Source organism: Oncorhynchus masou, chromosome 1 (genome assembly GCF_036934945.1).
Source record: "Oncorhynchus masou masou isolate Uvic2021 chromosome 1, UVic_Omas_1.1, whole genome shotgun sequence".
Taxonomy (NCBI): Eukaryota; Metazoa; Chordata; class Actinopteri; order Salmoniformes; family Salmonidae; genus Oncorhynchus; species Oncorhynchus masou.
The window spans coordinates 41403927-41522529 of NC_088212.1; the positions used below are offsets into that span (position 1 = coordinate 41403927).

The following is a 118603-nucleotide window of genomic DNA, read 5'->3' on the forward strand; positions in this document are numbered from 1 at the left end:
CTGGCTTGAGCAGGGGGACCTTGCATGCGCTGCAGGATTTTAATCCATGACGGCGTAGTGTGTTACTAATGGTTTTCTTTGAGACTGTGCTCCTTGCTCTCTTTAGGTCATTGACCAGGTCCTGCCGTGTAGTTCTGGCCTGATCCCTCACCTTCCTCATGATCATTGATGCCCCACGAGGTGAGATCTTGCATGGAGCCCCAGACCGAGGGTGATTGACCGTCATCTTGAACTTCTTCCATCTTCTAATAATTGCGCCAACAGTTGTTGCCTTCTCACCAAGCTGCTTGCCTATTGTCCTGTAGCCCTTCCCAGCCTTGTGCAGGTCTACCATTTTATCCCTGATGTCCTTACACAGCTCTCTGGTCTTGACCATTGTGGAGAGGTTGGAGTCTGTTTGATTGAGTGTGTGGACAGGTGTCTTTTATACAGGTAACGAGTTCAAACAGGTGCAGTTAATACAGGTAATGAGTGGAGAACGGGAGAGCTTCTTAAAGAAAAACTAACAGGTCTGTGAGAGACGGAATTCTTACTGGTTGGTAGGTGATCAAATACTTGTCATGCAATAAAATGCACATGAATTACTTAAAAATCATACAATGTGATATTCTGGATTTTTGTTTTAGATTCTGTCTTTCACAGTTAAAGTGTACCTATGATAAAAAAAAAGACAGACCTCTACAAGCTTTGTAGTAGGAAAACCTGCAAAATCGGCAGTGTATCAAATACTTGTTCTCCCCACTGTACATACTCTTTCACTCTTTGTTTCTCACTCTCCCTCTTACATTGTTTTTCTCTCACATACATCCTTTGTTTCTCACTTTATTTCGGTCTCATTCTCTCTCGCTCTCTCTGCCTCATATGGTGCACTCTATGCTGAGCTAGAGATACACTGGTTCCATGGTTACCTCAAAGGGTCAGCTGAAGGACAGTAAAACATACACACACAGGCGCACACACAGGAATTCAGATCCAGGAATCAGTATCCAGTACCTGCACCACACTTAAGTAGCTAAGAAGTGCCGTGTATAATAGAAAAGGTCTAGCTAGCTACAGTATGTATGGGTTGGTTAGCTATGTCCTGGATAAGCATCAGCATTGTATCTCATTTATATTAAACTGACATTTTCAGAGCCCATGAAAGGTTAAGAGATACGTGTATGTGACTGAGTGTGTTGACACAGAGCCCCCTCTGTGTGTACCCATTGGGTCAGCCCTTGCTAGTATTGGCACACAGTGGCAGCCAAGGCACCAGAGCGGGCACTTGTGTTTGCAGATGGATTTGCATTCTAACTGTCGCTCTGCCGGCTTCCTCCAGCCTCTTAGTCCACTGCCGTGCTTAGTTCTCCCACACTGCCATGTCCTTCTCTGCTCTCCATTCCCCTCCATTCCTCCCCTCCACCTCTCTCACAGCCACATTCTTCATTTCTGTCTCTGGTTCCATTGTGTCAGTCACGGCAGTGTTCTTTCCTGTCATGCTGACCGAATGACTGAACAGTATTGTTGTCTCTCTACAGCACATAGATATCAGGTTTATGTTCAGGGTGAACTAAAGCTGATAGTTCTTTCTCCTTCCCGTGTGTCTGTAGCCCAATGAAGTGTTCCAGTTTGAAGGGAACGTCTACTGCCACCACATGTCCCCCATCTCCAGGAAACACAGCCTCATTGCAGGTGTGTGTGTGTGTGTGTGTGTGTGTGTGTGTGTGTGTGTGTGTGTGTGTGTGTGTGTGTGTGTGTGTGTGTGTGTGTGTGTGTGTGTGTGTGTGTGTGTGTGTGTGTGTGTGTGTGTGTGTGGCTGCGTTTACGCAGCCCAATTCTGATCTTTTTTTCCAATTATTCATCTTTTGACCAATCAGACCAATAATAGTACGTTTGTGCGCTTAAAATATTATTTACTGTCTATAATAATCAGTGATTAAATTTGTAAAGCTCTTTTCATTATACAGAATCATCTCAAAGTGCATAAAATAAAAACCTAGAGAAAATAATGGACACAACTAGACAACTGACACAAAGAACACAGCTGACGCTACAGGGAACAGTCTGTCTTACTGATATAATCTAAGAATGAACATGGTCTCTACTCTCCAGGCAGTCCATTCTGTAAACAAGGTATTCCTTTGCACCTTTTGCTTTGCTCATTCCACAGCATACCTCTGTTCTGATGCAAGGCCTGCAGCAATGATTCTCTCCACGGATTGTGAAAGCTGTTCGCATGACAGCTGATTGTGAAACTGCGGTGTGGTGGGTTAACAAAGTGTATGCCCTTGGGGTCTCAGGAGTTGGAAATGACTCCGGAACAGTTTGGATAGACATGATAGGAATCCAGGCGGTGGCCCCCCTGCTGACAGAGCAGGACAGACTGGTTGTACATACCTGCCAAATCACTTGTTTAACACCCACACTGCTCTCTTGCTCAATGCATTTCAAAGGCTCTCACTCTCTGTGTGTGTGTGTGTGTGTTTTTCACTCACTTTCTCCATGTTAAGGTCACTGACTCTCCCTTTGTCCGCCCACCCCCCTGGTGCTATTCGAACCAGAATTATCATTTTATTTCTGCCGGGTTTGAAACTAATGGACTCAAACCTGGTTATCTTGTGTCTATCCCTGTCAATTATCTTGCTCCCTGAATGCTCACACCCTCTGTGTGAATAGTGATCTGTGTTGTGAGCTCATGTATATCAATGGCTGGCATAAGTGCGCTCTTATATAGCTACATTCCTGTCTCATCTGAGAAAACCGGGGCCTCCAGTTTCTCCTCTCGGTCACAAAGCATTTACACACAACGTGAAAGTAAAGATGTTTTTCCTTTGTCTTAGTCATGTATGTAGCCTCTCAATGAATCCCTTGATCTGTGTGTTCTCAGTGGGTACCAAAGAACAAAAAGTACAGTTCTGTGACCTGAAGTCTGGCTCATGCGTCTAGGTTCTGCAGGGTGAGTGTGCCACACACGCACGCACGCACACACGCACGCACACACACACACACACACACACACACACACACACACACGCACACACACACACACACACACACCTCAGGTCACAGAGGTGTAGGTCCTATCTGTCCGGTGGTCGCCAAGATATGAGCACATTTATCTACAGCCAGGTAGGCCAATTAACACCACACCTGAAGTGATACAACAACAACCTCCGTGTCACGCCTTTAGATACATGTACCTCCCTCGGGCACACCAAGAGACCGTGGCATTGCCTGGGAACTAGCCTCTATTCCCAGGGAGTGCCAACTCAGCTCAGGCAGGAGGATACCCACCTGGTTTACGCCAAATTAGAGCAGCTAATTAAGCCATTGGGATCATATCACTGTCCCTTTGGGCTGTAAGTGATTCAAAAAACATCTGAGCATGCTTGAACTGCTCCTGATAACATGGGCAATTGGAGAGTGAAGGACACTGTCTTTGGAAATGTATGGAGTGATGTTCTTTTTTATATGGAGGGCTATTTTCAGGAAATTTAAGGCACTAGAGCTGGAAAATTGAAGGGACTATGTGGCATTGTGGTGGTTGTAGTGTTACAGAACAGGTTTAACCTCTACTGTTAGAAAGCCTGATCAACTCAGAATACCTAAGAGTGAACAAAATTATTTTGAAAACCGCAATTAATGGAATGATCTCTTGTCCGATACAGATGTGGAAGCAGATAGTCAGGTTTTCTATCCACAACCCAGACTACAATAAATGGCTTCCTAAAGAAATTCCAAACCTGGCCAAAAGAGTACTTCTCCATTTAGCCAAGGAAGAATCTGGAAACAGACGAAAGAACTAGATTATGCTGTAAAAACATCCCTAAAGTCCAAAGTAGAGCATGACAGATGTAGGTTTACCATGTTGAGAAACAAGGTGATGAAAGAAATCACAGGCAAAGGCAAACTTTTTTATTAACATAATTGGCGAACAAAGGGAAATTCTAAATTGATCTGGGAGAATCTAAAAACGTTAACTCGGAAAGAGCATAGTAACACTGCAAAAAAACTAGAAATCACAGTGAATGACAATCTAACACAGGATGCAGTCGAAATAGCAATAGCCTTCAATTCCTAGTTTGTTGACTCTGTCAGGGTACTGACACAGAACCCCTCCACTTCTTGGGCTCAGTGCTAGTGAATGACACTCAACCGGTCTTCAGAGGGGAACAAGGTGATTAGCTCACTAAAGAACTAAAGAAAGGTAGAGTCCAGCCCAGAGTCACTCATTGGCCCCATTACTAAGATCACCAACACATCTATTGGTCAGGGGGTGTTTCCAAGGGTCTGGAAGTCCGCGATAATAACGTCAATCTTTAAATCGGGTGACCCTGCTGACGTGAGTAACTTCAGGCCCATTAGTATACTACCTGTGGTGTCGAAGGTTGTTGAAAAGTGTGTAGCAGAACAACTGATTGCCCACCTCAACAATAGCCCCTTCACATTACTCTCCATGCAGTTTGGCTTCAGAGCAAAACACTCCACAGAAACAGCCAACTGCTTTCTTCTGGAAAATGTGAAGTCCAAGATGGACAAAGGGGGTGTTGTTGGGGCTGTGTTTCTGGACCTCAGGAAGGCTTTTGATACTGTTAACCATGAGGTTATCATCACAAAATTGTCCCAAGTTCAACTTTTCCCTTGATACCTTGAGATGGATGAAATCATACCTTGAAGGCAGAACTCAGAGTGAGCAATGAGCTGTTGCCCACTCTTAGCTATGATGTGGGCATGCCCCAAGGATCAATACTGGGGCTCCTCCTGTTCAGTATGTACATTAAATGATCTGCCTTCTGTCTGTACTGGGTCTGAAGTTCAAATGTATGCAGATGGTACAATGATATATGTGCATGCAAAGAGCAAACAACAAGCTGCACAAGAACTCACTACTGTAATGGCCCAGGTTACAAAGTGGCTCAGTGACTCATGTTTGCATCTCAATGTGAAAAATAACTGTCTGCATGTTCTTCACAGAGGGCAACTGATGCTAGTGAGCCAGATGTCTATGTGTCAGGGGAGAACCTCCAGGTGGTATCTGATTTTAAGTACCTTGGCATCATACTTGATTCCAACTTCTTTTTTAAAAAGCAGGTAAAAAAGGTAACTCAAATAAACAAATTCAACCTAGCTAATTTCTGATTGACTACAGAGGTAGCAAGACTGTACTTCAAATCTATGATACTCCCCCACTTAACATACTGCTTGACTAGTTGTGCCCAAGCTTGCTGTACAACATTAAAACCCATTCAGTCTGTCTACAAACAGGCTCTCAAAGTGCTTGATAGGAAGCCCAATAGCCATCATCACTGTTACATCCTCAGAATGCATGAGCTCCTGATTGGAAAAATCTTGTGCAATACACCGACACATGCCTCCCCCTCCACTCAGTACTTTTGTTAAACAGAAAACCCAAACATATACATTTACATTTACATTTAAGTCATTTAGCAGACGCTCTTATCCAGAGCAACTTACAAATTGGTGAATTCACCTTCTGACATCCAGTGGAACAGCCACTTTACAATAGTGCATCTAAATCATTTAAGGGGGGGGGTGAGAAGGATTACTTTATCCTATCCTAGGTATTCCTTGAAGAGGTGGGGTTTCAGGTGTCTCCGGAAGGTGGTGATTGACTCCGCTGTCCTGGTGTCGTGAGGGAGTTTGTTCCACCATTGGGGGCCAGAGCAGCGAACAGTTTTGACTGGGCTGAGCGGGAACTGTACTTCCTCAGTGGTAGGGAGGCGAGCAGGCCAGAGGTGGATGAACGCAGTGCCCTTGTTTGGGTGTAGGGCCTGATCAGAGCCTGGAGGTACTGCGGTGCCGTTCCCCTCACAGCTCCGTAGGCAAGCACAATGGTCTTGTAGCGGATGCGAGCTTCAACTGGAAGCCAGTGGAGAGAGCGGAGGAGCGGGGTGACGTGAGAGAACTTGGGAAGGTTGAACACCAGGCGGGCTGCGGCGTTCTGGATGAGTTGTAGGGGTTTAATGGCACAGGCAGGGAGCCCAGCCAGCAGCGAGTTGCAGTAATCCAGACGGGAGATGACAAGTGCCTGGATTAGGACCTGCGCCGCTTCCTGTGTGAGGCAGGGTCGTACTCTGCGGATGTTGTAGAGCATGAACCTACAGGAACGGGCCACCGCCTTGATGTTAGTTGAGAACGACAGGGTGTTGTCCAGGATCACGCCAAGGTTCTTAGCGCTCTGGGAGGAGGACACAATGGAGTTGTCAACCGTGATGGCGAGATCATGGAACGGGCAGTCCTTCCCCGGGAGGAAGAGCAGCTCCATCTTGCCGAGGTTCAGCTTGAGGTGGTGATCCGTCATCCACACTGATATGTCTGCCAGACATGCAGAGATGCGATTCGCCACCTGGTCATCAGAAGGGGGAAAGGAGAAGATTAATTGTGTGTCGTCTGCATAGCAATGATAGGAGAGACCATGTGAGGTTATGACAGAGCCAAGTGACTTGGTGTATAGCGAGAATAGGAGAGGGCCTAGAACAGAGCCCTGGGGGACACCAGTGGTTAGAGCGCGTGGCGAGGAGACAGATTCTCGCCACGCCACCTGGTAGGAGCAACCTGTCAGGTAGGACGCAATCCAAGCGTGGGCCGCGCCGGAGATGCCCAACTCGGAGAGGGTGGAGAGGAGGATCTGATGGTTCACAGTATCGAAGGCAGCCGATAGGTCTAGAAGGATGAGAGCAGAGGAGAGAGAGTTAGCTTTAGCAGTGCGGAGCGCCTCCGTGATACAGAGAAGAGCAGTCTCAGTTGAATGACTAGTCTTGTAACCTGACTGATTTGGATCAAGAAGGTCATTCTGAGAGAGATAGCGGGAGAGCTGGCCAAGGACGGCACGTTCAAGAGTTTTGGAGAGAAAAGAAAGAAGGGATACTGGTCTGTAGTTGTTGACATCGGAGGGATCGAGTGTAGGTTTTTTCAGAAGGGGTGCAACTCTCGCTCTCTTGAAGACGGAAGGGACGTAGCCAGCGGTCAGGGATGAGTTGATGAGCGAGCTGAGGTAAGGGAGAAGGTCTCCGGAAATGGTCTGGAGAAGAGAGGAGGGGATAGGGTCAAGCGGGCAGGTTGTTGGGCGGCCGGCCGTCACAAGAAGCGAGATTTCATCTGGAGAGAGAGGGAGAAAGAGGTCAGAGCACAGGGTAGGGCAGTGTGAGCAGAACCAGCGGTGTCGTTTGACTTAGCAAACGAGGATCGGATGTCGTCGACCTTCTTTTCAAAATGGTTGACGAAGTCATCTGCAGAGAGGGAGGAGGGGGGGGAGGGGGAGGAGGATTAGGAGGGAGGAGAAGGTGGCAAAGAGCTTCCTAGGGTTAGAGGCAGATGCTTGGAATTTAGAGTGGTAGAAAGTGGCTTTAGCAGCAGAGACAGAGGAGGAAAATGTAGAGAGGAGGGAGTGAAAGGATGCCAGGTCCGCAGGGAGGCGAGTTTTCCTCCATTTCCACTCGGCTGCCCGGAGCCCTGTTCTGTGAGCTCGCAATGAGTCGTCGAGCCACGGAGCGGGAGGGGAGGACCGAGCCGGCCTGGAGGATAGGGGACATAGAGAGTCAAAGGATGCAGAAAGGGAAGAGAGGAGGGTTGAGGAGGCAGAATCAGGAGATAGGTTGGAGAAGGTATGAGCAGAGGGAAGAGATGATAGGATGGAAGAGGAGAGAGTAGCGGGGGAGAGAGAGCGAAGGTTGGGACGGCGCGATACCATCCGAGTAGGGGCAGTGTGGGAAGTGTTGGATGAGAGCGAGAGGGAAAAGGATACAAGGTGGTGGTCGGAGACTTGGAGGGGAGTTGCAATGAGGTTAGTGGAAGAACAGCATCTAGTAAAGATGAGGTCGAGCGTATTGCCTGCCTTGTGAGTAGGGGGGAAGGTGAGAGGGTGAGGTCAAAAGAGGAGAGGAGTGGAAAGAAGGAGGCAGAGAGGAATGAGTCAAAGGTAGACGTGGGGAGGTTAAAGTCGCCCAGGACTGTGAGAGGTGAGCCGTCCTCAGGAAAGGAGCTTATCAAGGCATCAAGCTCATTGATGAACTCTCCGAGGGAACCTGGAGGGCGATAAATGATAAGGATGTTAAGCTTGAAAGGGCTGGTAACTGTGACAGCATGGAATTCAAAGGAGGCGATAGACAGATGGGTAAGGGGAGAAAGAGAGAATGACCACTTGGAAGAGATGAGGATCCCGGTGCCACCACCCCGCTGACCAGAAGCTCTCGGGGTGTGCGAGAACACATGGGCGGACGAAGAGAGAGCAGTAGGAGTAGCAGTGTTATCTGTGGTGATCCATGTTTCCGTCAGTGCCAAGAAGTCGAGGGACTGGAGGGAGGCATAGGCTGAGATGAACTCTGCCTTGTTGGCCGCAGATCGGCAGTTCCAGAGGCTACCGGAGACCTGGAACTCCACGTGGGTCGTGCGCGCTGGGACCACCAGATTAGGGTGGCCGCGGCCACGCGGTGTGGAGCGTTTGTATGGTCTGTGCAGAGAGGAGAGAACAGGGATAGATAGACACATAGTTGACAGGCTACAGAAGAGGCTACGCTAATGCAAAGGAGATTGGAATGACAGGTGGACTACACGTCTCGAATGTTCAGAAAGTTAAGCTTACGTAGCAAGAATCTTATTGACTAAAATGATTGAAATGATACAGTACTGCTGGAGTAGGCTAGCTGGCAGTGGCTGCGTTGGCATCAGATCCACAAGGTCTGCCATGGGAGGTGACTGTATAGTTCCCATAAGGAAAAGCACATTTAGTCAATCTTCTTTGTCTGTGAGAGCTTCCCATGTTTGGAATACACTGCCATCAGACACACACACACACACACACACACACACACCACACACACACACACAACTGCACCACCTATCACACATTCACAAAAAACATGAAGACATGGCTAAAGGCCAATCAGACTTGTGAACATAATCCCTAGTTGTGTATTACTTCTTTCCATGTTGTCTGTTGTCTGTAGCTTGTGAGGTATGGGAATACTTTGTTGCTTTTATGGATTTTGTCTTGTTGCTTTTTGTGCTCTGCTACGTCTTGCTTGTCTTATGTTGCTCTGCGTGTGCTCACTGCTCATCGATTGTCTGTTTTGTTATTGTAATTGTTTTTAATAACCTGCCCAGGGACTGCGGTGGAAAATTAGCCGGCAGGCTAAAACCGGCAGTTTTACTGAAACGTTGATTATTGTGCACCGTCCCAGTAAAATAAAAATAAACTCAAACTCAGATGCCGTCTTAATTAAAGCCAGTTTGCTACAGCAGGAAAATAATCCTGCAGCAACAAGAAATGTGAATTATGTGGATTATAATTAATTGACATTTGTTGTTCTGGCAAATCAACTCACACTTTAAGGTGGAAATTACAAACTTTAGAAGCCTTTTTAAACCTTGACTACTCTAGTTTGCATTTCCTGTAGTACAGGAAAATTCTCAGAAACAAAAGAGTGATCAAAATAAGATCCTACATCTGTACGTTGTTTATGCCCAGTGATGTGAACCTTCACCCGCAGACCAGTTAGGGGATGTTTATGTAAGGGCCCTTTATATGTCCCTATAGGGCCCGAGGGTGCTGTCACATGTCCCCTGAGGGATAGGTGAGAAATAGAAAGCTGTTGATTTAGGGTTCTCTCCAGTCACGCCCTGGCCTTAGTATTTTGTGTTTTCTTTATTATTTTGGTCAGGCCAGGGTGTGACATGGGTATTTATGTGGTGTGTTTTGTCTAGGTTTTTTTTTGTAGGTTATGGGTTTGTGGTTAGTGAAGTAGTCTAGGTAAGTCTATGGTTGCCTGGAGTGGTTCTCAATCAGAGGCAGGTGTTTATCATTGTCTCTGAATGGGAACCATATTTAGGCAGCCATATTCTTTGAGTTTTTTGTGGGTGATTGTTCCTGTCTCTGTGTTTTGCACCAGTTAGGACTGTTTTCGGTTTTCCACGGTTTCTTGTTTTGTATATGTTTCTTGTTCACGGTATCATCTTTATTAAAGATGTTTATAAATAACCATGCTGTATTTTGGTCCTCCTCTCTTTCAACAGAAGAAAACCGTAACATCTCCTTCTCGCTCTCAATTCAGCAGGCTTTATTTGGCATGTTTACATTGCTAAAGCAAGTGAAAGAGATTATAAAATAAACAATATAAAAAGAACAGAAAACATTACACTCAGTTCCAAAGGAAGAGACATATCAAATGTCATAATATGGCTATATATAGAGTAACAATGTGCAAATAGTTCATGTACAAAAGGGAAAATAAATCAACATAAATATGGGTTGTATTTACAATGCTATTTGTTCTTCACTGGTTGCCCTTTTCTTGTGGCTACAGGTCACAAATCTTGCTGCTGTGATTACACACTGGTATTTCACCCAATAGATATGAGATTATCGACATTTGATTTGTTTTCGAATTCTTTGTGTGTTTGTGTAATCGGAGAGAAATATGTTTCTCTAATATGGCCATACATTTGGCAGGAGGTTAGGAAGTGCAGCTCAGTTTCCAACTAATTTTGTGGTCAGTGTGCACATAGCCTGTCTTCTCAAGAGCCAGGTCTGCCTACAGCGGCCTCTCTCAATAGCAAGGCTATGCTCACTGAGTCTGTACATAGTCAAAGCTTTCCTAAATTTTGGGTCAGTCACAGTGGTCAGGTATTCTGCAGCTGTGTACTCTCTGTTTAGGACCAATTAGCATTCTAGTTTGCTCTGTTTTTTTGTTAATTCTTTCCAATGTGTCAAGTAATTATATTTTTGTTTTCTCATGACTTGGTTGGGTCTAATTGTGTTGCTGCCCTAGGGCTCTGTGTGGTCTGAGTCCCAGGACCAGCTTGCTTAGGGGACCCTTCTCTAGGTTCATCTCTCTGTAGATGATGGCTTTGTTATGGAAGGTTTGGGAATCGCTTCCTTTTCGGTGGTTGTAGAATTTACCGGCTCTTTTCTGGAATTTTAAAATGAATGGTTATTGGCCTAATTCTGCATGCAGTCTCAATTTGGTGTTTGTCCCATTTTCTTTATTGGCGTAATGTAACAATGTACCTATTGCAAATGGAATGATTCATTAACAATATATTTAAAAAAGTGTAATTTAGCAGACGCTCTTATCCAGCGCGATTGTTGTGGGATTATATCAACATCCTTAAAGGTAATAAATATTGTCACAGACAGGATCACCAGTAACAACAATAATCAAGGGTTTGGGGGGGGGGGGGGGGTGTTGTATTAGAAATTTAAATCAATAAGAAAATAAATAAGTAGGTAACACTTGGTTGGTCTGTCACTGGGCAGGTTTCCATGACCCAGGTTTAAAACGACAAAAACAATGTCACATTTTCTAAAGCTCGACATTGTTTATTTGTTCGATGGGTGGATTTTATTTTGTGTATAACTCTCTGTATTGTGGCAATGTTGATGGAAACGGTGTTTTTTTTTTCTTCAAATAAATGATGATTGCCGAATAATTGAAAGGTACGCGGGGCGGGGCACGTGATGCCAAGCTTGCTCAATAAATGTTTCAACTGTAAAAAAAAAAAATATGTTTCTTTGCAGGACAAGGATTATCCTGACTTTCAAGGATGCCTGAATTGCTTCGCCTTGCTTTCTGGTTGGCTGGATGCAAGTTTCCCCGTCCAATTATTTCATATCGACAGCTGTGCACGTTTCACCATGGCACTGGCCGTGGCGATACGTTGGCACGTGAGAATTATTTGAAAATGGCAAAAAGTACATTCTTACATTCTGGCTTCTGCGAGCTACCCGAGACGAGAAACAGATAGGTGGGAGGGCATACAGGATGTCGGGAAATGTATTTAATGCGCAATTTCCCTAAATGGACAATGGAAACACTTCGACCACTATTTTTTACAAGAAAGTCGTTGGGGTGGTTTGACGTCATTACCTCCAGCTGTTTTTTATAGCCACACAACAGTTCAAGGGAAAAGCACCGTAGCGGACAATTGTCATATCTATTTTCTATGTCAACTATCCAAATGTCTACAAAAACATCACTGGACAAGTTCATGGAAACGTTGCTACTCCTGTCCCACATTTTATGGCAGGCAGCAATGTTGTGCGCTGCAAACCCCACAGCTCGCCTATATCCTCCCCCAACAGGATGGTTAGCCTATTCTCATCAGAGAGGTCGTGGAAAACTGTTTGTTCTTTGTGTTACTCTGGACATGTAGGAGAATCTTGCATAACTCCGCATGCAGGGTTTCAAATGGGGTGTTTGTCCCATTGTATGAAATGTTGTTTCGCAAGTGGACCCAATACCCCGCCGCCATAAAAAGCAATTGGTCCATTGATACATTCAGATCGTTTTAGATGCATTTTAATAGGCATTTCAATTAGAATGTGATTATTAATGGTGTAGAATTCCCTGCATGTTTTTTTCTCTCAGTTCAGTCACTGCCATTTAGACATTTCAGCTTTTCATTTGTAATTCATTTGTAAAAATGTAATAAAAAAAAACATAATTCCACTTTGACATTATGGGGTATTGTGTGTAAGCCAGTGACAAATAAAATCCATTTTAAATTCAGGCTATAACACAACAAAATGTGGAAAAAGTCAAGGGGTGAGAACTTTCTGAAGGCAATAAGAATTTACAGTGTTATCAGCATATCAATATTATGTTCATTCATTATCAATAGCTTACGCATGTTCATGTAAATCGGTTCATGTGCAGTCATATTGTTCCTAAGATGAACCAAGGTCTCTGAGACCTGGATCGTATTCATTAGTGCCCATTCTAGCGAACCATAGCAAACATTTTAGCGACCAGTTTGCTTCCATTTGGTTCCAAATGAATACAACCCTGGCCACATATTATGTCCACATTATCAGGATCCTGACAATGCTATCAGTAGATAGCTGACGCCTTGTCAGTTTATGGTATATAGTCGGCATAGATAATCTGACATGGCAAGGAACACTGTAGCCTTCCACAAATGTTAATCAGAGGAAATATTAGTTATGTTGTTAGTCTACCCACCTAATGCCGTACTTATTGTACTGTTTCATATTGTATTGGATGTGTATATTTTTGTAATTACAGGGCTCATTTGTAAAACAGACCTTGGTTTCAACAGGACTCCCTGTCAAAAGAAAGGTTAAATTAAATAAAAATGTAAGTTGTAAGAATGTGGCAGTGCAACTTGTCAGAGTTATTTTTTTCATTGGAAAGAACACACAGTTCTGGAATTAATTTTTGCTTCTTATCTTTTTTTAGTTGAAGTAGGCTAATGCCACTTACACCACCTCAAATGATTGGCAGGTTTGAACTTCTATTGTTTGTTTCCGTTGTTATCTCCCTGGATAAAGATTGTCATTGTTTTGAGTCTACTGTTTCATAAAGGTAGGCACTGCTGTAATACCTTTTGACTTCCTCTTGCCATCAACACTTGAGTGACAGGATACTTCATCAACATGTTTCTTTCCACTTGACTACCTTGGCTAATTTAGGACCAAATTCTAACATGAGGTACTTTTCTGCATACAGTGCATTCGGAAAGTATTCAGACCCCTTGACTTTTCCCACATTTTGTTACAGCCTTGTTCTAAAATGGATTCAATATTTTTTTCTTCTCATCAATCTACACACAATACCCCATAATGACAAAGCAAAAACAAGTTATACATTTTTGCAAATGTATTAACAAAAAATAAAATAAATGGAAATATCACATTTACATACATTTTCAGACCCTTTACACAGTACTTTGTTGAAGCACCTTTGGCAACGATTACAGCCTCGAGGCTCCTTGGGTATGAAGCAACAAACTTGGCACACATGTATTTGGGAAGTTCCTCCCATTATTTTCTGCAGAACCTCTCAAGCTCTGTAAGATTGGATGAGGAGTGTCGCTGCACAGCTATTTTCAGGTCTCTCCAGAGATGTTCGATCGTGTTCAAGTCCGGGCTCTGTTTGGGCCACTCAAGGACATTCAGAGACTTGTCCCGAAGCTGCTCCGGTGTCATCTTAGCTGTGTGCTTAGGGTCGTTGTCCTGTTGGGTGGTGAACCTTCACCCCAGTCTGAGGTCCTGAGCTCTCTGGCGCAGGTTTTCATCTAGGATCTTTCTGTACTTTGCTCAGTTCATCTTTGCCTCATTCCTGACTAGTCTCCCAGTCCCTGTTGCTGAAAAACATCCCCACAACATGATGCTGCCACCACCACCATGCTTCAACGTAGGGATGGTGCCAGGTTTCCTCCAAACGTGACGCTTGGCATTCAGGCCAAATTGTTCAATCTTGGTTTCATTTGACCAGAGAATCTTGTTTCTCATAGTCGGAGAGTCCTTTAGGTGCTTTTTGGCAAACTCCAAGTGGAATGTCATGTGACTTTTACTGGGGAGTGGCTTCTATCTGGCCACTATACCATAAAGTGCTGCAAAGATGGTTGTCCTTCTGGAAGGTTCTCCTATCTCCACAGAAGAAGTCTGGGGCCTTTTCAGAGTGACCATCAGGTTCTTGGTCACCTCCCTGACCAAGGCCTGTCTCCCCAATTGTTCAGTTTGGCAGGGCGACCAGCTCTTGGAAGAGTCTCGGTGCTTCCAAACTTCTTCCATTTAAGAATGATGGAGACCACAGTGTTCTTGGGAACCTTCAATGCTGCAGACATTTTTTGGTACCCTGTGCCTCAACACAATCCTGTCTCGGAGATCTACAAGACAATTCCTTCGACCTCATGGCTTGGTTTTTGCTCTGACATGCACTGTCAACAATGGGACCTTATATAGACAGTTTTGTGCCTTTCCAAATCATGTCCAATCAAGCTGTAGAAACATTTCAAGGATGATCACTGGAAACAGGATGCACCGGAGCTCAATTTTGAGTCTCATAGCAAAGGGTCTGAATACTTGTGTAAATAAGGTATCTGTTTTTTTTTTATACATTTCTTGAAACCTGTTGTCATTATGGGGTATTGTGTGTAGATTGATGAGGAAATGTATTTAATCCATTTTAGAATAAGCCTGTAATGTAACATAATGTGGAAAAAGTCAAGGGATCTGAATACTTTCTGAATGCACTGTAAGTTTCCTTTTTTTGTGTCCAGAGAGCTCCATTTTTATGTCATCTGACCATAGCACAGCCTGGAGTTTGATAAACTCAATGGCACTTGGATTAGAACTGGTTCTATGGTCAGATGACATGGAAATATACCTCTTTGTCCACGCACACCAGTGGTGGGTTTGGCATCAAAATGGAAGCATACCTGTATGCAGAAAAAGAACTCATACCTAGAGTAAAATATGGTGGTGGATCTTTGATGTTAACGGTGCTGTTTTGCTTCCACTGGTCCTGGGATCCTTAGTAAGGTCAACGGCATCATGAACTTGACCAAGTACCAGGACATTTTAGCCCAAAACCTGGTTGCCTCTGCCGGGAGGCTGACACTTGGCCACAAGTGGATCTTCCACCAAGACAATAACCCCAAGCACTAATCAAAATCCACAAAAATATTTTTTTTGCAATGGCCATCTGTCTTCAGACATGAATCCATTGAAAACCTATGGTTGTTTTGGGCTGCTCTTATGGCAGCCCATAAGAACAGCTGAAGGATAACAAGGATCTGGAAAGATTCAGTATGGAGGAATGGTCTAAGATCCCTCCCAACGTGTTCTCCAGGGGGAGGGTGCTAGAGTATTGAAAACAGGGTGCCAATAGTTTTGACCCTTATCTTTTATTACTTTTTAAACAAAATCTCTTTCTCTGAGCAATTGTATTGGTTTAAAATAATTTCCCCCTTTTTCTGTGTGCGTAAAATACAGCTCAGTATTTGTATTATTTCTTTTTATAGTCTTTTTTGCTCAACTTTATCAAGGGTGCCAATAGTTATGGACCTGACTGTATATGGCTCTGGCCAGGAATTAAATAGCAGAGAGTATTGATACACAGGCTAAAGCACTGCTCTCCTCTGTGTGTCCAGGGGGGTACCAATAACCAGCGGGGATAAAGACTAACATCCTAGCCTGGGTTCCTGTTCTCCGACCCCGGACATGGAAGAAGGGCCAGCCACCAAGAAAGTAGGAGGCTGAATAAGCAGGAACAATTGAAAAACGTTTGGGGGATGGCAGGTCCCTGTTCTCATTCTAAAATGCAATCACATTAGCCAAGCTAATAGACAGACCTCTATTAGGGACTTATTCTTTGATTCCAGTCACAACAATGCAGACCAACCAAGCCTTTGTGCACACAGGAATGAGATCATAGGGGTTGTGGCTTGTGCTGCACCTTACTCGGGTAACCAGGTGCACACACACACACACACACACACACACACACACACACACACACACACACACACACACACACACACATGCTGCCTCACCTTGGCTACATTTCCCAGGTACTGATAAAATTATGTGTGTAAGTATCTCAAGCCACCTCCCTATCCAGCTTCACTGGTTTTTATATTTAGCTTTGGAAACGGAATTATCTATTTTTAAATATGTATTTATCCAGGTGCATCAATTAAGAACAAATTATTATTTACAATGACTGCAATTGCTTGCACTTAGGAAATGTATGTAATGCTTTCCTGATTACCTAATCGCATTCACTCAAAACAACAAAGGAGCGAGGTATTTTTCCGTCTTAGGGTGGGAGCCAGGCTACGGTGTACCCTGCTTTTGAAGATGCATGGAGTCGTGATGAGGACTGATGTATAAACACACCTACCTGTACAATTGGCCCAGCGTCATCCGGGTTTGGCCGGTGTAGGCCGTCATTGTAAATATTTGTTCTTAACTTACTTCCCTAGTTAAACAAAAGGTTCAATATTTTTTTTAAATCTACATTTAATGTGGATGATTACGGATAATCATGAATGAATCAGGAATAATGATGAAAAATAAAGTTTGACACATATCATACACGACAAGACATACTAACCTCTCACCATTACCAATCACATGTATTTGGGGAATGACATTTATGCCTCAAACATTCTTACTCATCATTATTCACGATTCATTCATGATTATCCGTAATCATGGTAGCATCCACATTAATGTATACATTTTCAGAAACATAATTGTAATCTTATAATAAAAGTTTCTCCAAAATAACACATTACATTATTTAACATTCATTTCTATGAATGGCTAGGAATATGGGACCAAATACTAAACTTGACAAAATTTAATAGACTATAAAGTGAATTTGTCCAAATTCTTATGACACCGTCAAATGGGGGGACTAGATAGATAAAGTTCTTTAATTTCTAAATGGTATAACAGATATGTAATAAAACATACCCTCAAATAAAAGGTGATATTTTGCAATGCCCCGTAAATAGGAAACATTGGATCTCAAATACTGGAGTATAGAGGCAAATTAAACGTTTTCGCTTCAATGTCCAAATAAATATGTAGGGGGGTTAAGAATATAATCATGGTGCTACTGAAGACTTCTCTAAAACTACAAATGCAGTTTAACACCTACTGTGGTGTTAGAGAATACACCTTAACAGAATTTGAATGTCTGTTGTAATATTAATTTAAATTTTTTTATACAAAAATGGAAATGTATAGCGTTGGTGATTTGTGCATTTCAAATCAAATGTTATTTGTCACATGCGTCGAATACAACGGGTGTAGAAATGCTTACTTACAAGCCCTTAACCAACAATGAAGTTTTAAGAAAAAATAAGTGTTAAAGTATTTACTAAATAAACTGAAGTAAACAGTAAATAAATAAAAAGAAAGAAAAATAACAAATAATTAAAGAGCAATAGTAAAATAAAAGGCTATATACGGGGAGTACTGGTACAGAGTTAATGTGCGGGGCACAGGTTAGTCGAGGTAATATATATACATGTGGGTAGTGGTAAAGTGACTATACATAGATAAACCTATGGATGGGTAGCTGCATTGTACATTGAGCTATAGAATCTGTGGTGTTCATATCAGCTTTCCATTATTCCAATGATGAGCAGAGTAAAACCAGCAGAACTGGAGCCAAACCAGTCCTCAAAGCCTCTTTGAACATGAAGCTCAAGAGACACACCTTTCTCTCATCCATTCACGCACACATGTGTCAGTCAGCCATGTTTCTCTCTCTCTCTTGCCCCCCTGACATTTGCATTATTTATTCTGCTTAGCTGAAATCAGCACTGTAATTGGTGTTGCCTCCTACTGGCAGCTTCATGTTTACGTAGGAATACCTATAACCTGTAGGATACCCTACTACACTTAAACAGATCAAGTGCTTTGCACTGTCAGTCCTCTGTCTAAACATGTTGGCCAAATGTTTGCAGTTTGATTGATTTGACATTTGTTCCTTATGCTTGTATATCATTCCACTGTGCTTGAGACAGACCTGGAGGTGATTGTTGAAGTGTGTAAGTGACTGGTCGCAAAATATGGGTCATCATACATAAAAATGATGATAATAATAGGAGTGATTGATATTCCGGTTCTAATGTAAGTCTTTAACCTTCTTTGATAAATGAGGATTTAGCCAATCCGTTATAAAAACCAGTATACATACAAGAAGTATACAAACAGACAATGAAAACATACGCTAGGGGGTACAACAAATGACAAGATTAAACAAAGACTTTAAAAGAAACACACATTGATTGTTTTAACAGCTTTCTAATTAGAAGAATGTCGAATGGTCTTAATGTACTGCTCAAATTCCTTATAGAAAACATGGACGTTTGTTTTATTAGTGAATTTACATTTATGAATATGACATTTTTCAATTAGCACAATTAGATTGGAGGTCAAATTGTTTTTCTTTATCCTTCTGATGGTGAAGGAAACTGAGCAGCACATTCTCCCATGAAAAACAAAAGTATTCAAGAATATTAACAGTGATAAAACTATGAATATCTTAACATATATATATGCAAAACTGTTTCTGGATGTTCACCACAAAGAGTACAGTTAATGCTTTTTTGAGTTTCTTAAGGTAATGATTCGCAGGGTAATATTTCTGGATCATTCTGAAAGAGACCTTGTTAAAAAGCAGGTATTTGTGTGGAAATAACCAGACTTTTTTCCAACAGATATTATTGACAAATGTATTCCAGTAAATTGTGACATAAGGAATGGATACAATATCCCTTTGAAATGAAGCAGGTATAGATCTGTTGTTCTGAGGGAGCAAGGAGAAACACAGTTTTCCTATTGAAGAGTCAACTGGATTAAGGGAGGGTAGGTCAAGAAGGTGAGGTCTGGTTACACCTATAAACAACATGAGAGTTCCAGATGGAATAGCATCAAAGACTATGGCGAACTCTAGGTGTAACAGGGATATTGTAATGTGATAAAAATGTCCTCATAATTGAGTAACAATCATGCATTAAAAAGCTGACTCACCAGCAGGATATTATTGAGCCAGTTGTCTTTGAAAAACAGATCATTTTGTAGGAATCTTATCAATGTTATTAGTTACAAAGTAACAAAACTTGAAGCCACCAAAATGGGAGAAGATATAATGAGGGATAAAATTCCAAATTGAAGTTGGATTCTTTAAGAAATGTTTAGCACAGTTTATCTTAAAAGTATCATTCAAAGTTCATAACGACAGGTTTCCCCAATATTGCCAATCCGTTTCGACCGGTTTCTCGAAGAAAGCAAACGTCAGGCTCATTCCCCGCCCTCTTTCCGTATCAACGCACAGCAGTTACACAGGGAGGGGACTATGGGATTCTTTTTGCAAATTGCTAGAGTTTGACACCCCATTCGTCAAACGCTCACAGCTGACCCACCGGCAAAAGCACTGGAGGAGAAGTAACGTAGGACGGAGTAGTAGGATGCTCTCACAAAATTGGAGGTTTGTGAATAAGGCTATGTTACGGCATTGATACACTGAATAATAACTTTACTTCAGCAGTATACACTGGGAGGCTGTCACATTACCGTATGTGATAGGCTAAACATATTTTTGGGATGCCTGTTATTCTGTGTTGCTGCAGCGCTGAACGATTCCTGTTTTCATCAGGTCTCGTGCCAGTCATCTAGCGCTGGTTGACATGGGCGGGTGATGAGCCTTGACCGACGAGTTACTACCGGGATTACTATGACGGAATTCCTTTCTGTGAAGACTAATTGCATAAAACATCTTAAGTGTTCTTTTAAGGAATAACTTCCTCATACCTAAGGGTGTTGCATAGAGCGCCTCAAACATTTCCTTAAGTAAGGACATAATTTAAGGGTTTTACGGTAGTTTGAAGGCAGGTACGGCAAGAAAGACTCCGGTTACCATGGAGACGACTTGAAACACTTACTGAAGGTATTGTCTACGAGATCGCAAAATAGAACTTCTGCGTTCAAGAAAGGAGAAACGAATTGATTCCGAAAATATTAAACCATTTATTTTAGTTCTCAACTTGTTTCTATTACTTTCTAGCACGTCAAGCTAATTTAGAGTAGGTAGTTGTGTAGGGGCTTGGATTAGGCACCTTCCATTGTTTAGCTAGCTAACTGGTGACTATTCCTTTTGAAATCAGGGCAGAAGAAAGCGACATTCATCTCCACAAATGCTGTTTACATTGATATCCATACTGAATGATGCAGTCAAGGGACATAATGGGCACCCTTAATTTGATCACTTAATTTTACATTGATATCCATACTGAATGATGCAGTCAAGGGACATAATGGGCACCCTTAACTTGATCACTTAATTTAAGGGGGTAATTCGCCCGAAAATGTTTTATGCGACTGATTTAAAGTTAAGGAAATACACGTAAGACGTTTTATGCTACTGGGCCTTATTTGAGTACTTAAATGCATGCATTCTCACTTGAAGTAATCACTCACTGATTTTACGTGTCTGGAGAGGTGACAGTAAGGGTTCCCCTTTCACCAACCCAGTCCTGTATTTAAATAGACAGGTATCTCAAGACCAGTTTTGTTCTTGTATGAACCTCCGAATCCTTCCAAGTCGCAATGCAATCTATACTTTAAAAAATTTAATTCATAAACCCTTACTTTATTTCAGTAGCTGAAATAAAAGATGCCAGAAATGTTCCAAGCTAATTTCTCAAATTTGTTCACAAATTTAAGTCCCTGATAGTGAGCATTTCTCCTTTGCAAAAATAATCCATCCACCTGACTGGTGTGGCATATCAAGAAACTGATTTCAACAGCATGATCATTACGCAGTTGCACCTTGTGCTGGGGGAAAAAGGCCACTAAAATGTGCTGTTTTCTCACAACACAATGCCTCAGATGTCTCAAGTTTTGAGGGAGGGTGTAATTGGCATGCTAACTGCAGGGATGTCCACCAGAGCTGTTGCTATAGAATGTAATGTTAATTTCTCTACCATAAGCTGCCTCCAACATCATTTTAGATAATTTGGCTTCCAACCAGTCGCAGACCACGTGTATGGTGTCATGTGGGCAAGTGGTTTGCTGACGTCAATGTTGTGAACCCATGGTGACAGTGGGGTTACAGTATGGGTAGGCATAAGCTACAGACAACGAAGACAATTGCATTTTATTGATGGCAATTTGAATGCACAGAGATACCGTGACGAGATCCTGAAGTCCATTGTCATGCCATTCATCTGCCGTCATCACCTCATGTTTCAGCATTATAATGCATGACCCCATGTCGCAAGGATCTGTACACAATTCCTGGAAGCTGAAAATGGCCCAGGTCTTCCATGGCCTGCATTCTCACCAGACATGTCACCCATTGAGCGTGTTTGGGATGCTCTGGATCGACGTGTATGACAGCGTGTTCCATTTCCTGCCAATATCCAGCAACTTTACACAGCCATTGAAGAAGAGTGGGAGAACAATCCACAGGCCACAAACAGCTTGATCAACTCTATGTGAAGGAGATGTCGCAAATGGTGGTCACACCAGATACTGACTGGTTTCCTGGATTTCCCCTCATTGTCTATAAGATTTAAAGATGTGGGTCAAAAAGAAAATACAAGTATTATCAGTCTTTTGGGGGTAAAGGACAGTCTACTGGTGTCCTTGCTAGCTAGCACACAATGTCCTTCGCTAACACCTGCTGAACATCTGCCCTCACCGTTGTTAACAGAACTGTGGGAAAGTAGTGCCCAGCAGGCGGGGGTTGAAGGAAACAGTTTACCGTGTCCTAGCTAGCTACCTATCCTGCCTGCTGTGTACCGACGCACACAATGTTTTTCGCTCCTGCCTGCCAAACACCTGCCGTCGTTGACAGACCTGCAGCAAAGCAATGCCCAACAGGTGGGGGAATTGTTACCCTTCTCAGCCCATCCAGCTTTACACTCGTGTCCCCCCAGAGTCCGGCTAGTACATAAAGCATCCTCCATTCAGGTGTCGGGTCCTCCTTAACTCGATTTAATGGCCCACCTGCCTAAAAGAGCTGGGAAAATATGCATACTGTCATAATAAAACACCATTTTCCAGCACCATTTTCATGGGTAAAAAAGACTGCTGCACTGAAGAGTGTGCAACATCTAGAAGTTGTCCGAAAACAGTGGTGGACAATTGTTTTATTAAGACGGTCTGCATATTTTCCCTGTCGAATCGAGTTAAACTGACACATTTGCAGCCTGAAATGAGGATTATTTATGTACAAACAGGCTGCCAGGGGGGCATGAGTATTTAACTGCCTGGGCACTTTAAAGTCAGACACAGATGACAAATGATGTAAAAGGAATATTAGTGCCATCTGGTGGCCAGTTGGACTAGCTTCATCAGGGTCCCTTACAAAAAAAAGATTGCCGTTTTGAAACTGCAATAAAAGTGCAGTAACTGCAGTCGAATGTGTTATTTTGGAAGCAGTCATTGCAGAATAACTGCAGTTGAACTGAAAATTACTGCAGTAAAAAAAAAAGTATTTTGGACATACTGCAGTTATACTGCACTCTGACTGCAATCTTTTTTTGTAAGGGGTGGGAGCAGTCAGACAGGAAAGGTGTCAATTGCATAAACTGAAATTAACATGTGAAAGCTTGTGGGTGTGTGTGTGTCTTATAATGGTGTCACCATGTCAACCAAAGGTTTGAATGACTCAGACATCCAGTGCTTTCCCATTGTGTGGCACCACACCTTATCAGTAAAACAGGAAACCTGCATGACCTGTGGATCTACACAACACTACATGGTAGTGCAGTTTGCCCAAGGAATCACCTAATTTTATTATGTTGATCTTATGTTATGTTGATGCCATTAGTTTTTTTTTTTTTTCACCTTTTATTTAACCAGGTAGGTCAGTTGAGAACAAGTTCTCATTTACAACTGTGACCTGGTCAAGATAAAGCAAAGCAGTGTGACACAAATAAAAACACAGTTACACATGGAATAAACCAACGTACAGTCAACACAATAAAAAAGTATATATACAGTGTGTGCAAATGGCGTAAGGAGGTAAGGCAATAAATTGGCCATAGTAGCGAAGTAATTACAATTTAGAAAATTAACACTGGAGTGATGGATGTGCAGATGATGTGCAAGTAGAAATACTGGTGTGCAAAAGAGCAAAAAAAGTAAATAAAAACAATATGGGGATGAGGTAGGAAGTTGGATGGGCTATTTACAGATGGGCTGTGTACAGCTGCAGTGATCGGTAAGCTGCTTAGATAGCTGATGCTTAAAGTTAGCGAGGGAGATATAAGTCTCCTCTACTTCCATGATTTTTGCAATTCGTTCCATTCATTTGCAGCAGAGAACTGGAAGGGAAGTCGGCCAAAGGGGGTCTTGGCTTTGGGGATGACCAGTGAGATATACCTACTGGAGCGCATGCTACGGGTGGGTGTTGTTATGGTGACCAGTGAGCTGAGTTAAGGCGGAGCTTTACCTAGAAAGACTTGTAGATGACCTGGAGCCAGTGGGTCTGGCGACGATTATGTAGTGAGGGCCAGCTGGCGAGAGCATACAGGTTGCAGTGGTGGGTGGTATATGGGGCTTTGGAGACAAAACGGATGGCAGAGTTTTTGAGGCTATTTTGTAAATGACATCTTCGAGGATCGGTAGGATAGTCAGTTTTACGAGGGTATGTTTGGCAGCATGTTGCTAAATAGGAAGCCGATTCTAGATTTAATTTTGGATTGGAGATGTTTAATATGGGTCTGGAAGGAGAGTTAACAGTCTAGCCAGACACCTAGGTATTTGTAGTTGTCCACATATTCAGAACCGTCCAGAGTAGTGATGATAGTCGGGCAGGCGGGTGTGGGCAGCAATCGGTTGAAGAGCATGCATTTAGATTTACTACCGTTTAAGAGCAGTTGGGGGCCAAAGAGTCTTCTATGGCTTTGAAGCTCGTTTGCAGGTTTGTTAACAGTGTCCAAAAAAGGGCCAGATGTATACAGAATGGTGTCGTCTGCGTAGAGGTGGATCAAGGAATCACCTGCAGCAAGAGCGACATTGTTGATATATACAGAGAAAAGAGTCGGCCCGAGAATTGAATCTCTGTGGTACCCCCATAGAGACTGCCAGAGGTCTACACTGAACTCTATCTGAGAGTAGTCGGTGAACCAGGTGAGGCAGTCATTTGAGAAACCAAGGCTGTTGAGTCTGCCAGTAAGAATACAGTGATTGACAGAGTCTTGGCCAGGTCGATGAAGACGGCTGCACAGTACTGTCAATTATCGATGGCGGTTATGATATCATTTAGTAACCTGAGCGTGGCTGAGGTGCACCATTGACCAGCTCGGAAACCGGATTGCACAGCGGAGAAGGTACAGTGGGATTCGAAATGGCCAGTGATCTGTTTGTTAACTTGGCTTTCGAAGACTTTAGAAAGGCAGGGCAGGATGGATATAGGTCTGTAACAGTTTGAGTAGAGAGTGTCACCCCCTTTGGAAGAGGGGGATGACCGTGGCAGCTTTCCAATCTGTAGGAATCTTGGACGATACGAAAGAGAGTTTGAACAGACTGGTAATAGGGGTTGTAACAATGGAGGCTGATAATTTTAGAAAGAGAGGGTCCAGATTGTCTAGCCCGGCAGTAGTAACATTACTTGCCCTCAGCTCAACTCAAGTGATTTCAAATAAAAATGTATTGGTCACATACACATGGTTAGCAGATGTTTTGCGAGTGTAGCGAAATGCTTGTGCAACGTCTAACAAGTGTTATTTAACAATTCCACAACAAATACCTAATACACACAAATCTAAGTAAAGAAATGGAATAAGAATATATAAATATATGGATGAACAATGACAGAGCGGCATAGGCTAAGATGCAATAGATAGAATACAGTATATACATATGAGATGAGTAATGCAAGATATGTAAACATTATTAAAGTGCCTAGTGTTCCATGTATTAAAGTGGTCAATGATTTCATGTCTGTATGTAGGCAGCAGCCTCTCTGTGCTAGTGATGGCTGTTTAACAGTCTGATGGCCTTGAGATAGGAGCTGTTTTTCAGTCTCTCGGTCCCGGCTTTGATGCACCCGTATCGACCTCGCCTTCTGGGTGGTAGCGGGGGAAACAGGCAGTGGCTCGGTGGTTGTTGTCCTTGATGATCTTTTTGGCCTTCCTGTGACATCGGGTGGTGTAGGTGTCCTGGAGGGCAGGTAGTTTGCCCCTGGTGATGCATTGTGCAGACCTCACCACCCTCTTGAGAGCCCTGCGGTTGTGGGCGGTGCAGTTGCCGTACCAGGCTGTGATACAGCCCGAGAGGATGCTCTCAATTGTGCATCTGTAAAAGTTTAATGGTTTTAGGTGACAAGCCAAATTTCTACAGCCTACTGAGGTTGAAGAGGTGCTGTTGTGCCTTCTTCACGACGCTGTCTGTGTGGGTGGACCATTTCAGTTTGTCTATGATGTGTACCCCGAGGAACTTAAATCTTTCCACCTTCTCCACTGCTGTCCCGTCGATGTGGATAGGGAGGTGCTCCCTCTGCTGTTTCCTGAAGTCCATGATCACCTCCTTTGTTTTGTTGACGTTGAGTGAGAGGTTATTTTCCTGACACCACACTCCGAGAGCCCTCACCTCCTCCCTGTAGGCTGTCTCGTCGTTGTTGGTAATCAAGCCTACTACTGTTGTCGTCTGCAAACTTGATGATCAAGTTGGAGGTGTGCATGGCCACGCAGTCATGGGTGAACAGGGAGTACAGGAGGGGGCTGATCATGCACCTTTGTGGCGCCCCAGTTCAGTGACGTGAAGATTGTTGTTTCCTACCTTCACCACCTGGGGGCAGCCCGTCAGGAAGTCCAGGACCCAGTTGCACAGGGTGGGGTTGAGACCCAGGGCCTCAAGCTTATTGATAAGCTTGGAGGTTACTATGGTGTTGAATGCTGAGCTATTGTTAATGAACAGCATTTTTACATAGGTATTCCTCTTGTCCAGATGGGATAGGGCAGTGTGATAGCGATTGCATCATCTGTGGACCTATTAGGGTGGTAGTCATTTAGTTCAGTTACCTTTGCACTCTTGGGTACAGGAACAATGGTGGCTTTAATGGATGTACGTTTTATACAGGGAAACCTGGTGCTTGAACATGTACAGCCAGTTCAGGGCATATCCTGTAGGCTTACTTGTACTCATATCTAAATTATACAGGTAAATCTAGTGTTGAATGGCCCATGAATCATCCCCTTGTCTGGGTGTAGTGATGGCCCTGGGGATTTGTGCCGTTAAAGGGAGCTGCTCCACTAAGACGATGGCATTTTCCCATTTGAGCAGAAGCCCATCCTCTCTCCTCCTTGACCCGGTAACCGAGGAGTGAGGAAATTCGTTAGTAGTCAAACACAAGACGGTCCTCCCCACTTCGATAGCCTCCTTTCAGCGAGGAAGCACAAGTGTATCCTACCGGAGTTCTTCACCGAAGAGTTTAGAAATCTGCCACACCCCCTTTGAATCAGCTATTGTTTTCTCGAAGGAGAAAGCATGCAAACATTTAATAATGATATGCTACTTATCTATTTATCAAAGTAATTTGTTTTGATCACTATATACATTTTTGGGGGGGATTCCACCCTGTGAATTTCATTTGCCTGATGACGCGCGATTGGTGGAGAGTCTCATTTCATACAAGTGTATTTCTGTCCCCTTTCATGCTCTTCGCAGTCTTTTCTCGATTACCTTTGACCTTTTTCAAAAGAAGGCCAGATACGAGAGAGGATGCAGGAGTTGCACAAAGGCCACTGTTTCCCTCATAAACATTCTTCTGTTAAAGACCCACTGCAGTTAAATGTGATTTCTATGTGTTTCATATACATTTCCACACTGAGGTTGGAATAATATTGTGAAAATGTGTGTAAGCTGTTTTAAAAAGACTGCCTGAAAACTTCAGTCTGTTTTTGTGGGATGGAGTTTTGGCCTGCCTGGTGACATCACAATGCTGTAAATTAGATAATAGACCAATAAGAAATAGTTCCAAACATCTGCCAATAACTACTAGTTTTTAGTTTTCCCTCTTCCCCCCCAAGCAAAATTCTTGCTTGAGAAATTGCTCTTTGCTAAGAAGCTAGAAGCTTTTGTTTCTTTTTGACCATTTTAATTTAAAAATATCACAGTAAGGTACTTAATTTTTAACCAGAAATGATTTGATATTGAGATAAAAAAAACGGTTGCGTTGGACCTTTTCCCCCAAAACCAGGCAGATATCATTTGATTGTTAAAGCTCAATATTTAACTTTTTGGGCGACCTGAACAATTTCACATAGAAATGTGAGCTATAGATCTCACTCATTGCCAGGTCTAAGAAGTGGTAGATCTGTTCTATGTGTGCTATTTCTGTGCTTCCTGTGAAGGTTCCTTTTTGCATCAAACATCTGAAAATACAATATTTTTGGTTATGGAAAATATATTTCACGGCATTTTAGATGGTACAATGATTCACTACAACTATACTTGCTTGTTTTGTCACATTAACTGAAATTAGGCAAACTATCAGAATTTTAGCAACCAGGAAATGGCAGAGCGATATCTGTATAATGCACCTTTTAAAGCCTACTTATCTTGGAAGTTTCAAATGGCAGACTTTGCCAGATAACCCTGTGTATCCCGTCGTCTGGAACTTTCTACACGGTCTGTTCTGTTGGATTTTGTGAACTGCGGGTTTGAGTTGGAGAAGTCTCTCCTCAACGACACGCAGCGCACAGTACTTGTTTGCATTTTGGAATACTTTTAAGTGAAGTACTTCCAAAAGACTGAATTTATAGTTTCAGGCATGTAGGATGATCTTGCATTGTGTGGATCTGTAGAATCGGTAGGTTTCTTGGTGTCTCCAGTGATGGGAAAGAGACTCGGCTCGTCTTCCTCCCACCATCCTTCCAGGTTGTAATTTTATTGAATAGAGAGATGTCAGGACAGTAACCCTAGCCTCATGTAGCTGTTCTCTGTGAATGCCATTTATCCTTAGCTCCCTCCCGGTTAATAATGGGTATCATTGGTTGACCGATCCAGTGTTGCTCCTTAATCTGTCTGTGTGGATCCTAATCTTCCCTCCTGCCAAATTCTGTTGTACGACTAATAGCCCATGTAGTCCTACTCAACGTCTTCCCATTCAAGATGACCTGCATTCTAAATATCAGTTTACCGTTCCCAAAGCTGACGGTAGTTGTATAACATAATTATTATAGTATTGTCTTCATTATAATGACTGTCCCTGTGTGTACGTGTGCCACACACTCCAGTGAATGAGTGCTTTTTAGTTCCCTGCATGCTGACTGTCTGTATTTCCAAATGGCACCCTATTCACTATTTAGTGCACCAGAGCCCTATGGGTGAGGAAGCCTGACTGATGGCCATTGTACTGTCAACACTCCATCCCTTGTCTTCCAATGAGATACTGACCAAGAGGAGAGAGCGAGATGCTGATTGGACTCATTTCACTTCAACAAAACAGCCTTTCATTCAGGGCTGGTATATTGTATATGGCCCATCCACTTTGGTCACAGAGTATTTGAATATGGTGCATGCTTATTTATTAGAGGGAAATGGGGTGATCTAGAACTAGAACATGCAAATGTTATGGCCATTTAAGTCAAGAGAGTAAGATTGAAATTGAAGGGATGTTATTTCAGGTGGATCATCCCGTCCAAGAAAACTACTGTAGGACTGCCTGAACGCATACATCTGATCGCTGGGTTATAGTGCTATATGGAATTCTTGGGACATCCTTACCCTTAACCCTTACCATAACCCTGACCTGGCCCGAACTCTTTTACATTTCTACTTCAATTGGGTGACGTCATAGTTGGATGTCCCAAGGATCCCGGATAGCAAGAACCACTGTCTTACCTCTGTCACAGCACTGATCTCTAACCTCTTACCTGTGTGTGTCCTCCTCCAGGACGGCTACAGGAGCTCAGAGAGACATGGAGTTCAGGGATCTAACGGCCAGGGCCGGACTCTGGTATGAAAACTTCATGAAGAATGCAGGTGAGGATCCGCCACTAACTGCTGTCCAGCGACGCATAGATTCTTAGTTTTGGTATTAAAAAGGTAAATGTTCAATTCCAGTGGAAGCCAGAGGATAATGCATAAAAGCCTTATGCAATATTCTCTTCCATTGTGTTACTTGGTGGAAACGGACAGATATAGACTCTTCATCTAGCCATGGTTGTTTTTTTGGGGTGGATGAAATGGTGCTGATAATTACAAGCCATGGGAATCGACTCTAAATCTACCCTCTTAAACTTGTTCATATTGGTGTATCTCATTTAGCATGATGTATTGAGTTATGTTGAATCACACTCAACCCTTCTCTGCTTTCCAGACCCCAGGACAGAGGACTGGTTTCTCATGTCATCGCCGCTCCCCCAAACCATAATAATCGTGGCGTACATCTACTTTGTCACCCGGCTGGGGCCCAGACTCATGGAGAACCGCAAGGCTTTCCAACTCAAAGAAATTCTCATTTTCTACAACTTCAGCGTGGTTGCCTTGTCCCTCTACATGTGCTATGAGGTGGGTCTCTTTCTCAATGGACTTCTGACAGGCTCTAGTGTTTGTTACTGCCTCGGCTAGCAATACAATCTTGTTTAGCAAAAAAACTCAACCACCGTGGTTTCCAATTTGTAATACTTTACACTACATTCTTTAGTTTCAATGTGGAGACAGTGCGTTTCAGTTGGCGTCTAGTCTTTGTTTAAAGGAGAGCAAGCGCAACGACAACTGTGTTGTGATTAGGAGTCTGTTGATTTGAATGAATTGTTTCTTACTGTATGTAGTATGTGATGTCGGGCTGGGGGACAGGCTACACGTTCCACTGCGACCTAGTGGACTACTCGGACTCGCCGCAGGCATTGAGGGTAAGAGCGGTAGACTGTGACTGCAACCTGCTCTACAGTACAGGAAGACATCTTCAAACTACTAGTTCTGGTAGTTCCTTTGTCTCTATTAGCACCCACTCACCTGTGGATTCCTCCACTAACTCTAGAATGCTAACAAACCTTTGGAACAAATAATCACTGAGAGCAGGCCATTCCATAGCCGTGACTCACGCCGCGTTTTCTGTGTTGCATAATGTCATTAGTCGTGTGGTGAGGCCTGTTAGGTCACCACCATTTTGAATTGGATGGTTTTGCTTATCTGTAAGAAATGTAATTATTCCTGTCTTGCTAACCTCGCTCTCCTCCTTTTAGATGGCTGGGACATGTTGGCTCTACTACTTCTCAAAGTTCATAGAGATGTTGGACACAGTAAGCTGATTCCCTTTAGTACAGCTTTCTGACTGTCTGTGTCTCGCTTGTTCAGTTGTCTGTTTTTTTTCTTTGTCCCAATGCAGCTGTTTTTATATCAATATGAAATCATCTCTGGGTAACAATCAAGTACCTTACTGTACTCGAAGCAGGAAGCACCAGTGACTCGATCAATACAAACGTGGTCAGATGAAGCATATGCTAAACTACAGGACTGTTTTGCTAGCACAGACTAGAATATGTTCTGGAATTCTTCCTATGGTATTGAGGAGTACACCACATCAGTCATTGGCTTCATCAATAAGTGCATCAATGATGTTGTCCCAACAGTGACCATTTCTACATACCCCAACCAGAAGCCATGGATTACAGGCAACACCCACACTGAGCTAAAGGCTAGAGGCTGCTACTTTCAAGGAGCGGTACTCTAATCCAGAAGCTTATAAGAAATCCCGCTATGCCCTCTGACTTACCATCAAACAGGCAAAGCGTCAATACAGGACTAAGTTCGAATTGTACAAGACAGGCTCTGACGCTCGTCGGATGTGGCAGGGCTTGCAAACCATTACAGGCTACAAAGGGAAGCACAGCCGAGAGCTGCCTAGTGGCACGAGCCTACCAGACAAGCTGAACTACTTAAATGCTTGCTTCGAGGAAAATAACACCTGCATGAGAGCACCAGCTGTTCCGGAAGACTGTCCGCAGCCGATGTAAGGCCTTTTAAACAGGTCAACATTCACAAGGCCGCAGGGCCAGACGGATTACCAGGATGTGTGCAGCGAGCATGCGCTGACCAACTGGCAAGTGTCTTCACTGACGTTTTCAACCTCTCCCTGTCGGAGTCTATAATACCAACATGTTTTAAGCAGACCACCATAGTCCCTGTGCCCAAGAACATTAAGATAACCTGCCTAAATGACTACCGACCCGTAGCACTCACATCTGTAGCCATGAAGTCCTTTGAAAGGCTGGTCATGGCTCACATCAACACTATTATCCCAGAAACCCTAGACCCACTCCAATTTGCATACCGCCCCAACAGATCCACAGATGATGCAATCTCTATTGCACTCCACATGGCCCTTTCCACCTGGACGGAAGGAACATCTATGTAAGAATGCTATTAATTGACTACAGCTCAGTCTTCAACACCATAGTGCCCTCAAAGCTCATCAATAAGCGAAGGACCCTAGGACTAAACACCCCCCCTCTGTAACTGGTCTTCCTCACAGGCTGCTCCCAGGTGATAAGGGTAGGTAGCAACACATCCGCCACGCTGATCCTCAACACAGGGGACCCTCAGGGGTGCGTGCTCAGTCCCTGTTCATTCATGACTGCACAGCCAGGCATGACTCCAAAACCATCACTAAGTTTTGCCGAAGACACAACAGTGGTAGGTCTGATCACCAACAACGACGAGACAGCATATAGGGAGGAGGTCAGAGACCTGGCTGTGTGGTGCCTGGACAACAACCTCTCCCTCAACGTGATCAAGACAAAGGAGATGATTGTGGACTACAGAAAAAGGAGGACCAAGCACGCCTCCATTCCTATCAATGGGGCTGTAATGGAGCAGGTTGAGAGCTTCAAGTTCCCTGCTGTCCACATCACCAACAAACTAACATGGTCCAATCACACCAAGATAGTCGTAAAGAGGGCACGACAAAGCCTATTCCCCCTGAAGAGATATGGCATAGGTCCTCAGATCCTCAAAAGCTTCTACAGCTGCACCATCGAGAGCATCACTGGTTGCATCACTGCCTGGTATGGTAACTGCTTGGCCCCCGACCGCAAGGCACTACAGAGGGTAGCGCGTACAGCCCAGTACATCACTAGGGCCAAGCTTCCTGCCATCCAGGACCTCTATACCAGGCGGTTGTCAGAGGAAGGCCCTAAAAATTGTCAAAGACTCCAGCCACCCTAGTCGTGGACTGTTCTCTCTGCACGGGAAGTGTTACCGGAGCGCCAAGTTTAGGTCCAAGAGGCTTCTAAACAGCTTCTACATCTAATGAAATGGCTACCCAGACTATTTGCATTGCCCCCCCCCCCACTCTCCCTCTTTTACACCGCTGCTACTCTCTGTTGTTATCATCTTTGCATTGCCACTTTAATAACTCTACCTACATGTATATATTATCTCAACTAACCGGTGTCCCCGCACATTGACTCTGTACCGGCACCCCCCCTGTATATAGTCTCACTATTGTTATTTTACTGCTGCTCTTTAATGACTTTACTTTTATTTCTTATTCTTATCTTTATTTTTTTAACTGCATTGTTGGCTAGGGGCCCGTATGCAAGCATTTCACTGTTAGGTCTACACCTGTTGTATTCGACGCATGTGACTAATACAATTTGATTTGATTTGTAATAGATTTCCATTAATTTGAGCAAAAGTAGCTTTTTTGCTAAATTACTTCTCAAGCAATAATTTTACTAGGACTGTCTGTAAGTGGTCTGAGTGGGGAGAGAGAAACTGAAAAATAGCTGTTATTGGCAAAGCGGTTTGGAACGCTCTTTATTGGTTTATTCACCTATTTACTGCATGGTGAACCATGGAAAGCAGACCCCCCCCCCCCCCCGTTCAAACCTGCTGATTTAGAAGGTCCTATGTAGATTGTATTTTCAACCAGAAACTTTTTAGGAAATTGCACTGATCACATTTTTCAGACTTTTACAGTGTTAGTTTCATTAGCTGTTGTACAATATGATATAAACCACAGGAACAAAAATGTATTTGAACTGCACTGGGCCTTTAAGTTAAATGGCTGAATTCTCCCTTTCAGATCTTCTTTGTTCTGAGGAAGAAGAACAGTCAGGTTACGTTCCTCCATGTCTATCATCACTCTATCATGCCCTTTACCTGGTGGTTTGGGGTCCGGTTCGCTCCAGGTACAGTATACAAGGGCTTGAATTGGTACAGTGACTGTATTAGCACATTGGTGTCATAACTCCTAATGGATTATACCAGCAGATTAGTGATGGTCTCTACCAGGAAAATGTCCGTATTCATTAAGCATGTTGTCTTCCTTAGTAGCTGTTGTCAAATTGGAACACAGAAACATGGCCACTTATTCTCAAACGGGGGTACGTGTACCTCTAGGGGTACGCGTAATGCCGTCGGGGGTACGCCAAATAAAAATGTGATTCACATGAAAAAAGTGTTTATTTTTTTCAAATGTTTTTTTTTCCTCTTCCAAACAGTTCATTTATATTTTCCAACGGGGCTATACATTTGGGTGAGTTTTTTTCTCACCAGAGTGGCCTCGTTTCACTGCCAAAAATCAAATTAAACCATCTAGTGTTCAGCGCTGGTTGTCAAGGGGCAAAGTATTGACATGTTTTTTTGAATTGAGAGACGAGCTTAAAGTTTTCTTTACTGACCATAATTTTCACTTGTCTGACCGCTTTTATGATGACGAGTTTCTCACACGACTGGCCTATCAGGGTGATGTTTTTTCTCGCCTGAATGATCTGAATCTAGGATTACAGGGACTCTCCGCAGCTATATTCAATGTGTGGGACAAGATTGAGGCTATGATTAAGGAGCTCTTCTTTTCTCTGTCTGCATTAACAAGGACAACAGACCGGTCTTTCCATCATTGTATTATTTTTTGTGTGCAAATGAACTCAAGCTTACGGACAATGTCAAATGTGATATGGCGAAGGACCTGAGTGAGATGGGTGTGCAATTGCGCAGGTACTTTCCCGAAACGGATGACACAAACAACTGGATTCGTTATCCCTTTCATGTCCTGCCTCCAGTCCACTTACCGATATCTGAACAAGAGAGCCTCATCGAAATTGCAACAAGTGGTTCTATAAAAATTGAATTTAATCAGAAGCCACAGCCGGATTTCTGGATTGCCAAATAGTGTTCTGCTTTGTCAAATCGCGCTGTTAAAACACTGATGCCCTTTGCAGCCACGTACCTATGTGAGAGTGGATTCTCGGCCCTCACTAGCATGAAAACTAAATACAGGCCCAGACTGTGTGTGGGAAATGATTTAGACTGAGACTCTCTCCAATACAACCCAACATTGCAGAGTTATGTGCATCCTTTCAAGCACACCCTTCTCATTAACCTGATGGTGAGTTATTCACAATTTTCAATGAACAAATAAGGTTTTATATGTAAAATGGTTAAATAAAGAGCAAAATTATTGATTTATTATTTGCGCCCTGGTCCTATAAGAGATCTTTGTCACCTCCCACGAGCCGGGTTGTGACAAACTCATTCTTATGTTTCATAAATGTATCGTATAGTGTGTTTGTGTGGCAGGCTTACAATGATGGCAAAAAAAAAATATATATTTTTTGAGAGTGCGCTGAACCTGGTGCTACAGTGGGTACGCAGCTGGAGGTTGAATGTTTTGAAGGGGTACGGGACTAAAACATTTGGGAACCACTGCCCTGTAGAACAAAAAAAAAAAAATCCTAACTGCTAATTGCTCATCTCGTCCTCTAGGTGGCCAGGGGACATTCCATGCCCTGTTGAACTGTGTGGTCCATGTCATCATGTACTCCTACTACGGCTTGTCTGCCCTGGGCCCCGCCTACCAGAAGTACCTCTGGTGGAAGAAGTACCTCACCACCATTCAGCTGGTACGTATTGCACTGCACTAGACTAGTGTGGGAGTTGAAATTGAATTTGAATCAGAAGTCATACATTTTTATGAACAAGGATAGGATTATGTTAAAAACAAGTCATATTTGACCTTCCTCTGTCTGTCGTCCAGATCCAGTTTGTGATTGTTACCACCCACATCTGGCAGTACTTCTTCATGAAGGACTGTCCCTACCAGTTCCCCATCTTCATCTACATCATTGGCCTCTATGGCCTGGTCTTCCTCCTCCTCTTCCTCAACTTCTGGTACCACGCCTACACCAAGGGCAAGAGGCTTCCCAAGGTACTTCAGGCCAAAACCTGGGCCCACCCCTACAACAAAACCAACGGCGAAATAACCAACGGGAATGGTTTCCACTGTGACAAGGATAAGTGACAGGAGATCAGTCAATCAGGATCAAGGGTTGATCTCATTTGAATATGAGCCTATTCATGAACTGAAATTAGACATGGAATTTAGAATTTAGAGTACTGGGGTGTATTCACTAGGAACCAAACGGATAGGTACCTACGTGAATTTGTCTAATAGAAACGGTATTTTTCCATTTGGCGTAAACGGTTTCCATTGCAACATTTTTTTGGACTAATGATTTCATCCCAGGTTAGGTATGCAGGAGATTTGTTTTCCAATATAAAAGTCAGTGCACTATTGAACTCAAAGAGAATTGACCCCTCACCTCTGGACCTTCTGATATTTTCTTCTGATATTTTCTCTCTGCTACAGCAATCTCTCAGAGTTATGAACCAAAGCTCTACTGGACTTTTTGTATTAGATATTTTACATTTTTATACCTGTGCTTTTCTTTCCTGTTCAGGGTGAAAGCACAAGTTGAGTGTTATTTTAAATTTTTATAAACCGATTGTTGATGTTAGACGTGCGTTAGGTTAGCCAATGTTGGGGCAGTTCAGTAGCTTTGTCCCACCAGCCCAAATTACCTTTGCCGTTTAGAGTTGGTGCTGAACCTCTCTAGCTTAGGCTGTAGAAGTCAGCTTTATAATGTGACCTTGATTTCAGCTGGTTTCTATATTTCAATACCTGTACTTTAAAAAATAATTGTAATACATTTTCTATGCATTTAATTGTAAACAATTTGTATATTCTGCTAGCAGGATTTTCTCTGTCTTGAGTATGTGAGCCATCCTCCATAGTTGAGGCCTGATGTATTTCCTGGGTCTGGTCACATGGCTGGGAAAAACTCTGGGCCCTACCCATAGTATACCTGTAATGGTGGAAGGATACAGGATAACCATTTTGCCAGTAAGAACTGATGTTTACATGTATACTGAGTGGAGGTTATCGGTGTTGACCCCCCCCCCCCACACACACACACACCTTTTCATCAATTCTGCACCCATTTCTCTCTGGTTTGAGTCACAGCCTCTACTGGTGCTGAGAAACTTTGGAAGCCAACCTGCTCCTACTGTTAAAGAGCTGTAGGCCTACTTGAATCTCATTGAAATCTGTCTGTATTATGTCCAACAGAAGTGACGGTGTGACATTTGAAACCAGAGAGAAAAGTGTAGCACTGTCCTTGCAGGAACCGGAGCAGAGTGCACCTTTCGCTTTCGCTCTGTCGCAAGCAAAGAACGCCACATTTAAAAAAATATATATAAAAAAACTGTAGCCATTGTTTACCACTGCATGCATATTTGTTTTGTATCCACTCTTCCAAATTGAGTTCAGTCCTTATGCCATGCGTATGACAGTCAGTATGCTTTCTCACTGGGTGTGTTCACATTTGGTTTTCGCCTCCGAGCTCTGCTCAACTGGTGATTGAGGACACAGCATTAGCTAGGTGTAGGATGGGCCTCCACAGGTGAAGTAAAACCCCAGTGCCTGGGGTGTAGGCTGAGTCCAATAAGCAACAGCGATCTAGCTGATTTTAAATGTATTTGCTGATGTTAGCTCTAGTGTGAGTGTGTTATTCACCATGGGGTACTGTTCAGTGCCTTTGTCTAAGCCCCTCCAGCCATGATGCCGCTAATTCTGTATAAAAACAGTCGTGTAAAGTAATTTTTGTATTTATATAAAAATAAATGCTGTTTTATACATCACCTGTGTTTATATTATTGGTGCTTCGTTTGTAGCAGTTCAAATATTTTATTTTTTACTGTTTTCAACAGTCATTCACCCATAACCAAGGCCGGATATAAGAAGTAGTAGTATAACCTTTTGAAATGGGTGAATGAATCGGGAGTCCACATGTTGACAATTTTAGACACTGGAATGATAAGAAAGCAGCACAGCTGACCTCTGAGAACATATGAATACATTTTTATACTGGGAGGTGCTTTGAAACAGTGTCATGTTTTACACTGGTCTGGAACTACACTGATTATTTCAATCAGTTTTTGTTCATTTTTAAATTATTCAGAATTGTCTTAACACTTCAACCTTTTCAGAACTGAAATTGGTTGTGGACATTGATTAGAGCCTGGTCTAGCAAACCTACCGGTTCCAAGTGGAAAAAGCATCTACTTTATTTTTTTGATAGTAATAACCCCATTCTCCAGATCCATTTTTATGTCACATGACCCAAATACAACACATGTATACCTTACCGTGAAATGCTTACTTACAAGCCCTTAATCAACAATGCAGTTCAAGAAATGGCATAAAATAGAGGCTATACACAGGTGGTACAGGTTCAGAGGTAATTTGTACATGTAGGTAGGGGTAAAGTGACTGCATAGATAAACAGCGAGTAGCAGCAGTGTGAAAACTGTGTGGTAGCAGAGAAAAGTGACTTGGGTGGCTGGAGTCGTTGACAATTTCTTTGGGGCCTTCCTCTGACACCGCCTAGTATATAGGTCCTGGATGGCAGGAGGCCTGGGCCGTACGCACTACCCTCTGTAGCGCCTTACAGTCAGATGCCGAGCAGTTGTGAAGCAACCGGTCAGGATGCTCTCTGGTGCAGCTGTATAACTTTTTGGGGACCGATGCTAAATCTTTTCAGTCTCCCGAGGGGGAAAAGTGTTGTCGTGCCCTCTTCGACTGTCTTGGTGCGTTTGGACCAGGACGTTTGTTGATGTGGACGTGTGACACGTTTAGAACTCATACAGTGGGAACTCACAAAATCATTCAGAATATCTGGAGACATTTTATGTACCTCTTTTGGGTAAAGTAAAGGGGGAGAAATGTTACATACCATATGTACATCAGAGTTTACGTCACATTCTGAATAATCTTTATTTATGCATGAACTATAGAGTATATTCCCCCATTACTAAACCAGAACCAATCTGCCTGGTGTAGGCCATTAAGAAACTTGGAATACCCTCTATTTTCCCCTATTAGTTTACGCATCAGCTAGGTTGGTGACAAAGATTAATATTTGAGAATGACAATGTGTATGTGAAAGCTGATTAAAATGCATAATACCAACAACTTTAAACAGGCTGTCATAGACAAATAAAAATAGACCATCACTCAGTTTGTGGAGTTCAAGATTGTTTTTTTATTAACAATGTATCCCTTTAATAAGATTGTATGCTTCTTCAGGTCAGCAATGCCCCAAAACACACTATACACATTATACAAGGGAAACCACGATTCAAGCAAAAAACACACAAAAAAAAATCATTAAATTATAATACAGTCTCAAGGAAAAAAATATAAATAACTCTTCTCATCTCAGTCACTCTGCTATGGTACAGATATAATAAATAGATCCGACATCACTCAACAGACCTATAAATCACCCTAGGAGTCCACTTGTGTAGCAGCATGATAGCAAAACTAACCAATAGAAACAGAAACCTGTTCCCATGGAAACCTTACAGCAATCCATAAAATGATCACGTCACCCTGTCCTCTCATCTCAGCCAATGATCGACAGCAATATCTGCATTGTGAAAACAACTTAGGGACAATTACTTTCCCCAGTTTGCAAACAAGTGATGGCAACCTATTATGATTTAAGACAATGAAATTATTAGAAGCATTTGGAAGAAATAAATTAACACTTTTCAGAAACAGTGACAATGATCTAATATTACAGTTTTGACATGCCGTTTGTACATGCAGTGAGAGAGCGAAGCACAGAGGTAGGGTTTGACAACCTCCATAATAATAACTAATGAAAAGGTGTGAGAACCCAGCTGTTGCCACTGTCAGAGGCAGTGTCCTTCCAAACCAGGGTCAGAGAGAGGAATACAGAAAGGGTGACAGACAGCAAAGCCACAGCAGTTATGTTCCATGTGTCCAGATGGGGAGAAAAAAAGTGTGATGGTAAAAAAAAAAAAAGTTTTAAAAACACTACTGATGTTTGATTGTCTGACAGTCTATAGACAAATAGAAAAATGGTTGTTTAAACAAGAATGAGTCTTTGATCATAAGCAGAGTTGGAAATAATAAACTTATGAGATCACAGCACAACCATCTCTAGCAGAAAGAGACTGAGGGTATGACTATGAGGGAGGCTTCTAGAACCTTCTGTAGTGTTTCCATTATGAGGGAGAAGAGGATGAGTCCAGCACTGACTAGGATGGACTGAACATGCCCTTTTCATTTCATATCAGCATACACCAGAGCAAGATCAAATTTGTCAAGACTTAGTCATATTTCATCCAGCTTGTCTTTAGGTTAAGTGTGACGTGTTATGTAGTTGATGCGTTTCCTGTGATGTCTGTTGGTCAGGCTTGTACATCCGTCTGAAAACAGCATTTGGTAAAACTGCTCCCCCTGTTGGCCATAGGCAGGAACAAAACTAGACGTGTCAGGTTTCATTTGTTCAGACAGTCGGTCTCCTCTATCTCAAGCAACTGGACACAACACTTTCACACATTATTTAACATCCCTTCCTTCTCTCACCCATGCTCCCTCCATCTTGAACTTCAGCAAAACTTCTCCCCTCTTCTCTTTTATCCTTGCTCCCCTATTCTCTCCATCCCTCCCTTTTTTCACTATGTTGCTCTATGTGAGGGTTGGAGGGAAAGCAGCGTCTCAACAGGGAGGGGAGGACAGAGACAAGGAAAGTCAGAACTTCGTGGGAGGGTCTATATCCACTCCGACGGGCTTTGGTGGCTTCGACAGGATCGCTTCTGCTTCCTCGTACATCTGAGGGGACAGGATGTGACATGAGCATGAGGTCAGAGGTCACAGGAGATGACTGTCATATTACTGTTGTAACCACTAATGTAATCGGAAGTGTAGGGGTTGAGGGGCGTCGGTCTCCTCTCTCTGCCACTCAACCCATCACCCATACATCCTAACTACTAGAGAAGATCTGAAAGGATGTGTTTGCAATATAACAAAAACAAATCCACCAAACAAAGACATGTAGCTATTACCATAAACCCATTTAATTCTTCCAGGTCAACATAAGTAACTAGAGATAGGGGCTAGGAATGAATTTGGGACTGGGGAGAAATGGAGAGACCGTACAGAAGAGGACCTTACCGGTATGAAGTGTACGTCCTGAAAGAGTTCCTGTATGAAGCGTCGAGAGGGCAAGCGGAACATACAGTGGGCCAGCAGGTGAGACACCTCAGAGTACAAACAGATATCATCAAACGCATAGGGAAACTTCTCTTTTATCCTGGAGAGAAAGAGAAAGCAGACGCCATTAAAGCTCCAATGCAGCCATGTTTGTTTTGTATCTTAATATCAAAATAATTTCTGGGTAACAATTAAGAACCTGTCAGTGAATGTTTTCAATTAAAATTGTCAAAAATAAACAAATCCCTTCACAGCAAAGGGCAATTTCTCAAGCAAGAATTCTGCTAGGACTATCTGGGAGTGGAAAACTGAAAATGAGCTATGGATGCGGTAAATAGGTCACTGGAACTCGACCAAAACAATGGAAATGCCATGGAAACGTGTGGGGGAAAGATCCTGAATCTCCTCACTGCCCCTCAACAAAATTAGCCTACTGCTTTTTAAAATAACCAATTTATTGATTTATTTTTTAAATCTGTGTAATGCTCGTCAACCTCAATACATTTCTCATGTCATCGTCACCAACCAACTGCATTACAGTTAAAAATGACTAACATTTACTGATTTCTCTATGCTAGCTATACTACCAGCTTATACGAATGGGAGTTAGCATTGAGCAGTCACTTCTTCTACACCTGAAAAGGGACTACTTCTAAATGTTATGCAGCGAAAACAGCCAACTCGGACTTTATTAACCAGTGTGGGCCTTTTACAATGTATCAATCATGACGGATTTGACAAATATCCACTTAGATCAGATTTGTTGTATGTGGGCCAATCAGCATTCTTCTATCCCCCCCAGTCTGCGTTCCATTGACCTCTTTACCACATCTATCGGCAAAGAGGTTTCAAACTCTTTCTTATTGGTCTATTAACTAACTTACCGCATGATGATGTCACCATGGAAGGCCATTATCATAATTCTCACAATTTCACAGTATTACTCCAACCTCAGTGTGGAACTGTATATAAAAACACAGGAAAATCTGTGTTGGGGGGAGGGGGTTTAATTGTGTGTGTGTCTCTTACGTCAGTAGTCCTGTCTCGTGGCCCTTGGTTCCTACAGAAGAGCTGAGGTTGATGACGAGGCGAAGCACCTCCTTCCTCAGCAGAACCCGACAGGCTGGGCCGTCTTCAGATATTGCCTTGCCACCTGACGGACATACAGAACAGCCTATCGGAGCCCACTCGCACAACATGACCAAATCAGACATTTTGATCTGAATTAGAATGTTCAACAAAGGTGTACAATATGTAGTCTGTGCATGTGCTGCAGACAGCCTCCTGAGACTGCAGTGTGTCTGTGCATGTATGTGTGCATGTGTGTGTGTGCATACCTAGCACTATGTCAGCGGGAGTAGGTGTGCTGCAGACAGATCCCTGTGACACAGCAGCGTCGCTGCAGCCGGAGACGCCAGAGAACTTGGATTGAGGCATCACCTCCAGATGATGGCTGGTCTGACTAGACCACGGAAAGTCTATGTAGTCTATGAAGATAGATAGGGTGGGGAGGGGGTGGGGTAAGGCAACCACTGAGTGTGTGTGTGTGTGTGTGTGTGTGTGTGTTCAGAGTAGTTGGTGTGTGTGTTCTCACCAGTGCGGGTGTGTGCTTTGTTGATCTGAGGCTGTGTGTGGTAGCCCAGTACAGTAGCTCCTACGCAGTAGAGACAGTTGTCGTCGGTGTGTTCCTGTAGACCCGTCTCCTCTGGACCCAGGATATGGTTCTGGTTATTCTCTCTGCTGGCCATCAGCTCTGAGATACTGAACTGCTGCTTCAGCAGTGGGATAGGAGGATAGGGACGACCACCGTCACCTACAGTACACAGAGCACAGAACAGTCACACCTACTGAAACTGGCAGTAAACCATCTCTACCATTCACGTTAAATTATCATCACTATCCACCCATCTCTCAATCCCTCTCGCTCCTTCCTTACTGTCTGAGTCTCCAAAGTAGAACGGACACTTCTCGTCGGCAGGCGGGCTAGTCCTCTGTTGGAAGTAGGGCGTGTCTCGGATGTAGAACATGTCGTTGATGTCCATGGGCAGCGCCAGGCCCACGTAGTCGTCGTTACAGCCGTAGGTGGCGCTGGGCACCATGGAGCGCACCGACGAGCAACGCTGCAGAGTGATCTGGTTGATGGGACTCAGCAGATCCTCCTTGTCCAGAGACGCAAAGCTCAACGCCTTCAGAAACCTGCCGGGCGGAGGGACACGGGTGAGAGAGAGGGGTGACAAGAGGGCGAGGGGAGTGAGGGCAGACACAGACAGACGTAGCTATATGGCGAGAGAAGTAGAGAGAGTGAGAAACTGACAGAGAGAAACACACAAAAACACATGGAAATGTGGGGCTCCTAATCCACACCACAACTACACAGTGCCATCTATAAGACAGCAGCGTTCATCTGCTTGAATCTATAAAGGGAATCTAGCCTCCTAGTCTTATCAATATACTCCAAAACAAAACTGTGGGAAGGACAGTCAACACTAAGAAATACCTAAGAAACTGTGTTGCGTAAGCAGAAACTGAGTAGTAGGGATGTGACAATTGGGAAAAAAAATGTCTTAACGTTTGAACTGCAATTTGTTTTTTCAATAAGAAAAATTAATACAATTCCACATGAATTCACAACGCTGCTGCCAGCAACGGTTTGGGTCTCACGGTACGTCACATTCAGATGGTTAGGCATTGCACCTGTACTACCATTACTGTACCCCAATTCCACCTAGCAACGTTTGCATTTCCTTCTCAAAGTATTGCAATACAGGACTTCGCTGCTGTCTCTTGCCTTAGCCCTTTTTCTAACGGTTAACAACGATGACGTAGCGTTGGAGCGTCAAACACCAAAATGATTGATTCCTCGACTCCTTGCACGTCGACTGCCGGTGTCAACTCCCATTTATGCGCGTCAAGATTAGATTCGGAACGGAGGACACTTGATTATTTACCGTACTTCCGAGAAAACAAACACTTGCATCTTTCACAGCGAGAGAGAGGACAGAGTGTGGAGGGGCACAGTATAGGCAGGTCAGCCACTAGGCTGAGTCAAACCGTGCACTAGGCCTAACTATCTGCAATCAAAAACTATCTCGCAATTTCTTGGCTTGCAATTTCAGTAAAGCAGGGTATATCATCAATGAATAGGCTAGGATATTGAGATGCAACACCCCTCTCTCAGTCACACACAGTTTCTGCGCATGTGCACGAGTTCACTTCACGCTGTTCACAGAGTGGTTGCCAGGTCACCAAAACAGTGGAGAAGTTGAGCCTCGATTGTCGACTCCCTTAGTTGCAGAACTTGACCCACTACGTCGTTTACTTCCTGCATCTACTTTCTGTATCGTTTTGTTTTTGGTTACTGATTTTTCTTAACATTAAGCATTTAAGGACACCAATTTCAACACAGGTGGGAAACTGCTCTACAAAATGGAGGCTAGGTTGGTCCACCCACCAAGGCATAGAGATGGACATCCTGCGGAGTGGCTGGACAGCTGGACAGCTGACCCTCTTAGCAGACAACCTGAGAGACCACCAGCGCACACACACACACACACACAGCCGTTACTGCTCTGAACCAGAAGAGAGAAACACCGTTGCTGCTAAAGATGACTAATAACCGGAGTTACAACACACAAGCACACAGAGCCATTACCTCTAAAACACACACGCCACCGTTACAGCTAGAGACTACAGCTAAACCTCAGACAAGCTGACAGACCAGCACATCCAGGTATCTAAAAGGGGGAAGGGGTGGACACTACTGGAGTGGTCCACCCACCGAGGGACGTAGGCTCTGGATGGCCTGCGGTGGGCATCAGAGGGGCGGGGGGCTGGACAGCTCACTCTCTTAGCAGACAACCTGAGATACTCCACCTCAGTCTGCTTCTCTCTGTCTACCGACCAAGACTGGGCTGTGGGGAAGAACCCTTCAGGAGCCCAAGCTGAGCTAGAAAGAACAGAGAGTTCAATGACCTCACAAACCAGCACACAACACCCACCCACATAAAAGACAAACAGATTAAAAGGAGAGTGGAGAATGATTAGACAGAGTAGAACATTGATATGACCAGTCACATACAGACAGACACCTATGACTGAGAAACACATGAGCAATGGCAGCCGGCAGCCATGACGGGCAGTGAAAACCCACCAGGAGAAGTTGTCCTTACTTGTGCGAGTTCAATGTGCGAGTGTGAATATAGGTGTGCGTTTGTATATGCATATTGCATTTCCCATATATGTGTGCAGCGTTCAGATACCTTATGTGTAGTGTGCGACGCATCTTACCTGCGCGGCGTTAGCCTCGAGTCCAGACTACCGGTCTTCATAGTGATCGTGTCAGTGAAGAGCACGTCTTTAGCGGGCGACGCTAACGACTCACTATGAGACAGAGACGGGTGGATTCTCTGCTGCTGCAGCCTCTTCAGAGTAGCATAGCCTAGTGCATCCCGCGGGCTGGTGTACATGAAACTGCAGTCTGCAAGGCTCTTAATGGCCGCCACCGAGGGAGACTTGAGGCTCTGGGCTCTGCGGGGGAGGGTGTGTGAGGAGCCAGGGGGGACCAGGGAGACAGAGTTAGACTTGGAGAGAGGCAGGTGGTTGGTGTGGGCCTGGGTTGGGGCGAGGGTGTACAGCGTTTTGACCGTCTTGGCCGAGACCACTGTGTCGAGGCTGACACAGTCCGACGAGTCTGGCTCGGCATGCTCAGGGTTTCCCACAGTCTCGCGGGAGGGGCTGGAGCTCATGGAGCTTATGCCGCTTGTGGTGGTGTCTGTGTTGAAGCTCTGACTGCGGCTTTTAAACTGAGTCCCTCCCCCATCTCCTCCCGCTAGACGTTCCCGGCTACTCTGCTCCCTGGACGGGGGCTCTCCAGGACCCCCCAGCCCAGACCCCCCTCCACCAGCCCGGGATAGCCTCCCCTCTCCCAGCTGCTCCTCAGACCCCCCCACAGAGTCCCTGATCCCCACAAAGGAGGTTTCCAGGCTGACTGTGGGACTCTTGGGCATGCCTCTCCCATTGAACACATCGCCTTGCGACGAGCAGTAGATGGAGGGCTCCGTTACCGTCCTGTTCCTCCTCAGCCCTCCCAGTTTGGGCTCGGTGGGGGTGCGGCTGCCCCCATTGACTTGGGGTCGCTGGTGGAGCGCAACTTTTTGCTGGGGAGCGACAGGGAGTTGAGGAAGCGGTTGCGTACAAAACGGGTGGAGGCCAGGATGGTGAAGGGGCTGCGGTCCTTCATGGGTTTGGAACGCAGGTAGAGGGAGGCGTCGTCTGATTGGTCCAACATCTCAGACTTGTCATCATCCAGGATGTACATGTCTAAATACACATGACAAACATTACACAACATACAGTACCAGTCAAAAGCTGACACACCTACTCATTCAAGGGGTTTTCTATTTGTACTTTTCTCTACGTTGTAGAATAGTAGAAGACAAACTATGAAATAGCACATATGGAATCATGTAGAAACCAAACAATTGTTAAAGATTCTTCAAAGTAGCCACCCTTTGCCTAGACAGCTTTGCACACTCCTGGCATTCTCTCAACCAGCTTCACCTGGAATGCTTTTCCAACAGTCTAGAAGGATGAGCACTTGTTGGCTGCTTTTCCTTCACTCTGCAGTCCAACTCATCTCAAACTATCTCAATTGGGTTGAGGTCAGGTGATTGTGGAGGCCAGGTCATCTGATGCAACCCTCCATCACTCTCCTTTTTGGTCAAATAGCCCTTACACAGCCTGGAAGTGTGTTTGGGGTCATTGTGATAGTGGGATTAAGCGCAAACCAGCAAACCAGATGGGATGGCGTATCGCTGCAGAATGCTGTGGTAGCCATACTGGTTAGGTGGGTCTTGAATTCAAAATACATCACTGACAGTGTCACCAGAAAAGCACCCCCACGCTTCACAGTGGAAACTACACATGCAGAGATCATCCATTCACCTACTCTGCGTCTCATAAAGACACAGCGGTTGGAACCAAAAATGTCATATTTGGACTAAAGGACAGATATCCACCGGTCGAATGTCCATTTCTCATGTTTCTTGTCCCAAGTAAGTCTCTTTTTATTTTATTATTGTTGTCCTTTAGTAGTGGTTTCTTTGCAGCAATTCAACCATGAAGGCCTGATTCACACAGTCTCCTCTGAACTAGAGGTTGACCGATTATGATATTTCAACGCTGATACCGATTAGTGGAGGACCAAAAACGCCGATACCGATTAATTGGACGATAGATAGATATATATATATATATTAATGACAACAATACTGAATTAACACTTATTTTAACTTAATATAAAACATCAATAAAATCAATTTAGCCTCAAGTAAATAATGAAACATGTTCATTTTGGTTTAAATGCAAAAACAGTGTTGGAGAAGAATGTAAAAGAGCAATATGTGCTACGTAAGAAAGCTAACGTTTCAGTTCCTTGCTCAGAACATGAGAACATATGAAAGCTGGTGGTTCCTTTTAAAATGAGTCTTCAATATTCCCAGGTAAGAAGTTTTAGGTTGTAGTTATTATAGGACTATTTCCCTCTATACCATTTGTATTTCATTAACCTTTGACTATTAGATGTTCTTATAGGCACTTTAGTATTGCCAGTGTAACAGTATAGCTTCCGTCCCTCTCCTCGCTCCTCCCTGGGCTCGAACCAGCCACCACATCGAAGCAGCGTTACCCATGCAGAGCAAGAGAAACAACCACCTCAAGGCTCAGAGCGAGTGAAGTTTGAAACGCTATTAGCGCGCGCTAACTAGCCAGCCATTTCACTTCGGTCACACCAGCCTCATCTCGGGAGTTGATAGGTTTGAAGTCAAACAGCGCAATGCTTGACGCACAACGAGGAGCTGCTGGCAAAACGCACGAAAGTGCTGTTTGAATGAATGTTTACGCGCCTGCTTCTGCCTACCACCGCTCAGTTAGATACTTGTATGCTCAGTCAGATTATATGCAACACAGGACACGCTAGATAATATCCAGTAATATCATCAACCATGTGTAGTTAACTAGTGATTTATGATTGATTGTTTTTTATAAGATAAGTTTAATGCTAGCTAGCAACTTACCTTGGCTTACTGCATTTGCGTAACAGGCAGTCTCCTTGTGGAGTGCAACGAGAGAGAGGCAGGTCGTTATTGCGTTGGACTAGTTAACTGTAAGGTTGCAAGATTGGAACCCCCGAGCTGACAAGGTGAAAATCTGTCTTTCTGCCCTTGAACGAGGCAGTTAACCCAACGTTCCTAGGCCGTCATTGAAAATAATGTTTTAACTGACTTGCCTAGTTAAATAAGGATTAAATAAAGGTGTAAAAATCGGCAAATCGGCGTCCAAAAATACCGATTTCCAATTGTTATGAAAACTTGAAATCGACCCTAATTAAATCGGCCATTCAGATTAATCGGTCAACCTCTACTCTGAACAGTTGATGTTGATATCTGTCTGAAATATTTGAACTATGTGAAGCAGTTATTTGGGCTGCAATTTCTGAGGCTGGTAACTCTAATGAACATATACTCTGCAGCAGAGGTAACTCTGGGTCTTCTATTCCTGTGGCGGTCCGCATGAGAGCCAGTTTCATCATAGCGCTTGATGGTTTTTGCGACTGCACTTGAAGACACTTTCAAAGTTAACGTTTTCCATGTTGACTGACCTTCATGTCTTAAAGTAATGATGGACTGTCATTTCTCTTTGCTTATTTGAGCGGTTCTTGCCATAATATGGACATGGACTTTTACCAAACAGGGCTATCTTCTGTATACGCCCCGACCTTCTCACAACACAACTGATTGGCTAAAATGCATTAAGGAAAGAACTTACACAATTTAACAAAATAGTAAAAGAAAGTGCTACTGAGGATGTGTTTAACAGAAACTGTCCTTGTTGCCTGGTGAAGAGTTTCATGGTTAACTCACTGGGTTGGGACTCGCTCTCGCTATTGTGCCGGGAGCTGGTGGACTCGGAGTTGAGACTGAGCGTGCTCGGTACGGAGGAAAGTTCAGAGGTCATCGGTTTGTCCACCTCCTCTGGGGTGACGGGCCACAGTGTCTGGCGACTGTGTCTGACTGTATCCCAGCCATACTGTTTCAACACTTCACAGCCCTGCCGCGTCTTGGAGATCACGCCAACGACGTACACGCACGTTCTGGAGGGAGAGAAAACAGACATGAGACTGTTGGCGAGACATCAGGTTCATCGATGTGTGCGCGCGCGTGTCCCCTTACCCCCGTACGGACAGGACCTCGCAGTGTTGTGCCAAGGCCAGGATGTCAGGGATGACGTTCTCCTCCTGAAGCAGGTTCAGACCCCAGTTTGATGACCCAATGTTACCCTGGAAAGAGACATACATTCACTATAATTAACACAACAGACCCTGGGAACCACAGTCGGAACCAATGTCAGAGCACTGGATGACGCAGACGGTCTATTACGTCTACCCAAGAGAAAATAAAGACCATTATGAACCAATGGTGTGTTTATTTTCTTCTTTTACTGTAACTGACAACACGTGTACTTATCATTCGACGTTGTGATTTGTGTGCCGAGTGGTTAGGGGGACTGACCAGAGCCCAGAGGGCTGCCTTCAGCTGTTTGATGCCCTCCCAGGTGTCCAGCATCGGGGAGCGAACTGTGTAGCTGAGGTCAGGGACCACGCTCTGGAGAGCGCGAGACAGTCGGTAAGACACCAAAACCCATAGATTCGTCACATTAAGAAAGCCCTTTGTAAAGCAGAGTTACCTGAGTCTCTAGTAGGTGGCAGCCTGTCTTGTCATGGACTAGCTGACCATACAAGTGCACAGGAAGATAAACATTTGGTCTCTGTAACCTAGAGACAAAAAAACACAGACAATGTACTCATGTTCAACAACTGAGAAAAATACAGTTGGCTCTAGATCACAGCCGATGGATTCTTTGGTGGTGGGAGAGAAACAAGGTATGCAGACTTTACAGTTGTTTTAGCCCAGCACAGCTTCCACTTATCTAAATAAGACTATGAAGCGCCAAATCAGGCAAGTTAGTGCTGGGCCAGGACAAAGGCCTGCACACAGTGCCTGCAACCCTCCAGCACCAGGGCTGGTGACCACTGGATCATGGCTAACTGTCCAGCTTAGCAAGATAAGCAGTCTCACCTTTGGTTGCTACGTCTGACATAGTTGTCTCCGTCCACAGGTTTCCGGTATGTAGTTAACGCTTCATTCAACTGCTCCTCAATCAGATCTACATACTTCAGGTTGTATTCCTGTTCATCACAGTCAGGGGGGGGGGGTACAGAAAACAAATCATTAGTGGATTACATTTGTACTGAGAGAGTTTTAAAAACAATCAAGACAGTTAAAGTTGCACTATGCAGAAATCGCTCTTCCATTTCCTGGTTGCTAAATTTCAAATACTGTGCGAGAAAATAAGCAAGTACAGTGTCGAGAATCATTATACCATCTAAACCGCTGTCAAATATATCTTTTCCATAACCAACAATATTGTATGTTCAGCTGGTGTACAAAATCAAAAAGTAAAAGATGCAAAAACTAAAAACTTAAAGGAAAGCATAGCACACATTGAACAGATCTATCACTTCTAAAACTTGTTCTATAACACATTTCTGTGTGACTTTGGTCGAGTCGACCAAAACGTTATTGCAGCTTTAAATGTCATTTGATTTAGAAATGTCTTTATGTTCTTGTTTTTTTTTTACTATTTGTGAATGATTGTTTTGTACTGTGTTTCGTGTGGACCAATGGACCAATGGAAGTGTAGCGGTTGCTGCTAATGGGGAAATGAATGAACGAGCAGGCTTACCTTTTGCCATCTGTCCAACTGTTTGCTGACGTAGCCCCTCTCATTGAGGTAGGAGAAGCCCTTAGGAATAGACAGAAACCTGCACAAAGGACACTGGTTTTTAGAGGTGGAACACAACCTCTCAGCACACCTGTGTGTCTGTGTATTCATTTGTGTGTGTGTGTGTGTGTGTGTGTCAGACTGACCTGAGGAGCAGCAGAAGGCCCTTGTCTCCTAGGTGGGTCAGAGCCGGTTTGAGTTGGATCAGAGCATGGAGGTTAGCCTGGGGCGACACAATAAAACATTATGGAGCCGTTAAGGACAACAAAATATAACATCCACTCCATACCCCTCGTTCTTCCATTCCCCAGCCCTCTGCCCATCGTCAGCCCCTCTCCCACCAGCCCCTCTCCCACCAGCCCCTCTCCCACCTTGTCCTCGCAGGCTTCGTCCAGTATGTCCAGGGCTTCCATGGAGACTGCCTTGCTGTGGTCGTGCAGCTGGGTGACCAGCAGCTCCATGCCCCAGTTACTGAAGAACTCCACCCCTGCCCTCAGCAACACACGCAGGTGCTTGGTGGCATAGAGCCTGCACGTCTGTGTATTGACACAGAGGGTGGAAAAGAAGTTGTTCAGGATCAGTATTGTTTCAGCAACAACCTATCCATCATCACCCACATTGAAGCCCGTGCATCCATTCATCCATCCCTCCCGCCTGGGTAAAGCCTTACATCAGTGGCAGCAGTGAGGATCTTGGAGAGAATGACTCTGGCCAGTCCATCCGTGCTGTAGTCCAGAGTAGACACAGCCAGCTTCAACACAGCGTCCTGATTCTTCACAGAGCACAGGTTCAGCAGACTGAGGAGGAGAACACGCACGGAATCAGGCAGTTGTCTGAGCTGTGTCTCAACTGGAACTCTATTCCCCACAACCTAGACATTCAGTAGGAACCCAGTCCAAGCAATGGATTTTTGGCACTCAACAGCCTACTGCCTGACTCATCTGGCCAATAAAAATGGAGCTGCTGTTATTTAAACCAATCAGTGTTTTCCTCCTGTTCAAGTTCACGCTGACAATTTTTAAAGGGCAATAGTCCAGACTGACCTCTGAAAGAGGCCGCACTTCTCCAGCAGTTTAACCCCGTGTGGGTGGGCCGAGAGGGTCCCCAGGAACAAGTAGTAGTGCTGGCTGAGGGTGGTGAGCAGCCCGTTGCTCTGGAGACAGCGGTCAGGCTTCAGACCAGAGGACAAGGACAGCCAGGCCACCATGTCCTTCACCAGCTCCTCCAGGTACGCCTGACCATCCTGGGAGAGGTGGAGGGTGGACAAAAGCCATGAGAAAAAAAGGCTATTGGTTTGGGGCTAGGTCAATTTCAAAGCTACCTTTCTTTTAAAAAAGGTGACACCAAAATAAAAATGTGTCCCACATAGAAGTTTCCTCAGCACCTTTATTTTTCTGCTCTATTTCCTCACCTCATCAGACTCTATGAGGAACTCGATGAACTGGCATCCCACCACAGTGAGCTGTCTGGCTTTAGGATGGTCCAGCTCCAGCCCTGCATACAGCTTACTGCTGGGCCTATAGAAGTACAGCAGTCTCCGCACAAACCTGGACCACACACACACACAGTTATAAAAGGGGACACCTTACCACAGTCAAGCTCAGTATTTCACGAGTTGTCGTAGTGAATGGAAGGTGGGTCTTACTTGTGCATCTGTTCATCTTTGTTGTTCCTGAGGTTAACGTTAGGCCACTGGGAGGGGAAATCCAAAACATATATGAAATGTGGCAATAGCAAATCAACCAATTGAAACACACTCCCAGTCAGTCTTCTACAAGTTTTATAGTATTGCTATGACTGACCTTGAGGATAGTTGCGATGAGGAGCCAGTTCCAGTCAAGGTTCTGTTTGTGGTTAAGGATCTGACTGTCTCTCAGGTTCAACATCAGGGCTTCCTCCGTGTCCTACAACACAGACGCAGTTTGCGTCACTGAATGTTGCTAAGGAAGGCTTTGGGGCTATAGGTGAACAATGAACCTAGATGGCAAAGATGTCTGTGTGAGGCATACCTTAATAGCATAGATGTCTCGGTGTACGCGTGTGTGTGTCTCTCTCCGGTGGTGTGCAGACACAGACTTGCGGACAATGTGGTCCAGATACAGACTATGGGGTTTGGGCCCTTGTTTCTTCTTGTCATGGAAACGCTTCAAGTGGTTGACAGCCGCACTCGCCCGTCTAAAAATACAGAAAAGTAGCCCAATTTAAAAAAAAATCAGAGCAGTGAAAAAAAGTGAGTGATTGCGTGCATGTGTGTGTGTACACTCACAGGCGTTTCTCCTTGGGGATGTCAAAAGAGGCAGCCATGTTGATAAGGGTGGGCAGACAGTGCAGGTGGTGACTGTGGGAGTGAGGGAGGATGGTGTTGGCCTAGCAATAGAAAGAGAGCGCAAGAGAGAAAACGTGAGAGAACGTGAAGCAAACACATAACAAACCATTTATGCACAGCTGAATGAAGGCAACTACCAAGTACATACGTGTCCTCAAATAGAGCCACATCAACAGCAGAGCAGAACGCTCCTCAGAAGGATCTACAGTGGCTATATACGGTATATCAGAGAGCCGTGTCCCTGTGTGTTACCATGTGTAGCAGTTCTCCCAGTAGGATGGTGGCTCTCACGGATATCTGGTCCTCACTGCTGGTCACAACTTCTACCAGACCCTACAGGGTGGATAGAAAGAAGAGAAGGAGAAAATGAAAGCACGAGCGAGAAATAATAAAATAATATCCACAACCCGTGAAAAAAAAAAAAAATCTCAAGTTTGGGCTTTCCCGTCTCCATACCTCTAGCAGGCAACTGGAGATGAAGGCAGCCAGTACCAAAGCCAGGTAGTTATCCATCAGGTCAGGCCTGAAAAACACAGCAGGACAAACAAGCAGACATTATAGCCACAGGAGAGATGGTGGTTGGATCTGAGAGGCACCCATATTGTGTAGTAAAAGTGTGTAGTAAAAGGTGTATAACATGCTATTCTATACATTCTATATTGTACATTCCTGTGGGTAGAATGCATTTCCTACCTGGGAGCATAAAGCGATATTGATTAATTTATTTCAAAAAAATATATATTTATTATCTGTGGTGTCATGCGTTACCTGGATCTGGCTCGATGAGGCAGGAGGACTTTAGCCTCCGCAGCCACAAAGCCATCAGATAGTCTCCAGCTGTCCTGGCACCTACTGGGGTCTACAGGGGAACACAACACGCATCGACAAAATAAACTATTTAAACGTAGCAGTTTTTGTATGCATGTTTGATAAATGTTTATAACCAGGGCATTGGGGGGGGGTTAAAGAAATAAGAAAAGCTAATATCACTCACCCACGCTAAGAAGTGCTTCCGTAAAGTCCTGGGTTACAATGGGGAGAGGTAGCCTAAATATCTCATACAATACCTCCAGCAAACCTTTCTGCAGGGGGCAAGGAGAAAGGTCAGAGACACAAATAGTCATTCTCGAAGAACAGATCGAGAAGGCATACTTTTCATTATATTTATTTAAACAAATCTCATATTTCAGTACCCACCCTCACTTCCACATTTGGTATAGACAGCAGACCAATAAGGGATTGGATCCCAGAGTTCCCGGCCCTACAGAGGTTAATGATCCCTGGATCGCAACGGAGACAGACTCTACCATTAACACATTCATGACTTGGCAGCAAAAGTGAAGACAGAGAGCAAACAATGCGATACTAGCTTAAAAAGGGAATCTACTCAGCATTCTCTTCAGATGGGTATTTGAGCGTTGACCCATTCAAAGCTGTTGGCATTAAACAAATACTAACGGTACAGTTTCAAGTCATGACCCACAATGCAAAGACAACCAGCCGAGCCAAACTGAATGGAAAGCTGAAGAGAAAGAGACTCACCAGACCAGGAGCGGAAGGCAGCTACTATAGCCATCCTGCTGGACAGGAAACGAGCGTCGCGGTCCTCCCTGGTTACACACACAACAGGATCACAATCTACACGACGTAGGGACACATAACACACTAAACAGAACATTGGAACAGAGCCTCTGTTTACAACACACACACACCACTTACTTGAGCTGGATCTCTGATGTGTCTGCATTGTGACGGTAGTGGAAGTCTGTGAAAGGTGCTAGGATTTGCTGAAAGAGCAGAACACAGGTTCATACACAGAGCAACAAAACATTTCTCTATGTATTCATTATCAGCAAGGCTAAATAATGTCCTATTTTTTCTCCTATTGCTGAGATTTGACTTAAATTCCACTTTTCCATGGTTCCACTTTTTCCTGGTTGGACATTCCATGTCATAGGAACACAGATATATCTCCAAACAGATCACATACATTATCCGTATTGATCCATATGATCACATAATCCATATTATAATATTTGCATTCTTCTTCCATAAGCTTGTTAAGACTGAGTGGTTACTGGAGTGGCCATGCTGCAAGTATGAAAGGGGGGGGGGGTATCAGTTTACACATAGACAGGATGTGTTGGAGAGAGAGGCTTTAGAGGGCTGATGTAACTGATCACTGTAATCTCCCTGGGAAAGAGAAAAACAACCCAAGGGTGAATCCTCACTGGCATGGTTAGTGGCTGTGTCTAAATAGTCTACACTGACCTCCTCTCCTAGGCTCTGTTCCTCAGCCTGCACTCTGCACTCATGGGAAAGAACGGTAAAGGTGAAAGCCAATTCCCAAGAGGCTTCCCATGAAAATGAGTAAGAACACACCATATTGCTTTAATCTATCCTGGAGACAAGGAGAGACAGTCACTGCCGACTGACGTAGTGTGATTTGCTGGGACTGTCTGTGTGAACCAATCAGTGTGCCTGTATGTACATACTGACACGTGCATGGCGGCTGTGCGTACCTCCAGCTCCACATCATTGCGAACATATTGCCTGGTGTGTGGATGGTTGAGCAGGTGGAGGATGGTGGTGATCAGAGCCTCATTGATGCGGCTCAGCTGACAGTCGATCACACTCTTTAATATGGTACTGAGACCCCCCCTATTGGCCACCACCTCTGGGTTCTTCAACGCTGCATAGTATGGTTGACATAAAGACAGTGTTATTAAACAGTAACTATGTGTGTAACTTCAGGATGGTTCTCTCAGTGCCGAGGCTCCACACACCAAGTTCACAGACGATGGCAATGGCAGCGCGCACCATACGGTCCCTCTCCTGCAGCCCGTCTGTTCCCACGGCAATCAGAGAGTTGGTGACAGAACTGGGGAACAGTAGAGCGTTCACTGTGATCATCTAGAGACAAAGAGAGAGAAAGAGATTGAGAGCGAAGGTTACAGCACTAATTTTGCACTTCAGCTTATTTTAGAAGCAACATTACAGCAAATAGGTCACACAGCGTGAGTGCCACTTTCAGAAGGTGGTGGGTCTAATCTGTGTGTGAGTAGAGAACGTCTTTAAAGTCTAGGCCCTTCCTCCCAGACACTTTCTCCAGATTAATCTAATCAAGCTAAGCCACATTAACTGGCAAGGACACAGACCACCAGCTGGAAGAGGCCAGCTGGCTAACCAACCTGGGTTAAGTAGGTGACTGTCAATGTAGCTTAGTATTATAGGTAGCTGCCAAAACAAATTTACTTGAGTAAATTGGGGATACAAAATATATTGACAGAAGGTGCTTCCACACAGTTGCGGTTCCTGAGTTCAGCAATTAGCATCCTATCATGCACAAAAATGTCTAGTTGCCCATTATTTTGGCTACCATGACTAGAAGAGGAGATCTCACCGACTTTGAAAGTGGGGTCTCAAAGGAGAACAGGAGGTTTAAAGGGTGTGTGTGTGTGTAAGTCACCAGAGCTCAACCCAATTTAGGGATGAGCATTTTAAAATGATTTCACTATTCAAATAATACCATGATATTTTCTCAGATATAGGGATGATTTCACTATTCAAATAATACCATGATATTGTCTCAGATATAGGGATGGGAACGGTTATTCGGATATTCAAAACTCAGAACGGACATTAGTATTCATTTTCTTTAGAAAATAGGCCTATTTTAAGAATGAAAGGCTTTGTCTAAAATTCCTCTATGTGACACTGCTACATAGCCTACAAGGATAGACCACTACATTCAATATTTTCGTTTCACAAGTGTCGCTTGTTGTTGTCTGTCAATCAAAAGTGGCGCTACAGTCAGAGGCTCCATGAGTAGAAAGTGAAGTGGGAGATTTCTAAACGATGCCAAATGGAATCCATGTCTCAATTGTCTCAAGGCTTAAAAAACCTTTATCCTGTCTTCTCCCCCTCATCTACACTGATTTGAAGTAGTTTTAACAAGTGACACCAATAAGGGATCATAGCTTTCACCTGGTCAGTCTGTCATGGAAAGAACAGGAGTCCTTAATGTTTTGTGCACTCAGTGTATGCAATGATTGAACAGATATTCGAATAACAGTGCCCACCCCTAAACTAAATTAACAGTTATGGGACATTCTAGAGAGGTGCCTAAGACAGCGTTTTCCACCCCCATCAACTAAACACCAAATTATGCAATTTCTCATGGAAGAATGGCGTCGCATCACTCCAATAGTTGCAGGCATTTGTAGAATCTATGCCAAGGCGCATTGAAGCTGCTCCTCTGGTTTGTGGTGGCCCAAGGGAATGTTAAGAAACTTTGTTGGCGTTTCCTTTATTTTGGCAGTTACCTGTACCTTCTTCAGGTTTCTCTCTGATATCCAAGATTAACCCATTGACAACACTAAGACCATGTTCAGTATTTTGGCCTATATAGTATTCATTGTATATAGTTAGAATTACTTGTAATAGTTGTGTGTGTTAGCATTTACAGTAAACTGCAGAGAATGTAGGGGGAAAAATAAATTAAAAAAATACTCCAGACATGTGCAAACTATCCACACACTCACACCAACGCAGATCACCCAATAACAGCCAATGCTGGTACTATGCTCCTATTCTGTGCTGCCAGTGAACATACAAAAATCAAGTAGACCTGCCAATTTAAGAAAACCTGACGTGCACTGCAAATCCGAGATTCAACTCGCGCACGTAGCACGTGTTGAATTGGGGTTCTCTTTCCCGCTCGTGCATGCTTTGTTTGCGAGTCTGACTGCAATTATAGAATTGTACCAAATCAAGTCTATAAAAGGTTGGAATACTTTCTTGACAGCATTCCATTTACACATATAGTAAAAGTCACTAACAATATCTAATTAGAAAGAACACACAAAGGGCCTTTATTGTTGGAGATTACATGTACAGTGTAGAATTGAGATCATTATCTACTACATGTTTCTTAGCACATGGCCCCAAGTTTAGTTTCTATAGTAGAAGAACGCTTGTCACCTCTCAAACAGGGCCAATCACAAGTATTGGCTTTTTAGACACGGTTCCCAATTAACACTAAAAGCAAAATAATTTTGAAAACATAACAAAAACAAATGAGTGCATCGACACAGACCGCAAACTGGCTACACGAAGGTTAAGTAGGCTACCGCAAAGTGAATCTGAACGCTGTTCGCTAGAAGAGTCCGGTGTTTCAGCCGATGTAAAGGTGCCTTTCGTATTTCCTTGCAGCGCATACATAATTTCAGATTTTCTAAATGTATATAATCTCAAATCTAGTGCAAATACAAGTATTACCTCTATAGCTAATAATCGACACTCCATTCCTCCTCGCGCAGTTTTCTAAACTCCCGACTCAATATAATGCCAAAATGTTTATATTTATTTTTGATTATACGTGGATCATAATTACAGTTACAGTCTCAGGTTGCGTGATCCTCGTAATGTTACGTGGGAAATACAACTAATGGGTCGCAGAATTAAATGCATATCACACTCGCACAAATGCGAGCAGTTATTTGTCGTATTTGCATTTTATTTATTTATTTCACTAGCAAATGCGAGTGAACTGCTGGCACTTTAGAGCTCACTATCTTATGTTCGCTAACGTTAGCTTGAAATAATTAGTGTTTACCTTTCTACAACACACGGAGTCGAAAGGGATTTGTCCATGTGTTTACGTACAGCTGACAGTTGCAAACTCAGCGTCACAACAAACAGGAGGGGCAGACACGGGATAGCTATGTCGAATAGCGATGTATTCATCTCCATGTCCGTTGACACAAACTCCATACATGTTTGTGTGTTGCAGCTCGAGAATCGGGATGTTATATTTACTAAGTGGATTTATTTTTTATTAAAATGTTTTTAAAAAATACAATAAATTATACAAATCAGGCCCCAATAATTTCTGCTGTACTTTTAACTCGATCTCGTATCTGCTTACATGGACAGAGAATTGCGTAGTTGGTACGCAAAATGCCTGCATGTTGGCTGGTCCCCTATGCAATCATTTAAATTATAAACTGGGTGCTTCAAGCCCTGAATGCTGATTGGCTGACAGCCATGGTATATCAGACCGTATACCACAGGTATGACAAAATATTTATTTTTACTGCTTTAATTTGGTTGGTAACCAGTTTATAATAGCAATAAGGCACCTCGGAGTTTGTGACATATGACCAAGAAACCAAGGGTAAGGGCAGGGTCCAGACACTCCGCGTTGCGTCGTTCACAAGAACATCCCTTAGCCATGTTATATTGGCCATATACCACACCGCCTCGGGCCTTATTGCTTAACTATACACATGACTTTACAGAACAAAATATGAAATTAGTGCAATATGAAGAAAGCAGATTTACCTTTCTGACCAGTCGGAGGGCCTGAGTCCTCTCCCCCTCATTGCTCTGCTGGATGTCAATGCACCTGATCAAAGCACAGGGGGGGGGGGGGGGGTATGACATCACAGCCACGGTTCATATCGCACCAGGTTATACATCATCATGCTATCACTATGGAATAATAGTCCCCATGATTCTATGCTACCTCTGATGGAGTAACAACTTTGCAAGCAACAGACTACCACAGTAGTAATACTCAAGTGCAACAACTTAACTCCCTTAATTTTATGAACTACATTGTTGTAAAATATGTTAAAACATATGTAACATGCAGGTAACTGTCAAAATAAAGGAAAAACTTGAGTAAATGAGGGATACTAAGTATATGGAAAGCAGGTGCTTCTACACGTGTGAATCCGGAGTTAATTTAGCAATGAAATAGTCCCATCATGCTTAGGGTCATATATAAAAATGCCCACTTGCCCATTATATTGGCTACCATTGCTAGAAGAGATCTCAGTGACTTAAAAAGAGGGGTCTCAAAGGAGCATACAGGGTTTAAAGGTTGTGTGTATTTGTCTCAGTCACCAGATCTCAACCCAATTCAGCACTTACGGGAGATTTCTGAGCAGCGCCTAAGACAGCGTTGTACACCAACATCAACAACCCAAATTTTGGAATCTCTCATGGAAGAACGGTGTCGCATCCCAACAATATAGTTTCAGACACTTGTACAATCTATGCCAATGCACATTGAAGCTGTTCTGTGTCATGCTAGCCCAACGCCCTACTAAGACACTTTATGTTGGTGTTTCCTTTATTTTGGCAGTTACCTGCATGCTAAATTGTACAAGATGAATCCAGTGTGTCCCTGTGCAGGTGAGGACGCGACAGAGTATCTCTCTCACCTGGCAATCAAGTAGTCCACCTGCAATCTGAGGACCTTTTGCAACACGTTGCTGTCTCTGATGAGGTACCGCAGAACCCTCAGACCTGCAGCACGCACCTCCTTGGCCTCATTCAGCAGGGCTAACCGCAGGCTGGGGAGGGACACAAAACACAGCTTAGATTGACACGAAATGGCAACGTACACTTACGGACACAAAATGGACACTTGCATAGCTTTGTCCCAAAAATTGGTTACAATGACCTATCACTAATTTGGATATGTTCCACAAACAATGGAAGTTCTTGGATAAAAATCATTTAAAGTGTTCTAGGTTACACTATATGGGACTACTTACCAGATGATGATTTCTTCATATGTAAACCCAAACTTCTCCTCGCAGTGGCCAATGCTGATTAGCAGCTGAAACATAGAAAGACTGGACTTACAATCAGTTGACAGAGGATGCATTGTGTCCTTTGGCTATCCATAACAATACAGACCGAAGACATTTTAATATATAGCGAACATATGCATTGAGACAGAGACCCATATATTTGGGGTATGTACATTACATTTACAGTCACAAGGATTTTTTCCCTGATATTTAGTAAGGCAACATTACAACAAGGACATGTTTATTACTTGTTCATAGCTTGTATGGCCATGGCATCTTTTGCACAGTGCGACAAACTGACAAAATCTTCAATTCATAGTGTTTTAATGCTTTAAATCAATGCGCTTAAACAGTTTGCTGTAGGGTTGAAAATAAGTCACCGTTCACACTCCGTAAACCCCAGTGCAGGGTGGGAGCGGAGTGAGAGGGAGTAGGTCAGTGTGTGAGTGAGTTTGGAATCAGCAGTGATGTCAGAGCCCAGGCAGGCAGGAGAGGTCGGGAAAGGGGGGCACTGAACATGCTACAGGGGGATTAGGTCACCTCTCGCTTTCCTGGAATCCTTAAAAGGAGCTGCAGGCCTCAACACCACACTCACTCAGTCCAGCGGTAAACCGAGAGTCAGGTGTATACACACAGCTCAGACCAACTGTATCTGGTAGCTGCCTTCACCGCTCTAATCTTACATAGGACAATAACACTGACACTAACCTATCAGGACAGGACATGCTAAGTTATAGTGGGGATGTCACAGGCTTGGAATACCAATGTTTATCTTTTGACATGAACGGTTCAAATAGTCCCCATACAAGTTGACTAAACATCTTCCACTAAACATCTGATTGTCGATAACCTCGACGCAACTATCAGAATAATATCCTTGACATGGTGTGGCACCTGGAGGGACACTAAGCCTGCAGATCTACTTGCAACAACCTTGGAAAAGACCACATGCAACATCTCCAGTTTCAAAAGAACAACAATTACCAACAATCTCTGGTTTCAAAGTCAGAGTGCTGTTGACGCACATGAGGTTACAGCTCTGCCCCATGGCCAGAGCTCCTATTACCATCACTGTCAGCATCACAATGACAAACTCAGCTAGGCCTGACTGCAGGAGCTGAGGAACAGCGGGCCAAGGAGAGGTCAACGGCTACACATAGAAGAATGTTCAGCAGACGCATCTCAATACTCTAAAGTTGCTTCCTAAATAAAAGCTAAATTAACCTAAATGAAGGTTGCATGTCATGTGGCTTTGATCAGACCAAGGTGGATATCAGCAGCCTAAAGTAGTTTCATCTCCTCTCCTTTGTCAGCACTGATTTGAAAAGCTAGGTGAAAGCAATAGTGTATATCTGCCGGTAATTAACTGTCACCTGACCAGTTGTATCACGTTGGTCAGGATGATGAAGCCACGAGGTGAAGATAGGTGGAAGTGACATTTGACCCAACTAAGAGCTTGAATGCACAATGCAGCACCAGACACCTAAACCAAACAAAACTTTGACTACTTAAGATGCAGCTATACACTGAGTGCACAAAACATTAAGGACACCTGTTCTTTCCATGACAGACTGATCAGGTGAATCCAGGTGAAAGCGATGATCCCTTATTGGTGTCACTTGTTAAAACCACTTCAAATCAGTGTAGATGAGGGGGAGAAGACAGGATAAAGGATTTTTAAGCCTTGAGACAAATTGAGCCATGGATTGTGTGACATTCAGAGGGTGAATAGACAAGACAAAATATTTAAGTGCCTTTGAACGGGATATGGTGGTATGTGCCAGGCGCACTGTGAAAAACCCAGCAGCGTTACAGTGTTTCACACTCAACAGTTTCCTGTGTGTGTCAAGAACAGTCCACCATCCAAAGGACATCCAGCCAACTTGTCACAACTGTGGGAGGCATTGGAGTCAACATGGCGTCGCTGCGTCCCTGTGGAACGATTTCAACACCTTGTAGAGTCCATGCCCCGATTGAGGATGGGGGGGTAGTGCAACTCAATATTAGGAAGGTGTCCTTAATGTTTTGTACACTCAGTGTGTGTGTCATTAATAGGCCATACGATTAACAATATACCATCTCCAGTCCATATTGACCAACACTGGATCTTCATGACCAGCTTCAGCAGACCAAACGCTTCCTCTGATTATCCACATTAATCGTGATCTTACTAGTCCCATTTGTGCTTTTCATTAGTTTGATCTCATGTTAAAGGGATACTTTCGGATTTTGGCAATGAGGCCCTTTATCCACTTCCCCGAGTCAGATGAAATCGTGGATACCATTGTGTCTTTAGCTAGCGCAATTGCTAACCAGCGTTATTGCAATGATTAGACTTCCAGTCATTGCGCTGACGCTAGTTAGCAATTGCGCTACCTATATTAAAACACTTACTTTTTTCCCCCATTACGAGTATCATCTGATCCGAATGTCAATTTACAGATACGATTACGAGTATGACCATGTCGACACTTATAAGCTGTGATATTTTATTTTAACTTTGACCCTAAACCTAATTACAGACAGTCCAACAATGTTACGTTGGGGCACAATACAGCAAAGCTAAACCATGCACTTCAATAATGAGGGCAACTGCCATGACCATCATTACATAAATCAGTAATACCTTTATGAAATTGTTCAGGTGGCCCAGTTTCCGCATGTTGGTGACGCCGTGTGGCTTGGCAACATTTTGAAGAATTTCACGCAAGTTGTCAGAGGGTTCTGTAAAAAAGAAGGGAGTTGAAATACTAACAAAACATCAAATCTTTTTGATATTCCAGTAACACTGAACCAATGCACATATATCGGTATCGAACATGAACTCGTTTTAGCTGGTCACACCAATGCACTGTGAACAGTAAACACACCCTGGACATCTAAATAGAAGGCATGTTTAGGCAGGGTCAAAAGTAGGAAGTTCCTTCTGTTTTTCATCTCATTCACCTCAACCATGACATGGTAGCTAAAAGATACATGCACATAAACACACCTTGCTACAGTATCTCATATAATTCCATCTGTGTCAGGCTGGGGCTGTTAATGATAATGTACCAGAGGAAAAGGGTGCTCAGGCAGCCACTCAACTAAGCTGCTTTGGATCCCAAACTGCAACCTATTCTATAGCACAGTGAAAATGTGATGCAATTTGACTTCCCATGGGTATATCCATGCTCTGCCTCCCGATTCAGAGGGGTTGGGTTAAATGCGGAAGACACATTTTGGTTGAATGAATTCAGTTGTTCAACTGACGAGGTACCCCCTTCCATCTTATACATGAAATACTGTGAGGGTAGAACTGGTGTTAGCAAAGATACATAGTGCAACGCTTGAAGGCAGTTGTTCACAATTAACGGTACATGCTCTATCCTTATTAAAAACATGATTGTAAACAGATGAATAGGAGTTCATCAATCTGTCACAGGAGTAAAAGCAGCATCGGGAACAATTTGAGGGCATGGTTGTAGGATGCAAGTGATTGCATAGGGACATTAATGAGTCCAGGGGCTTCCATCACAGGAAAAGTGAAACGCTGGCAGGACAGGAGTTGACAACCTGTCCTGGAAAAGCCATCAGAGTGTATTAGCTTCTGGCTAGTAAATACTCATACTCAATGTCTATCTAACCATGAACTCGAGTTGTCAAAATGTGACGCCCACCGCCGGTTTCAGCTGGAAGTTAGCTAGCAACTGAGTTGTGAACGACCTTCAGACAAACCTAGCGGCTGTATGATTGACCGTGTTTACGTTAGCTAGCTACAATATTTTAAAAGCTTGCTAGCTTACCACATTACAATCCTAGGAATGTAGCTAGCTATATAACTAGCCACACGCCCAAATAATTAGCCAGCTAACTCAACCCAGTCATAACAAATGCATTGTATAGCAAAGCAAGCTAATACTAGTCACTAATCAAAACAACACAGGAGCATTATCTTGCCTATGATAGCTAGGGTGTATTCATTACGGAAACCGTTGAAGAACCAAACAGCAAAACGAGCGTTTATTCGGAATATTAAGATAACGTTAGGTTCCTCCCCGTTTAAGACACGTTTTGCAACAAAATCGGAGTAATAAATACGCTATGGGGTTTAATTAGTCCAAACAGTTGTGTTTTGCAACTAAAAATAAATTTTGTATTGGACAAAATCAGTTAGTTCCCTCCCGGTTTCGTTCAGTTTGCAGCCGTTTAAGAACGTTTTTTAACATAATTGGCGTAAAACATACACCCTTGCTGACGTTACGCCTCTTTGGTGTTCCTTAAGATTCTGCAAGAATCTATCAAAGTATTCAACAACCAATAAGCCGTATAAGGTATTTTCAGCCATTTTCCAGCCGCATAATCACCATATATTGCTGCAAACATTAGCATCCATTTGTACAATACATCGCTTTCACTTCGTGTGAATACTTTCTGCTTAACGTTACCTCTGGTCAGATCGAGCGGTACATTCTCTTCCCCACTGTCATTCCGACCTGTCAAAAATAGACAACGGGGACATTGTAAGGAAACACACCTAGGTCTAAAGAAACTAGAGTAAATAGTAATTTACAATTTCAAGTTTATAAAGCCTATGTCGGGGTGAGTATTTCAAGCTTACCTCGCATCCGAAGACTTCGGATCGGACGGCCGCGGATGCTGACCGCCATGTTTCCAGGAACATACACAACACCGGAAACTTCGTGAAATCTCGCGAGATAATATGGATTGGTTTATCGCGCATTGACCAGTACGAATGGTCTTAAGGAGAGGTAATAATAAGGACACTCCTGACTTGTAAAACGACTGACCTTAATTAACCAGACCTTTAACCCTGACCGTAACCTAATTTTAACCAATTCTAAAATTGAATATTGGTTTGCAGGTTAGGAGTGTCCTTTTATAGCATTTTCCGGTCTGAGAGCATATTTTAATATAAAGACACCAACTAAGATACACAGCAAATGTTTTACATGCTGAGAGAGCAATTTTTCTTAAACACATTAATTTACATTGCAACCCATTCATTCAAATTGAATAAACACAACAATAATAGTAGTCAAGGCACATTTATCTGTAATTATTTCAACACAATCAAATTACACATTAGAAGTACATTGTTTTTTCACCAGAAATAAACACATAGTACCATAAAATACACCTGTTGTATTCGGCGCATGTGACTAATAAAATTTGATTTGATTTGAAGAAGCTGTCATTTTCTTTCTTTTTTTAATTGAACTAGGCAAATCAGTTAAGAACAAATTATTATTTACAATGATGGCCTACCCTGGCCAAACTCAGACGACGTGGTGCCAACTGCGCGCCGCCCAATCCCAGCCAGATGTGATACAGCCTGGATTCAAACCAGGGACTGTGGTGACGCACCTTGCACTGAGACGCAGTCAGGATTCTAAAGGTAGGCCAATTTTCACTGCAAACAAACATATTGAAAGCAGTCTGTACAGCTGGCAATGCAAATGTTTCAACCAATTTTTGTCCAGTTAGTCCAAAATGTTTTCTAGAATGTTTAAGAGGCATACCTTCTCCAATGTCATTATAAATATCTCCACCATCCCTGATGAAGTAAAATCATATATCAAAACATTAGTTGTGTATCATTTGTGTGCGTGTGTGTATCCGCATGTACGTGTAAATGTTTTTTGAGTGAGCCCATGCATGCATGTGTGCTTCTACAAACAGAAATAACTCTTGAACTCACTGTCCAACATTGACCATGGACACATAACCAAGTGGAAAAGAGGGATAAATATTGCAATTAATCAAACTTCAAGGTTCATTCATATTGATTGTGAATAATTCATCCACAGCAATCACAACTGATGCCAACATACACTTCCCGTCTCTGTTCCTGACGATCAGTTTGCCGTCTGTTGCCTTCACAATGACATCGATCACCTCTCCTGCCATTAACTGCAAGTATTTGTTCCCCAATTTCTTACTGGCCAATGTAGGAGCTATAGTAACATCATATAACACCTGGATCTCCCCTTCAAACCGACAATGGAAAATGTCAACAGTGTTACTACAAATCATGTACAATATCAATCTGATCACATAAAAAAATATAAATTGTTTATCAACATTTAAGAATGTTGTCTGGGAGTAACTACATTGCTTTTTAAATATATTTTTTCTGTATTTTCACTTTAATCAGATATGGATAGTATGAAATGAGAAGTGAGACAGTTATGTGCCAGCCTCAACTACATTAAGTTACTATGTTTACTCCAGTCAAAATTATAAATCCTTGAATTTCTTCTGGTTTCCTTTTCCTCTTTCTCAAACATATTTTTCTTCTTATGGTCTAATCCCCCTTGCTTTTCCCTAGGTGTCAGCTGAAGAAGACTGAAATGGAGAAACACAAAATTATTCAACTCAGGAATTGATTTCAAGCTCATTTGTGTCTGAGCTGACTATTTGAGAGTATAGTTGGTCGACCCAACTATGTCACCGTGACCATCTTCTCACCTGTTGAGAGGCGGAGGGGCAGGGACGTTCTGGGACTCCACACTGTCATATATCTTGTCTATGGACATAAAGACAAAAAGTTCATCAGTAGTACTGTTGAACACATATTTTAAACCAATGAAGCAACACTCTTCTTTAACTCGATTTGACAGTTTACACTGTACAGAACAACAAATAGAATAGGGGTTTTATTTAGAGAATACAGAGAAATAATTTGACTGGGAAAGAAATGGTTGCTCTTCACTTTCCTAATGAACAAGTGATCGTATCATTACCTTCATCTGTAAACAGTGGAGGTGGTGGAGGGGGAAATCTGAGAATCGAGATTAAACCGTTATTGAACAAAAATATCCAGATGGTGTATTCACAGTATTGAGATTATATGTGGGAAAGGCTTCAGGGGCTTTCATAAAGGAAAGAAGGGATAAAGACTTAACTATTTGTCAATGCACCACTGTTTCAGCGTGACTTTTGCAATAATATTTCTGACCGCTAGATGTCAGACAAATACTATACAAAGATGAGAAACTGTCATATATTGACAAATATTCCTCAAATATTTAACACGTAATTTATTTTGTTTATTTTACCTGCAGGTTTTGTCCTGGATGGCTAGTCATTGTAAACCTGCTTCAGAAGGTCAAAGTCAAGGTCCACTGACTTAGTCTTTACCAGAGGTAGAAAAAGTACTCAATTGTCATACTTGAGTAACATAAATATAAAACAAAAGAGAAAAAAAAAGAGAAAGTAACCCAGTAAAAATACTACTTGAGTAAAAGTCTAAAAGTATCAGATTTTAAATGTACTTAAGTACAGTGGTGGAAAAAGTAAAAAATTGTCAAACTTGAGTAAAAAAACAAAGTAAAAGTAAATGCTATACATCAAATTCCTTATTTTTAGCAAACCAGACAACACAATTTCCTTCTTCATAACTTTTTTTGACAGCCAGGGGCACACTCCAGCACTCAGACATAATTTACAAAGGAAGCATTTATGTATGGTGAGTCCACCAGATGTGAGGCAGTAGGGAGGACCAGGGACGTTCTCTTGATAAGTGTGTGAATTGGACCGATGTCCTGTACTGCTAAGCATTGAAATTGTAACTAGTACTTTTGAGTGTCAGGTTATGTAAAAAGTACATAATTTTCTTAAGGAATGTAGTGAAGTAAAAGTAAAAGTTGTCAAAAATATAATAGTAAAGTAAAGTACAGATACCCCCAAAAAACTACTTAAGTAGTACTTTAAAGTATTTTTACTTAAGCACTTTACACCACTGGTCCATACATACCCATCTAGAACCTACAAGGAGCAGGAGGCATTAAGAACAGGTAAAGAGAGGGTGGAAGGTGGCGTGTGTGTGTGTGTGTGTGTTAGTTTGCACTTGCCGTGTGTGTTTATATGTGTGCATTTGCTGAATATCTACCGGTATGTGTATTAGAGGTCGACCGGTTCATCGGAATGGCCGATTAATTGGGGACGATTTAAAGTTTTCATAACAATTTTTTTACACCTTTATTTAACCAGGCAAGTCAGTTAAGAACACATTCTTATTTTCAATTATTTTCAATGACAGCCTAGGAACGGTGGGCTAGCATTAAACTTATCTTATACAAACAATCAATCATAATCACTAGTTATAACTACACATGGTTGATGATATTACTAGTTTATCTAGCGTGTCCTGCCTTGCATATAACCGATGCAACGCTGGGGGATGATTTAACAAAAACGCTAGTGCGAAATAAGCACAATCGTTGCACGACTGTACCTTACCATAAACACCAATGCCTTGCTTAAAATCAATACACAGAAGTATATATTTTTAAATCTGTATATTTAGCTAAAAGAAATCCATGTTAGCAGGCAATATTAACCAGGTGAAATTGAGTCACTTCCCTTGCGTTCATTACATGCAGAGTCAGGGTATATGCAACAGTTTGGGCAGCCTGGCTCATTGCGAACTAATTTGCCAGAATGTTACGTAATTATGACATAACATTGAAGGTTGTAGAATGTAACAGGAATATTTAGACTTAGGGATGCCACCCGCTAGATAAAATACCCAACGGTTCCGTATTTCACTGATATAATAAACGTTTTGTTTTCGAAATTATAGTTTCCGGATTGGACCATATTAATGACATAAGGCTCGTATTTCTGTGTGTTATTATGTTATAACTAAGTCTGTGATTTGATAGAGCAATCTGACTGAGCGATAGTAGGCAGCAGCAGGCTTGTAAGCATTCATTCAAACAGCACTTTCGTGCATTTTGCCAGCAGCTCTTCGCAAGCACAGCGCTGTTTATGACTTCAAGCCTATCAACTCCCGAGACTAGGCTCGTGTAACCGATGTGAAATGGCTAGCTAGTTAGCGGTGTGCGCGCTAATAACGTTTCAAACGTCACTCGCTCTGAGACTTAGAGTAGTTATTCCCCTTGCTCTGCATGATTAACGCTGCTTCGAGGGTGGCTGTTGTCGTTGTGTTCCTGGTTCGAGCCCAGGTAGGGGCGAGGAGAGGGACGGAAGCTATACTGTTACATTGGCAATAGTAAAGTGCCTATAAAAACATCCAATGGTCAAAGGTATATGAAATACAAATGGTATAGAGAGAAATAGTCCTATAAATACTATATTAACAACAACCTAAAACCTCTTCCCTTGGAATATTGAAGTCTCATGTTAAAAGGAACCACCAACTTTCATGTGTTCTCATGTTCTGAGAAAGGAACTCAAATGTTAGCTTTTTTACATGGCACATATTGCACTTTTACTTTCTTCTCCAACACTTTGTTTTTGCATTATTTAAACCAAATTGATCATGTTTCATTATTTATTTGAGGCTAAATTGATTTTTATTGATGTAATTATATTAAGTTAAAATAAGTGTTCATTCGGTGTTGTTGTAATTGTCATTATTACAAATAAAGAAATAAAAAAATTGGGCGATTAATCGGTATTGGCTTGTTTTGGTCCTCCAATTATCGGTATTGGCGTTGAAAAATCATAATCGGTCGACCTCTAATGTGTATACACTTACAGTTTACAACATTGTTCCTGGCCAGCCAACGTCCCTCTGGGTTGTCAGTGATGCGTATGTTATCTATAGACTCTCCCTGCTTTAGTGGCAAGTCAGTCTTTCCTCCTTCATAGTCCGCCCAAGCCTTGGCTGTGTGAATCACCTGAATTGGCCCTGAAAGCTACATACAGGGATACATGTTACTCCACTACACTAATTTATAAACATAGTTGTACTTCTACAGTTATAGCCATTTTGGGAATAATAACCAAAAGTCTAATCCAGTAACTGTAGTATGCTATAGGAGTTCATTCTTGAATATGTGATTCTCACAATAAGAGTAGTGCACTTACAAAGCTGCAGGGGAGTGAGAGAGAAGGCGAGGAGGCAGAGGGACAGGAAAACTGCTGGCATGGGGGGCAGGAGGTGAGGGAGGAGGGCCCACAGTCCTCAACCTTGGACCTGTCACAGAGAATAGAATAATGCTTCTGTTTTCGTGAGAAGACCGATTTTCGGGAATGTCTCCTGGTCTGACAAACAGCCTGTTGAGCTGTCATTTTCCACCACAGATGCATAAGGGTGACATATTCGGATGAGGTGGCTTGAGATGCACCACATGCAAAAACATATCTCTATATGATATACAAGATATCTCTAGCTTAAATTGTCAGATTTTGATGGGGATTTTCATTAGATTGACACCTAGACTCTTAATGAAGATTCTGTAATATCAGAATAGCTGCTTCTAGTAGGCATCTCTAGTAGGTATAGTAGGCTATATTTCTATGTATCAGCCAATCCATTGGGACTGTAGGAAAATAGTTGTGTTGATGAAGTCTGGCCAGTATTTTGTAATTTAAGTGGCATGAGAAAGAGTAAGTGACTCACCATGATTCTCTGAGGGGAAAGCAGCACTAAAAGTGATTCTCAGCACAACTCTCCCTCTACTGTACTTTCTACAGGTCCTCCCATTGCTGGTTTTACACATTTTAAGCCCTACCTGTTAAGCTCGTTTTTGTTGCCTGTTTTACATGTTATTTTGGCATTAATATGTGTCACATATCAGTTTATATCATTTTCTGGTTTTACACATTTTAAGCCCTACCTGTTAAACTCGTTTTTGTTGCCTGTTTTACATGTTATTTTGGCATTAATATGTGTCACATATCAGTTTATATCATTTTTAAAAAATAAATCATTGAGTTAAAAACATGGTCTCTTTTTTGCTTTCTTGAGTAAGGCAGCTCTAAAATGCAGGTGTTTCAGCCTAGCTCAGAGCTTTATGTGGTGGGACAGCCAGCGGAAAATATGGAGCATAGGGGTTGGTGACATTCTCTAGTTGCGCCGTGATTGGCTCAGTGTTCTGTCACTCATGGGGACACTACGTCACCGCAAAATCTACCGGGAGAGCTCGAGAATTCAAGCCCCTTGGGTGCTGCCATAGAGTTACATTAGAAGTGCCCATCCAAGAAGGCTGAAGATCATTGACCACAGATAAAATGTCAAATCACATTATATCTACAATAGTTTTGATTGGGCTGATCATGTCAACATTATACTTTCAAAATCTTTGCTAGCAAGCTAGCAGTCGTCATCATGAATCAAGTCGACAATCTACTGGCAAATCCTTTTCAATGTTTGTCTTAAGAGAAATTATAGATAAAACGTATCAGTGCTCATCTTCCATTGGACATAAACATCACACAAGTTGGAAATTGCAAATTCAACAATAAGTGATTTGGAAGGAATCAGTGGCTAACTTGCAAGCATTGCAGAGCAATCCCTAGCCTGCTATTCAGTGGAGTGGATGTGTGGTCCAAGTCTGGGTTTAAGGGTCTCTTTTCCAAGCTTAAAAGGATAAACATTCAACATTGATCATGCTGTCAATCCAACATGACTTCTGCCACTTTCAAAACAACTGGAAACTCGGAACTGGGAAATCTTAGACTTCAGTGAGTTCAAGAGAACTGGGAACTTGGGGGGGAAAAACTAGCTCTAACTGGGAAAATAAGTTTTGAACAGTCATCCAACTCAGAATTCCAAGTCTTGAACTGGGGTCTCTTTTCAGAGCTCCCACCTGAAGATCACTAACGTCATGATTCAACCTTGTTTTTTTCTTTGTTCACAGTTGTCTTGAAAACACCATAAATCCAGAGAAAGCCAGACTTTGATGACAAAATATATAAGGACAGCGGTGCCACCTTCCTGTTCTAGTGAACACAGCACAACAAGTCCAAAATATGTTGTGTATGCTGCTGCATAAATTATGTGAAATGAAAGGGAGATATGTATACTGTAGCTAAGAATGTAATACTAAGTGTATATTGTGTAGTAAGCTGTTAGTAGTCCATGTGCCTCACCCTAATCATTTGGTCCCTTGCCCCTGCATAACTTAGCTTACTGTTCTGACTTGGTGGTGCGCATGTAGCCTGTAGCCTGTTTTAGAGAAATGTCCTCACCAAATATTGTAAGAGCTTTCATTGTCTGCTTATATGCCACCTTTATTTATCCTACGGTTCTGACTTGGTGTACAGGGAGAATACTGTAAGAACGGCCCATGTTCTGAATTCTGTTGCTGTACATTTCAAAAGAGCTGAAAAAAAATAATTATATTGATTACGTGCGTCCTAGCTTGCTCATTGTCTTAAGAGCCAATCCCTAATTTCGATTATCTGACATCTTAATCGCCAGTAGAAACCACATTTGTTAAAAGCAAGTCAGCCATATTAGATGTTTGTTTAAAGGCAGTAAATGAGGCTGAATTAACTGTTTTGCTGCCAGGCAAGGCTTCGCTATTAGTAACAGCGGTAAGGTGTTGGAACTGCTGTTGGGAGAACTTTATGTAGGCCCTAACAGTTTGTGTCCATGGTTTGTCACCGTTATAGTCCAATTAATGTATTGTTTAGTGTTATGTAGTGGCTGTGCTGGCATGCATCAACAAAACATTTTAGGGAATTTACATGCTAAAATTGCCACAGCAAAATAAACACAAAAAAAACACATCTAGCCTACTGTAAGGCATTCTTCCTTTTACTTGTATTCATAAAAATATAAAATTACACACACACATGCTGTAGACTTACAGCACACAACAAAGTCATTTCCAGCATTTTTTTTTTAAACATAGCTTTATTTTTCAAGTTCAACAGTTTCAAATATTCATTATAGTCCAGTACTTTGAGTTCTTTTTTGCATTTCTATTTTACGAGACCACTAATTTGATTAAAAATGGGGCATCATGTCGCTTGTTTGTTCATTTATCATCAAACTGTACTCTTCACAGAGCACTGACAACTCTAGGTCAAATGGAACCACACAGATGAGTCGTTTACTTTATTTAAATGACTTATTAGTCATGATTGTCGCTCTATAAGAAGCCTCATGATATGAAGACAGTGCAGTTTGTAAAATAATTATTCCAATAAAATTGTCTAACTGCTGCCTAGTTTCAACACGACACACCATCATCTTTCTATTGAGTCTGGTCTAACCACTGTCTAACCATCCATGGGTTGAGGCTGTTGCTGAACATTAAAGTTACAGGCGCCAATATCATGACCTTCTATATACAATATATATGCCATTTAGCAGACGCTTTTACCCAAAGCGAGTTAGTCATACATGCATACATTTTACGTATGGGTGGTCCCGGGAATCAAACCCACTATCTTGGCGTGGCAAGCACTATGCTCTACCAACTGAGCTGTATCTAAGCCTCTCAATCATGGGAAACTCTTACTTCATTTTTTTCTGCAGTCTGTACTTCAACTGCAAGTAAAAGAAGCGATAAAACTGCACTAGATGATGTTGCATTTGATGCTGACAAGTGTTACTTGATGAAACTGAATCCAATTAATATTTATGTTCCTCATTTTCAAGAAGTCTTGTTTCATGCAGGACTGTTTTACCCATCATGCAGGGAGGAGGTTGTCGATATCCTGGAGGGCCTCCGTGATGCTGCTCCTGCTGACCGGCTCACAGTGGGCCACGTTCTCTTTAGAACCGTTCGAACCACAGCCCACCCCTGTAGAACCCCTCTCGAGAAGATGACGGTTCTCCAATAGAACTGGACAGAGCTGGATAAAGGAACACAGATTGCTAATCAAGGACAGGTACCTGTTAGCCTTGATGCATTAGCCTGGTCTGTTTCTTCTAAGGCCAACTTTGGTGCTGTCTTGCTAAAGACAGAAATGTCTTGTAGAATGCAGAACAGTCATGTACCCTACCCAGGATCATCATCCATGACCACCACTCAGAATAGTGACAATAAGGATACAGTTGAAGTGTTTGATCTTCTCCAACAACACAGTTAGGCCTGAAACTGAAAACAAACGGTAACAGTCAAACCCCTAATAAAAATAGCTATGCTAGCAAGTGCAACACTTCGATGTCTTAGGTACCTGCTTTGTCCTTTGTCCATGACATTGGTGCTGAACTAGTCGCCTGCACAGAGATAAATACAACATATCTCTATGGGCCAATACAAAATGGACTAAATTGCACAAGATGATAGAAAGCCTTCGCCTGGGTTTGGGCTGTCATTGTAAATAAGAATTTGTTCTTAACTGACTTGCCTAGTTAAATAAAGGTTAAATAAAAACATTTAAAAGATGGATGAAACATGTGCATGGTCTAACCTTGTTCAAACAGCTCGGTGTAGCAGGGAGCTTCAGAGTGCCTTGGCTGGTTGTAGCAGTTCAGGATCCTGTCAAAACAATGGCAATAACGCCATACTCACAAATACACCATGAATTGACAGAGTTCAAATGGAATTAGCCACAATCATGGACGGTATTGTTGATGTACAGTAATTTATCATTACTGATGATTAATAGCAAGGTAGTAGCACTGCCTGATGACTACAGGTGAGCTAGCCTTAGAATCACTATGGAGCACGCAGAGTAGTCCTGCACAGGTGCGTCAGGAGGGAGACTGCTCAGGTGGTAGGTCACATCCTTTACCAGAGGTGAAATGCCATGAGCATTGCTTTTCTTCTGTCCTAGAACATATAGCTCCAGAAATACTACACTTCCTATTAGATGTGTCAGCAGCATCCCAAATATCTGTTTAAGATTCCACAAATAATCATGGGAGCATCTGTAAAAGTCTGTACTGTCAATAAAAGCAGAATAGGATGGTAATATAGAAAGATGGCTTTATACTGAAGGATAGAATATAGCAGGCATAAATGAGGACAGACTTCAACTCAGTGCACGGTTCAAATTACGGGGTGCACACAGGGTAGCACAAGTCTCAAGGAAATACACATGACCAAAAGAATGTGGACATCCGCTCGAACATCTCATTTCAAAATCATGGGCATTAATATAGTTAGTCCCCCCATTGTTGCTATAACAGCCTCCACTCTTCTGGGAAGACTTTCCACTAGATGTTGGAACATTGCTGCTGGGACTTGCTTCCATTCAGCCCAACAAGCATTAGAGAGGTCAGGCACTGATGTTGGCCAATTCATCCCAAAGGTGTTCGATGGGGTTGAGGTCAGGGCTCTGTACAGGCCAGTCAAGTTCTTCCACACCGATTTTGACTAACCATTTCTGTATGGACCTCGCTTTGTGCATGGGGGCATTGTCATGCTGAAACAGAAAACGGGCATTCCCCCAAACTGCAGCCACAAAGTTGTAAGCATAGAATTGTCTAGAATGTCATTGTATGCTGTAGCGTTAAGATTTCCCCTATTCCTCCTCCACCAAACTTCACAGTTGGCACTATGCATTCATGCAGGTAGCATTCTCCTGGCCTCCGCCAAAACCAGATTTGTCTATCAAACTGCCATCTGGTGAAGCGTGATTCATCACTTCAGCGAATGCGTTTTCTCTGCACCTGTACAATGGCGACGAGCTTAACACCCCTCCAGACGACGCTTGGCATTGCGCATGGTGATCTTAGGTTTGTGTGGGCTGCTTGGGCATGGAAACCCATTTCATGAAGCTCCCGACGAACAGTTCTTGTGCTGACGTTACTTCCAGAGGCAGCTTGGAACTCTAGTGAGTGTTGCAACTAAGGACAGAAGATTTGTACGTGCTACAGCACTCGGTGGTCCCGTTCTGTGAGTTTGTGTTGCCTACCACTTCGCAGCTGAACCATTGTTGCTCCTAGATGTATCCACTTCACAATAACAACACTTACAGTTGACGGGCAGCTCTAGCAGGGCAGACATTTGACAAACTGACTTGTTGGAAAGGTGGCATCCTATGATGGGTGCCAGGTGGAAAGTCACTGAGCTCTTCAGTAAGACCATTCTACTGCCATTGTTTGTCTATAGAGATTGCATGGCTGTGTGCTCGATTTTGTACACCTGTCAGCCATGGGTGTGGCTGAAATGTCCGAAGCCACTAATTTGAAGGGCTGTCCACATACTTTTGTATATATAGTGTATTAACAGCTATTTTTAGGGCACCCTCAAGAGTCAATTTGTAATTTGAAGTGTGATTAAGTGAGATTTGGCCCATGGTCAGCTCTGTGGTGGGTGAAGTAGCCAGCACTCTGTTAGACCGAATGACTGAACTATCCCCTGGAGAAACTACCTTGACTAGGATTCCTCCATACACTATCCTGGACAGGAGACAGACAGGGACAGATGGATCGATCGAATGGTTAAAGAGAAGAAAATATCTGGACAAGGTTTGTCGACTAAGAAACATCTATTTTTATTTCCTGTCTTTCTAAAAGAGTTAAGGTGTAACATGCTTTCTATGATTTAAAAAGCAGAATATAGTATATTTATTAACTAATCATCAAACCTTATCAAGTTAATATGTATCATACTGCATACTGTAGACCTGTACAGCACCCCTTGGCACATCAATCTAACCAGTTCTGTAGGTAGGTTTTGGTCCGGCTCCTGTTCACCTTGTACCAGAGAGTCCCTGAGCTTCCACCTACAGTAAAAACACGCCCAAGTGATGTATTGGGCCGGCTTCACCACCGGCTGGAGGGCGTCGATGCAACCGGTTTCTTCAGTCTCCTTAGGAAGTAGGGTCACTGTTGCAACCTCTTGAAAAGAGTGGTGGGGTTGTTGGTGGTCCATGTCAAGTCCTCAGCGATGTAGACGCTGAGAAACTTAAAAACTGCTGACTCTCTTTACTGCTGTCCCGCATGTTCCCTCCTCTGCTTCCTGAAGTCACAATCAACTCCTTTGTTTTGCTGACATTGAGGGAAAGGTTGTTGTCCTGGCAGCATAATACTAGTTCACCTGCCTCCGCCCTATAGGCCGACTCATTGTTGTTGGTTATCAGGCCTACAACCGTGGTGTCATCAGAAAACTTGGAGTTGGTGTCTTGCAAAGCCACGCAGGCGTGCGTGAACAGGGAGTTCAGCAGAGGGCTGAGGACCCACCCCTGTTGGGGCCCTGTGTTAAGAGTCAGTGTGGAAGAGGTGTTGTTGCCTATCCTCACAATCTGTCGCAGAGGATGGTGTCCAGACCCAGGGCCTGGTGTTGAGTTTGGAGGAATCAATATTGTTGAATACTGAACTGTAGCCAATGAACAGCATTCTTACATAGGTGCTCCTCTTGTCCAGATGTGTTATGGCTGTGTGAATAGCGATGTAAATGGCATTTTCCATGGATCTGTTGGCTAGGTAGGCAAATTGGTGTGGTTACAGTGTGCCTGGCATGCTGGCCTTGAGGTGGGCCATGACCAGCTTCTCGAAGCACTTCATGAGTGCGAAGGGTCGATAGTCAGTTGGACATGTCACCTTGTTTTTCTTAAGCACTGGGATGATGGTGGTCTCCTTGAAGCAGCCTGGGACAGGTTGAAGATGTCTGAGAAGACGCTCGCCAGCACACGCTCTGAGGACGCGATCAGGAATTCCATCTGGGCCGGCTGCTTTGAACGTATTCACTCTTTTGAGAGTTTTACTCACGTCAGCCTCGGAGAGGGAAAGCACCTTGTCGTCCGGAGAAGCAAATCTTCCTGGATGGTTCAGTATGGTCTGCCGCGAAGCGAGTAGAGAATGTGTTAAGCTCGTCTGGGAGGGAGGCGTCGGTGGGCACCACACAGCTGAATTTGTTTTGTAGTCTGTGATATTCTGTGGTGTTGCCACATACTGTATGAATGCTGCAGTACGGCCTCTCAGCATGGTGCGGATATCTCCGTTCATCCAGGGTTTTTGGTTGGGGTATGTGTGGATTGTTATTGTGGGTACAACATAAACACATTTCCTAATGAAGCCCGTGACTGACAATGTACATTGAACAAAAATATAAAACCCACACGTAACAAATTTCAAAGATTTTACAAAGTTACATTTCATATAAGGAAATCAATCAATTAAAATAAGTTCATTAGGCCCTAATATATGGATTTCACATGACTGGGAATACAGACGTGCATCTGTTTGTCACAGATACCTTTTTTTACTTTTTAAGTCGGAGCATGGATCATAAAAACAGTCCTTATCTGGTGGGACCACCATTTACCTCATTCAGCACGACACATCTCCTTCACATAGAGTTGATCAGGCTGTTGATTATAGCTTGTGGAATACTGTCCAACTCCTCTTCCATGGCTGTGTGAAGTTGCTGGATATTGGCTGGAACTGGAACACGCTGTCGTACAAGTCGATTCAATGGGTGACATGTCCGGTGAGTATATAGGCCATGGAAGAACTGGGACATTTTCAGCTTCCAGGAATTGCGTACAGATCCTTGCGACATGGGGCCGTGCTTTATCATGCTTAAACATAAGGTGATGGCAGCGGATGAATAACACGACAATGGGCCTCAGGATCTCGTCACACTATCGCTGTTCATTCAAATTGCCATCGATAAAATGTATTTGCTTTCGATGTCCGTAGCTTATGCCTGACCATACCCCCACCGCCACCATGGGGCACTCTGTTCACAACACCATACACGTGGTCTGACTTCTGCTCAGTACAGTGAAACTGGTATTCATCTGTGAGAAGCACACTTCTCTAGCATGCCACTGGCAATCGAAGGTGAGCATTTTCCTATTGAAGTCGGTTATGATGCGAATTGCAGTCAGGTCAAGATGCTGGTGAGCTTTCCTGTGACATTTTCTGACAGGTTGTGCAAACCCACAGTTTGGTCTCTGACGATACCGCAGGTGAAGAAGCCAGATGTGGAGGTCCTAGGCTGGTGTGGTTACACGTGGTCTGCAGTTGTGAGGCTGGCTTATGGTAGAGAAATGAACATTCAACAGCTCTGGTGCATGCTCAATTGCACGCTTCCTCAAAACTTGAGAAATCTGTGGTATTGACAAAACTGCACATTTGAGTGGCATTTTATTGTCCCCAGCACAAGGTGCACATGTGAAATGAGCATGCTTTTAATCAGCTTTTTGATATGCCTCACCTATCAGGTGGGTGGATTATCTTGGCAAAGGAGAGATGCTCACTAACAGGGATGTAAACCAATTTGTGCACAAAATTTGAGAGAAATATGCTTTTATACATATGGACAACTTCTATGATCTTTTATTTCAGCTCATTAAACATGGGACCAACACTTCACATGTTGCATTTATATTTTTGTTCTGTATATTATCCTCAATGTTGATGGATGAGTCCTGGGTGGATGAACCTTTCCAATCAGTATTCTCAAAACAGTCCTGCAGCACTGATTTTGCCTCCTCTGTCGAGCACCTCACTATTCTCTGTTGGTGACTCTCTCGAGTATCTGCTTGTAAGCGGGAAATAGGAACAGAGAGGCATGATCGGATTGACTGAAGTGGGGGCTCACGCTCCCTGCCTAGCTCTTCTGCTGTCTCCCCTGCTCTTCTCGCCAGAGGGCTAGGTGCTCCAGAGAAGACGGGCCAGAGAGCGAGGGCAGCACCACACCAAAGGAACACAAGAGACGTAGTGCTGGACCACTCTGGTGGACAGATATACCTCTCTTGGCTTAGAATAGGATAGTTTATAGTCCATATGAAGAAGAAACTTGCCATTGGCTTCACATTACAATTAAAAACAAACATTCAAGAATACAGAGCACTTTGAGCATTGCTCCATGGCAACCCTTACCTTGGGCTGCTCAGCATGTGTTACTTCTTTGAGAAGGAGTCTTTGACCTACAGGTTTGGTTGTCTTGTGTGTTCAGTGACTGACTCTTGGCTCCGAGGCCTGTGGCGTTGTGACTAAACGTGCAGGTGAAGCCTACGAAGAACTCTTCTCCAGAGGGAGAAAGCAGCAGACTGGCCCTCCCCTCCACTGTCCGTTTGATTTCACCACAGCGTTACTGGAATGACATGCAGACCACTCCACCGGAGTCAATGCTGAAGACTTGATGAGAAGCATATCCTCAATGGTGAAAGGTTAACTAGTTTCCTGTTGGCAATTGTACAACTGTTGGCAAAATAATGTAGTTACACATGTGAAATGATTTCATAATTCTATGTGACAATATGATTTAAAAAATGTCCCAATTACACAAAAATTAAGCAAAGGCATAATGTGGTAATGAATTTCAAAACAAATTGCAAGCAAAACTGTTTGTTAGCTGGCTAGGTACCTTTCTGTGGTCATCAGGGATTATTTATTCTGGCAGGTAAAGTCACATACTTATTCAAAGCATCAAGCATTCAGGTCCTAGAATATTGACAAGTCACGATTAGTAAAGGGCTGTTTTATGGTTTTTCATGGCGTTAAGAATGTGTCAAACTCATTCCACGGAGGGCCGAGTGTCTGCTGGATTTCACTCCTCCCTTGTACTTGATTGATTAATTAAGGTCACTGATAAGTAAGGAACTCCCCTCACCTGTTTATCTAGGTTTGTCCCTTGACCTGTTTGTCTTAATTGAAAGTGAAAACCAAAACCCAGCAGACACTAGGCCCCCCTGACATTAAGGATTAACAACAATTCAGGTGAAAGGAGCAGACTTGAACGCAACCCTTAAATAGCTGACTTGAATTCAGCGCCAGCAACTCAACAAGTACCAGCTGCTACCCATTGCCAATAGGCCTCAACTATTTTTTGCAACACTTAACTAGTTGCCTTGAATGTAACTCCTCAAACAACCTACAGTTGCAGTTACACCTTAACATATCATATGTCTCTACTCTACAAGGAGCAGGACACTAAACCGGACACTTATATATTTAAAAAAAGCACACTATGCCCTCAGACGAACCATCAAACAAGCAAAGCATCAATACAGGATTAAGATTGAATCCTACTACACCGGCTCTGACGCTCCTCGGATGTGGCAGGGCTTGAAAACTATTACAGACTACAATGGGAAACCCAGACGCGAGCTGCCCAGTGACGCGAGCCTACCAGACGAGCTAAATGCCTTTATGCTCGATGCTCGCTTCGAGCCAAGCAACACTGAAGCATGCACGAGAGCACCAGCTGTTCTGGATGACTGTGTGACAACGCTCTCGGTAGCCGATGTGAGCAAAACCTTTAAACAGGTGTACATTCACAAAGCCGCGGGGCCAGACGGATTACCAGACGTGTACTCAAAGCATGCGAGGACCAACTGGCAAGTGTCTTCAATGACATTTTCAACCTCTCTCTGACCAGAGTCTGTAATAATTACATGTTTCAAGCAGACCACCATAGTCCCTGTGCCCAAGGAAGCCAAGGAACTTTTGTACACTGCTGCTACTCACTGTTTATTATCTATGCATAGTCACTTCACCCCTACCTACATGTACAAATTACCTCGACTAACCCGTACCTCCACATACTGACTCGGTACTGATCATTACTTCTTCAACTCTTTCTTCCACTCTTCTCAACGCCTCGAGATAGGAGACATTTTGGACTGCTCTTATTCTTGCCAACTCTGTTTTCTTTACCTCCTTAGGTTTCTTCTTTCTTAAAGGATAAATAAAACCCATTCGTGATAGGGAAAACTAACTTAATCCACCCCCCCAAAAAAACAATTTAAAAATCTAATTTCTTCCTTCAAATCTCCATATCTCCCTTCTCAGGCTCTATGACCTGAGGGGGTGGCATGGCTTCTGACAATACTCCATGCAACTCTTCAGCCGAAAAAGTCTCAGTCGCAGGAACCGTTCCGTCGCATCCACAATGTCTATTTTCCTGGACATCCTCTCCACCGTGGCAGTGCCATTAATCACCATAGTTATAAAGGCCACAAATTCCACCTTCTTAACCTTTAACATATCTGGGTCCTGCTGTTAAGCGACAACCCCTGCAGCCTTCAGTGAAGGCCTATCCACCACCATCGACTCTTCAGGAGCACCATTCGAACCCTTTTAACAGCCCCTGCATATGAAATGCTCTGGACAGCCCTTACTTTGGCCAGCTCATTATCATTCATCCTTGTTGGGCATTCCAAAGACGTGGCTTCATGGTTCCCACCACAATTGCACCCTGTATCATTTATCACTTTTAAAACACATGATCTTTTCCACAACTTGAACATATTTTTCATTTCTGCAACATCGACTATCTGACAAAATGCCAGATAGACCAATCCAATTGGATAGACCAATCCAATCCATTGTAAATGTTCTGAGAGGCAGGCACAGGTGTTCAAGACCAATCCATGCACATTTCTTCTTCGTTACAGTAGCCTAACTACCACGGCCTGACGGTGATGTCTACCTGAAGTCCAATTCTAAAGTCAACCTCTCCGGACCCTTAACCTGCTGCCTTGGGCTTCATCCGGTCCTGTCTCATTTCCCCACTGAATCCTCATTCTCACATCCATTCCACTTCCTCAATAGATATTCTAAACCCATTTTATGTCTGATGCTTAAACTCCTGAATTGAGCCAATTAGAGCTGCTGAAGGCCAACCTCATCCTCTGTCGAACATTCTTGCTAGACTGGAGAGGATGTACAGAGGAGGGTGCAGGGGCTTTCTCCAACACAGAACCACAGTACAGGCCGAAGAGTGCAGACGTGAATCATCTCCGTAACACACATCCAACTCATTCTCGTGATCATCAAATTGATATTGGTGTTGTTGATTTAGCTTGCTAGTAAATAAACCAAATAATTTTCTGCTGGTGTGCAACACTGTCAACAAAATTCCCGCAACTTGCAAAGGTGCACTATACTGTGTCCCATTGGATGGATGCTCATTCTTCTTCTAGTGAACATTTTAGTAGTGGACAAAAGGATTCGCATCATCTACTGTGCTTTTCAGGTAACTTACATTTCGCAACATCCTGCACACACTCAAAATAAGAGTCAGGCAGTGAAATACTCATACTTTAAATAATTTATTGCAGGCAAACAATACTGTTAATATGTACAAACATTCCTTTGTATGGGATTGATTAATTGCTGATGAAGAAAAATTTGAACTTGCAGGTTCATCCTTTGAAAGATTACTGTTTTAGTGGTGTTTCTCAATGACAGGTCCAAACAGCAGGACTACAAAAGGTTTAAAGCCGTGTTCAATAGACAAATTGGATTAAAAACGATACCAGAGCCAGGGGTGTATTCATTCCACCAATTATTTTGCAAAATGTTTCTTAAACTGAAGAAAATGGAACAGGAGGGACCTGTCCAAAATAAACTTGTTTGTTTTGCTCCGTTTGGTTCTTAAAACAGTTTCCGTAATGAATAAAACCCAGTACTGTACTCCTCAACAATTTTCCAATAAATTACAATTCTAAAAAGGCTCATTTGAACCAGTAAAAGACCAAAAACACCCCTAAACAAACTGGAGCTCTCTTTTGCAGACAGTTTGCTGCCACTTGACGGTAATTCAGTATTTCTAGCTCTTTTATTAGTTTCACAAACCCACCTCCTTAAATGCATAGGTTGTTAAAGGGTGGTTGACCAACTAATTGGCCAAATCCTCAAATGTGCAATTTAACAAAATTTCCCTGGAGGTCAGTAGGGTGCAACATTCAGAACACTGAAAACAGAGAAGTACCATATAGAACAGACAATTCTCTTGAATACTGTACCATGTAGCAAAATTGTAAGCATTGTAAGCATTCCAGTGTTCGTTCTATACATCACATTTCTATTGCAAGGTTTTTTTCTAGATCAAAAAAGGGGCTTAGGGGATGGTGTGGCAGGAAGCATGGCAATGAGCACGGTGGCCCGTCGGGCCCATCTTGGCGGTATAGATTGTAAAAAACAAAACATATTTATCCAATTTCCTGCAATTCTGCAGACTTCTCCATGGAGCGGAGATACATTTTTTTCAGTTTTAAAGCTAATTTCCTGAAAACGTTATTTATTTTTTATACTTGGTGACCTGTCTAAGCATAATTTTTTTCTTCTTCCGAAAAAGCCCTGTATTGTAAATGTTCTGAGTGTTGCCTCCCCTGCACTACTCCCTGTAGCTGAACCCCATATTCTGTTGTTGCTTATACAGTTAGTATGAAATCAAACTACACACACATTTGATGATGCTACTCTGCTGTTGAGCTACTTAGTAGTCTAAAATCCACCTCACACACTTTTTTTCCAACGGCGTTATGAGGAAGATTGAGGGAAAGTAGCATTTATGAAATAATCAAAAGAAGCAGAAAACTAACTCCCCCACTCAGAACAGTCGCTACATCTCAGAGGAAATAATGATTCAGTTGATTGTCCCCAATCTTCCAACCAACACAAATTCCAGCCAGAAAATAACCTGTAACTGAAGTGCAAACTATGCACAGTTTTTTTTTGCGGAAAAAAATAAATATTTTTGAAACATATCAATTGCTGGTTATCTTTGATTTTTCCCCAGTCGCAAACACTTCAGCAAGTTGAACACGAAACATATGTGTAAGTTCAGTCTCCCGCTATGCTCTCATACTAGTGTCATGGTCGTCTTTTTCTCTCAGACTCTAAGCAGAACTTCTCAAAAGCTTCCTCGATCTCAGGGTCCATCTCATCCTCGTCATTGAATGATCTGGAACACACAAAACGCAGGCAAAATTATTAAGGGAATATAAAGGTTTGTTTCAAATGCCATTCAGTGTACCACTAAATATCAAAGTCACAGTCCTCTAAAGGAAAAGGCATGCACACACAGTTGAGTGAGAGGTAGACGGGTCAACTAAGCGCTCTTTCTGTTTCGTCTGCGGACTCATCTGACTCGGAGGTTCTGGCTTCCCCTGTTCAATTGTGGGCTAAACAATTACACACAAGTCGTCAACCTCATGTGGCTCTCAGTTTATGTGACCTGGGTGACATTTTGCACTGCTAAATCATGGCCGCCACTGCAAAAAAAAAAAGGAGATCTACAGTGCCTTGCGAAAGTATTCGGCCCCCTTGAACTTTGCGACCTTTTGCCACATTTCAGGCTTCAAACATAAAGATATAAAACTGTATTTTTTTGTGAAGAATCAACAACAAGTGGGACACAATCATGAAGTGGAACGACATTTATTGGATATTTCAAACTTTTTTAACAAATCAAAAACTGAAAAATTGGGCGTGCAAAATTATTCAGCCCCCTTAAGTTAATACTTTGTAGCGCCACCTTTTGCTGCGATTACAGCTGTAAGTCGCTTGGGGTATGTCTATCAGTTTTGCACATCGAGAGACTGAATTTTTTTCCAATTCCTCCTTGCAAAACAGCTCGAGCTCAGTGAGGTTGGATGGAGAGCATTTGTGAACAGCAGTTTTCAGTTCTTTCCACAGATTCTCGATTGGATTCAGGTCTGGACTTTGACTTGGCCATTCTAACACCTGGATATGTTTATTTTTGAACCATTCCATCGTAGATTTTGCTTTATGTTTTGGATCATTGTCTTGTTGGAAGACAAATCTCCGTCCCAGTCTCAGGTCTTTTGCAGACTCCATCAGGTTCTCTTCCAGAATGGTCCTGTATTTGGCTCCATCCATCTTCCCATCAATTTTAACCATCTTCCCTGTCCCTGCTGAAGAAAAGCAGGCCCAAACCATGATGCTGCCACCACCATGTTTGACAGTGGGGATGGTGTGGTCAGGGTGATGAGCTGTGTTGCTTTTACGCCAAACATAACATTTTGCATTGTTGCCAAAAAGTTCAATTTGGGTTTCAGCTGACCAGAGCACCTTCTTCCACATGTTTGGTGTGTCTCCCAGGTGGCTTGTGGCAAACTTTAAACAACACTTTTTATGGATATCTTTAAGAAATGGCTTTCTTCTTGCCACTCTTCCATGAAGGCCAGATTTGTGCAATATACGACTGATTGTTGTCCTATGGACAGAGTCTCCCACCTCAGCTGTAGATCTCTGCAGTTCATCCAGAGTGATCATGGGCCTCTTGGCTGAATCTCTGATCGGTCTTCACCTTGTATGAGCTGAAGGTTTAGAGGGACGGCCAGGTCTTGGTAGATTTGCAGTGGTCTGATACTCCTTCCATTTCAATATTATCGCTTGCACAGTGCTCCTTGGGATGTTTAAAGCTTGGGAAATCTTTTTGTATCCAAATCCGGCTTTAAACTTCTTCACAACAGTATCTCGGACCTGCCTGGTGTGTTCCTTGTTCTTCATGATGCTCTCTGTGCTTTTAACGGACCTCTGAGACTATCACAGTGCAGGTGCATTTATACGGAGACTTGATTCCACACAGGCGGATTGTATTTATCATCATTAGTCATTTAGGTCAACATTGGATCATTCAGAGATCCTCACTGAACTTCTGGAGAGAGTTTGCTGCACTGAAAGTAAAGGGGCTGAATAATTTTGCAGGAGTGAGGCAGAAAGGTCACAAGACAAATACTAGTGGCATTTGTGACAACAGCACTGGATTGTGTGACTTATTTTCTGTGGTCTGATGGTTCTCACAGAAGAATATTCTAGAACTACAGAGGAATGTTCTAAAACTACAGATCAGCATTCTAGAACTATAGAGGAATTTTCTAGACCAGAATAGCATTCTAGAACAACATAGGAATATTTTACGGATTAAGTTCCAGTATGACTCACACACATGGGAACCAAGTCAACTGAAAAAGCAAGGGAACATGACCAAAACTAAATCACAGACAATAAATACTCACGATTCATTTCCATTCTCTTCATAGGCCTCTGGGAAATAGTCATCTTCCCGATCCAGGATCTCCTGGTATTTTTCAGAATATTCTGTAACACCGAAACATACATTTAGGGACAATGTGTGGCTTGCAGGGTTTCACCTTGATGAATGCTGAGGATGATACTTACCAGGGTCGGCTGCTGTAAAGGGAGTGCCATCTGCAGTGTAGAACGTAGGCTCATTCTGACAGGAGAAACACACAAAGACAAACACAAGGAACACAGGTGAAAGGTTGGTGGGCATGAACTTCCATTTGAACATTTAAACCAGTTTCGCCCAAATGTTGGATCCCCCGCAATTCCTTTTGTGCCATGGCTTAAAGCAGGAGTTGGCTTTGAGACACGAGTGAAACATTTTAAAAGCTTGTTGTTCTCTGGCCCTAGCCCCCACTCCTCACCATGAAATAGTTGGGGTCGTTGTCAGGTGTAGCGTCGGCAGCAGCAGCAGCATGGACTCTGCCCCAGTTACTAGACCTCAGCTCCACCAGTCGCAATAACATCTGCTTCACATCTCTGATTAAAACACAAGACAGTCGTATGTAAATCACTCACTCGGCGTCAACAGCATTTTCTTCACACAACAGGCAGTCATTCATCCTACCATCTTTTACCTAATAGAAGAAGCATTCATTTTACTTCTGAATCTGGCAGAGGTAACACACACCAACCTGCTGCACTGGGCATCCAGCACAATGTTCTCAATCCTCTGGACTATCTGGTCCATGTCAGACTTCCCGCTCTCTTTCCACGTATCCTCCAAAACCGAGCCTGTCAACTACAGATGACATCACAGGTAAACGTCATTGTAACACGGGAATTTTTCTTGCACATGACAACAAGCTTGACATTACATTGTAATATAGTATAATTTGGATTGTGGCCTGCAGATTTCTTTCAATAGACAGTAATTAACGGTGTACCACCGATGTGGAACACTGAATCAACTTGACATTAGAGATCAGAAAACGTGTGAAATCACCTTGAGCAGTTTGACAGCACAGATGAGGTTTCCATCCACGGGGTTGGAGAAGAGGGCATTCATCAATTCCCTCAGGGCAGTAAGCAGGATCTCAGCTCGAGATGGAGGCCCTTTCACACGCTTAAGCTGAGACAACCAATAATACAAAGACAGCAGTCAGGTTCGGTCTAATCTCAGTTAACCCAGAATTTAAAATCTAGCACCATTTGGTCAGATGCTCGAATACGTTCTGGGGGAAGCGTGCTTAAAAATAGGGCTGTGACAAATATGGAATTTTGGGAGAAGATGAATTGTCATGCAAAAATGGCCTCGGTTATTGTCATAATTGTCATTTTTGTTTTCAATTTCTAATGCATCTTAGAAAAATAGCTACGACATACACAATGAATACAACACAGCTTGGTGACACCCCTATCACATTGGGAAATTATTCTGCTCCTCCAGACACGGCTGTTCTGCTCGTAAAAGTATTACCAACATAACCCATTTCATGTCAAAATGAAAACTGCTATTGGATAAACTATAGTCACGTCAGAAAGTATTCACACCCCTTGACTTTTTCACATTTTGTTACAGCATGAATTTAAAATGGATTAAATTGAGATTTGTTTTGTCACTGGCCAACACACAATACTACATAATGTCAAAGTAGAATTACATGTTTCAAAATTTTCTACAAATTATTTCTAAATGTCAGGTTAAATTTCTTGAGTCAATAAGTATTCAACCCCTTTGTTATGGCAAGCCTAAATAAGTTCAGGGGTAAACATATGCTTAACAAGTCACATGGACTAGTGTTAGTGTTGGCAATAGTGTTTAACATGATTTTTTAATGACTACCCCATGTCTGTACCCCACACATACAATCATCTTTAAGGTCCCTCAGTCGAGCAGTGAATTTCAAAACAGATTCAACCACAAAGACCAGGGAAATTTCCCAATGCTCGCAAAGAAGGGCACCTATTGGTAGGTATTGGTATAAAAAAGAAGAAGAAGACATTAAATATCCCTTTGAGCATGGTGAATTTGTTATTTACTCTTTGGTTGGTTTAGTAATACTCAGTCACTACAAAGATACAGGTGTCCTTCCTAGCTCCGTTGACGGAGAGGAAGGAAACCGCTCAGGGATTTCACCATGAGGTCAATGGTGACTTTAAAATCGTTAAGAGTTTATTGGCTATGATAGGTGGAAACTAAGGATAGATCAACAACATTGTAGTATCCTACAATACTAACCTAAATTACAGAGTGAAAAGCAGGAATGAAAAATATTCCAAAACTTGCATCATGTTTGCAACAAGTCACTAAAGTTATATGGCAAAAATGTGGCAAAGCAATTAAGTTTTTATCCTGAATACATAGTTATGTTTGGGACAAATCCAATACATTACTGAAAACCACTCACCATATTTTCAAGCATAGTGGTGAATGCATCATGTTATGGGTGTGCTTGTAATCGTTAAGGACTGGGGAGTTTTTCAAGATAAAAAATAAAGGTAATGAGCTAAGCACAGGTAAAATCTTTGAGGAAAACCAGGTTCAGTCTGCTTTTCATCAGACACTGGGAAATGATTTAACCTTCCTGCAGGACAATAACCTAAAACACAAGGCCAAATCTACACACTGGAGTTGCTTACCAAGAAGACAGTGAATGTTCCTGCTCTTAGAGACTTAGCCAGAAAAATTCTAATCAGTAATCGCTGCCAAAGGTTCTTCTACAAAGTATTGACTCAGGAGTCTGAATACTTATGCTCATGAGATCTGTATTTCATTATCAATACATTTGCAAAAAATTCTAAAATCATTAATCCATTTAGAATTCAGTCTGTAACAAAATGTGGAATAAGTCAAGGGATAGAACTACTTTCTGAAAGGACTGCATCTACTTGAATATAAAGTTGGATCCCCCCTATTAAGATATAATTTTAAAAATGAATGGCTAATGTCCAGAATGGTTGATTACACGATTATAAGATAATTGTGCCAGCCCTAGTTAGAAATTAAGATTTCCGGGTTTCGAAGTCTCCACTCTTGCAAAAGGAAACTCAGTCAAAGCCCCCCACCTCCAATATTTTCAACTGTGTTCATCATCAGTCAAAGTGAATCTGTTTAAGCAACTCCTTCGCCCAATCCTGATACGTCCAAATAACCAAAGACAAAAACCCAACTGTTGCTCGTTATCTCACAGATCCCATAGCATGCCGACAGATCTACTGTTCCAGTTATGTTTAAGTAGTCTATCCACAAGAGATTAGGTTCTGTCTAGAGTTTATTATCAACTCAAAATGTATCTAGGGGGAGGGGTATTGGAAGTTGGGTTATGGGAAGCAAATGTCAAAGTTGAGGGGTTGAAATGGCACAGATCCACAGAGACAAAGAACCCCAAAAGTCTGGGACAGGACAGAGGGGCTCCTGCTCACCTCCAGTCTGAGGTAAAGCTCGCCCAGGAAGAGCACATAGGCATGGAACTTCTTCTGAGTCTCCGCGTCCCCCCGCACCGCTACACCCCTCTGTTCATACTCTGTCTGACACCTACCGGGGGAAGAGAGAGTGTGTTTCTGTATGAATGGCTACAAGTGTTCATTATGTTAGGCATAAAGCATCAGCACGAAGCCCATGATGACAAAAGTGATGAAGTAGATGTTTGGCCTACTTGATATAATGTTACTAACATAAACAAAGCTCACCGTTTTAGTAACAGCTGACGGAAGTTGCCACTTGCTGGGCTGAGTGCAAGGTTGTGAGACAGAAAGTTACATAGCCTTGCCCCCGTGTAAGAGAAATTGGGGATAACAGTAGACTGCAAAACAGGAATCACACAACATAACAAATTTAGTAAAATGTAAAAAATAAAAAAAAAGATATAGACAGTGCTATACAATTCATAAGCAGGTAGATGGCCGAACCGTGCGTGTGTTGATATACATACTTGTGTGTAGAGGAGTTCCACCAATTCCTGCAGCGTCTCCTCTGTAGTGACCCAGCTGTTCAGCATGTTTGCTATGTGCTCAATGTCGTTCTCAAAGGACCCCGGCGAGGAGTTTAGGTGGCTGAGAAACTCCTCAACCAATTCAGCCAATGTTGTCTCAGTATAATAGCCATCGCTGCCATCCTCCGAAACAGATTCCTTTAAAATTGAGAATACCGGTAATCAAGGATGGGTGAAAAATATGGATACTAGCTAGACATTGGTAGCGGATGAGGTGATTCACTAGTTCAGTCCTTATAATGTAAAGTGCAGTTGATGAGGTACTATGCAACCCATTATCATTATCCATTTGTACAGGGTGTGAACCCAGCACCACAACACCTAATTTAATAAGGGGCTGTATTACTTGGTTAACCTAGGTCAGTGTTTCCCAAACTCAGTCCAGGGGCCCCTCCTGGGTGCACGTTTTAGTTTGTGCCCTAGCACTCACTACACAGCTGGTTAAAATAATCAAATAACCAAGCTTTGACTATTTGTATCAGCTTTGTAGGGGGTTCTAAGGCAAAAATTAAAATGTGCACCCAGAAGGGGCCCCTGGACTGAGTTTGGGAAACCCTGACCAAGTTGAACCAGCCAGGTGTGTTAGTAGTAGGGGGGGCTGCACACTGTGGGTTTTCAGGACCAGGTTGGGGGAACACTGCTTTAATACCTCATAGGGGGGAGCTGGAAGGGTAGAACTCGGGTGCGTTGGCTGACAGAATGGAGGTGTTCACCAGAGAGTCCACCCTTTTCACTTTGGAGGCAGGAGTGCTGTTGTTGTGAATGACCTGGTGGGGTTTGCTTGGTCTTCTGCTTTCTGAGTGGGAAATGAAGGAAATACTGAAGACCATAGCAAGCAATAGTCTGGCACGAGGGACACTGGGTGGCATGTACATAACTAGTCATGTGACCTGATTTGGCCGCCGTCCTTGCGCTTTATTTAGCAGTTAGCTCACTGACCAATGTCTAAAATAAGACTTACAATTTAGCTATGGGTAATTCGTGCGACGAATAGCGAATTTTTGTCGGTGTGACAAGTTGTTCTCGCTTTTAGTAATGTATTCAGTGACGTAATTCAATTGACGTTTAAATTGTGTAGCTACTAATGTCTGTCTGAAACGTGTGCGCAGCCTTCTTGAGTCGTCTAAAAGTATAGCTTGTCAGCGATTGTTGACGTGAGCAAACGGGGCGTGCTCAACCCATGCCCGTGAGAGAATGTTATGTAGATTCACGCTAGAGGTCCACTGTCAGGAAATTCACCAGTTTGTTGCTTATGCTAGCTAGCTACTTACTAGCACCTGTGTGAAGCTAGCCATAATAAGTATGAGCCACAAGTTCCCCTTTGAAAGTGATTCAAACGGATTCATAATATGTTTGGCCTAGATAATGCTAAACAAGGTCAGAATGTTACATAAATTCAACACAGCACAATTAGTTTACTTGACAGAGTTGAAATCGCACTGGATGTATTAGACTTTATAATTGAAGTATCTAAGCCTTGTTCACACCGCAGGCCTTGATGCTCAGTTTGTTTTTCAAATCCGTTTTTGACCACTGACTGTCCAAGCACCAAGTTACAAGTGACCAAATTGGATGTGTGTGTGTTCAGACAGCAGTCATTTGCTGACATGGTTACGCTTGTCATAGTACCAACGTCAGTGTGTGCAATAGTGTAGGCTGATTGTTGGTTTTGCTTGCTATCACTCAGAAGTTATGTCGCAAGCGAAGGTGAAAAAACAACAACAACCTGCCATAGACGTTTCCCAATTGCTTTGATTGTTCAAAATCATAGGGTAAGAACACCTTCAAAGCCTCAAAGGATAAGATAATCCAACTTTCAAATTGTATTTTTTGGCTAGCCAAAGGAGTCAACGAGCTAGCTGATTAACTTTATAGCACATTCACAAATTTGTTTGATAACAATTAACAAGCTAGTTAGCTACCACATGTTCTTGTCAAACTATCAACACAATTCTTTATTTATTTGACCTTTATTTAACTAGGCCTGTCAGTTAAGAACAAATTCTTATTTTCAATGATGGCCTAGAAACAGTGGGTTAGCTTTTCAGGGGCAGAACGACAAGTTGTACCTTATCAGCTCAGGGGTTTGAACTTGCAACCTACCGGTTACTAGTCCAACGCTCTAACCACTAGGCTACCCTGCCAACAAAACATGCCAAATAACAGTCTAAATACCACTTGAGGTCCAAAAAATTATAATCGGATTTGACCAGTCAGACAAGTCTTATGGCCAAGAATCAGATTTGTTTCCGACTTCAAACCACCTACGAAGGTGCTTTGAAACGTGGCTTGAAATGTGCTTTTTGGCTGTTCAGACTGCAGGAAAAATAACAGATTCAAATTGGATATGCAAATAAATAGGATTTTAGTAACTTCAAACTGCCTATGTGAACACGTCTTAAGCGCTTTCCACATCTGGATTGTGCAACATTTCCCCTTTATTATTTTCAAGTCTTCAAGCTCTGTCAAATTGATTGTTGATCATTGCTAGACAACTATTTTCAGGTCTTGCCATAGATTTTCAATTACACTAAAGTCAAAACTGTAAATTGGCCACTCAGGAACATTCACTGTCTTCTTGGTAAGCAACTCCAGTGTAGATGTGGCCTTGGGTTTTAGATTACGGTCCTGCCGGAAGGTGAATTCATCTCCCAGTATCTGGTGGAAAGCAGACTGAACCTGATTTTCCTCTAGGATTTTGCCTGTGCTTAGCGCCATTCCATTTGTCATATCCTGAAAAACTCTACAGTCCTTAAAGATTACAATCATACCAATACCATGATGCAGCCCCCAATATACTTGAAAATATAAAGAGTGGTACTCAGCGTTGTGTTGGATTTGCCCCAAACATAATACTATGTATTCAGGACAAAAAAAAGAAATTGCTTTGCCACATTTTTTACAGTATTTCTTTAGTGCCTTGTTGCAAACAGGATGCATGTTTTGGAATACTTTTATTCTGTCCAGGCTTTCTTATCACTCTGTAATTTATGATAAAATTGGGGAGTAACCACAATGTTATTGATCCATCCTCAGTTATCACAGCCATTAATCTCTTAACATTTTTAAAGTCACCATTATTGGCCTCATGGTGAAACCCCTGAGCGGTTCTCTCTCTCTCTGGCAACGGAGTTAAAATCTAGAAAAAAATAATTGTTTTGAAATTATAGGGTATTGTGTGTTGGTCAGTGACTTAATTTGATCCCTTTTAAATTCAGGCTGTAACACAAAAACATTTGGAAAAAGTACACGGGTGTGAATACTTTCTGAAGGCAGTGTATAGGAACTGTACAGCCAAAGATTTTATAACTAACCCAAGATAGCCCACAACCTGTTGTTTCCAATTTGAGCAAATTAATCAGTGGACAGCACAAGCAAGGAGGTGGGAAGAGCTAGACACAAGCTAGCGAGATCCAAATTGGCGCGTTCTAGCATGTATTTGCATATTTCCATTAGTGAACGCCTACTCTGAAGTTCACGTCTACAATAACTCAATTCACCCTTGTATTTCTAAACAATGGAATTTTAAAAACTTTGGCAAAGAGTAAAGTCTACAAAACTTTGTCCTCTCTGTTCATAATATATTCTAGTTTTGGGAACAGAAAACTGTATTGAGATCAAATGTTCATAGATACAAAAATTAGCAGGGTTGCAAAGAAAACACCATATCTCAGACTGGCCATTAAAAAGAAAAGATTAAGATAGGAAAAAGAACACAGACACTGGACAGAGGAACACCACCTCGAAGGCCAGCATCCCGGAGTCACCGGGACCGGCCCTGAATTCAAAGCACTATGTTTAGGCCAAATCCAACACAATGAATCACTGAGTATCAAATCCAAATCAAATTATATTTGTCACATATGCTGAATACAGCAGGTATGTGTACCTTTCCATGAAATGCTTACTAACAAGCCCTTAACCAACAATGCCATTTTAAGAAAGAAAATAGAGTTAAGAAAATATTTACTAAATAAACTAAAGTGAAAAACAGAAAAAAGCTCAAATAAACTAAATTAAAATACAGAACTAGTTAAAAGTTTGGACACGCGTACTCAAGTGTTTTTCTTTATATTATAATTTTCTACATTGTAGAACAATAGTGAAGAAATCAAAACTATGAAATACCACATATGGAATCATGTAGTAACCATAAAAATAGTTAACTGAAAATATACTTTATATTTGAGATTCTTCAGAGTAGCCACCCTTTGCCTTGATGACAGCTTTGCACACTGTTGGCATTCTCTCAACCAGCTTCATGAGGTAGTCACCTGGAATGCATTTCAATTAACAGGTGTGCCTTGTTAAAAGTTAATCTGTGGAATTTCTTTACTTCTTAATGCATTTAAGCCAATCAATTGTGTTGTGACAAGGTAGGGGTGGTATACAGAAGATAGCCCTATTTGGGAAAAGACCAAACTGGCTCTTATGAGGACAGCCACAGGAAAGTAAGACCCAGAGTTACCTCTGCTGCAGAGTTAAGTGTACCTCAGAGTGTAGCCCAAATATATCGTTCACAGAATTCAAGACACATCATCAACTGTTCAGAGGAGACTAGAGGTCGACCGATTAATCGGAATGGCCGATTAATTAGGGCCAATTTCAAGTTTTCATAGCAATCGGAAATCGGTATTTTTGGGTGCCGATACCTTTATTTAATCTTTATTTAACAAGGCAAGTCAGTTAAGAACACATTCTCAATGACGGCCTAGGAACAAGGCAGAACGACAGATTTTTACCTTGTCAGCTCGGGGGATCCAATCTTGCAAACTTACAATTAACTAGTCCAACGCAATAACAACCTGCCTCACGAGGAGCCCGCCAGTTACGCAAATGTAGTAAGCCAAGTTAAGTTGCTAGCTAGCATTAAACTTATCTTATAAAAAACAATCAATCAACGACTGTCGTTGCACCAATGTGTACCTAACCATAAACATCAATCCCTTTCTTAAAATCAATACACAGAAGTATATATTTTTAAACCTGCATATTTAGCTAAAGGAAATCCAGGTTAGCAGGCAATATTAACCAGTTGAAATTGTGGCACTTCTCTTGCGTTCATTGCACGCAGAGTCAGGGTATATGCAACAGTTTGGGTCGCCTGGCTCGTTGCGAACTAATTTGACAGAATTTTACGTAATTATGACATAAAATTGAAGGTTGTGCAATGTAACAGGAATATTTAGACTTATGGATGCCACCTATTAGGTAAAATACGGAACAATTCCGTATTTCACTGAAAGAATAAACGTCTTGTTTTCGAGATGATAGTTTCCGGATTCGACCATATTAATGACCTAAGGCTTGTATTTCTGTGTGTTATTATGTTATAATTAAGTCTATGATTTGATAGAGCAGTCTGACTGAGAGATGGTAGGCACCAGCAGGCTCGTAAGCATTCATTCAAACAGCACTTTCATGCGTTTTGCCAGCAGCTCTTTGCTGTGCTTCAAGCATTGAGCTGTTTATGACTTCAAGCCTATCAACTCCCGAGATTAGGCTGGTGTAACCGATGTGAAATAGCTAGCTAGTTACCGGGGTGCGCGCTAATAGCGTTTCAATCGTCACTCGCTCTGAGACCTTGAAGTAGTTGCTCCCCTTGCTCTGCAAGGGCCGCGGCTTTTGTGGAGCGATGGGTAACGCTGCTTCGAGGGTGGCTGTTGTCGATGTGTTCCAGGTTCGAACCCAGGTAGGAGCGAGAAGAGGGACGGAAGCTATACTGTTACACTGGCAATACTAAAGTGCCTATAAGAACATCCAATAGTCAAAGGTATATGAAATAGAAATCGTATAGAGAGAAATAGTCCTATAATTCCTATAATAACTACAACCTAAAACTTCTTACCTGGGAATATTGAAGACTCATGTTAAAAGGAACCACCAGCTTTCATATGTCCCCATGTTCTGATCAAAGAACTTAAACGTTAGCTCTCTTACATGGCACATATTGCACTTTTACTTTCTTCTCCAACACTTTGTTTTTGTTGAACATGTTTCACTATTTATTTGAAGCTAAATTGATTTTATTGATGTATTATATTAAGTTATAATAAGTATTCATTCAGTATTGTTGCAATTGTCATTATTACAAATAAAATAAATAAAAATTGGCCGATTAATCAGTATCTGCCTTTTTTCGTCCTCCAATAATCGGTATCGGCGTTGAAAAATCATAATCGGTCCACCTCTACTATCTAATGCTAGCTAAACGTAGTAATGAATAAATTGGCTACATTTCTTTAAAATGGACAATTCTGTGAACCATCTTGTGCAAGTTTTAATGACAATACCTGTTAGCAAAGGTGTCAACTACAGATGACGTGCAGGAGCTTGCAGAGATTTGTAGTCTTGCATGTCAACTTTGGTGCTAATTAGCATTTTCGATTCAGAGTAAATAGAGCTGAATATATTTATAAGTCACCTTGTCCAAGTGATTTAAATGGTTATCAAAATGTCACACCAAGGTAAGTCTACACGAAACACAGCCCATATTTTAAGTGTTTTCTAAAATACCCTATGGGAAAAATGAATGGTGGAAAAACTATTGGAACCCTTACCCATAAAACCTAGTGGTCAAACAGGGAATTATTACACCACTGTGGGGCTCTATTGAACATACAAAAACACCTTCCTTGGTGGGCGAAACAACGTCACCTGCTGTACAGAGATTTTCTGCCGAGTTTGACCTCTCTCTTCCTTTTCCTCTCTGATACAAGTATGCCTCCAATGAAAATCTAAAGTCTAATACAATCCAGTGCGATTTCAACTGACTTGAACTTTTTTAGTATCAAATGAACTATGTATTATGTTGAATTCATACAACATTCCGGTCTTGTTTAGTATTATCTAGTCCAAATGGCATGATTCCACTATTTGTATCAGTTTGAATCACATTCAATGAGGGACTTTTATTTTGGAGGCGAAACCCTAAATGAAACTATTGTGGCTAATCGTTATTGTGGCTAGCTTCACACAGGTCTAGCTAAATAGCTGTTAAAATGTAGGCAAAGATACTGGTAACTAAAACAGTAATCCAGTAACTTATACGGTTTTCCTTCTTGTCTATGACATAGCTAACGAATGCAAATTACTTACAGTAAAGGCATATTTGAACTGACAGCACATCTTACCTCCGCCGATAGCCTCACTAGTGTTTGTGTTGTTCTCAGTCAAAGGTGGAGACGTCCGAGGCTGTCGTAGAGGCTCACGCTGGTTGAAAACAGAGTTTGCGTCCCCGTCTCCTACATCTGCGAGTCCGGGGCTTTTTGGCTTTATACGGGCTCTACCTGCGCCGGGGGCTCGGTCGAAATTCTCAGTCATCTTTGCTGCTTGTTTGTACTACGGCCTGTTTGGTAAAGCACTACAGAACACCTGGCATTCCCTCCAAACAAATGTGAAGCGGTTTGGTAATTCCAATAACGTGCTATTAAATAATTATTTAGTTTGGCCCCAAACACTAACCTATCTCACTTTAATATTTACGTTTATTTTTCTAGATCGGATATTAAAACATATTTCTGTAAAGCCACTTCCTTCCACAACAAATCAGGATATCGGCTGATTATTCATATGCAAGTGAAGGTATTGGTGACCTCTAGGGGAAGGGAGTGGCAGAGCATCAACTTGGAGCGGAGTTCGTCGTCGGTAGACTAGTTATCACAGCCACAAAGTCATAATTACGACTAAAACCCTGCCTATTTTTAACATGTATATTCTTATAATCTGAGTTTAACTATAACCACACTGCTAACATTATGCCTAGTCCTAACCTTAAACTAACCTCAAATGTTTGTTTTCATACATTTGTACGATATAGTCAATGTTGCCTTTGTGGTTGTGGTAACTAGTGACAACCGAGCGGGAGCAGACTGGAAAAAAGTCCCAGGAGGGCTACATTGATCTGAAGCAAAAATGTAAGTTATTCAAATACACATAGATAGATGTGACCCACGTTCTTTATCAATGAAAGAGAGTGGGGTGGTCGAATAATATAAACATACCACCCACCTCCCACACTACAATAAAACCACAGGCGCATGCATCAGAGAGCAGAATCAGGATCCTTGTGGATCAAACCCTCTCACATGTGCCACTCTCCCTCTGCTGCTCTCTCAGTAGCTGCCCACTACAAACATGTGTGTTTCACCAGACATAAACAATAAGCATTCATTAGTTGTTTAGCCTTCAGTCATTTTCCACATGTTTCCCAAAGCTGGATCACATTATGTCAAAGAGCATTCCTGTTCCAGAAATGTGGAGACACACTTTGATAAAAGATTACTTCCCCTATTTTCTGGTATTGCTGTTTTTCCCCCAAATGGGTGTCTTGGAGGGAGTTCAAAATTTCACAAGTCAAGTCTTAGGAACGCATAGAAGATGACAATGCCTTTTGGAGTCCTTGCTAGCTGGGGTGTGTGTGTGTTTATAGTTTATAGGTACAACCTCTATGTTGTGATTGGCTACCTGGTTGATCCTGCCAGTAGCATATGCTTGTCTCAAAGATTAAGCCATGCTAGTCTAAGTAGACACGGCCGGTACAGTGAAACTGCGAATGGCTCATTAAATCATTAAAACTTCCTTTTGAATTGCATACACTGGCAAAGGATGTAAAAATACCCCCACTATCTGTGACCAAGTAACAATATAGCATAATGTTAAAATCCAAGGAAATGCAGTGAAAAGGGGACGATATCAAGGGACGATATCAAGGCCATGGTGGAAATTGTAACGTAGCTTAGCGAGGATTGCTATACTACCCCCTCGGAATGGGATGGCAGACCTCGACTATTCAGCCACCTCACACATCTAAGCCATGCGCACCAATGGCCTCACAGTCACCATTCCACTTCTGACATCAACGTAGCGAACGGCACGGCAGGGAATCAAACCTGTGTTGCTGGCGGGAAAGGCAAACACCCTACGCATTGCATCAATAGGGTTAACCCCATTTGGTGGGAATTTAACTAGGCTCATATAGTAAGGACCATTGCAGTATGTTGGAAATGCATTGCAACACCACAAAATCATTTGTTGTGAGTCCATACACCATCATTACGGGGACAATATTAGCATTTCTAGCTCAAAACAAATACCGTCATGATCCCTGGCATCCTACAGTATCTCCAAGCATTTACAGTCGTTCCAGGCCAGGAATCAGTCTCTAGTTGAATGGGATAAATCTGGACATTTTCATGTTTGTTTTGCACACACCTTGTGCTCTTTTCCCAATTTCACGCCCTTACATACAAATATATTTAGATGAGAGAGGCACAGGACCGAGCGTTCGTGGTGTTAACATTCTCCCCCCTGGTCTTTTGATCTGGCATCTGACAGCTGTCATTGATTAGAGCGTTTGTTGACGATTACAGGGGGACGTGTGTTGGCGAGACACAGGTCATATGGACATCTCTCTTATGTACGCATCGTGTACACACATCGCACGCACCCACACAGGCACGCACATGCACGCACACACAAACACACACTCACAGCCTCCTACCCCACATACCCTGCACTACATTCTAGTAAGGGCTTGATGTGGGACAATACAGTGCAGAAATGTGTGGTCTACGTACGGTCAACTTTTCTTCATATTACTTACTGTATGAAAAAAGGCTTTCTTTCTGTATCCATGTGGCCCAACATTCGGGAATGTTGCGGCTCCACGGTAATGGGGTGATAGTTGAAAAAAATGATGTAAGCATCTACAGCCCATACCAGGGTAGTTACCTCCCTTACGTTTTGATGTGGTTGGCCTGTATGTTTCCAGTTTGTTTGGGAACTCTAATCATTAGCGCAATGGTTGCCACATGGAATATCTGGTGGGCCTGTAATGGTTACCTTTTGTCATTCGAAAACTACACTTGTTTTCTGTGCTCTGGGTTATCTTTCTTTTAGCATAACCTGTTATCTATGTAGACATCTACTTAATATTCTATAGTACAAGAGGGATAAGTTCACATTCTCATATGTGTATTGGTCGGATGTTTACTGAGTCAACCAGTTTGAGTTGCACACTTTAGCGATGGACATGAGAACATCTGGATGCAGAGGAGGAAACGTCTCATTTTATTTTCTCTTACAGACATTAAAGGTGTAAAAGAATGCAAAGAAATGTTCACCTTCTTTCCACCTCCAGTTAAATATTACACAAAATAAATAATTTGCTTCAACACAGTCAGAACTCAGTGGTTAAGTATACATTATATATTCACTTTTGTTATGGTTTCAGGCTTAAAATGAGCACGAGGATCTTGCTCAAGAGTTTATTGCTGTTTTCGCATGATGATCTGTTAGCCCTTCTTCTTGATTTCTAAACCTGTTCAGATGATTGAAATGCGATTGAGAACCGGTGAATTACAGTTTGTAACAAGTGTTTTGGACACACAAAACCAGTGCTTCCTCAGTTCATCCACTTGATGTGTGAAACAGCCTCCTACTTTGTCACCCCCCCCCCCCCCCCCCCCCCCCATGTCACATCCTCCTTCAGTCCACCTCCTTCCAATGATTTGGCACAGAATAGAGTTTATATTTCACCATGTGCCACAAAAAACACTGTCCATCCACCAAACCAATAAACCATCTTAAGCAAAGTCAGAAGCAGCCCCACTGGGCACAGCTGGTTGAATCAACGTAGCTCCACGTAATTTCAATGAAATCACATTGAACCAACGTGGAATAGACGTTGAATTGACATCCGTGCCCAGTGGGAGGCAGCATCTGCGCAGTTAAGTAACTTCCTTAGACAAAATATGTATTTTAGTTCAGATGCTCTCTGTCCAGATTCCTTTCTTATCCTTAGTTGAAAGATTGTTGAGTGCTGAATTAGCTCTCCGACAGGGTCTAGTCCAGTAAAAAGCTCCTCATCATCATCACACCATGGTGGGGAGGAAGTGGGTGGCCGTATTCCTCCTCCGTGTTTTCTTTCCTCTCAGTGGCCTCCCGTGGACACTCAGGCCCACAAACATCTGTCTCTTCTTGTTCCTCCACTCGGCTGAGGCGTAGGTGTTATAGCCGTTCTCTTCAATACGTTCCTTCAGTGTGCAGTCAATGCCAAACTCTTTCTGGAAGAACAAGGGACATTATTGGGTTACATTCACATATGTGTATTTGGATACTGACTGAATCCATTTTATACTGTTTCAACCATTTCCATTTTTGAAGTGCATACACTGGCAAAGGATGTAAAAATACCCCCACTGTAGTTAATCCAGTGGTGTACTGTTCATACAAGAGTTTAAATCAAAATCCAAATATTTCCAGGTATTTATTCAACCTAATTCATTCTAATTAGCTAACTGACGTAATTCCGACGTGGAGAATTGGGTAATATTTGGTTGATAGATTATATTACAACCTATTTTCAGCCACTCAAAAAGATAGTCAAAAGTTTGTTTAATTCCCAATGTGCTGTCGCTATGCTTTCAACAATCTAAAAGCACAACGAAATTCCGATCGAAAATCAATGTCCGATTTTTGTTTTAGTTGGCACCTAAATTTGTCACAACAAAGTTTAAATGGGAATACAACGTTAGATATTTCGTTTATTTGTACAACTTAATGTGTCAACATTGTGCTTCATCTAATAGCGCAACCAAGTGACCTGGATTGCAATTGAGATTACTTAAATACATAGTGCAAGTGGTCAACGGAGATTCTGTGCATATTATTATATCAATTTTAAAAGTCTCCACAGACCTGTGACATTTGCGCGCTATCTTGAACATGCAGCTTTCTATGATTACATAAGAAGACATGTACTGTTACAGTAACCTCAGAATGTGGCATGGGATGTGTTGAATAAATACGGTTACATTATTGTATTACAAAAGTAATATTGAATTGTGTTTGGTTAACAATGCAACCAAATATCAACGTTTAAAGGAGATGTATCTACTGCTTGGATAGTCCCATCTGAGCAACTGGCTTAGTCCTATTCTTTCACTTTTATTTTTGGTTGAGATTGAGACATGAATCCAACATATACTTGTTTAACTGGTCAACAAGTTAATACACTATTTACTTTTGAATGTCAAAAGTGATACTTGAATTGTGTTTGGTTGTCAACGCAACCAAATAGCAACATTTGAAGGATATGTGTCCTTGGGTAGTTCTGTCTGTGCCACTGTGTCTGGCTTACTTCCAGTTTGTCTACACATGAATAATTGAAATAATGGATTCATGTCTCCATTAAAACCAAAAATATAAGCTAATTAATAGGATTCAATCAAATAAAATCTAACTTTTAAACACACTTTAAATACAGTTATATTCTTGTAGGGGAGGACTTCAATTTTGGGTTTGGATGGAGATGTGAATCCAACATATTTGTTTTACTAACTTGTAGATTACTTTTGAAATCAACCAAAGCTTAAAATCCTAGGCCTAGACCTATAGGCATTGTCTAGTTTTAGTTGAACCCTGGGTTGAATTTAAACCATAGCTATTGATGACTTCCCAAATGCTATATAGGCCTAAATAGCATCATTGATGATACATGATTGAAAATATATGGTTACATCTCATTTGCTCTCTTAAACCTACGCTTGGGAATGACTATGATAGCAACAGTGAATCTATAAAGTGGAGATTTCTCAACAAACATTCTCGCAAAAGCGCATTGGTGATAAATATCAAAGCCAGGCTTGGTTAAAACCCTGGATGGGAGACTAAAGGGTAGCTGCATATATATCAACTACCCAGTAGGAGGTGCTGACCAGCATTTTCTTTCTTTCTTATAGTGGATATTGAGTTGAAGATCTGACATTGTTTCAAAGGTACAAATTCAACACATGTTATACAATGCTGGTCAATGTTGAAAATGAATCACTATGATGGCATAATCATGTGGTTGAAATTTCATCTCAAAACAACAGTTGATGGCTTTTTTTCAAATCCAATATATTTTCCACATAGTTTCCACGTCACAATAAGTTGAAAACAACATTGATTTTGCCCAGTGGGAACCAATTCAACTTAGTCAAGATGTACCAGAGGGGTACATTCAATAGAAATCAGTGATAAATGTGATGTAATCTAATGTCTGTGTCCCTTAGAACTATAGTCATGACTTGCTGACTTCCAATTTTGTCTTTAAATGCTTGTGTACTCTTAGCACTTTTCATAGTTTCCACTGCACCATTGGTTGAACGTGAAAGCAGCTACATAGTTAAACAATCTTGTGATAAAGACGGAAGAATCTAAGGGAATCTCTTTGAGGCTTGTTGAATGAACTCTGACACGGATACTGACCGCTCCATACAGCTCTCCCTTGGTGCTGATAGCCAGGTAGTAGTTACTGCCCAGTCCTTTGATAGCCACCACGCCCACATCCACTGATGTGATCTCCAGAATACCTGAGAATAAACACAAAAAACACATTTTTATAAGCCATTTATAATCACCATGACCACTTGTAGGGGAGGATTTAAGGGACATCAGAGGCAGAGGAAATAGAAGCTAGTGTTCCGGATCCGCTGTAGTCATATACACTGCAGATAAGAGTTTGTAAAACAGTCAGCAGTCTGCCTGCCCCTCCTGATTGAGGAAGACAAAGGCCCAGCCACCAGCTGTGTCAAATAAAGGGAAATGGGTAATCTATATGGCCCATGGACAGATCTATATGGTCCATGAACAGATCTATATGGCCCATGGACAGATCTTTATGGTCCATGGACAGATCTATATGGTCCATGGACAGATCTATATGGTCCATGGACAGATCTATATGGTCCATGGACAGCAGCACAGACTGTCAAGTGAGGTGATAGGAATACATCCATTGTTACCCAAGCCAAGCCCATCAATAATTGACACATTAAATGTTCCGCCTCAAGCCTTTCTTAAGACAATACATTGGCTGGATGGGTTTGAGAAAGCCTCTCGGTGAAATTGTGTGGGTTCATAGCCAACTAGGTGCTAGGTAGCCTAGCAGTTGGAGCATTAGACCAGTAACCAAAAAGTTGCTAGTTCAAATCCTAGAGCCAACTAGGAGAAAAATCTGTCGATCTGCCATTGAGCAAGGCACCTAACGATGCACTATGTAGAAATCCATTTCCCAGTGGCTAAAATTCGTATAGTTTTGCCTAATTTCTGTTTATGTGACAAAACAAGCAAGAATAGCGCACATAGAACAAATCTGCCATATCTTAGACTTTCTTTCAATGCTAATGACAGAGCTGTAACTCATATTTCTATGTGAATTTTGTTGGGTCTCCCAAAAAGTTACATATTACAGCTTTAACCTTAATTGCTCCAGGGTCGCATCAATAATGGCAGGGGAAGTGGGATATTCAAAAAACACATTTCAATTTCACACCACACACTTGTACAGGTTGTTCATGTGTGAAAAAGGGCAGATATCAACAGGACAGATAACAGGACAGGTATCAGCACCCCCTATTTGAACTGTTATGCTACTTATGGTGCTCAGTAGATACATAAAATACTCTAGTTAATAGTCAGAGAAAATCCTAAAGAATCTCTTCAACTGTAGGGTAGAGTTTTCATCCATTCATCCATCATCCATCCATCCATCCATCCATCCATCCATCCATCCATCCATCCATGATTTCATCCAAATAAGCTTGCTTCATCTACATCCCCTCTACACAAAACAACAGACTTCACCTTAACTCATTTTAATCTTTACATTTATTTAACCTTTATTTAACTAGGCAAGTCAGTTAAGAACAAATTCTTATTGACAATGACAGCCTACCAAAAGGCCTCCTGCAGGGACAGGGGCTGGAATAACAAATAACATATAAATATAGGATAAAATACACATCACAACAGGAGAGACAACACAACACTACATAAAGAGAGACCTAAGACAACAACATAGCAAGGCAGCAACACATGACAACCCAGCATGGTAGCAACACAACATAACAACAACATGGTAGCAACACAACATGGTAGCAGCACAAAACATGGTACAAACATTACATTTGGCATGAGGATTATAACAGTTGCAGATTAGATTTATGTGTGAACAGTTTGGCTTGTTTGGTATGTAGGCCACCAATTCACAGTACAAATATTCTGGTTACCGAAAAGCCATTGGAAAAGGTTGAATTATACCCTAGTAACCATAGCATGCTGTTGTTGTAGACAGCTGAGGTTATTAATTGTGCTCGTAGTATCAGGGGTCAGAGATATACAGCTTCCTAATGTGTCCTTTGACCAGAGAGCCCACTTATCATCCACACACACATACACACACACACATTTATCTAATCTGATGCTGGTGTGTGTTAATGACCCCTCTCTGTTTCCCATGGCACATTTGATTTCATGCCTCGCTCCTTGACTTCTTCTTCCCATTTCCTGTGTGGTGTTGTTATCCTATCTTGCAATACACACACGCACGCACGCACGCACGCACACACACGTCTGGTAGGCTCGTGTCACTGGGCAGCTCTCGGCTGTGCTTCCCTGTGTAATCTGTAATGGATTGCAAGCCCTGCCACATCCGACAAGCGTCGGAGCCGGTGTAGTACGATTTTTATCTTAGTCCTGTATTGACACTTTGCCTGATTGATGGTTCGTCGGAGGGATTTCTTTTAAGCTTCCGGGTTAGAATCCCACTCCTTGAAAGCGGCAGCTCTAGCCTTTGGCTCAGTGAGGATGTTGCCTGTAATCCATGGCTTCTGGTTGTGGTATGTACGTACAGTTACTGTGGGGACGACGTCATCAATGAACTTATTGATGAAGCCAATGACTGATGTGGTGTACACCTCAATACCATAGGAAGTATCCCGGAACATATTCCAGTCTGTGTTAGCAAAACAGTCCTGTAGCTTAGCATCTGCTTCAACTGACCTCTTTTTATTTGACCGAGTCACTGGTGCTTCCTGCTGTTATTTTTTCTTGTAAGCAGGAATCAGGATAGATTTATGGTCAGATTTGCCAAATGGAGGGCGAGGGAGATCTTTGTACGCTTCTCTGTGTGTGGAGTAAAGGTGGTCATTTTTGTGACATTGTCAGCTAGCCCGTATATAGGGATGGTTGGCTGACAAGTTTGAAATGATATAAGTTTGCTAATATGTGTGATTGTTAATGGGACTATTGACAGCGACAACATTCAAAGTAGTAGTCGTTTTTAGGGTTCTATCTAAAAATAAATGTGGTGCACTTTAATGTTATAAACTTATCGTTAAATGTATCGTGACCATGATAATTCAGTACATTTACAGTGATATGGACTTTTGTCCATATCGCCCAGCTCTACCGTTAGGTGAAGTGTTGGTGGGGACTATGACACAACGGCCATTGAAGATCTGAGAGTTGCTTCTGTAAGGGATCAGGTGTCCGGTATCATGTGAGGATGTAAGACTATCTAAGGCTGTCTCTGGCCCCTCTGTAAACATGCTAGGGATGAAAGAAGAAAGAACAGAGGAGAACAGAGGCCATGACAGAGAGATGAGGATTAGAAATAACTTAATGACCACTGATCAAAGACACACGCCGGAGGCTGGGGCGAGACGGCTCTTATAAAGTTTGAGCACACACACACACACACACACACACATACAAAGAGTCTCTCCCCCCACACAAACATAGAGTATACATTGTACACATTGTGTACACACACCCATTCAGATGTAGGATCTTAATTGGATCACTCTTTTGTTGCTGAGAATTTCCCTGCAGGAAATGCAAACTTGTAGTGTATTCAAGGTTTAAAAAGGCTTTCATAGTTTGTAATTTCCACTTTAAAATGTCATTTATCCTAACGAAAAAGGTAGCAACCCCTTTAAAAATGTCCATTAATTATAATCCACATAATAATTCTCATTTCCTGTTGCTGCAGGATCACTTTCCTGCTGTAGCAAATGGGTTCAAATTAAGACCCACATCTGTATGCGTGAACACACACATGCACATACACACACACTCGAGTCTATAGTAGTTTCCACCTGTATCCACTCAGTCTGTGATGATTCATGTCTACTTGCTCACTTAGGAATGATATCCACAATGCCACAAAACAAAGCCACAAGGTCAAATGTGTTCTTCATTTAACATACTACACATCACAACACCCAGCACCAAATGTGACACCTGTGTGTTGTGTTGTGGTGATTCTGATACACCATGCATAAAAACATAGCCCTGGGTCAACCACACATTTCCATCTGTTTATTTAAGGAAATATCTGTTGCATACTGGATTCTTTTTCCTAATGTGTTGCTCATTTGATACGCTCTGTTTGTAGTTACTACAGCAAATGGTGCGTTAGGGTCGAAGGGGTGCAGACAATGCCAAAGTGAATTAAAGGTGGATTTTCCACAGTGGGTTGCCAAGTTCAGATGTGTTTTGCAGTTTGCATTGTTATTCTTGGTAACTGGAAGTTTACTCTTTGAAAAATATGTGTTGTCTCAGAAAAATTTGACAGAGCTTACAGTACAGATACGGTAGACTGCTTGATTTAAGAATGAGGAAAAATATACACAGAGATCTGGAACATTCGAACTGTACTGTCATGTTGAAATATGGGATTGATGGAAACATACATCAGCTGTTAAGCAGATGAGGACCACAATGAATGTAATTAGTTTGCTCATATCCTTCCTCTATCCACATCCATAAACAACTTTACATCTCTATCTCAGTGTCCCTGAGAGTAATGGCTGTGGTTTCCCTTCTGTGGGGGGCACACACACACACACACACACACACACACACACACACACACACACACACACACACACACACACACACACACACACACACACACACACACACACACACACACACACACACACACACACACACACAGCGAGAGAGCAAGTGGGGACCATGTCAGGCTAAGTCCGTTGGCGCCTCAGCACACATGGCCCCTGGCAGAGAGAGAGAGAGAGAGACACACACAGACACGTTTGGTGGCCTCCTATATTTGCCTCCTGCGCTCTTGACAGGCTGGGCTCATACTCACACAATCCCAGTTTGGGTGTAATTAGACTAATCCATCTGCCACCACACATCTGTTAGTGCCTCAGTTAGCACTGCTAGAGTCCACCATTACTGTTCTCAGTAGCAATGTACAATTCATTAGAAATGATTTAGGTTGTTCAAATTTGGCAAAATGTAACAATATATTGCAAATTAGGTTATTGATAAGCACATTTTTTCTTACTCTGCATGCCAGCTAGCTTGTGTTGCTTTATACCCATGTGCTTATTTTAGCAGAGCTCCATATTTCCGGGGTTTTCATTCCAGCCCCGTCTCTCTGTCAGCTCCCAGCAGAATCCCAGCATGATGGAGTGCCATGTGGGACAGTTTTGCACTGGCATCCCTATAAATCTGTGGGAGGTTGGATACAGGCTCTTAAACAGAGCAGGGTCCTCACAGGACCATGGGCAGCCCCCAAAACCACCACCTCTACATCTGTAGAGATCTGTGCTAGCAAGGTTGGTATTTCAAACTCCAAACCAGTTGTTTCCCTTCTATTGCTGCACTGTTGTAACCAGGGTTCAAAGGTCGGGTCTCAACCTTGCACACAAGCAAACTTGACGCAAACCATATCTCTAAAGAGAAGTAATGAGAATGACTAGTGAGAGAGTGAGGGATGGTTTAAAAAAAAATCTAAACTGGTAACATTGCCTCCAGATATGCTTTTGTAGTGCATAAACATAATCATGATTTAACATATCTATGGAAAGATTACCAGACCTTTAACTCAACATATTTAATGTGATTGCTCCTAGCAAGAACAAGCACACAGATTTAGTTTAGGAAATGGCCTTTTTTAGTTTTATTCATACAGTATATCGATCCTATGTTATTATTTTCTATCAACCCGGAGTGTTGAGCTGGGCATTACCACAGAATCAGTGCCAAAAACCTGATCGAGTGCCATTTCAAGGGCCCACAAAGGACATCCTCCCTGGGATCATGTCTAGGACATCCTCCCTGGGATCATGTCTAGGACATCCACCCAGGGATCATGTCTAGCCCCTGGTCCAGAGCAGAAACTAGAGCTGCTCTTCTGTAGTATCTCTTTCCCTGTGAACCTGATCGTGGGCCATATAATCCACACACACTGTCCCCAGTCCCCCCCAGGACACGGCTTTGTGACGGCACCACCGTTGATACTGAACACTCGTAGCTTTGATGTGACCACAATGACGTTAACCATGTCATTCATGAATTAGTGTCCGCCCAACCCCCCTACCACTGCATTCATACCCATCCCAAAGATAAACTTGGTCACCTTTTGCAAATGCTTAGTAATATATACGACATAATATTACTAATATATACTACTAATACAGTAGTATTATAGCCTAGAAATGTAAAGAATTGTGATGAGTAATGGTGAGAGATAATTGATAGGTTCAATAGGTTTACACGTACTATAGCGTCAAGTTGAACCCACCAATCATCTTAGTAAAGACATTGCTTGCCTGGCTGTTGTACTATTTCACAAATACCCGAAAGGGGCACATTGAAATTCATTGCATTTCGCCTCACTGTCAAATAAAGACAGTTTAAAGTCTATAAATGCATTTATATAAAAGGGTCGAGTCTATAAAGACATTTCTGTCATATTCTTGCCAAAACAAACACCATTAGTGGCATTTTTACATCCCTTACTGTTTCCCATAAGTGTCTTTGATTGAATGTGTGGTTAAGAACTCCCAGGAGAAACGTTAGAGTACCATATACTGGGGGTGGGGGTAGGTGTGGTGGGTGGGTGGGTGGGTGGAGGTTGTAGTTTTAAGTGGGCACATGTGCGGCTGGTTCCTTGGTTTCTACATCCGAACACACACCCACTTGAGCATGTGAGTGCCAGCACACAGATAGGCTCACACACGTAGCTAATTGGGAAGTGGGTTGATAGAAAGGTTTTTTTCCTTCTCTCCAAGTGATCACTGAGAACAATAAATCAAAAGAGCTGCCGTGAAGACGGCAACAAAGTGTTGAAACACGTTACTGGTCATGCCACACCGTTTACAATAGGATATCCAGGCACGAACATTTGGCACGAGTCAAAAAACATCCCAATTTATGTTACGGGCACCTGTGTAAATGTATCCGATCACAATCACATTATACTGCATTGATCATAAACCAGACGGTATCAGCAGCAGCAGTAGCAGACTGGCTGTGTGTGTTAGAGTCTCAGAGCATGGTAGTGATTGACGTTTCCTTTCCTTCCCCCAGTCCTGCTCCTGTCTAGTTGTTATCAGGGCTATTTACCCTGGGCAGTGAATAATGACAGATAACAGGTTGGTAATCTATTCCTCCCTTGTCCTGTTTTAGCCATCTGAGATCTACCATCATTGTGCTGAATGTTTGGAGAGGCCAGATATCACATGGATGTTTGCTAGAGATGGAAAAAGGAGCTTCTAATCAGGAATGTGAACGAAACTAAAAGGTTTAACATCCGTGAACTGCCAGGAGACAAATCTTGCCATTTTGATTCAACATACAGTATTTGAAATGATCAATGCAAAAAACCAGTTATTCATTAAAGTTATTCAACTCAAGTCAATCATTTGAATTTGTTTCCTTTTTTTGCCTGTAATTTGTATGATATGCTGTAGTGAAGACCGTGCCAGGTTTGAGAAAGCCTGAACAACACAATGGTTCATTTTTAATACACTATGGTTGAACCTGTGTTTCCCCCTCTTTCACTTTCCTACAAATTGAAAAACATACTCTTGTGATTACTTACTGAGTGGGTCATCTTTGCTCTTGGTCCCGTTGACTCTGCCATACTTATCGATCCGCAGGAAGAACCTCTGGAAGGAGAAGAGCTTTCTCCGCCGCACATCTCCCTGCAGGTGGTTGTAGCTGCGTACATGCCTCCCAAGTGGACCCCCTGTCCTTCCTAAGGGATCCCCAGTCTGCCCAGTTCCTCCAATCCTGGACCCAGCCAGGGAACTGTTCACCGGGGCACTAAGAGTGCTGTTGGGGCTGTGGGGCTGGTTCCTGCCTTTGTAGAGAGGTTGATGACAGACAACCAAAGGGACAGAAAGGGAGAGCAGCAGTGCTAGCAGCAGAGACAGTGACAGGCTGGAAAAGGAGGACCCAGAGATGGAGCTGGAGCCAGACCTTAGCCCAGACCCAGAACCAGACCTAAACCTGGACCCAGAGCCAGACCTAAACCAAGACCCAGAGGTGGACCAGGCAGAGGCAGCCTTACTCCCTCCAGCAGCCCATGTGCTCATGGTAGAGTGGTTTGGGGAGGACTGGAATCAGCCTCACAGCCTGGGACATGCTGCTGGGGACAGGGGAGGCTAGGGGGGCAGGGAGGGGAGCCCTCCTGGGAAATGGGGCTATCTGATACCTTTTCTACCAGGTCTCTACGCAAAAAGAGATGTCCTTCTGTTCCTCCTGTTGTTTTGGTAGCTAGAGCAGTTACTGTACTGAAAGTCAATGAATTCCAATGACCAATCTGAGAGTCCTCTCTTTCACGTTTCTTCCCATACAGATGTCCAGGTAGATAAATAAAAACACCCACCGTATTTTTTTTACCAGTGCATATACTGTCAGTGTATTCCAATGACAAATCAAGCAGACGTCCTATGTCCCGCTGAGTTTAATTCCAAACCAGAGTTCCTCAGATGATTACTCCAATAATGAAAGGTCCACTGATGTGGGACCGTTCTGCTATAACACTTTCTCCAGGTCCATCCCTCAAGTCTCAAACATTCAACAGCTCATTGCTGCCAGATACCCTCCACAGATTTCCAGATTTCACAAAGAAGGTAAAATACATTTGAGTGTGAAATCCTCCGCTGCTCTCTCCTCTCTTTCTCTCTCCATGGATGAGTGTGGAGTGGACTCGCTCTCTCTCCCGCTCTCTACAGTGGCTCCACCTTCACTGAGGTGACAGGCTGAGGAGGGGTGTGCGTGTTTGTGCATGTGTGTGTTAAAAGATGTTTTTCTTCCCTTTCTGTGACATGGTCTCAGGGTAATTTGTATTGTTCAGGATGTAAATCTGTGACACAAGCATACGAATTGGATGGCATAATTTATACATCTTGGATGACGTGTAGTATTATACGTCTTTCTCTGAAACCAGGTTGCTTGTTGCCTCATAACAACAAAGAAGAATTACTTGGAGAATTGGTGGTTAGGAGAACTAACAAAAGTGTTAGGATCATTTACGTGAAAGGTTAGGAGAACTAAAACAACAAAGGTTAGGTGAATTTACGTAGCAGGTTAGGTGAATTGAACACACGGATTACAACCACCCCGACCAACCTCCTTGCTTTCATTTCTGTCTAAAGTAACTACACTATTTGTAAGTATCATAAGTCTTGGAATTGCTCCATTTTCTTTTCTTTTTTCATATGGCTCTGAGGCCAGGCTGGATAGGAGGACGCCTGGTCTGACCTCTTTACCTGTCACTGAAAGATGTGTGTTCGTGTTTGTGTATGTGAATATGAGACTTCCAACCTCTTGTTCTCTCTCTCTTCCCCTCCACCTCTCTCATCGCTCCACATATCTCTCTCTCTCTCTCTCTCTCTCTCTCTAAATTAAATTACTCTCAAAGGGCTTTATTGGCATGCGAAACATATGTTTACATATGTTCTCTTTCTCTCGTGCATTCCCTCCCAGTCCACTCCACTCCACCTACCGTTCTCTCATTTCCCATCACTCCCTGTAAAATATTGGAGTGGGCTGTGTCAGGGTGATGTGTGTGTGTGTGTGTGTGTGTGTGTGTGTGTGTGTGTGTGTGTGTGTGTGTGTGTGTGTGTGTGTGTGTGTGTGTGTGTGTGTGTGTGTGTGTGTGTGTGTGAGAGAGAGAGAGAGAATAAGGGGCGGAACGACAAGGGTGGTGGTGGGAAAGGAGACCAGGGTAGGATAGGATTTATCTGGGTAGATAACATAGAGGTATGTGTAGTAGTAATAGACCAGTTACATCGGTGTTTCAAACACTTTACTGAGTAGGCTGTTTTAGTGTGCATGGTGAGTGAGTGTGTGTGTGTGTGTGTCATTTCTTATCTCTCCTGATAAAACACACTATAAGGTTACCACTGCTGGTTTCAATCCAATTGCTCTTAAGAGAATCTGTCAGGCTTCTCTCATCTCACCTACCTTCCTCTGAGAGTCAGGTGTCATATGGCCCACAGCCAAGTAGAAGCTCTTTTACCCCCCTACTCAGAACTGTGTCACGTTGTCAAATGTTCAGTAATTCAATTTAGTTGGAGAGTATTACTTAGTCCATTGAACTTTATTCAACTACGTTTCCAATCTGTGAATTGGTGGTTTCTGAGACTGTTACTGAAACTGCAAGAAATTAAAAGGTAGACTCAGCAAGATGACATCATCATACACAGGGGAGTCATTTCCTACTTAGAGAAAATTTGTCAAGACTGCCAGTATTAATTGGTTGGTTGTAAACCATCATCTTGCTGAGTGTAACTGTAAATTATACTTCTGAAACCACCTTTTTCCCTTGTCTCCTCCTCTCATCCCTTTGGAAGTTGATGCCATATCTTTTGCCTTCTGCTTTCTCTCCTGAAGTCCCTACGGTTTTCTTAGTGGCTGCTTTAATGTCTGTCAATGACATGCTGCCAGAGCATTGGTCAGGTCCTAAGTCTGGTCTTAAGCTAGCCATCTGTGTTCATCTGGTACCCCACAAACAAGATCTTATCAGTAGACTACTTCCTTTGTTGTCTACCTTCCCACCATGATAGCCGGAATCAGCACTTAAAGGAAACAGAGCTGGGAGGAGCAGGGAATAAGTTGATATTGATTATTGAGCGAATAACTGCATTTCTTTTTTAACCACGTCGCATTTGAGGCCCTTCCTTACACTGTATGTTCTGCTCAGTGGTATAAAGTACTGAAGTAAAAATACTTTAAGTACTACTTAAGTCATTTTTTGGGGTATCTGTACGTTACTTTACTATTTCTATTTCTCGCAACTATTACTTCACTACATCCCTTACTCCATACATTTGCCCTGACACCCAAAAGTAGGTGGGGCAAAAAAGTATTTAGTCAGCCACCAATTGTGCAAGTTCTCCCACTTAAAAAGATGAGAGAGGCCTGTAATTGTCATCATAGGTACACTTCAACTATGACAGACAAAATGAGAAAAAAAATCCAGAAAATCACATTGTAGGATTTTTTATGAATTTATTTGCAAATTATGGTGGAAAATAAGTATTTGGTCAATAACAAAAGTTTATCTCAATACTTTGTTATACACCCTATGTTGGCAATGACAGAGGTCAAGCGTTTTCTGTAAGTCTTCACAAGGTTTCCACAAACTGTTGCTGGTTTTTGGCCCATTCCTCCATGCAGATCTCCTCTAGAGCAGTGATGTTTTGGGGCTGTTGCTGGGCAACACGGACTTTCAACTCCCTCCAAAGATTTTTTATGGGGTTGAGATCTGGAGACTTGTTTGGGATCATTGTCATGCTGAAAGACCCAGCCACGTTTCATCTTCAATGCCCTTGCTGATGGAAGGAGGTTTTCACTCAAAATCTCACGATACATGGCCCCATTCTTTCCTTTACACGGATCAGTCGTCCTGGTCCCTTTGCAGAAAAACAGCCCCAACGCATGATGTTTCCACCCCCATGCTTCACAGTAGGTATGGTGTTCTTTGGATGCAGCTCAGCATTCTTTGTCCTCCAAACACGACGAGTTGAGTTTTTACCAAAAAGTTATATTTTGGTTTCATATGACCATATGACATTCTCCCAATCTTCTTCTGGATCATCCAAATGCTCTCTAGAAAACTTCAGACAGGCCTGGACATGCACTGGCTTAAGCAGGGGGACACGTCTGCCACTGCAGGATTTCAGTCCCTGGCGGCGTAGTGTGTTACTGATGGTAGGCTTTGTTACTTTGGTCCCAGCTCTCTGAAGGTCATTCACTAGGTGGTTCTGGGATTTTTGCTCACCGTTCTTGTGGTCATTTTGACCCCACGGGGTGAGATCTTGCGTGGAGCCCCAGATCGAGGGAGATTATCAGTGGTCTTGTATGACTTCCATTTCCTAATATTTGCTTCCACAGTTGATTTCTTCAAACCAAGCTGCTTACCTATTGCAGATTCAGTCTTCTCAGCCTGGTGCAGGTCTACAATTTTGTTTCTAGTGTCCTTTGACAGCTCTTTGGTCTTGGCCATAGTAGAGTTTGGAGTGTGACTGTTTGAGGTTGTGGACAGGTGTATTTTATACTGATAACAAGTTCAAACAGGTGCCATTAATACAGCTAACGAGTGGAGGACAGAGGAGCCTCTTAAAGAAGAAGTTACAGGTCTGTGAGAGCCAGAAATCTTGCTTGTTTGTAGGTGACCAAATATTTATTTTCCACCATAATTTGCAAATTAATTTAATTAAAAATCCTAAAATGTGATTTTCTGGATTTTTTTCTCATTTTGTCTGTCATAGTTGAAGTGTACCTATGATGAAAATTACAGGCTTCTCTCATCTTTTTAAGTGGGAGAACTTGCACAATTGGTGGCTGACTAAATAATTTTTTGCCCCACTGTACTTGTTGCATTCTGAATGCTTAGCAGGAAAGGAAAATGGTCCAATTCACACACTTGTCAAGACAACATCCCTGGTCATCCCTACTGCCTCTGATCTGGCGGACTCACTAAACACAAATGCTTAGTTTGTAAATGATGTTTCAGTGTTGGAGTGTGCCCCTGGCTATCCGTAAATAAATAAATAAAACAAGAAACTTGTGCGGTCTGGTTTGCTTAATATAAGGAATTTGAAATGTTGACACTTGATATTTAAGTATATTTTTTAAACTACAGTTTATTTTGATACTTAAGTATATTTAAAACCAAATACTTTTAGAAATTAACTTAAGTAATGTTTTACTGGGTGACTTTCACTTTTACTTGAGTCATTTAATATTAAGATATCTTTACTTTTACTCAAGTATGACAATTGGGTACTTTTTCCACCACTGGTGCTGATAGTTGTTAAGTATTTTTTTGATTCCTATCAATTGCTGAAGCACAAATTGTGTTCCTCTCATGGAAAATGTGAGAGCCAATATAACATTCTCGCTCTGACAGACTGAATGCCCCATCTATAGTTATCGCCCCATTAGATACAGAAGGTATGTTTTTGAAAACTTTTAACCAGACATCATAATCCCAAATCTCCTCAGTGCATTCAGAAAGTATTCAGACCCCTTGACTTTTTCTACATTTTGTTACGTTGCAGCTTTATTCTAAAATGGATGAAAAAAAATCCTCAGCAATCTACACACAATACCCCATAATGACAAAGTGTAAACAGGTTTTCAGAGAATTTTGCAAATGTAATAAAAATAAATACCTTATTTACATAAGTATTCAGACCCTTTTCTATGAGACTCAGGTACATCCTGTCTACATTGATCATCCTTGAGATGTTTCTACAACTTGATTGGAGTCCATATGTGGTAAATTCAATAGATTTGACATGATTTGTAAAGGCACACAGCGGTCTATATAAGGTCCCACAGTTGACAGTGCATGTCAGTGCAAAAACCAAGCCATGAGGACAAAAACATTGTCCGTGGAGCTCCGAGACAGGATTGTGTCAAGGCACAGATCTGGGGAAGGGTACCAAAACATTGTGGCAGTATTGAAGGACACCAAGCCAAACTGAGCAATCGGGGGAAAAGGGCCTTGGTCAGGGACAAGAAACTGATGGTCACCCTGATATAGGTCTAGAGTTCCTCTGTGATGGGAGGAGCTTCCAAAAGAACAACCATCTCTGCAGCACTCCACCAATCTGGCATTTATGGTAGTGGCCAGACAGAGGCCACTCCTTAGTAAAAGGCACATGACAGCCCGCTTGGAGTTTGCCAAAAGCCACCCAAAGACTCCCAGACCATGAGAAACAAGATTCTCTAGTCTGATGAAACCAAGACTGAATTCTTTGGCCTGAATGCCAAGCGTCACATCTGGAGGAAACCTGGCACCATCCCTACGGGGAAGCATGGTGGTGGCAGCATCATGCTGTGGGGATGTTTTTTAGCGGCAAGGACTGGGAGACTAGTCAGGATCGAGGGAAAGATGAACGGAGCAAAGTACAGAGAGAGATCCTTGATGAGAACCTGCTCCAGAGTGCTCAGAACCTCAGACTGGGTTGAAGGTTCACCTTCCAACAGGACAATGACCCTAAGCACACTGACAAGACAACACAGTAGTGGCCTCAGGACAAGTCTCTGAATGTCCTTGAGTGGCCCAGCCAGAGCCCGGACTTGAACCCGATCAAACACATCTCTGGAGAGACCTGAAAATATTTGTGCAGCAATACTCCCCATCCAACCTGACAGAGCTTGAGAGGATCTGCAGAGAAGAATGGGAGAAACTCCTTAAATACACATGTGCCAAGCTTGTAGCGTCATACCCAAGAAGACTCTTTTCTTTTAAAACCACAATTAGAATCTCTCCATGGCCTCAGAGGATCTAGATATTTTTTCTATCCTATCTGGATTAAAACGAAATGATGATAAGTGTACTATATTACGTATTGGATCACTAAAAAAATGCTAATTAAATGGTCTGATGGAGATGTGGACATACTCGGTATACAAATCCCCAAAGAAAGAGATGATCTCACTCCAATACATTTTTATAGAAAGTTAGTAAAAATAGATAAGATCTTGCTACCATGGAAAGGAAAATACCTGTCTATTTGAGGAAAAATCACCCTGATTAACTCTTTAGTCATATCACAGTTTACCTATTTGCTTATGGTTTTGCTTACACCTGCTTTTTAAATGATATGAATAAAAAATATACCATTTTGTTTGGAACGGTAAAAACAGACAAAATTAAAAGGGCCTATTTATATAACGAATATGAATTTCGGAGGGCAGAAATGATTAACTATTAAAGCATTAGACCTCTCACTAAAGGCATC

The 118603-nt window shown here is 42.5% G+C and overlaps 4 protein-coding genes across 6 annotated transcripts; 1 reads left to right on the plus strand and 3 right to left on the minus strand.

Moving 5' to 3' along the window:
• The first annotated feature begins 19626 nt into the window (after positions 1–19626).
• Positions 19627–37204, plus strand: LOC135544400 (very long chain fatty acid elongase 7-like). Of its 3 annotated transcripts, XM_064971985.1 has the most exons (9): positions 19627–19751; positions 19920–20210; positions 29172–29260; positions 29598–29788; positions 30052–30202; positions 30466–30522; positions 33309–33414; positions 34991–35127; positions 35262–37204. In XM_064971985.1, exons 3-9 carry the CDS (start codon positions 29197–29199, stop codon positions 35510–35512), a joined length of 957 nt encoding a protein of 318 aa, XP_064828057.1. In that variant the 5' UTR covers positions 19627–19751; positions 19920–20210; positions 29172–29196; the 3' UTR covers positions 35513–37204. The 3 variants fall into 3 exon arrangements, with proteins under 3 accessions (XP_064828057.1, XP_064828048.1, XP_064828065.1); XM_064971976.1 differs by lacking the exon at positions 19920–20210; XM_064971993.1 differs by lacking the exon at positions 19920–20210 and having other exon boundaries at positions 30052–30132.
• Positions 37205–38583: 1379 nt separating this feature from the next.
• Positions 38584–65024, minus strand: LOC135544414 (rapamycin-insensitive companion of mTOR-like). Its single transcript, XM_064972008.1, is given in 40 exon segments — positions 38584–40208; positions 40551–40689; positions 41619–41742; positions 41927–42076; positions 42184–42402; positions 42526–42785; positions 44041–44109; positions 44368–44535; positions 44877–45706; positions 45709–45908; positions 48509–48738; positions 48818–48924; positions 49157–49249; positions 49332–49419; positions 49724–49833; positions 50391–50469; positions 50576–50652; positions 50801–50965; positions 51100–51226; positions 51473–51672; positions 51841–51976; positions 52075–52121; positions 52232–52333; positions 52439–52604; positions 52696–52796; positions 53008–53088; positions 53212–53278; positions 53524–53614; positions 53750–53837; positions 53953–54035; positions 54298–54365; positions 54475–54542; positions 55278–55447; positions 55542–55668; positions 59101–59164; positions 59988–60119; positions 60324–60388; positions 62989–63086; positions 64790–64837; positions 64963–65024. Coding segments are annotated over 40 exon segments (5367 nt in total). The 5' UTR covers positions 65012–65024; the 3' UTR covers positions 38584–40127.
• A 17990-nt stretch (positions 65025–83014) lies between these two features.
• On the minus strand, positions 83015–98313 carry LOC135544421 (polyadenylate-binding protein-interacting protein 1-like). The gene is made up of 11 exons (XM_064972018.1): positions 97883–98313; positions 91412–91545; positions 90690–90902; positions 90448–90560; positions 90181–90292; positions 87761–87886; positions 87450–87556; positions 87180–87294; positions 86911–86965; positions 86748–86829; positions 83015–84667 (listed from the first exon to the last, which is right to left on the minus strand). The coding sequence occupies exons 1-11, from the start codon at positions 98070–98072 to the stop codon at positions 84577–84579; spliced, it is 1338 nt and encodes a 445-aa protein (XP_064828090.1). The 5' UTR covers positions 98073–98313; the 3' UTR covers positions 83015–84576.
• Positions 98314–101248: 2935 nt separating this feature from the next.
• On the minus strand, positions 101249–112524 carry LOC135552928 (fibroblast growth factor 10-like). Its single transcript, XM_064984917.1, has 3 exons — positions 111439–112524; positions 104004–104107; positions 101249–101815 (listed from the first exon to the last, which is right to left on the minus strand). Exons 1-3 carry the CDS (start codon positions 111932–111934, stop codon positions 101624–101626), a joined length of 792 nt encoding a protein of 263 aa, XP_064840989.1. The 5' UTR covers positions 111935–112524; the 3' UTR covers positions 101249–101623.
• Positions 112525–118603: the final 6079 nt, after the last annotated feature.

What these genes read in the sequence shown, in the direction of transcription:
- LOC135544400 (XM_064971976.1), top strand. Translation starts at nt 19,732, where the DNA reads ATGCTCTCACAAAATTGGAG. An exon ending in ATGCTCTCACAAAATTGGAG is followed by an intron (nt 19,752 to 29,171) that starts GTTTGTGAATAA and finishes GTCCTCCTCCAG; the next exon opens with GACGGCTACAGGAGCTCAGA. An exon ending in CCCTCTACATGTGCTATGAG is followed by an intron (nt 29,789 to 30,051) that starts GTGGGTCTCTTT and finishes TACTGTATGTAG; the next exon opens with TATGTGATGTCGGGCTGGGG.
- LOC135544421 (XM_064972018.1), bottom strand. Translation starts at nt 98,072, where the DNA reads ATGACTGAGAATTTCGACCGAGCCCCCGGCGCAGGTAGAGCCCGTATA. An exon ending in CGTCAGCTGTTACTAAAACG is followed by an intron (nt 90,293 to 90,447) that starts GTGAGCTTTGTT and finishes TTCCCCCGGTAG; the next exon opens with GTGTCAGACAGAGTATGAAC. An exon ending in AGCTTTACCTCAGACTGGAG is followed by an intron (nt 87,887 to 90,180) that starts GTGAGCAGGAGC and finishes TGGTTGTCTCAG; the next exon opens with CTTAAGCGTGTGAAAGGGCC.
- LOC135552928 (XM_064984917.1), bottom strand. Translation starts at nt 111,934, where the DNA reads ATGAGCACATGGGCTGCTGGAGGGAGTAAGGCTGCCTCTGCCTGGTCC. An exon ending in GAGCAAAGATGACCCACTCA is followed by an intron (nt 104,108 to 111,438) that starts GTAAGTAATCAC and finishes GTTTATTCTCAG; the next exon opens with GTATTCTGGAGATCACATCA. An exon ending in AGGGAGAGCTGTATGGAGCG is followed by an intron (nt 101,816 to 104,003) that starts GTCAGTATCCGT and finishes TTGTTCTTCCAG; the next exon opens with AAAGAGTTTGGCATTGACTG.